Below are 119,760 nucleotides of genomic sequence, written 5' to 3' on the forward strand. Positions count from 1 at the left end.
TAATATTCAACCTAAACCTCCCCCACTGCAACTTGAGACCATTACTCCTTGTCCTGTCATCTTCTACCACTGAGAATAGCCTAGAACCATCCTCTTTGGAACCACCTCTCAGGTAGTTGAAAGCAGCTATCAAATCCCCCCTCATTCTTCTCTTCTGCAGACTAAATAATCCCAGTTCCCTCAGCCTCTCCTCATAAGTCATGTGTTACAGACCCCTAATCATTTTTGTTGCCCTTCGCTGGACTCTTTCCACTTTATCCACATCCTTCTTGAAGTGTGGGGCCCAAAACTGGACACAGTATTCCAGATGAGGCCTCACCAATGTCGAATAGAGGGGAACGATCACGTCCCTCGATCTGCTGGCTATGCCCCTACTTAGACATCCCAAAATGCCATTGGCCTTCTTGGCAACAAGGGCACACTGCTGACTCATATCCAGCTTCTCGTCCACTGTAACCCCTAGGTCCTTTTCCGCAGAACTGCTGCCTAGCCATTCGGTCCCTAGTCTGTAGCGGTACATGGGATTCTTCTGTCCTAAGTGCAGAACCCTGCACTTATCCTTGTTGAACCTCATCAGATTTCTTTTGGCCCAATCCTCCAATTTGTCTAGGTCCCTCTATATCCTATCCCTACCTGCCACCGTATCTACCACTCCTTCTACTTTAGTATCATCCGCAAATTTGCTGAGAGTGCAATCCACACCATCATCCAGATCATTTATGAAGATATTGAACAAAACCCTTGGGGCACTCCACTTGATACCGGCTGCCAACTAGACATGGAGCCATTGATCACTACCCGTTGAGCCCGACAATTTAGCCAACTTTCTACCCACCTTATAGTGCATTCATCCAGCCCATACTACTTTAACTTGCTGACAAGAATACTGTGGGAGACTGTGTCAAAAGCTTTGCTAAAGTCAAGAAACAATACATCCACTGCTTTCCCTTCATCCACAGAACCAGCAATCATAGAAGACGATTAGATTAGTCAGGCATGACCTTCCCTTGGTGAATCCATGCTGACTGTTCCTGATCACTTTCCTCTCCTCTAAGTGCTTCAGGATAGATTCCTTGAGGACCTGCTCCATGATTTTTCCGGGGACTGAGGTGAGGCTGACTGGCCTGTAGTTCCCAAGATCCTCCTCCTTCCCTTTTTTAAAGATGGGCACTACATTAGCCTTTTTCCAGTCATCCGGGACTTCCCCCGTTCACCACGAGTTTTCAAAGATAATGGCCAATGGCTCTGCAATCACAGCCGCCAGTTCCTTTAGCACTCTCGGATGCAACGCATCCGGCCCCATGGACTTGTGCACGTCCAGCTTTTCTGAAGAGTCCCTAACCACCTCTTTCTCCACAGAGGGCTGGCCACCTACTCCCCAGGCTGTGTTGCCCAGAGCAGCAGTCTGGGAGCTGACCTTGTTAGTGAAGACAGAGGCAAAAAAAGCATTGAGTACATTAGCTTTTTCCACATCCTCTGTCACTAGGTTGCCTCCCTCATTCAGTAAGGGGCCCACACTTTCCTTGGCTTTCTTCTTGTTGCCAACATACCTGAAGAAACCCTTCTTGTTACTCTTAACATCTCTTGCTAGCTGCAGCTCCAGGTGTGATTTGGCCCTCCTGATTTCATTCCTACATGCCCGAGCAATATTTTTATACTCTTCCCTGGTCATCTGTCCAATCTTCCACTTCTTGTAAGCTTCTTTTTTATGTTTAAGATCCGCAAGGATTTCACCGTTAAGCCAAGCTGGTCGCCTGCCATATTTACTATTCTTTCGACACATCAGGATGGTTTGTCCCTGTAACCTCAATAGGGATTCCTTGAAATACAGCCAGCTCTCCTGGACTCCTTTTCCCCTCATGTTATTCCCCCAGGGGATCCTACCCATCAGTTCCCTGAGGGAGTCGAAGTCTGCTTTCCTGAAGTCCAGGGTCTGTATTCTGCTGCTTACCTTTCTTCCCTGTGTCAGGATCCTGAACTCGACCAACTCATGGTCACTGCCTCCTAGATTCCCATCCACTTTTGCTTCCCCTACTAATTCTTCCTGGTTTGTGAGCAGCAGGTCAAGAAAAGCTCCCCCCAGTTGGCTCCTCCAGCACTTGCACCAGGAAATTGTCCCCTACATTTTCCAAAAACTTCCTGGATTGTCTATGCACCGCTGTAGTGCTCTCCCAGCAGATATCAGGATGATTAAAGTCACCCATGAGAACCAGGGCGTGCGATCTAGTAGCTTCTGTGAGTTACCGGAAGAAAGCCTCATCCACCTCATCCCCTTACAAGAGACCTTTTGCATGAAGCATATTCCAGTTACATTATATTCACACTCATTAGCATATTTTTATAAAATCATATAGAGTGCAACATCACAAGGTTTTACCCTTCTCTTTCCTAAATATTGTTCACATTTATTCTTAGTTTGGTTTCTGATTTCCTAAAGTAGGGCTGTATTCAGAGATAATAATCACTTGATAGATTTAGAAAATTAATTTAAATCATTTTAGCCTTTTTAGCGCTCCAAGAACATTCACTGCTATGCTTCTCTGACCACTCTTTTCATTATTAAGTAGTTTAGGGATGAGATTATTCTTTGATTTAGAGAATATTTTATTGGCAGCAAGTTCCAAGTAGATCCTTTCTTTTCATATTCAGTATATTTAACATTCACTATCAGCTCTGGGATTTACTGCAAACTCAGAAAAGTCTGTTCTCATATTTTGCCAAAGATTAGAAATTTTAGGTTTTTCTATAGATATAATGAATTGGTTTCTAGAAATCTCTTTATCACAAATGAACTCCGCTTTGCTGAAATTAGACTCATAATATTTTAAAAATTCTCAAGACCTAGTATCAAAGGGATTGAACCAGTTGCTGCGCAAGCAGCATTTACTATGCCCCTCTGTTTACCAGAAAAGAAATGGTTACCTACCTCTCGTAACTGTTGTTCTTCAAGATGTGTTGCTCATGTCCATTCCAATTAGGTGTGCGTGCTTTGCATGCACGATTGTTGGAAGGTTTTTTCTCTAGCAGCACCCCTCGGGTCGGCTGTGGAGCCCCCTGGAGTGATGCCTTTATGGTGGTGAATATAAGTCCCTGCCAACCTGCTGCCTTCTCAGTTCCTTCTTGCCGGAATACTCCGACAGAGGAGTAGGAGAGTGGATATTGGAATGGACATGAGCAACACATCTCGAAGAACAACAGTTACGAGAGGTAGGTAATCGTTTTTTCTTCAAGTGCTTGCTCGTGTCCATTCCAATTAGGTGACTCCCAAGCCGTACTCTTGGAGGAGGGGTCAGAGTTCATCTGGTAGCAGATTGCAGCACTGCCCTGCCAAATGCTGCGTCATTTCTGGACTGTTGCAAAATTACGTAATGTGAGGTGAAGGTATGGATAGAGGACCATGTGGCTGCTCTGCATATATCCTGAATGGGCACTTGAGCTAGAAAAGTGGAAGATGTAGAGTGCACCATCAATGTCGAGGATGGAATCTTGGCCAAGTTTTAGCAAGTCCTGATGCATGGCGTGATCCAGGATGATATGTGTTGGGAGGAGCTGGGAAGCCCTTTCATCCTCTCTGCAACAGCGATGAAGAGCTATGGGGACTTCCAGGGTGTGTCTCACATCCAAGGAAAGCCAGGGTGCATTTCACATCCAAGGAATGAAGCATGTGATCTCCGCTATTGATATGTGGCTTGGGAAAAAACACTGGTAGGCAAAAATCCTGATTTATATGCAATTGAGAGACTACCTTAGGGAGAAATGCAGTGTGTGGGCATAGTTGCACCTTGTCTTTATAAAAGACAGTGTAAGGGGGCTCAGATGTCAGTGCCTTGAGTTCGGAGACCCTTCTGGCTGAGGTGATGGCCATGAGGAAAACTACCTTCTAAGACAGGTAGAGCAAGGAACATGTCGCCATGGGCTCAAAGGGGCATGTGTACCTATAAGCCTGGCAAGGTCTAGATTGAGGTCCCAAGGAGGAAGAGGCTGCCTCACCTGAGGATACAGTCTATCAAGCCCCTTGAGGAAGCAGCTTACCATTGGGTTTCCAAAGACCGACCTACCCTCCACCCCTGGGTGAAAAGCAGAGATGGTGGCCAAGTGAACCCTGATCGAAGAGGTCACCAACCCCTGCCATTTCAAGTCAAGCAGATAGTCCAAAATAAATGGGATCTACGTTCGAGGTGCAGGAGTACCCTTCTGCATAGACCAAATCAATAACCGCTTCCACTTGGCGAGGTAAGTGGCTAGAGTAGAGGACTTCCTGCTTCTGAGAAGGACCTCCTGAACTGAGTCGGAGCACTGAAGTTCAGACTGGTTTAACCATGGAGCTTCTATGCTGTGAGGTGGAGGGACTCCAGGTTGGGATGTCGTAACTGGCCGTGGTCTTGTGTGATGAGGTCCAGGAACAGGGAAAGGGCTACGGGCCTGTCCACTGATAGGTCCAACAGCATGGTGAACCAGTGTTGGCAGGCCCATGCCGGCACTATGAGGATCAACAAGGCCCTGTACAGGCGGACTTTGAGGAGGACCCTGTGTATGAGAGGGAAGGGCGGAAATGCATAGAGCAGGTGATTCGCCCATGACAGGTGAAACGCGTCCGTGATGGAACCTGGGCTGTGGTTCAGGAAGGAGTAGAAGCACTGAAACTTCCTGTTGCTCCGCATCGCGAATAGGTCCAAGTGAGGAAAGCCCCACCTCCGGAAGATGTCAAGGGCGATATCCACTCTGAGGGACCATTCGTGCCCATTGAATGAGTGCCTGAGCTGGTCTGCTAGCTCGTTCTGAGCTCCCGGCAGATATGACGCCTCCAGGTGGATGGAATGGGTGACGCAGAAGTCCCACAGGTTGAGGGCTTCCCAGAACAGGGGAGAAGAGTGAGCACCACCCTGTTTGTTTGTATATAGCATCGCTGTGGTGTTGTCCATCAGTACCGACACACAGCTGCCTTGAAGGTGAGCTTGGAACACCTGGCATGCCAGATGGACCGCCCTCAACTCTCTGACATTGATATGCAGTTCTGCCTGGGACCATGGGGCAAGCCATGAGCTTCTGCGCATAGTAATCACAGTGGCCATGGTCCGTGTAACCAAGTCTGCCGAGTCCAGGGCCACTTGGAGGGAGGTCCAAGCCACCATCTTACCTTCCTGGAGTATTGTGGTGAACTCCAAACGGGAGTCCGCGGGCAACACCTCCAGGAACTTGGACAGGGAGGCCCAAGAGTTGTAACCAGACCGGCTAAGCACTGCATGCTGATTGGCGACGTGAAGCTGGAGCCCCTGGTCGAATACACCTTGCGACTGAAGAGGTCCAGCTTCTTGGGCTCCTTGGCCTTCGGACTGGGACCCGGCTGTCCTTGCCACTTCTTGTGATTGGCAGCATCCACCACCAATGTGCCCGCCTGGGGATGGGTGAAGAAGTGCTCATACCCCTTCTGTGGAACAAAATATTGGCATTCTACCCCGCCAGCTGTTGGTGGGATAGAGGCTGGATTCTGCCAGAGCACCTTAGTTGTATTTACAATAGTCTTAATAAGAGGAAGGGCCACCTTAGAGGGCCCCTCAAGAGTCAGGATATCAACCATTGGGTGTGAATCCTCTGTGACCTCCTCAGCCTATAGGTTCAAGTTTTGTGCCACCCAGTGAAGGAGGTCCTGATGGGCCCTGGTGTCCATTGCTGGCAGAGAGGTAGTCATCCCTGCCACCACCTCATCAGGCGAGGAGGAGGAAGATGCCTGGGGAGGGATTGGGTCCTCTTGCCCTTCCAAATCTCCCTGATGGTCACCGGGGCGGTTTCAGGTGCATCAGCTATAGGTGTCCTTCTATGCACCATGGGCAGGGAGACAACAGCTCCTGTCTGAGGGTTGGATTGCCCCAGGTTTTCCTCTTGAGATGCTGCCTGCACTCCTGGATCCCTTGAGACCGATGTGGCCACCGAAGTCACCCTTGAGCCCAGTCCCTGGGTCTGATGGTAGGCCCATGGGGTCCAGAAGGGCCACTGCACTGGCGTCTGCCACTGGGGAGGCCACAACATCACTGGCACCGGTTGGGGTGCATTGCTTTTCGAGTGGTGCCAGAAACAGTGCTGGGATCTAGAGTGGTACCAGCTCCTCCTGGAGGTGTAAGATTCCACCTCCAACTCGGAGGAATACTTAGATGCAGACCAAGGCAGAGCAGAACCCGACGGTGCTGGGGATCAGTGCTGCAGCAAGGATGAGCAATGACCCATCATCACCGGCTTGCCCCTATGTCTGATGGGGGCAGAGCTGTCATCAGTGCCGTCATTGTCAGAGCTGTCGATGTTGGCACCGTGGTAGGTGGTGGTGCTGGGCATGTGCCAGCGGGCCCGGGGATTGAGCCGTTATGGCGATCAGATCCCGAGCCACTTCGAATGTGTCTGGTGTGGAAGGAAGATTGAAGTCTTCTCCCTCCAAGTCCTCCGGCACCAGAGAGTCCACCCACACTAGACTCGACGGCACCCCTGTCACGGCCGGAGTCAACGGCTGCGAGACTTGCAGGCCAGGTTTGGGGTGTCCCAACACAGGCCACACCCCACTGGTGTGCCATGCCAGCGAGCAGCCCGTCTGCCTTCTTCTTCTTCTTATGTGGCACCGGCAACTGTGAATGGTGCCTCAAGGTGGAGCTGGGCCTCAGGGCCGGAGAGTGGTGCCGATGCTCCTTACTGGAGTCCTTTCTCGGTGCCAAGGGTTCCCACACCGATGCTGCTGCGCTGCACACCAAGGCTGCCGGTGCTGGCTCCGGCTGTGGGAGAAGTGCACATTTCATTAGGAGGAGCTTCAGGCAAGAGTCCCTCTTCTTCTTTGTTCTGGGCTTAAAGCCCCTGCAAATCTTGCACCTATCCACCTTATGACCCTCCCCCAAGGCGCTTGAGGCAGGAGTCATGCGGATCGCCACGTCGCATAGGCTTCAGGCACTTCTCACAGGGCTTAAAGCCCTGGGACCAAGGCATGCCCCGGTCCGGGGGAAAGGGAATTGGGGAAAATCCCCCAGCTAAGTACTATTCAACTAATTAACACTAATGGGTAACTATTTACAACAACTATTCGAAGAAAGACCACTAAGTGGGCACTTGCAATACGGAAGACCGAGCTGCTCCAACAACCGCCACTGGCGGTAAGAAGGAACTGAGCAAGCGGCGGGTTGGCAGGGACCTATATACACTGCCATAAAGGCACGACTCTAGGGGACTCCACAGCCGACCCGACAAGTACTGCTTGAGAGAGAAAAAACCTTCTGACAATCATGCTCATTGCATGCGCACACCTAATTGGAATGGACATGAGCAAGCACTCAAAGAAGAACTTAAGGCTTATCTACTGACAGCCAGGAAACATTCACTAAACTGGAAATTTGCAGTATAGCCGTTGCACACAAGTATGCCGTTTGTAAAGGTAAAGTCTGAATAGTTCCCATGTTTTCATCTTTTTTTTCCCCCCAAGTCCTATACATCAGGTTAGGGTGCTGACTTGAATGGGGTTAGTTACAGTAGAGTGTGGAATTAGAAAACCTACCAATTCTAAGTATAAGCAAACTTGACTAATTAACATTTTTTGTCGTCTTCTTAGATACTTCATTGGCGGTGTACATATAGAGGGATTGTAGAATGAATCCACATCAATTTCAGATCTAGGCATGAAGATATGGTGCTGGAGAAAAATGTCTCCCAACCTATATTTCTGAAAAAGAAAAGACATTAGATTTTTTTCCCAGAAGTTAAAATCTGAAACATTAAAAAAAAAAATTTACTTATCTGCATCATGTATGGACAGCCCAACTTTAGATCTCTTTGCTGTGAAAGGGCTTGTGCACTGGACAACTGTACTTTTTGAGCTCTCTCTCTATTCTGCATCAGTTGTGAAAATCTAGACTGTCTCTAGAGGGATGGAACCGAATATGTGGTTGCTGAGATTCAAGGCAGCAAGTTAGTAGCTCCTGCTCTGTTTCTGTATTTACAGTAAATATTATTTTAATCCCAACCAATTGGAGAGGTTTTAAGAGAAAACTTTCTATAGCACTACAAAAGCTATATGAGGGGAAGACTTTTTTTAAAGATGCAAAGAAGAGGGACTTCCCGTGTGAACACCTTGCCTCCATGTTATGGAATTTGCATTAATGAGCAAGATATTTGACAAGTTGGCTCTCTTTTTCCTCTGATGAAAAACTGCATCTGTGGGTGTAATTTAGGTCTATTAGATGTCTCAGTACTTGATAGCGCTCTACTACTTTGACATCTAAAAATTTACCTAAATTGTGCCTGCAAGTATTGGCACCACTAAATTGTGGGGACAAACAGGGAGACTCATTTAAGGCCAGGATGAAAATCACCCTGTATGTTTCTACTTTTACACTACTACAGATAAAGTCAAATCTTGTAGCCTATGAAAGGATCACAAAAGGCCTCAGAGCAGCAGAACCTCTGCAGTTCTGATGCCGGAAGCTCTCAGCTGTGAAGTCCATCCAGAGGCACTCTGCCTCTGCCATGCTGTACAGAGCAGTGTTTTGTAGTAACTCTCCATGCCACTGTGATCAGAGGCAATTTCAGGAAGCAACAGGTGTGTGGCAATTTGAGCACACGCCAAAACCTCCCATGAAGGCAGCGATAGAGGCTGCAGATAATGCGTCCTAAAGGTTGCAGTAGTAACAGCCATGGAAAAGCCCAACAATGGGCACTCTGAGGTTTGGGGAGCGGAAAAGCTTCCATTCTCCCACTGAGAACCCCTGCACTCTTTCCTGTTAATAAGCTTTGCACAGGGCTCAGTATTTGGCCCAAAGTGATTATAAAAATCATGGGGAAAACAAAGATGGATAATGTGTGATGATTACCGAGATCACAGTTCAGATCTTTAAATCGGGTGTTAACAGACAATCCCCAAGACTTGGAAAAGTGTTCATTCAGGTTTTGAAGTACCTTTGGGTTCTCTTCAGTAAAAAATCATTCCAATAGAGAGTCACTTGTCTTATTCAGGGAATCATTGCAACCATTGATACTCAAACAGCTACAAGATGTACTTGTTATTATTCCCTTTTATTAGGACCCATTCCCATCATCCATAGGTACCACTGCATACATTAAAAAAAGCAAATCAATGATCCATCAAGAGAAGGAAGCTGTGGTTTGACAAATAAGATATTGGTGTGGACATGGGCCACATCTGCTTGTAAATAAACAACACGCCTTTTCCCTGTGCCATACATTCACCTACAGGACACATGGGGGATACATGTCTGTTTTTATCCCCTCAGGCACAATTGCAGCATCATGTATTTTCAATGTATAGCAGTTTTCAGTTATCTTAAATTGACATAGTCCTTTATTTTCATGCCTATGTCCATGTGGCTCTTCTGCCAGAATTTATTCTTCGTTAGGGTGCATATGGATTTAGCTATGTAACTATCTTTAATCCCTGTAAATGCTGGCTGTTTGCACAGCAAAGACAGAAAAGTATGTACAAAAAGCAAGTGTTAAAATGTGACTTTTTAATCTTGTACCTGTCCCCAGCCTCACACTATAATAAAACATCCCCAAAGCTCGTCAGAGGAGAACATAATTAAAAACAACTTTGTGCAAATTAATACTGTTCCCTAAGTATCTGCAAAGAAATATTACTGTATAAAATAGCAAAGTGCAGAGCTGCAACAGACTTGCCTTTGAACAGTGAACTGAATCATCCCAGGAGGTGCTACCATATCTAGTTCTCATCGATAAACAAGAGCTCCTTAAGGAAAACAGAGTGCTTCAAAGATGGAAACCTTATCTACTGACAAATTTCTACTGCATCAAGAAAGAGATGACTTGAAAAATAATAATACAGTACATTGGAAAGCAATGTACAGGCATCTACACTGCAAACACCTCCCTTTTTATTACATTATCAGAAAGAGCAAGTATATTAAGTGGAAGCTTTTAGATTAAATTGGAATTGTGTTACCTAAAAGAAATAAAAGCAAATATACATTATTTAACAGGATGTGGATGGAACAGAACAGTACAAATCTAAATGTGGCGGACACACATATAGTACATGCACTGAGTTATAGCACCTGAATTCTGTGGGCCCACTTCTCAGGTATATTAAGGCCACTTTACACCATTCTGGTAGTGTAAAGGAGTCTTAAAGTGAGAGTAAATTATATTTACACACCCTCTAATGCCCCCTTTGCATTGCTAGCACTATTTGACCTTAGTGTACATAAGAATTAGGCCCTAAGTAAGTATATTTAGTATATTAGGCCCTAAGTATATAAGTATATTTCAGTACTTTCCTATTTTCTTTTCCGTTGGAGCCCCTCACCCATTGTGAGAGATTGATAAATAGACCCACATTTTCCCGATTCTCCAGTATGTCATGACTGTACATCTTTCTGTCCATTCTCTCTCTCTCTCCAACCCCTTTCCATTCACATTTTCCCCCCCTTCTCCTCCTTGTTTTTCCTCTCTCTTTTGACTTTTTATTTAATTTTATACTTTTTCTTGGTTGTAGGGGTTATTTTAGCTCCTCTCTCCTGATTGCTCCCTTTACTTGCTATGTCACTCACCAGAAGCCTACATATTCCTTGTGGATGGGGATCCACTGGAGCATACAGGTCCACTGGAACATACAGGCATACAGGTCCTCCCAGCTGAATTACGTGTTGCAAGGACATAAAGCTTTGAACCTCTACGTTGCTTCCGAAGGTCTCAGTTTAGCCAAACACTGAAGTACATGCCTAACTTCAAGAACATAAGTGATCCCTCCATGTCGAGGAAAGCACTAAGGCATGTGCATAAATTTAAGCATGTGCTTAAGGGATTTTGCTGACCAAAGATGGGATTGTTCACATGCTTTAAGCAGCTTTATATGCATGAGCTGTTCCTATGACCAGCTGTAGAGGGACCAGCGCAGAAGAAATGGGGGTAGGTGGGTTTCAAAAAGCTGCTCACTGCTTTCCCCAAAGCAGCACATTTGCAGATGGCAGTCGGAGATTCATTAGCTCAATACGGTACTTCTGTGATTAGAAGTAGAGTGCAAAAGTTTAGGTTATTTAGCTTGGAATGGAGAAGTGCAAAGGGGATTTGACTGAGGAATTTAGAATTATGAAGACCATAGTGAAAACTGATTTGTCTTTCCTTTTTACAATGTTAAATAATACAAGAACAAGAAGACTTTTAATGAAGTTAACAGACAGCCCCAATAAAGGGGAATACTGCTTTTTGCAATGCAAAGACAACCCATGGAATTCAATGCCTGGTAATTCAGGCTATACTAGGGCTAGAGCTAAAAATCTGAGATAACAAAATTAACAGCTGTGCAAGCAAAAAAAAGCAACAACAGGATGTGAAATTTCTCCCTAGCACGACGCCTGAGATTCAGTATACCTGCAGGAATCATGGAGCAATGGGTGCCTTACGTATAGTTTATACCCATTGGCTAGATGCATTTTTGTCCTGCCTTCCTTTGGAGCACCAGGCTACTGCTAGAGGCAGGATACTAACTAGACCAGTGGTTCTCAACCCACGGGCCGCATACGGCCCAATTAGCACACAGCTGCGGCCCAGTTCAGCTGTGTGCTAAAGGCTGGCCTGTGTGCCGGCGTCCGCGGCGGGGGTCAGGGCAGCCAGTCAGCCCAGTGCAGCAGGGGGTCTGGGGCGGGCAGCCAGCTAGCCCAGCATGACGGAGGTCCAGGGTTGGGGCTGCTGGCCCACCCAGGGGGCCTGGGGCTGCCAGCTGGCCCCATGGAGTTTGGGGTCTGGTGCAGCTGCGCGGCAGGGGCTCGGGGCGGGTGGCCAGCCAGTCCGCCCCGCATGGTGGGGTCCAGAGTCAAGGTCCGGGCTGCAGCGGCAACTACCACCCAGGCCCTGCAGGCCAGGTAACACATTGTGTAATAAGTTGAGAAGCACTGAACTAGACTATATGAACCAATGGTCTGACCAAGACCCTGGTGGACAGGGTGGAGTATAACATACTGACTATTAGGTCCCTTACTTGTAACTGAAAGAAGACACAGTGAAGGTGAACTGTGAAACTTTTACATAGTTGAAAGCACACAGAGGAGCTGCTTTCCTAGTTGCGTACAATGTGCACTCTGCCCCCTTGACCTCTGCTTACTAGTCATCAAGGCAACAGTGTTATGTTCATAATATACAGATTTATATTTACAAACATGTAAAATAGCTTCAGAATATGCACATAAAACTATATAACCACATAATCTTATTCTGTAACCTTTTCCTCCTTCCCTTGTCACATTGTTTAATGATAATTACACAGGAAATGCATCCCAATCATGTCTATCAGGAGTGGGAGCACAAAATGGAGGCAGACACAAAGGGACCAGCTGGAGTTTGTAGAGCCGGCCTACACTCTTTTGGTCCCCCTGCACCTCCCACATTGACTAGAAGTGTAAGTAGTAGGTGAATGCACACAGTAAACAACAACAAAAATTTTAAAAACCCAGAACAAATATGGAATTTATCTAATAAGATCTGAGGAAATCTTCTAGGTCAATGGGGCTCCACCTACACAAGTGTCCACCCACAGAGAGCTCATTGTGGGATGAGGACTATGTCTGTAACTGCCTGCAGGTCGCATCCTCCTGATCACACTGACTATGGGTCCAATTCCAGCTCAGTAATTTCATATCTAATTTTTATACAAGGAGCATTTATCAGAAGTTATCATTAGTGATTTAGTGTTTTACATTCAATCAGATACTTAGAAACTATTTTTTATTCTCCTGAAGCTTTCCTTTAAATCATGGGCCAGATCCTGAGTTGATGAAAACTGGCACAATTGCATTGATTTCCATGGAGCTCTGGTAATTTACACCAACTGAGGATCTGGCCCATGGTTTCCTCAGGGCACAAGAAACAACCCAGGTACAGCAGGAAGCCAGGGATTTGAGAGTTCCTCACTAGGAGTATGTCTGCACTGCAATGTAAACCCAGGATTAGTGGGACCCAGGGCTTGACTGTCCACACTCATTGGAGATCCTAGGTTAAGAATTTCTGAGCCCAGGACTCACACCAGGACCCCAGAACACACACTGCAGTAGACAGACCTGAGTCCAACCAATCATATCCGAAACTATCGAGTGCCCTTCTGAAATATGGCTGCTCTAGCACTTTGTTATGGTGTAGTGTGGGAAAACTTAACTGTCTCCCCGTCAGACCACCCCACATCACAGGAAGCTTGTGCAGCCTGCCAGCACATCTTGTCGAGCCATCATTTTGGTCTGTACACTCCCAGCAACCAGAGCCAGCAACATGGAGGAGTCACCATTTGAAGAATTTCTCTTGCTTGGGCTTTTACTCCTATTTCAGGAAACAGGCAGAGCTTAAATGAGATGCTGATGGACCTTTTGGTGGTGTTTTCTGACCCACAGAAGGAACCTGACAGAACTAATGATGGAGCAGGAGGAAGATATAGACATGGAAGATCCCAACTGACTAATGCTGCTCATGACTCTCAGAATAGCCACAGATGCCCCTGCACAGACTAGCACTTCCGGAGCAACGCCACAAGTGCAGACTGGTGGGATCACATCATCAAGTGGACCTGGGATGACCAGCAGTGGGTCCAGGACTTTCGCATGAAGAAAACTACATTTCTGGAGTTTTGTGAGCTGTTTGCCCTGACCCGCCAGCATCACAACGCACATATGAGGGCAGCCATATCAGACAAGAAGGGGGTTGCTATAAGCATTTGGAAGCTGGCTACTCCAGACTGCCACCGATCCATTGCTAATGAGTTTGATGTTGGAAAATCAACTGTAGGTAAAGTGGTGGCAGAGGTTCTGAAGACTGATAAGAGGTTACAATCTTAGTATATGACAAGAGACAAATAGTGGAGAAAAAACAAACTTACGGCACTCTAGAAATAATTAATGCTAATGACATAATAAAGAAATCCATCTCATGCACCAGTAAACTTCCCCTACATTTTCTAATATTGAGAAATACAAAGGTCACTGAATAGTTATGAGAATTCTAGTAATCAAGATCATATAAGTGTTCCACACAGTTTCACAAATATTATCAAATTAATGTGAACTCCGACCCTCACACCTAAAGCTTCTCTCTGCATGTCCTGAAATAACTCATTTACTGAGTAACTAACCATTAAAAGCCCCCTTCCTATGCTCTTATCAGTTTTCCATTCTATTCTGGAGGTGTTCAATTGAACAGAGCTGGTTCCTGGGCTGTTGGGCAAGAAGATTTTAAAAATTGTCTACATAACCTATGCGTTGCAATGATTTTCAAGAACTGGTAGGGTCTGGGTTGAGGATTGCTGTTTAGATACCTTATGTGTGAAAGGAGCTGTATAATCCATCCTACTTGTCATAAACCCAAAGCTAGCTATGCTAAAGGGAGGAGAGGTGGTAAAGAGAGATTTTCATCAAACTCCTGATACTCTAATAATCAGTCCTAGCTTGCTCTTACTCTGAAGTGTATTGAGAGAGAGAGAGAGAGACTTCTCTTTTACAGGGCAGCACCACTTACCATAGCTGAGCAGTGTATGGAAAGAGGGAGTAGAGTAGAAGAAGAATGAACAACTTTTTGGAATTGGGTAAGTGTGCAATTGAGGTGGGTCAGAGGGAGCATAGCCGGGAGAGAACTAGCAGCTCCTTCCCTCCCCTCATGATCTGCTGGGACTGAGACCACGAAATTTTAGGAATTGTTTTTTCTCAACCCATGGGGTAGCTATCAGGAAGCAGCCCCTCATAACCCACCTGTGGTTTGCACCCCATCTATTGAAAAGTCTTGCTTTAAATGGAACAGAGGAGTCTTTCAGAAGGCTGGCTCAGGTAATCAAAGTAGCAAACTACCAGCCATAATACTGCCAAGTGATTAGAAGAGAACTGGTTGTAAATTTAAATACCACTTTTATTCATTAATCTCCAATAACTAAAGACAAACTAGAAGTAAAATTAACATGATTGTAAACCATGTATCCTGTGGCTATTTTTTGGCCTGCTGAGAGAGAATGAGTTGATCAAAGAAAGAGACCCTCATTGAGAGCAGTGAGATTAGTGCTGCTTCAGTGAGCTCACAGAGAGTTTCTATAACCTATCTTGTTTTAGAAGCTGGTGAATACCACAATTAATCTTGACTTCAATTTGGAGTGAAATGGGGAAAATGACCTGTTCAACACACTAATCCTAGTGTCCACTGGGATCCAGACTAAGTAATGTACAGTCTCCCGCAAAGATATTTCTGTTGAAGAGGTGAAAAAATATAGAAAACCTTGTGGAAATCCATGGGTGCCAAGAAGAGCATAACATTAAGAGACTTCTCTAGGAAAGACGATCACTATTTGTCTCTCTGGTTCAAGTGGAAGTCTCACTGTTCAAGCTGAAGTCTTAACAAGCAGTTGAAAATCGGCAAGGATTCAACTATAACCGTCAGTACCAGACATGAATAGCTCACACCAGTAGTAGCAAACCAGCTCGGTCAAAAAAATTACATACTACAGGCTAAGAGTGAAGTCCCTTTCTTGGTTAAATACCCAGAGCCGTGTTCTTTGAAGACAATTTCTGGGTATGTATTATAGCAGAGTGCCAGCTCTGCCATACTTAAGAGTCACTTTCTGTTTAATGGGTGACTCTTCTAAGTGCTCTAAAATCTGCATGGTTACTTGGATTGCTCTGAAATTTGGCGTGCCTTATGGGGGCACGGGTTTGGGTTAATGAGCTAATTTTGGGGCCCTTTGAGCAAGGGGTGCCTGAGATACAGTCTCCCCAAAAACATCTTTCCTTAAGCATGACAGAGTCTATGAACATTTTTTGCAAGCCAGGGTTCTGATTGGGCCCCAAAGAGTCTCAGGCACTCAACATCTACCCCAGCTAGCGCTTGCCATCCACTACCCCTTTGGAGCAGCAATACTGGAAACACTATTCAAGAAAGAGTTAGGTTCTACAGACAGGGTCATGCCTAATGCTCACACATCAAAAGGATTACACTGGTCACGTGCAGACAGAGTGCCCAAGGGGGTGGCTAGCCATCTGTTGTTATTTACCAGCTCTGCGTGGCTGAGACACATTATGCCCATTGAATCTGCACACCACCCAAGCACTGCAAATTCAAACCCAACCTTGGGCAGAAATCTGAAAATGAAATGTAGACATGTTACTACCATTGGCCTCTGTCAAAGGGTTTTAGCGGGGGAGGGGGGGTTATGCTGAGAAAATTCTACAAGCAGAAAATTCAGAAGGCCCCCAAAGTATTATGACATACGTGAATGCTTGCTGGGAGAGGAGAGGGAAATGGTGTGTGGGGGGGAAATAGGAGGAGAGGGCTTTGGGGCTGCAGCGAGCAGAAGTAGATTATGGGAAGAGGGATAAATAGGGATGTGTGATAGGGGATCAGGACTCTGGTTGGGGGAGGATGTGGGGATTAGGGAAATGGGAGGGAAAAGATGAGATACTGGAAGGGGTGACATGTAGGCAGGTAGCAGGATGAGTGGGGGACATTAGGGGTCTTGGACACCTGTCAACTCCACATTCTCCCATCCTGTGTGTCCTGGGATCTGGGGGTGGGAGGCTGTCCCTCTGTGGGTGTCCAAGCATCTCTCTCTGCCTCACATTTGAGTGCAAGGATTTGGGGACCTCCTGTCCCTCTAGGGTGTCTGAGCCCCTCTTCCTGCGCCCAGGTGAGCCAGCGTCTAGAGAAGCCCTGCCCCTCTGGAAAGCTGAGACGAGGCATACTGGGAGCATGCACCAAGAATACACTGCTGAGACTGGGGTGAGGAGTTGAGAATGGCATGCCTGACGTGTATCACCGGTTCTCAAGCACTAGTTTTGGGGTAGGTGTGTAGGGGAGGTACTAGAATACCCATTGAGATGAAAGGAGAAGTTCTTACGTCGCAGAGCTATTTTTCAGGCTGTATTCATCTTAAAGTGTTTTCATTCATCTGAAAATATTGCATTGAGATGACTGGCCACTTTACACCTCTCCAAGCCCCCTATGCTGTAGATGAATGTGTAGAGCCCCCTCCCAACTCATTTTGTGTGTCCCAATTTCCCCATCTGTACAATGAGGATAATTATGTTTTCCTTCTTGGTAAAGTGCTTGAGCTCTACTGATGAAAAGCATTATGTAGCAGCTAGGTATAATTATCATTACCTGGCCACAACAGCATGTCAATTGCTAACCTACATAACAACTACAACTGCTTAAATGACCACTAACTCCTACCAACAACATTTCTTTCTGCTTAAAAAATTAACGGACAAAAACTTGATGCAGAGTTAAGGTTACCCAATATCTCATGCCCTTTCAGAATGTTGAGTTCAGCAACTCTCAGACTTCTAAAACCCAGGAAATATAGTGTTAAGGTAAATGTCCACACAACCTTAACTCTGCCCTCTTTAAGCAATGCCCCAATACACCCAACACACATACTTGTGTAGCCTTTGGGTGGGCTAGAGTTCACTTCACTGCCCTTCTCCAGTGCCTTAAAAAAAACAAAAACACTCCCATAGAAAAGTAGCTCAGGCCCACAGTTCAGTCTCTAAGGATTTTCAGCAAGGATTGCACAGGGTCAACCTCCCCAGATTCAAGTCCCAAAGGGAACTAAAGAAATGAAGTTAATTAAATAACTTTATAAAATCTTATGATAAAGAAACAATCTAATTTTTATAGCATAACATGGCTATTTTATAACCCACATACATTGTCTTCACAGATAAACATAAAGCAAGAAAACAAATCAAAATCTGAACAGTTCACTCCCTACACAAACATAATGAGAAGAAACTGAGAGTTCCCAAAAGCTTAGGTTTAGTTCACCTGAGTCTCAATTAGAGTCTTTAATCACCAAATCTAGACAGTCTACTGAGTCTAAAACAACATCTTCCCTCCACTTGCTTGTAGGACTTTTCAGATGGAATCCAGGCAGACTCTTCCTCTGCTGAAATCACTGCTAGCCAGTCAGCTAACTGATTAACCAATCACTCAGTTAAGTCACAAGTGCATAGATTTAAAGAAAACCCTGCAAAATGCTTCAGAGTTAGGGACAACAGCCTCATTCCTGCTCCTGGGCTCAGCTTCTCCCAACTCACACAAGACACATGGCTCTTACTAAAGCAGCTGCCCTGGCTGCTTGCCCTCATGGAGTCTGACCCTAGCAACAAGGGAACCCATTGGAGCAAACCCAGAACTACCACACCCAATTCCAGAAGCTTCTGGATGTGGAGTGCTAAATCAGCCTAGCAACAATGACCCAGACCCAACTCACTCCTACCGCCCCTCAATGGGTCTCTTAAAGAGATATCTCCCTATTAGGCACATGGGTTACACTTGTACTCTGCCTTTGCACTGTACTGAACAGGAGCTACCCATGTACCCATGTACCCTCCACTCAGATTTATACTTAGCCTGCTCCACAGAAAGAATATATGGTAAATTTTACAATCCCTTCACCCTTATGCACATGGTGCCATCTAACATCACTTATCCTTCATTAAACCCACAGGCCATACTCATCTCCCACCTAGCTGCTGACAATCTCCATGACAGGAAGACCCCTGTACCCTATTACTGAAACAACCTACACAATGCAGTGCTGAAATTAGGCATTCTGGATCTTTCAGTGTACACATGCACCTCTTTCCTTTGATCACACACACAGGGATCTAGGAGAGGGACTCAACCTGCTCCCAGAGAGGCATGTGCCCCCTGACTCACCTCATATCACAAACACGGCTCTACCAAACTGCTCCAACTAATCCTTTCACCATGCAGTACAGCTACACATAACACAGTGAATGCAGCTGGAGTGCAAGCAGAAAATTCCTAGTAGCCATTGCCAGCTTCACAGGGCAGAGTTGAGATCACATTGCCATGTACCTTAACTCTATATTTCCTGGTTTTCAGAAATTTGAGTTTTGCCGAAGTTTATGTTCTGGAAGGGCATAAGATATCACCGGGTAACCTTAACTCTGTGTTAACAAAGCTTTTTGTCAGTAAATATATATTACATATGTCTAGTAGTGTGACAGGCAACCTTAATCTTAGCATTTCCTAACTTTTGAGTGCTTGACTTTGTAACCTTTATGTAATTTCCTAATTAAAAAAATAGAAATAGCATGATGAGGAACCCTACAGACCCATAACTTGGGTCATTAGCAGGGTTCAATGTTTAGATCCACAGCACTTGAGCCAATGGTAACAGTAGAAGGCTGTTATCCTCTGTGTGAACCAGTCACTAGAACACTTTGCCAAAAGGTTTCACAGCTCTTTGCTTTCAGGACTCCTGAGCTCACTTTCAGGTTCTGCGTAGGAGTGTGAGATAGTGATTATAGATACTTCTGCCTTTTGCCCATCTCCTTCCCCATCTGCTCCTACCCACCCAGCTCCTGTCCCTATCCCACAGCCACTCCTCCATACCAGCTCCTTGCCCTTCTCTCCCTCTGCTCATATCCCCCAACATATCCAAGCTCCGTCCTGTCCATCCACTCTGCTCCTATCCAATCCCCTTTCACCCTGGCTCCTGTCCCCCTCCTCTGCTGTTGACTCTTCCCCCCTATTCTTGACCTCCTCTGATCCTATTCTACTCCCCATGCTAGCTACTGCCACCTCCCCATCCTACTATCCTGCTCCTCTAGGGTCAACCAGGGTCTGGGATCCCCTGGGGGGCCACGAGCAGGTTTCAGGGCCCGCATCAGACTCACTGGGGCCCAAGGCTGAAAGGCAAAGCCCCCCTGCATGGGGCTGAAGCCGGAGGCCCTGAGCCCCACCACCTGGGCTGATGCCAAAACCAGAGCAGCTTAGCGTCATGGGTCTCCCTGGGGCCCCATGCAGTTGCCCTGTTTGTACCCGCTGATGGCAGCCCTGGCTTTTATATGCCGAAAATCAGTTGCTGTGACACAGGTGGGCCACTGAGCTTTTATAGCATGTTGGGGAAGGCCTCAGACAGAAAAGAGTTGAGACCCCCTGTTCTAGGGGCCTCTCTGCTTATATAATCCCCAGTCACTTCTGCTTCTATTGCCCCCTCCTCAACCTCATCCAAACCCCACTGAAGTCAATGGAAAGACTCCCAATGTCAGGCCCCTAGTACAAATTAAGGCCCCAATCCTGCAAACACTTATGCATGTGTTTAATTTTACTACTGTTGCCCCTTTTTGAACCAAGCAGTCAAAGTTGAGGGTGGAAGTAGAGATTGATGGAGTCTGGTATTTTCTTTAATGCATTCCTGTTTATTTACAGGGAACATATGAAGTCCTTCTCAGAAGGCACCAAGACCAAAAGGAGCAGTTTCTTAGCTTACAGCTTCAAGCCTTTTTTGCCAACACAGCCAAGCCCCAGCTCTCTGTCTTTTTCTAGGGTCACTGTCAGGATGGAATGAGAACTTACAGCTGTAGCTTCCCAGTCTCCAAGCAGCCTCTGAGCACAGCTACTTGATTGATTCCACCTCCTGATGGGCTAGGGAAGTCAGCAAACCTGCTCTTAACCCCAACAACAACAGGTGCTCTCTGGCTACTCAATGCTGGTGCTACCTTTTCCCTCCCCACTGGCTTTGTAATGCTAACTCTGAGCCCTTGGCTTTGGTTTCCTGATGCTGGCTGTGACCCCTGGCTTTAGTTCCTGACTCCTGCTCCAGCAACTAGGCCAGAGCCCCCATACCCTGGTTTGTGATATTTGCATTGTCCCATTGTCCCTTGCTTGGCTTTCTTGCTTTTTTCTCTTCTCTGCAGTAGTACTGGAACACTTTTAGTAGTGGGGGTGCTGAAAGCCAGCCCACTTACCCATGTCTACCCCCCCCATCCCACTAAGGCTGGGAGCACAGCTGTGTCTCTGGGAGTGGGGGATCTGGGTGGGATTAGGGGGCTGAGGACACAGGTGTGGGTGGGGCCAGGAGCGGAGCCCTGGGTAGGGGCAGGCAGCCGGGACCCATGTGCGGGGCCAAGAGCAGAGGGCCCCAGGAGTGGAGCCCTGGGAGTTTAGGGCCAGGCATGGGACTGGTGGCTGGGGCCCCAGGACCTGAGCTGCGGGGCTGGGAGTGGGGGGGGCCCTGGGTGCAGAAGCCTGGGAGCAGCAGATGGAGCCGGGCATGGGGCCAGGGAGTGGGGCTGGTGGCTGGGGTCCCAGGAGTAGGGCCCCAGGTGTGGGGCTGGGAGTGGGGCCTTGGGCACAGGGCCAGTGGCTGGGGAGTGGGGCAGGCAGCCAGGACCCGAGCCCCAGGTGTGGTGAGGGGTTTGGGAGTGGAGTGCAGGCAGAGGGCTTGGAGTAGGGCATAGGCATGGGAAGGCACCCCCAGGATTTATGTGCCGAACCAGCGGCTGGAGAGCAGGGTGTGGGGCCAGCAGCCCTGCATAAAACCTGGGGCTGTTGCAGCACCACCTGCCCCCCTACTTCCTGTGCCTATGCCCCTCTGCCTCTCTCTGTTCTTGTCTTTTGACTTTTCTGCCTTGCCACACATGCCCAGAACAATACTCAGCCAGCAGCTCCTGGACTGGTTCAGATGCTCTTTTAGTCTTAGGCGGGGGCCTATGCTTACACTTATGTTAATTAAAGGGTGAGCTCACACGTATCAATATCAATGGGGTTTTAATGCAACCCAAAAAAAGATTCTACCCAGCTCTTTAATGTTGCCATGAGCAGTCCTATTGATTTTAATGGGACTGTGCGAGATAGTAAAGTTACTTACTGGAGTAAGTGTCTAGAAAAGCTCCCCTTGATTTCCTCTTCCAGGGGATTGATATTTGTATTTACTTCTTTAGGCATCAAGCTTACTTTGATTTAAATAACAAGCTCAAGGGGAGAACCCATTTGGTATAAATAAGATTCTGTCATTTTCAATATTAAAAGTAAAATCAAAGTAAGAAAATACCATTGTTTTTTTTATTCCATTTACTGTTTTAAGATGAGCTATTTTTATTAAATAAGAGAAAGATCATCAATGAAGAAAGGAGCATTCAGTGCACAGTGTATAAATATACAGTGCATAATAGCTATGACTGCAAACATATTGATAATTCTGTGTATACTATTGCAGAGAAGATACAAAAAAGATCCTATTTTCATGTAATTTGTTACAAAATGGGTGGGAGGAACAAAGTAATGAAAATATCACATAGATCCAGAATTGTGTCTAGGTAGATTGTCATAAACATTTTTCACAAGGCATTAGCTACTCTTTAGTAAGTTGTTATATCTTAAGGAAAATGTGATGTTAAATAAATTCTTTTTCAAGAGTTTTATAAATGGAGTGGAGTTAAAGATTAAGAATTTTTCCTAAGTGGGACTGAATAATTGAGACGGGCCTTTCATTACTTAGTCAGTAGTAACCAAAAGTTGTTACAAGCTGATGATTTGTGGTGCCCTGCTGAGAAATGAGTTCGTTTTCTGTTCAAATCTCAGCGGCCACATCACAAAAATCACCGGTTAGTATTCACCGTCAGTTTCATCAAAGAGACCAAGAATGAATAGGTATGGAGACTGATCTACCCTTTCACCTCTAGAGATAGGACTTGAAACAAAGGCAAAGTGCATAAGCTTTACTGCCACGGCTATACTTGTTCTGTGAATATATACAAAGGACTTAGGCATGGGTGGCACATGAACCCCTTCTGCCTGAGGCCCCACCCCTTCTGGACACACCCCCACCCCCACCGGAGCCCAGAGCCCCCCCACTTTGACTGCCGGTCCATGCCCCCAGGCTGGCACGCCCAGCCCCAGAGTGCTGAAAAGGTGGCCAGCACATTCCCCACTAGCCCCGGAACACCAGGAGGGCGGTGCCTCCCTCCCCCAAGCCTTGGAGCGCTAAGCCGGGGCCACTGCACAGGGGGAATTGCAGTGGGATGCAGGAGGGAGTCTGGGGGTGAAGCGTGGGTGGGGCCACACCTGGCTGTTTGGGGAGACATACCTACCGCCCATAGACTTAGGCCCCAATCCTGCAAGTTGGTTCATACATACAGATGCCTTATAAAACTCTACAATAGACAAATAGTGCTATCAGTTCAGTAACTTTCACAAGCACTAAATTTACACAGAGACAATATGACTTAAGCAGAGCAATGGAAAGTAAGAATCTTTATCCACCCTTGCAAAGTGTACTGAGAGATTCTGTGTCAGGTACTGGTCCTGTGAAATGATTCTGCACAGGCAGAAGGGTCGGCTCTTGTGGATCACTTTCCAGAATTGGTGCCTAAGTGGACTGAATAAAGAAAACTGAACTACTGACACCCTACCACTAGATGGACCTTAAAATTACATTTACCTTTTACCTGAACTGAGCTGTATTAGTGTGCAAATCCCCCCAAAAATCTCTTCCACCTGTTTTCCCAGACAAGGGCTGTGAGGCTAATAGGTGCCATGTAAACCAGTAAAAGACTTTTAACAAAGTTATGTGTCATCTTTGTGAGACATATACAAAATTATTATTTGGATGAGCACTCAGGTTTTCTGTTTGGCACAGAATGAAACTCAAGAAGTATATTACATGTTTGCACACAGATGGCTTTTTAAAAATTAATACCATTGGCTTCCTTTAGACCAACAATTTTCTGAAGATATTATAAAAGTTATGGTCTATATGCTTGAGAGGGCTAACAACTTAATACCAATAAAATATTCACAGATTTTAATGAAAATTTTCAAAATTATAATAACCTTGTTCTGCCATGTTGTGACCCCAGCACTGCACTGGTGCAAGAGAATCAAGAAATGATAATGACCAGTTTGGTTTCCCCATCCAAATACATCCAGTGAAACGCAATAAACCATATATACATTGTTTAGTTTTAATTTTAATTAGAAAAAGCTGTTGGTAGTGCAAGTAAGTACAATTAAAGTGAGTGTGAGCATCTTTTGTGTACACCTTGGCAGTTTCCACTGTGAGAACAATGTGAATGGGAGAGATTCAATATCTCATTGAAAAACACAAAGGCAAGATGCACAACATATGCACTGCATACTTGAGATACCAAAATAAGGTGTCACTTGCAATAGATTGTGCAGACATAAGTTCTTTGGGAAAGGGACTGTCATTTTCTATAGGTCTGTGCAGCACCTAGCAGCACAGGGTCCTAGCTAGGTCAGCTTCTATGCACTACTTCAATAGAAATATTAAATCAATAAGATCATGTGTGCTCTAGGGGCTTTGTTGATTCCTGCAGGTTAACTCCTCCCTCCCCCCCACAGTGGGACTCAGAAGTGCACCTGGGCTGCTTAGGCTTGGTTCTTTGCAGAAAAAAATAAGGGCGTCTTCACTGCAGAGTTAACCTGAGTTAGCCTTGCCCAGGTGTGAGCTATCTACAGGGAAAATGGGGGGACATAGCAGAAAGCCAGATACACAATGCCCACTGCCCCACTACCTATGAGGGAAAGGGGGAACAGGGCAGAGAGACACACAGCCCAATACCCATCCTCCCCACCACCCTACAGAGGAAAGGGAGAACATGGCAGATAGACAGATACCCTGATCCCCTCCTGCCCCAGCACCTACTGGGGAAGGGGAGAACACAGCAGAAACAGACACCTCAATTTCCTTTCACCTCATTAACTACTGGAGAAACAGGTAACATGGCTGAGAGTCAGACATCCCAACCCTCTTCAATCCTACCACGTAGGGTTTGTCTTCACTGCCAATTTAGCCCAAGTGACCAGCATCCAGGTGTGAGCAGGCACATTGCAAAGCCCTGCTTGAGTTAGTGTCCTCACTGGTGCTGCGCTCCCCCTTGTGTGTCACTATAACTTCTGGGGACACATCCTATTCTTTTTTGTGCTTCCGCTCTATGATTCTTGTCTGGTGAATTGTGGGAGAACTTGTCTGTCCTTCTGGGCACTGGGCAGAACTGTGGGACTATTACTGGTAACCAGCTCAAGGCCTTGTCTTCACCACTAATAGAGGTGTGTTTTTATATGGAGGGAACTAACATGTATGAGCTATCCTGAGGTAAAACCACTGTGAAGACAAGGCACTTTAGTTTTAACATGAGGTAAACTAGATGAGGTCAACCCCAGGCAAGAGTATTGTGCAGATCTCACCTGGTTTACTTTGTGGTAAAACTAAAGTGCCTTGTTTCACTGTGGTTTTACCTTGGGATAGCTCACAAGCCTGTTACCCGGAGATTAAAAAACACACCTTTTTAGCATTGAAAACAAGGCCTCAGCAAAAGCCTGACTCTGGCTCTGTTCTAACTCCAGATAAGTCAGTTACCCTCAGTTGCAAGCATCTCTGAACTTTGGTGAGAGGGATTTGTGTGTCGACACAAGGGGGTTAGGAGCAATTCCTGAGTAAGAGCCCAAGTTAACTCTGCAATGGAGTAATACTCTCCCCAAGACATTCTCTCCCAAGCTGATGGCACCAAAAAGAGTTGTTGCTCAGGTAGATTGCTTAGAGTTTCAGAATATGATCTACTTCTTTATTACATGCTTTGATGGTCAGTCAAATAGTCAACACTTAAAGCACCATCACTGGCATCTGAGTCAGCACTCACTGAGATGAATGGGGCAGCTCACACTTGTCAGTGCTATGGCTGCAAGCTCTCCACAGACATGCCTTTACCCTTGTTTCAACTCTTGAGAGAGATGCTGGTATGCACTACTGCCAAGGAGGGCCCCAGCTCATGCTTTCCTCCATAAAGCAACATCCTCCAGCTACAAGGAGAGTCACCAATTTGAAGTTAAATTCTAGTGAGTGAGGGGAGCCTGGAGCAACATCTCTGGGAGGGAGTCTCCTTCCCATGAGCAAGAGGGGCTCAGGACTGGCTCTGTATGAGGAAGTGTCCCCCTGAAGAATGAGGAAGGCCAAAGAGAGGGTCTCTGTGAAGGAATATCCCCTGAGGAGCAAAGGGGGAAACAGGAAAGGGTCTGTGTGAAGAATCAGTCTCTCTCCACGTGCATTTCCCATCAGAGATTGTTTACACTCCCCAATAGGCCACAGGCTGAGGGAAGGGCGGGGCAGTCTTTGGCCCCTGGGGCTATTGGAAAGGCTGTGACTTTCAGAGGCGTGGCACTATATAGAGGCAGGCAGGGGCTAGTAGCAGCTTGCTTTTGAAGCAGAGTGTTGGTTGGTTTCACTTGTGTGGTGCTTGCAAGTGGAGGTTATGAAGGAGATGTGTGGGTGAGGATTGGCTGGACAGCCCTGGGTGGGCTACTTTATTGTAGCTGCAGTGAAGTTCTGGGGGTGGTCCCTGGCCCCCTTCTCTGGCTATATCAGGTGTCCTTGGACTTGGCTACTTTCCCTGGGGTCCTTCTTTTTACTCTGGCTGTTGCAGGTGTGGAGGTTTCCCCAGACCTGTTTGTTTTCCTTGGGCCCTGCTGTCTGAGGTTTTGATGGTGGACTTCAGGAGGTGTGAAATTAGCCCCTAGAGGAGCTCTGCTATAGCAAACCATATGGTCAGGCTCTTCCCTAATGTCTAGTTGTCTCCATTTCTCTCTATACTCCATACTGCTTTACATCCCCTTTCTCCCTCCCCTTTCTTGGGAGAGGGGACCACCTGAGGCTAGTTTCCCTGTGAGATTTTTTTCACAGCCCTGAGTGATGCAGCTAGGTCAACCTAAATTTTAGGTCTAGACTAGGCCTGATCTGCTTCTTTATGTGCTTTGATGAGCAGTGAAATAGTTAATACTTAAAGCCGCATCACTGGCACTCACTGAGATGATTAGGGCAGCTCACACCTATCAGAGCTATGGCTACAAACTCTCCACAGACATGGCTTTGCTCTTCGCTCAACTCTTGGGAGAGGTGCTGGTATGTGTTCCTGCCAAGGAGAGCCCCAGCTTGTGCTCTGCTCCATAAAGCAGCATCCTCTAGTTAAAAAGGACCGTCATCAATTTGAAATTAATTTCCAGTGAGTGGAGGTGGGGACCTGGGGCAGGTTCTGTGTGAGGGAGTCCCTCCTCCCATAATGAGTGAGGGGTCCCAGGGCAGCATCTGTGTGAGAAAGTCTTTGCTTCCCTCTGCCAATGATTGAGGACGGCTGAGGTCTGGGTCTGTGTGAGGGAGTCTTCCCACCCCAAATGGGGGGTGGGGGCAAGTCAAGGTTTTTGTGAGGAGTCATGAGTGAAGTGGGGACCCAGGTCACAATCCATGTGGGGTGTCCTGGATAACCACTCAATCTCCCTGCATGTGCACTTCCTACCAGGGACTGTTTACACTCCCCAGAGGCTTGAGGGTGATGGCCTCTTCCTGCAGGGGCTGTTGGGATGGCTGTGACCAGTGGAAGTTTCATTATGTTGCAGATGGTGCTGCACTGTACCATATAAAGGTAGGGCAGTGGGGCTGGGTTGTTTTTGGAATGGAGTATTGGTCCATTTTGCACTCATGGAGCTTGCTGCAAAAAACATGTAGGAGATGTGAGGGTGAGGATCTGCTAGGCAGCTCTGGGGGCTGCTTTATTGTAGCTTCAGGGTAGCTCTGGAGGTGGCCTCCAGGGCCCTCCTCTCCTGGCTGTTTGGGGGAGGTCTTTGGAGTTGGCTGCTTTCCCCAAGCCTCTGCTTTTTCTCCAGGCTGTCTGGCGGGGTTGTTCCTGGACTCAGCCACTCTTTCTGGGACCTCCAGTCCAGGGTCATGGTCACATTTACGAAGCTTTAGACAGGGCGAAGTGAGGCCCCAGAGGAGCTCTGCTGTGGAAAACCATATATGACCCTTCTTTAATGCCTGCTTGTTTCGCTCCCCTCCATCCAATCATGCTGCTTCACATCCATTCCTCCCCATTTTTGGGAGATGGGGGGAGGGGGTGTCTGCTTGAGGCCAGTGTCTCACCTTCCTACTGACTGAGCCCAGTCCACATGTTCCTGATAAGCATGTGTGGGAATGCTCTTTGTCTTGCACTCAACTATGTCTTTCCCCAGTGATGGCTATGGGGTCCCTTCAGCCCATTTGTTTTACTCATCATCTGCTGTCTGTTAACCTGTGTTTAAAGCACCCCAACCTAGAGTGACAGGGATCTGTGTGTACAGGTTGGAGCAACACCTGAGTAAATGCACAAGTTAACTCTGCAATGGAGAAATATTCTCTCCCAAGCTGATGGCACTGAAAAGAGTTTCAGTGATTGCTTAGAGCTTCAATATGATCCACTTCTTGCTTTCATGCTTTGTTGGGCATTGAAATAGTTAACATTCAAAGTATCACAGGCATCTCTTTTAGCACTAAGATGAGTAGGGCAGCTCATGCCTGTCAGAGCTATGATGCAAGCTCTCCGCAGACATGGCTTTACGCTTAGGTGATTCAGCTCTTGGGAGGGATGCCTGTGCCCTGTGAGGGCGGTAGAACTCCATCCCCTTGTTCTCCCCCCCCCGCCCTCTCCTCCCCCACCTCCCTGTACAGGACAATGAAACATGATTGATTGGGGGCAATGCACTCCAAAACAAGGACGCAAGTGGTTAACAGACCACCTGGGAGGGTTTGAGCCAATGAGCAGAGTTTGGAGGGGGAACAAAAGAAGCTGGAGCTGCCCCAGATGGAATTAAGCAGCACAGAAAGATGCTGAAGCCCAGGGTTGTGCGAAGTCAGAACTAAGAGCTGCTTGAAGGAGAGCCAGCTGCTGTATGGGTGATTGTGCCCACATGGGTCCCACCCACCATTTTGAGCTCTCAGCGCAGACCAATGTCGGAGAGTGTGGACAGGTTGGACTGACCTGGGGGGTGGGGGGGGATTGCATCGCTGTGGGGCAGAAAGTCTGAGTGTGTTTTGCTAGGTTAGAGGTCAGGGCTGTGGTGTGTATGTTGTTCTGGAGCTGTAATGTCTGCTAGAAATTCTACCCTGGATTTACTCCTGACTTTGCCTGGGTTAGATAAGTGGTGTTCTACTGTTGTGTGGTACTTTTCACAGGGGTTAACTCTGACTGCTAGGAGGAGGGTTGGTGTTTGTGCAGAGGCATGTGGCTAGGACCCTTTCCCCAAACTGGGGAATCCCACACCTGACATGCTGGTATGTATTGCTGCCAAGTAGACCTAGGTCATGTTCTCTCTAAAGCAAAATCCTCCAGGTACAAGACAGTCACCAGTTTCAAATTAATCCCCAGTGAGTGGGGGCAGAGGGCAATGGTCTGTGTGAGGGAGTCTCCCCACCAGTGAACGAGTGGAACTGGGTCAGTGATTATCCCCCAAGGACTGGGAGGGGGCAGCAGGCCAGAGTCTGGGGGAACTTCCTCCCAAAGACTGAAGGGAGCTAGGGACAGGATCTGTGTGGGGAGTTCTGGACAACTAAGTTCCCCCCCACCATGCACTTCCTGTTCCCCACAAGTTGAGTAGGGGTGCCAACTTTCTAGTCGCACAAAACAAACACCCCTGCCCCTTCCCTGAGGCCTGGACCCCCGCTCGTTCTCCCCCACCCTCACTCACTTTCACCAGGCTAAGGCAGGGGATTGGGGTCTGGGTGGGGGGAGAGGGCTCTGACTGGGGGTGTGGGCTTTGGTGGGGCTGGGGATGAGAGGTTTGGGGAGAGGGCTCTGGCCTGGGTCAGGGAGTTGGGGTGCAGGAGGGTGGTATGGGCTCTGGGCTGGGTGTGAGGGCTCTGGGTGGGGCCAGAAATGAGGAGTTCAAGGTGTGGGAGAGGGCTCTGGTCTGGGGCAGGGGGTTGAGGTCTGGGGGCGGGTGTGGGCTCTAGGGTGGGGCTGGGGATGAGGGGTTTGGGGCTCAGGGCTGGGGCAGAGGGTTGGGGGGTCCAGGTTGCAGGCTCTGGGAGGGAGTTTGCGTGCAGGAGAGGACTCCAGGCTGGGGCAGTGGGTTGGGGTGCAGGAGGGGGTTAGGGACGCAGGGTCCTTGCAGCGCTTACCGCAGCTCCCAGGAAGCTGACTCCAGGTCCCTGCGGCCCCTAGGCACATGGGAGGCTCTGCATGCTGCCCTTGTGCCTGTAGGCACCGGCCCCACAGCTCCCCTTGGTTGCGGTTCCTGAGCAATGGGAGCTGCAGAGCTGGCCCTTGGGTGGGGGCAGTGCGTGGATCCTCCCTGGCTGCCCATGCACCACGGAGCTTCAGGGACCTGGCACCTGCTTCCAGGAGATGCACATCACCTCCATATTGGTGCACATAATATTCATTCCATATTTGGACCTAAAAAATTAGAGGGAATGCTGCCCAGTCCATACATTACTGCTAAGGAAGTGTGGGAAACCTCATTGGGCCTGTGTCACACTCAACAAGGTCTGTTCTCAGTGATGGCTATGGGGTCCCATCCATTCATTTTTTTTTATTCATCTTCTGCTGAGTTCAGCCTTGTCTAGGTTAGGAAAAAGGTAATTTTAAAAAATTGATGGCAAACTCTATTTTAAATAAAAGGAGTACTTGTGGCACCTTAGAGACTAACCAATTTATTTGAGCATAAGCTTTCATGAGCTACAGCTCACTTCAGTGGATGCACTGTATTTTCCACTGAATGAAAAGTGAGCTGTAGCTCACGAAAGCTTATGCTCAGATAAATTGGTTAGTCTCTAAGGTGCCACAAGTACTCCTTTTCTTTTTGCAAATACAGACTAACACAGCTGCTACTCTGAAATCTATTTTAAATATCACTTAGGCTTTGTCTAGACTAGGATATAAAGGTGTGATATCACTGACAAATCTAACATAGACAAGGCTCCCTGCTGTTAAAGCCACTGAAAACTCAAGTCAGTCTGGCACATGTTAAATGCAACGTTTCACCTGACTCTATATGTAAATGGCTTGAATTAAGGTCTTGAGTATAGCAGCAGTAAATTTCTTTTCCTCCTAAATCTATATTGGTTACTAAAATATAATGCTTTCATTATCATTGCAGTGCCATTATTTTGACCTCTTGCATTTGGATAAGCTCATGGATAATCATTACTTTCTCTTTACTCAGGATTAAGTCTGGCTTCCGACTTTGCACCTTCTTGCCACTGTGGGTAAAAAAGCAGAGGTTGGCTTTGAAAGTGTAGGCTAAAGTGGTATAACCATGGACTACAGTAAGAGTACCATTTCTGGCATTGGTTATATTTAACATTACTGTTTCCTTCAACAGAAATTCTATGCTGGAGAATCAGCCTCAGAAGCACTATGGAATAACATCTCCAATTAGCTTGACTCCTCCTAAGGAAATAGATTATATTTACACTCAGAAATTAATTGAAGCCATGAAGCCATTTGGAGTATTTGAAGATGAAAAAGAACTAAATCACAGGTATAACTTTTTAATATAATTGAAACACATTGCTTGAATCTATTTTAAAAACTAAGTCTAATGATGATTCTCATTACAGGCTGATTGTTCTTGGTAAATTGAATAAATTAGTCAAAGAATGGATTTCGGAACTCAGTGAGAGTAAGGTAAACATTTTTAAATTTGCAATTTAAGAAACAATTTTAAAAGAAAACAAGTACGTTATTTCTACTATTCAACTTATTTTCTTGCGTTCATAGTGATAATTCTCAATCTTGTATTCTGGAGTCTGTCCTCTGACTTTCTGCAAAGGAATAATAAACTTTTTCCATCTACATATTGGGCAATAGGCTTGTAGTAATTGTCACTCAAGTTAAGGCTTGGAAGATTTTAACTACCTAGATCTAGGGTGACCAGATGTCCTGATTTTATAGGGACAGTCCCGATATTCGGGGCTTTTTCTTATATAGGCTCCTATTACCCCCCCACCCCACCCCACCCCGTCCCGATTTTTCACACTTGCTATCTGGTCACCCTACCTAGATCCTTAAGCCTTTTTCTGGCAATTAAGTGAATTTGTAAATTGGCCATAACTAAATCATCTGTGTTTATCAATACAAATTAGAACCAGATAACTTTATCTAATGAGTATAGGGCCTGGCGAAATGAATTTTTTTTTATTATCTAACTTCCATGATGTTATCAATATTTTAAAGATCTTTTTCTATTAACTATTTTTATTTTTACAATTACGGGGGTTGGGTGAGGGTTCGGGTAGTTCTGACAGCAGGGCTGCAGGGGGCTCCTGGTGTGGCCAAAGGCCCATAGCCACCGGGGCACAAGATGTGGGGATGGGTGCAGCCATCCTGGCCCGGAAGAGCAGAGGCCCCCTGCCAGGACTGTAAAGAGGAGGAAGAGCCCCAGCAGTGGGCGAGGCCACCCTGCTGCTCAACCGTTCCCATCTCGGGACAGCTCCCACGCTCCTGGCGGGTGAGTAGGTGAGCAGGGCTGTGGCAGCGCAGCTGCATAGGGCTCCCTGCATGGCCACAGAGCTGGTGACACTGGACCCCTGGAAGGCTGGGATCCTGGTGGGTCAGAGCAGAGAAACCCTGGCCAAGGCTGTGAGGAGGAGTCCTCCCTAGCCAAGGAGGAGGCCACCCTGCTGCTAAATGTCTCCTGCCCTGGGATGGCTCCTCTTCCTCCCAGTCCTGGTCAGGGGGCTCTGCTCAGCCAGGTCAGGACCGCAGCCTTTCTCCATCTTGTTCCTGTGGAAATTAAGTGTGACTGGCCCCACTCAGTCCCCAGCCAGCAGTGTGGAAGTTGTCTCTGGGCAGGAAGTGTTAAGCAGCAAGGCGGCCACTACCACTGCTTCCTCCTTGCAGCCCTGACCAGGGGTTTCTGCTCTGCCCTGCCAAAACCACAGCCGGCCTGCCTCCCTCGCTCCTTGTGCCCGCAAGGATCAGGTGCCACCAGGCCTGAGGCAGTGCAGAGAGCCCTCTGCAGCACTGCTGTTGCAGACCCACTTGCTCCAGTAACCGCAAGGCTTCAGAGGGCTCCCTGCATGGCTGCAAGACCAGTGACACCTGATCCCAGCGGGCACGCCCACTGTTAGGATTGATAGCTTTTCATCAATTTCGGCATCAACCAAAATTGTCATTTACTGACAGTTATTAATTAAAATGTAATCCTGCTGAGCCTCCCTATAGAGCAGAGAGTGACATTCTAGCCTTGACTAAAGTTTTAAAAGTATCTCAGTCTGGCAGTGAAATAACTACTTGTAGTTCTCAGAATATATCCGTTATGATCCAGTTTATATCCTACACTGGCTGTCTTTAATTTATTACATGGCTCTTCAGATTCACATAAATGGAAGTATCTCTTATCTACACTGGAGATGTTACTTCTATAGTAATAAATGCGTCCATTGTATTTTTGTAAATCCTTCAGGAAATGACTGCCACCATGATTTCATATTGCTGTTACTTCAGTTGGCTAGAAAACATTGGTAGGAAAGGGGTAAAAAAAAGTTCTTACTCCAGTGACCACCTTTTGTACCTGAGCCATCAGTATGTTGCTGTTCATTAAGGAAGGCTAAGCTAATGTCCCCACGTATAGCTATTTTTATTTTTATTTAGAAATTACTGAGATCTTAAATTATTTCACATGTAGTAACTGCCCTTTATCTGTTGAAATCTTACTAATTGCCAAAACAAGCCAACTTAAGCTCTCTCAAAGTGCTAGCATAGCTTGTAGGGCTTCAGACGCTGGGAACCAAGAGCTGTATTTTAAACTCATATTTCTGCTCTCTTTATAGAACCTCCCACCTTCAGTTGTAGCAACTGTTGGTGGAAAAATATTCACATTTGGCTCCTATAGGCTTGGAGTACACACCAAAGGTATGTTGTTTTTAATAGTGTCTAGTCATACACTGTTTCAGACTAACTGCTTGATTAACTGAAGATATATGGGATATTTTTGCAGGTGCTGACATAGATGCTCTTTGTGTTGCTCCTAGACATGTGGAAAGATCAGATTTCTTTCAGTCATTCTTTGAAAAGCTAAAGGTTCAAGATGGAATCAGGAATTTAAGAGTAAGTTTTCTACCTGTATTCAGAGTAATAAACTTGTCCATGTTAAAGGGACACTGTCAACTGGAATGTTTAAACTGACCAATTTCACAAAATTACAGTTGCTGACAGTAGTCTTCAAATAGTATTGTACACACAACGCTGTTAAAACACTAAGGTTGCAAAGTCAAGTATTCTGATATTTCCTACCTAAAGTTGCCTGTGCAACTTTAATCAACCCATTTGTGTATATGCATTATAATAGTGGTTAACTAGATGATCACATAGTATGTTCTTTCTACAAATTTCCACTAATTTTGAGTGCCCAATTTGAGAGACCCTGAGAAAAAGCATGTCCTACATGGTTTGCATTATACTGCACTTAACATGTTTAAATCACAGCTCCCATTGATTTCACTTGCAGTTGAATGCTCAGCATTTCTGCAAAATCAGGCACCAAGGTCTAAAGTTGGGCATCCAGACAATGAGGAACACACACATTTAGTGAAATTTTTGGTTACAAGTAACTTGCCTAGCTTACATAGGAACTGTGCAGCAGAGGCAGGGATAGAATCCAGTTATCCAGAACAGCGTTCAGCTGCTTTAACCAGGAAACCGTCCTTCCTTTTCCTACAGTCCCCTGCCTCATTCACTACGTGCCTTCTAGCTTCTGCAACATGAGGCAGGGGTCCTATAGGAACAGCCTCCTTTAATGTACATCCCCAATTCATCCTCAGAGCATGTCTATCTTGTGCATTGAATGAGGCAAGGGTCCTGCAGAAAAAACTAATTAAAACTGTATCATGCAGGCACTCAAGGGGGTCAAATTAAGGTTGAACAGGCAACCTTAATTTTGGCATTTCCTAAATTCTGAATGTTTGATTTTAAAAGAGCATTAAGGTTGCAATATAGTTTTTTTATAACTTCCCATAATTAATAATTTTAAAAAAAGGCAAACGGAAAAAACAAACTCCCTCATATTGCATTATACTAATGTCCACAGGGTCATCAGCAGGACTGGAACTTTTAAACCTGCCACACAGACTTTTGCCCATTTGAACTAACTGGGTAACTGATAGGTTTTGTTTTGTTTTTTTTTTAATTCCATAATGGTTACAGTAAACTGAAGCATGTGAGAGAAAGCTGGTGTGTCTTTCTCCTGCCGCTATCACCTGCAACATATAATATAGCCTGAATCAAACGCTCAGATGTGTGAACTGCTCCATTCATTTCAGGTGAATGGGCAGGTGTCTCCTAGATCCTGGCATGCATAAGGGAAAGGAGAATATGGGACTGACAAGCACCCCACTCTTAATTCCTTCCTGTAGTCTCGCCAACCACCTCCATGTCATCCCTCACCTTGCCCCTTATACCTGCTCCTCATCCCGAGTCCCCAACCCTTCTCCCTTGCCACCCATCCCCATGTATCTTCCTCCCCTCCCAGGAAATATTTCCTTGTGTAATATTTTTCTTTTCAAAGATAGTTTGAGTGCACTCAGAATACATGTTTCCAAAATAAAAAAAAAATCCTTTGACAGAGGCAGATTTTTAGAAACATGCTTACGTTTTTGTCCTGTTTTACTTATATTTTTGGCTAACGGCAAGATTAGAAGTTACTGTGCTGGGTGTTGCTCAGGATCAGTGGTAGTAATATGTTCCTTTGAGCTGCTCAGGTCCTGTGCCTTGTGGCTGGCTAACACGCCTTTTGGGTTCTCTTTCTACTAGGGTGATGAGACCCCAAGTATTGAAAAATTGGGAGGGGGTGGGGGGAAATAGGAGCCAATATAAGAGAGAGACCCAAAAATCAGGACTGTCCCTATAAAATCAGAACATCTGGTCACCCTACTTTCTGCACATGCATAGTGTAAACAGTTGGCACGTGAGCATTAGGCATGTGCATCTCTAGAGAGCTAAGCTTCCTGGGAAATACTATTCAGTTTTGCTCCCCCCAAAGGGTTAGTGGGTGCCTTGTACTAGCTGGAGTAAATGTCAAGCAGCTGAGACCATTTTGCACATGATCAGAGCCATGGCTTGATTCCCTGTGCAAAAAAGTTGACTAACTCTGTCAACCTTAAGAAAAGCTTTTTTTGTGGGGGGGAAGCTGTATCTTAGGAAAATGACCCTAAACTTGGTTCAGTAACTCTGCCCAGTGCCCCCCCCCCAAGCTAATCCTAATTTCAGTACCTAGCAAATTGGTGGAACCCATAATAAAGAACAGAAGTATCAGACACCTAGATAAATGTGATATATTGGGGAAGACTCTGTAATGATCTTGGGGTTCATAAATAACAAACCGTTCAATGAGAGAGGAATAAAACTTTAATAAAACAAACTGGAGAGCTTCTGTAGTGAGCTGCTGCACACAGCCAGTTTGGTGTTCCCAATGCCTGTCTCCAGGGCACATCTCCCAAATTCTTGTGCTCATAATACCCCTTATGAGGGAGCATCTCTAAATTATACTCTTCTACAAACATATCCCTACAGACTCAACACGGCTTTTGTAAAGGGAAATCATGTCTTACCAATCTATGAGAATTCTCTGAGGGTGTCAACAAACATGTGGATGAGGGTGAACCAGTGGATGATAGTGTACTTGGACTTTCAGAAAGCCTTTGAGGTCCCTCACCAAAGGCTCTTAAGCAAACTAAGCCATCATGGGATAAGAGGGAAGGTCTACTGATGGATCAGTAACTGGTTAAAAGATAAGAAACAAAGAGTAGGAATAAATAGTTTCAGTAATGGAGACAGGCAAATAGTGGGGTTCCCCCAAAGACCTGTACTGGGACTTGTGAGGTGGCAAAATTTGCAGATACAGAATTATTCAAGATAGTTAAATCAAAAGCTGACTGAGAAGAGTTAAAGGAATCTCACTTGACTGAGTAAGAAAATGGCAGATGAAATACAATATTAAGTGCAACAAAATGCACTTTTTAAAAAAAAACCCAACTAATCTATATAAAGGTGGTGTCTAAATTAGCTGTAGAAAGAGATTTTGGAGTCTTCGTAGATAGCTCTCTGAAAACATCCATTCAATGTGCAATGGCCATCAAAATAAAGTTAGGAACCATTAGGGAAGAGGTGATAAAATATCATTATGCTACTATATAAATCCATGGTATGCCCACACCTTGAATGCTGCATGCAGTTCTTATTGCCCCATCTCCCAAAAGATATATTAGAATTGGAAACAGTACAAAGAAGGGCAACAAAAATTATTAGGGGTATGGAACAGTTTCTATATGAGGAGAGATTAAAAAGACTGGGACTGGTCATCTTAGAAAAGAGACGACTAAGAGGGATATGAGGGAGGTCTATAAAATCATGAATGGTGTGAAGAAAGGGAATAAGGAAGTGTTGTTGACCCCTTCACATAATACAGGGGCCAGCCGATGTTCTAAAGAGACAGCAGGTTTAAAATAGAAGGAAGTGCGTTTCATACAACTTACAATTAACCTGTGGAACACATTGCCATAGGATGTCATGAAGGCCAAAAGTAGAACTGTTAAAAATTTTAAATAAATTTAGATAATATCATGGAGGATATCAATGGCTATTACACAAGATGGTCAGAAATGCAACTCCATGCTCTGGGTATCCCTCCAACTGCCAGAAGCTGGGACTGGATGACTGGATAGATCACTTGAAGTTTCCCAGTTCTGTTCATTACCTTTTGGTCATTTGGCAATGTTAGAAGACTGGATACTGGGCTAGATGGACCATTGACCTAGTGTGGCCATTCTTATGTTCTCCATGTACTCCAAATTTCAAGGCAATCCAAGTAATCATCTAAATTTTAGAGGAGTCGCATTTTAAACAAAGCTTTTCTCAACTTTGAAGGTAGCTGAGCATTAACTGCTGCCAGTTGCAATCTTACTGATTACAGTAGACAAATGTAAACACCCTTTTTTAAAAAAAGTGGACTTTCCACCTTCCCAAGAGAAATGGGAAGACTTAACTAAGTATTGTATTGCATATATGCAAAGTGGTCTAGCTAACTGATTTGTGTTAGTATTTTTAAATATTGCTGAAATACTTTTTCTGGCCTTACGCCCTGGGGGGTGGGGGGAACAAAAGGTCAGGAGGTGAAACACAAGACTTGCTTTTTAAAAATGCAAAAACTATTAGGCATTTTCCCTTCCTGCTTTACAGGCGATAGAAGATGCGTATGTACCAGTTATCAAATTTGAATTTGATGGTATTGAGGTAAGAATTAAAGTTTAGTGTCTTGTTAAAATGCAGATGATTGGTTTTTTGCTTTGGAATTTGAATGATATATCACTGGTTCTGGTCTCACTGGCACAACAAACTATTTTGAAAGGTTATTCATTAGTACTCCAAAGTCTAAGGGCTTGTGTACACAGCTCTGCAGTTCAGATTACGGGGTGTGAATTGCAGCATGCACCAAAGTGCTACACTGCAACTCCCCCATGTGGACACTGCTGGCATGAACTAAAAGGCACCTAGCTTGGGTTAGGACTATGTTAACGTGAGCTAGGTGCCTTTTAGTTCTTGCCAGCAGTGTCCACATGGGGGAGTTGCAGTGTAGCACTTTGATGCATGCTGCATTTCAGACCAGCCTTAAGGGATGTCTACACTGCAAAGAAAAACCCACGGCTGGCCTAAGTCAGCAGACTCAGGCTGAGAGGCTGTTGCATTGCTGTGTAGACTTCCAGGCTTGCGCCTGAGTACTAAGACTCTCCCATCCTGCAGGTCCTAGGGCTTGGGCTCCTGTCCATGCCCTGAAGTTTACACAACAATGAAACTGCTCCACAGCCTAAGCCCGAGTCAGCTAGCACAGGCCAGCCACAGGTGTCTAACTGCTGTGTAGACATACCCTAAGAGCTCGTCTCAACAAACATCTAGTTTGTGGCAAGCTGGGGTGGGCTGGATTCACACACTAGTTTGCTGCAGTCTCATTGTTTGTGTGTCCCCTGCTGATACGAATTAACAGTCTTGTTTCAAAGAGGACCAGATCAGTGTGTTAACACTGTTAATGTATGTCAGCAGAGTACTTGAACAGATTGCCCTAGTGTGGGCTAGATTCACACCCCAGCTTGCCACATACTAAATGTTCACCTAGACAAGTCTTTAAACTGCTACAAAGTTAGTCAGGCTCTCATGTGGGCCATGCCTTTTCCCCAGATTGCATTACACTAAACTTCTATTTTAGGGTATGACTACACTAGAAATGTAAATTGAGCTATATTAGGTTGATTGACAGCCACCTCAGTAATTACTGCTGTGGTGCATGTCCACACTACCCTCCTTGAATCAGTGTTGCATGTCCTCACCAGGAGTGCTTCCACTGACCTAAGAGAGGCAGTGTGGGGAGCTCAGAGGCCTGTGTCTCAGCTCTGCTGGAAGCTCGCCCCACAGGGTCCCAGCGGGCTGCCCCATCCCTGTTTCCCATCAGGAGCGAGAGGGGGGAGAAGCTGCTCAAGGTTTTTCAGCTCCCCACTGGGAGCAGAGCAGCCTTGTCAATTTCCTGGTAGGGAAGGGGAGCGGGGCCTGGTAGCCCAGGGCTTTTTGCCCCAGCTCCCAGCCAGGAGCAGGGTCTAGCCTCCCAGGGCTCCTGCCATGAAATTGACAGACAGCCAACAGCTGAGGTAAGTAACGCAGACACTGCATTGCCCTAATTACATGGACGTGAGTCCTATGCTTTTCGTGAAGGTGGAGTTATGATGTCGGTGTGGTAGGGCACTTACCTCATCGGGAGCAAGGCTGTAGCATAGACACTGACATAATTAGGTTGACATAAGCTGCCTAACTGTGTCATGTAGACTAGGCCTTAGTGGAAAAAAATATCTGCAGGATGAAAATCAGAGCTAGGGTTTTGGGATACACACGTTCCTACTCAGTGACCCCCTTTCATCTCCCCTCTGCCCCTGCAGTGTATAGCATGAATTGACTTGAGTAAACATGGTGGGACTTTCAAGGAAGAACACTTCATATTAGTGAAGCAGAAGAGACTTGCCATCTTTTAGAACAGGAGTTTCCAGTTTGTCCCTGAGGCTGCTTGTGACCCTTCAAGGAAACTGAATTAAATATTCATTTTTCTTCTAAATTAAGTGTGTTCCCTGAGCCACAGACTCTTAAAATGAAGTGTTTGAATTACCTCTCACTGCAGTGAGTGGAGAGTGTTGCAGAGGAAGGCAGTTCTTTGGAATAGTTCTGGTGGGAGCCAGATGTGCGCTGAGCAGCTACTGTCCCTTCTCTGCTGTAGCCACTTAGCTTCCTGCTGGTTGGCTACTATATTCCAGCAGAGGGAGGTAAGTGGCTCATTTGCTCCAGTCTGCCAAAGACCCAGAGCAGGATTTTGTCTCCAGAAAAAAGAAAAAGGAGTACTTGTGGCACCTTAGAGACTAACAAATTTATTTGAGCATAAGCTTTCGTGAGCTACAGCTCACTTCATTGGAATGCATCCGATGAAGTGAGCTGTAGCTCACGAAAGCTTATGCTCAAATTGGTTAGTCTCTAAGGTGCCACAAGTACTCCTTTTCTTTTTACTGTAAGGAGAGTGATCACTTAAGATGATCTATTACCAGCAGGAAAGCGGGGGGGAGAAAACCTTTTGTAGTGACGATCAAGGTGGGCCATTTCCAGCAGTTAACAAGAACATCTGAGGAACAGTGCGGGGGGTGGGGGGGAGAAATAAACATGGGGAAATAGTTTTACTTTGTGTAATGACCCATCCACTCCCAGTCTCTATTCAAGCCTAAGTTAATTGTATCCAGTTTGCAAATTAATTCCAATTCAGCAGTCTCTTGCTGGAGTCTGTTTTTGAAGTTTTTTTGTTGAATTGCCACTTTTTGGTCTGTAATCAAGTGACCAAAGAGATTGAAGTGTTCTCTGACAGGTTTTTGAATGTTATAATTCTTGACGTCTGATTTGTGTCCATTTATTCTTTTATGTATAGACTGTCCAATTTGGTCAATGTACATGGCAGAGGGGCATTGCTGGCACATGATGGCATATTGGTGGATGTGCAGGTGAACGAGCCTCTGATAGTGTGGCTGATATTATTAGGCCCTATGATGGTGTCCCCTGAATAGATATGTGGACACAGTTGGCAACAGGCTTTGTTGCAAGGATAGGTTCCTGGGTTAGTGTTTTTGTTGTGTGGTATGTGGTTGCTGGTGAGTATTTGCTTCAGGTTGGCCTGTCTCCCAAGATCTGTGAGTGATGGGTCATCCTTCACGTTCCAGCAACTCTTGGAGCTGTGCAGAGGGAGCCACATGAGGTGGCTGAATACATTAGCTGGGCAAATTAACTGGTTTTTGCAAATACCGGTTTGCTTAAACAGCGAGAGAGCCAGATAGGACAAATGTGAAGGTTTGAGGAGCGAAAGTTGAGACAGTAATGCCAAACAAAGACTGTCTAAAAGTTCCTCATTTAAGTCCTGGTTCACAGTATCTGCCAGTTGCGGGGAATGCTGTCAGAAGTCAGTAGTGTGTCTGAGGATCAGGGTGCTATTGATACATGTTCTAGTGTTAATACCTACACGGTACATCACCAGAAGGTCTTGGCACTGTATATTGTATATTCTACTTTAACTCTTCACAAAAGTAGCTTATTGTTTACAATCCAACTTAAACTGTCTAAATACTAAATATGCATCAAGGAACAGGAGTTGCAAAATGAGAGGGAGTTTCAGAAAATGTAGGTAACGACTGAGGTTTTTTTGAGTCTTTCCTGTTATGGATCGCTATCTAAGCAAGATATTGTATTTTGGGTCCTTATTTCCTTGAGATTAAGCACTACGTTCATACAAGTAGACCAGACTGCTATTTATCTCTTCTCTTTTCCCCCTCTTTTCCTCCCCCAATGAATTGTATTGCTATATTGCCTTAATATATGGACAAGACAAGTCAGAATACTCAGAGCAGTACATCTGCTCTGATGGGCAGATGCCTCCAAGAAAAATGCAACTGTTGGCAGAGTAGTATAGTGTTGCTGACGTGACTAAATCAACATCTAAAAATTCAGAGGACGAAATTAAGAAACGGTACTGAAAACTAAAGATGTAAATATCAGTTAAAGTTAACTGGTTAAATTATTAAAATTATATCATTAACTGAGGTCGCTCCGGCCGGGCTAGCACAGTGGGGGGTTCCAGCGGCTGTTCCGGCCAGCCTGGCATGGCAGGGGGGTGGAGGTAACAGTTAAGGTCGGTTAACAGTAAACGTAATGCTTACCAGTAAATCTTTTACATTCCTACTGAAAACAGCATCTGGTAATTGTTGCTGCTTTTTTTTCTTTACGCAAATCTCCCTTGTCTGAGTCTAGAATACTTCTTGACATAGTGGGGGGGAAAAAAGCACACATGGCTACATAGCCATAGCAAAGGATATAAAGTTCAAGGCCCACATTCTTCAAGCTGAGCTTTACCTGGTGCAAGTTAATGGGAGGAGCATGGGCAAAGATTGCTTTAAGCGACCCTTGCATTCCCCTGATTACAGATGTGCTGGTCTACTGCATAATAGGGGTCTGAAGACCTGTGTATCTTATGCTAGCTTTTCCTGAATGCAGGGATCAGCCCCACAAACACCCTGACCATGCCCCACATGCTGGGTCACAAGGAGGGGGTTGCATAAGGTTACTATTGTGGTTCTACATCACTCAAGGATTCCCAGATGTAGGGAGAATGTGATGCTCTGGTGGCTCAAAGAAGCTTTAACAGGCTGAAGAATCTGGTCCTGAATCTTTCTCACAAAATATGAACTCTAAAGCTGACTTTGTGTATTTAAAGACTATTCTCTTCATGAAAAGACAAGTTTTTGTAGAAAGTACAAAATAAACACAGTATCTGTAATACCACAAGAACCATTAATGCAGAAAGAAAATTATCCAGCCTTTAGTCATGTATAGCAGAGCTGGTCAAATTCTTTAATTAAAGAAAGGGGTTGAAGTCTCGCATAGAAAAGTTCCATTTTTGGTTTTAATGAAATGTCAATTTGTTTAGAAAACCTCCACTACTTGAAAATTTTTAAATTTTGTTTTGAAACTTAAATTATAAGCAAAATGGCTTCTTCCCTTTTAAAAGGGGGCGGGGGGGGGGGAAGGGGAGAGTGGCCTTTCCTGTCAAAAGAAAAGATGTGAAGTTTCAAACAAAGCAAAAATGGTTTTCCTCCCCCACCATGAAACATACTTCTTGACAGCTGTATGTCCTGTTTTCTTGATATATCTAATGCACTAAATCCTAATAATCTGGTGGTAAACTCTCCAGATTTGCGTAATTGTAGCATTCGTTGAGGAGAATTTAAAATTGTTACTTCAGCTTCTACTTCTCTATAGATGCAAAGTATAATGCACTTTAAATTTTTCTCCCTAAGATTGATCTTGTGTTTGCAAGACTGGCTGTACAGACTATTTCTGATAACTTGGAACTTCGAGATGATTCGCGTCTAAGAAGCCTGGATATAAGATGTATACGAAGCTTAAATGGTAACTTCTGTTTTAATCTTAAATCTGATAACTCATTCATGTGGAATAAGAAAATATTTTGTAAAATGTTAAATTGTATTAGAAATAGACATGTATTTTGTTTACAAATTACCTTTTCCAAGTTTGTACAAAAAAGACATTACTCCTCTTGCATAGATTCCTAATATTCTCCTGTATGCTTTATTGGATGAGATCTGAGGTATTTAGATACCACAGTGATGGGTAAGTTTAAAAAAAAAAAATCTGGATAGATCAAGGTTCTGTCAGTTCTGGATATTAGGCACTTTAATGAGTAGGGCAAATGTCTGACAATACCTAACATTTTCCTGATTCTTTGTTCACTGTGCTTATGCCAGTTGGTTGCCTCTTCCACTACAGGGGGAGATGTATGCCAGTGCTGCTGTATATAAATAGCTAAAAGAACGAGGAGTACTTGTGGTACCTTAGAGACTAACACATTTATTTGAGCATAAGTTCTTGTGGGCTAAAACCCACTTCATCGGATGCATGCAGTGGAAAATACAGTAAGAAAAATATATATACACACACACAGAGAACATGAAAAAATGGGTGTTGCCATACCAATTATAACGAGTAATCAGTTAAGATGAGCTATTATCAGCGGCGGGGGGGGGGGACCTTTTTTAGTGATAATCAGTATGGCCCATTTCCAACAATTGGCAAGGAGGTGTGAGTAACGGGGGAGGGGGGCAAAAATAAGCAATAAGAAAAAAATATTCTTTATGGTGTCCATTAAATTAGGCTTGAATAAAGACTGGGAGTGGATGGGTCATTACACAAAGTAAAACTATTTCCCCATGCTTATTTTTCCCCCTACTGTTACTCACACCTTCTTGTCAGCTGTAGGAAATGGGCCATCCTGATTATCACTACAAAAGTCCTGTCCCCCTGCTGATAATAGCTCACCTTAACTGATTACTCTTGTTCTAGTTGGTATGGCAACACCCATTTTTTCATTTGTGTGCATCTTCCTACTGTATTTTCCACTGCATGCATCCAATGAAGTGGGTTTTAGCCCACAAAAGCTTATGCTCAAATAAATTTGTTAGTCTCTAAGGTGCCACAAGTACTCCTCGTTCTTTTTGCTGATAGACTAACACGGCTGCTACTCTGAAACCTGTCATAAATGGCTAAAGCACTTGACATGAGGTGATACCTATAAAAGTAACTATTGCTATGAATTACTTAAAGCAAAGGCAGTCTTCTGATACTTAGAGCTTAACCTCATTACTCAACAGTCCTGAGTTCTGTATAATTGTGTATGGCTGTTAAAACTGACCGACTTGGCTCTCAGATCTCCTCTTCTCCTCCCTCCCTTCCCCCCCATCTCATGCAGAATGGACTTTCACTTGTTAAAAAATTGTTGATTATAGCTGCAGTCTAAACTCTGAAAACCTGTTATATTCACAAGGTATGTGGGTGCATACTGGAGACTACTAACGTGTCCTCTAACCGTATTTACAGTAGTAAAATATGGATTTTGTTTATACAAGCAATTGTTATACAATGCTTACTTTAGAAACTCTTTCAACAAGACTAAAGTGGTAAACTAGTAAAAAGCTGAGATTATTAAATTTGCAATTTAAATCTCTTGCAGGTTGCAGAGTTACTGATGAAATTCTGCATTTAGTGCCACACAAGGAGAACTTCAGACTAACCCTTAGAGCAATTAAACTGTGGGCAAAACGTGAGTAAAACACAATCATTCTTGATCTCTACCCAGAAGCTTAATTGTTCCTGAAAAGTTCATGAAAAGTCTAGATAACTGAAGGCTGAGAGTAACATTTCTAATCACTTAAGGAATATTTCATGGGGTAATTCAGGAATCTTTTAAAAAGGCCAAACTTTCCATATATGTGATCGTGAATAAGAACTGCAATCTTTATTTCAAAACTAAATTTTATTCAGACATGCTAAAGTAGTAAACACTCATAAATAGTGTATTGAGTAGTCATGATGCTAGGTAAATAGTCATATATAGACGGTGAGGCAAATGTCTCCGTGGGGGTCAAAGTAGCTTAAAGCACGTTCATATATTTGTCATGAGAACTGCTGAACACCACCTTTTCACACAATAACTCTCTACTTTTCGTATGCCTATTGCACAATGGATTATATAAACTTAACTAACCTTCTTCTTTGAGTGTCTTCTGCATATTTTCACTCTTGGGATGTGCCAACCGGTGCAATTTGGACAATGGAATTTTCTGGTAAGAGTGCTCATTAGAGCGCTCCCACACCCTTCCTGCCCCTCACCCCAATGTTTGAGTACATTCTCAGGCTTTGGCACCAAATGCTGCCTCAGTCTCTTCCAACTGCAGCAGACAGATGGATATGGACTTCTCTGGATCTCTTAGATCCATAGTTTTTTGTTAAGTGCCTTGGTGGGTGGGAAGGAGAGTGGGCGGTTGTGTTTTTTTTTTTGTTTTTTTTTTTGTTAAGATTAATCAATTAATGTTAGGTTAGGTTTTAGGATGGTTCAGATATTCAGCAGCACTTGGTACAGTTGTCCACGGCAGATTTGAAGATGAAGAAACATGGCTTTAAAAGATGACATGCCATAGTCGCACCCTTACCAGATGTCTTAAATGCCTTGGGAAAGGCATTCCCCTTTGCCTTGTGCTATTTATACTATGTTCATTCCCCAGGCCAGAAAGAGACTAAACAGACTCCAAGCTTTCTTACTGCAGGAGGAGTTGACTGCCAGACCTCTGGGATTATAGGTGTTGAAGAGATCTGAAGGAAAGGATAGGAGGCCTGAATAGGCTCAGAGTACTTCTGCATCCAAGCAGGCTACCATGGTAAAGGTGTCTGCCTCAACACCAAGCTCCAGTTCCAAATCAGAGCCATCTGTACCTAAGACATCAAATCTGTTTCCAAAATGCTCGAGCCCCTCTGACATTCTGGGGGGCAATCCAGATTAGTGGGGGGCTGTCAGCACTGCCCTGCAAACTTAGGTGCCTCACAATGCTTTGCTGCTGTAGCTCTCACCTGGGCCACTCAGACTTCCAGCACACAGGTAAGACCCTGCGTATCTGAAGCGTGTCAGCCACACATCAGTCACACACTGGCTTCCACCAGGCTTGGTTATCACTTTCAAGGTGACCCCAACACATTCCCAGTCTCAAAGTTTCCCCCAAAATGTGTCCTGGACACTCAAGATACCTTAGAGGGGCAATGGATCCAATATTTCTACCCTAAATGGAGTTACCTGCACAGTTTAAAACACTGGATTAGTTTTGATTAAAGAATGAAACATATTTAACTACAAGGAGATAGGTTTTAAGTGAGTATAAGGCAGAAATGGTTACAAGAGAAACAAAAATAAAATGCTTCCAGTACTAAAACTTAAACTAAACTTTGGTTCAAGGTGAAGTCCCTTACCATGTGTTCCCAGTAACATTGCTGACTGAATTCTCAGGCCAGAACCTGCTCCCAAAGGCTGTTTCTTTCCTTTTTCTTTTTCTCTTTTTTTTTCTTTCCTTTTCTTGGGGTGTTTGTCCCTCACTTTTACAGTTCAGTCACACTCTGAAATTTTCCTGAGGGTTACCCCTAGATAAAGTTACATCCCACTGTGAGGATGGAGACAAGGAGTCTGGCGGTGAAAGAGGTTCCATGCTGTTTGCTAAAATGCAGATTGATCTGTTCCTGCCCCTCCTTCTTTGCCACAGAATCACCATTTGACAGGTGACTGCCCATCAATTTTAACAACATCTAGCTAGAGGCATCAGCTTGTCCTTTGTCTTTAAGAAGCTGGTTTACCCAAACTTATTTGGTAAATACATTTTAAACCTAATTTCAGCTTATGTTCATAACTTAACATATAATGTTGCTACATACATTTCACCATGATATTATTCAGCTGGAAGTTATTAGTTTTCAAATTATACCTCACAAGGCATATTTTGTACAAAGATTATTACAATGGTTTGTAGGGAGGTGGTTCCAGATAAGGGACCCAAACAGCCAGATAACATACCAGAACAAAGTACTTCAGTTCCAAGGAAAAGGAAGGCTAAATCAAAATATATCTGACCTCCTCACTCTGGTGACTCATCAAAAAATTCTCACCTTTATCCCTTTTACAAGTTCCACTTTCAGTCCTTTGACCAATAGGTTTCGTTATTGGATCTGCACTTTGAAGGAGAGCTGGATAAGTGATTTCAGAGGTAGACTTTTTTTTCACAACACTGTTCCCCTGCTCAGTTTGAGAATGACATCCTGTGGTCAGATTGGCATATGCTGCCTTGGGCATCCTGCCTGACTCCTAGTTTCCCTAACCATTCTCAAAAGCCAGGATTCCCGGTTCCAGATTAAGGGAAATCTAGCTCTACGGACCAGAGACAATTGGATCCTCAACATTTGGAACACTTTCCCTCTTTAGTGTCTGGTATACTTTCTGAAGAAAAGGAGGATCCACCTCTTCAAGTGAAAAGCAAAAAGAACAAGAGTTAGAGAGTGATTCTCTTCCTGATGAGAATGTGAGTGTTGCTTCTGCATCATCCCCTTCTGAGGACTCTATCCAGTTTCATGAATTGGTGAACAGGAAGGTGCTAGTTTTGAAGTTCTTCCAATGGTTGCAGACATGTCCTCCACTCAGGTGTGCACTCCTAGTGCACCAAAGCTGGAGAACTTACATCCTCTGGCCCCTTGTAGCCCCTCCTCATGCTATTTAAGGTCAGCACTGCCCAATCCCCCTCAGTTCCTTCTCACCACTTGCAGCTGGATTGGGTGCATTCTGTGTGGTATCTTCCCTCACACTTCACTGTTTGTGCTTTGCTGTGAGCTTGTGTATATAGTTTTAGAAGTATCCTTAGTATTTAGTTAGCTTAGGATTTAGCCTGGTGTGATGCCCTCACCAGGTTTTAAACACTGCCGGTTGTGTGGGGTGGCTATCCCTAATAGGGATTTCCCCCACACTGTTTTTACTCTGCCTTGGAGAAGGGCACATTTAAAGGAAAGTGTTCCATCTGTAAGTCATTCAAAAAAGAATGCTGGTGACTAGAGACTTTGTGCTTGAAGCAGCACCTTATGGAGCAGGCCATGAGTCTTGCTTTGGTAACTGGAGACCTCTGCCAATTGTCCAATCCCGCAGAGCACTTCAGAGCTGGTAGGGGCTGTTGTTCCACAGCCAGATTCAGACTCTGAGGGAAAATTAGTCTCAAAATGGATGAGAACCTTTGCAAAGTTAGGAGAGATTCCTCCTCCTCCCCTAAGAGGAGTGCAAACTGACAGATTCCTCTGGTACACAGGATAGAGGCAGGCTGTCTATCTACTCTCCAGTACTGAGATGAGAACAATTTGACTGTATACTGTCAAGTCTGGTACCAATGATGTTGGTGTTGACACCAATTTGTTTCTGGTCTGTTGACATATCAGGCACAATCTGTCTTGCTTTGCCTTTCTGCCCCAGACATTCTATTTAATTCAGTAGCACTCAACTGTGGTGGCCTCTTCTGTGTTATCAATACCTCCTAGACTGGTTAGAGAATATTCACTGTTGTCAGCACTGTCTTCTGCACTGCTTAAAAATCAGGATGCAGAACTAAATTTGGCCCCTTTATTGGTACTGAGGAGTCATCAGTCGAGCTACAATCTTCAGTAATGACCGTTTTGGAGCAGACCACATCTGCAGGACTGGTACTGGGCTTGACTTCATTACTGATGTCCATTCCGGTGTCATGTGAGTGCAATGCCCCTACCACTGCTCAAGGCACCAGCTGCTTTGCCATCATCAGCATTGATGCAGCCTGCATGTTGGGCTTCAGGTGAGGCTGGATGTTTGCTTGCTCTACCTGAGTGGTTCCTCCGTTGCCACTGCTTGGAAGTTTCTTCAAGGGAGAATTTGGGAACATCTTCTGCCTCTGTCACCTTCAAAGTGCTATTCTCATTCTTTGAGACCTCCTGGGGATCATGAGCAGTATAGAGATTGGCACTGCTCCCACAGTAGGGTTAAGGGTATTAGTCCAGTTCCCACTGGCCACCAATGCCATATCCTTATCCTCAATGGCCTCCTTGGGATGTTCCTCAATCTGTGAGGTCCCAATGTACAGGTCAGTCCAGAGCAAGGTCACTGATCTTTGTTCATCCTCACTCTGAGCTAGTTCAGTCTCAACCATTGTTACAGAGGCAGGTGTTGCCACAGGAGATTTCATTGGATCCACTTCATTTTTCCACTGGATGATTCTATGGTGCCAGCTTCCTCTTGTCCTGTACCTGAAAATTTTAAGTCATATCAAGGTCTCCTGAGGTGAATGGCTACAGGCTTGGGCATTCAGACAATTTGTTCAGGACAGTACTAACAAGTTGGTATATTTTCTCCAATCATTGGTTCCCAGGAGAATAGCTCTCCCTATAAATGAAGCACTTTTGGAGCCTGCAAAAATGTACCCTACGTTCCTTACTGCTCACAGTGAAGCATACTGAAAAGAGGTATTGTGCCCTTATGCAGGGTTTTCAGTGCTTCTGCTCTCATCCAGCCTCTAACTCACTTGTCATAACAGCAGCAAGTGAGAGATTGCATCAGGGGAGATATAAACGGTTAGATTTAATGGGAAGAAAAAACTTACTCGACCTCCTCTTTACAAATTCGCATTGCTAATCAGCAGGTACTGTTAACCTCCTAATTTACAAAATATGTCCAAACTTACATATAAATTGCTAGAATCCTCCTGGGAAGAGTTTAAGGCATTCATTGTGGAAGGTCATCTGGTGGCCAAGAAGTCACTGCAATCCACACAGGACACGGAGCACACTTTTTTTCCCCAGGATTATTGTCTCATGGTTACAGAATTCTGGCATAGCTTCTGAGGTCCAACAAAGCATAGAGGACTTACCTTTTGATGGTTGGTAAGTCCCAGAAGAAGTCACTTCCTGGTCCCAGTAATAACCAGCCAGCTCCTCACCTATCAAGAGCAACACTCCAGTTATCAACTTCTCAACCATATCACCTCCATTTGCAGGCAAGCTATTTCGCTTTTACGGGCTTGGGGAAACAGTAACTATGGACAAATTATCCTAAGTACTGTGGGATAAGGTTATGCCATTCTGTTCCTGTCCATTTCCCCCTTCTTACCCCCTACGCCATCCCTTTTCAGGGATCCCTCTCAAGTCACTGCTCCTACAGCAGGTCCAGGCTCTGTGTGCTTTGGGAGCTGTAGAAGAGTTTTCCCTTCAGCATTAGGGGGAAAGGGGTTTTACTCATGGTATTTCCTGATCCCCAAGTCCAAGGGAGAGTTGAGAGCTGTGTTTGAACAAGTACAACAAATGCATAAGAAGCATCATTGTCACCCTAGTGATGATTCTCACCAAGTTGGATGAATATGACTAGTGTGCTGATCTTCAAAAAGCCTACCTCCATGTGACAATTCTCCCAAGCCATATGAAATTTGAGATTTGTAGTAGTAGGTCAACATCAGGACATAATGCTCCTCTTTGGCCTATTCTCAGCTCCACATGTATTTACTAAATGCATGACTATAGTAGCAGCATATCTCAGAAAAAGAGGCATTAATGTTTTTCCTTACCTGGATGATAGGTTAATGAAGGGAAAGTCCAGAAATCAAGTCCTACATCATGTCCATTTCATGCTATGTCTCTTTGATCATCTGGGTCTGATTTGAACAAAGAAAAGTCAGCATTAAACACACCCAAATGAGTTCATTGGGGTCCTATTGGACTCTGAGTTAAAGGGATTTTATGCTGAATGAGAAATTTCAAGCAATTTGTTGCCTGTTTCTGTCCCTCTGATCTCATCCTTCAACTATAGTCTGTATGCCTGAAGTTGCTTGGTCATATGTCCACTTGCATGTACATTGTCCAGTATGTGAGATTGTGTCTTCATCCTCTTCAAGGCTGGTTGAAGTTGACTTATCTCCTGAATTTTAATCACTGGACAGCCTAGTAAAAGTGCTACCAGCCCTCCTGGTGTTTGTAGAGTAGTGAACACATCAGATCAATGAATGCACCAAGCAGGACCATAATTATAGAAACCTTGGAGAGCACATTTAGGGACATTGAAAGTTCAAGGTTTGTGGACAGAACAGAAAGATTCTCTTCATATCAATGTCCTGGAACTTTGAGCCATTTACAACACATGCTGGACCTTTTGGGCTCAGATCAAGGGCACAGTGGTTCATATACTCTCAGACAATACCACCACAATCTGTTTATGAAAGAAGCAGAGAGGAGCCTGCTTCAACCAGTTCTGTCGTGGAGTGATGAAGTTTTGGCACTTTTGCATCAAGGAAGCCATCATTCCCACAGTTGCACTCTAACTGGGTGCTCAGAATCAGTGGCTGATAATCTTAGCAGGCATTTATCCCAGAATCACAAGCAGTCCATCACCAGGGTTCTGAGGTCCATCTTCAAAGAATGGAGTAGTCTGAAGATTTACCTGTTTAGACCAAAAGGCAGCAAACAGCTATCAGTTTTTGTTCTCGAGCAGATCTCAGTCCAGTCTCTTTAACTGATGCCTTCCATCTGAACTGGGGATTAGCAATGATGTATGCCTTCCCCAAGCCAATCCCACTCATTCCTCAAGTTATTCTCAAACTGAAGTTAGATTATGCCAAACTGATACTCGTTGCATCACTGTGGTAAAGGCAGTGTTAGTTCTCTAACTACCTCAATCTATCTGACCTTCCAGATATCTTCTGCTGTATCCCAACCTACTGATTCAACACCATGGTCAAATTTGGCATCCAGCACTGGGCAATCTGCACCTCACAGTGTGGATGCTGCATGGGTAGGTGAAGAGGAAGGATGCTGTTCAGAAGCAGTCCAGTGACTTTTACTTAATAATAGAAAACATTCCACTGTGTTCATTGATTTGGCCAAGAGGAAACATTTTTTTTGGTTTGGTCACTAGCTCAGAGAATTCAGATGAGTCTAGCCCACATTCAGGACACTTGGGATTACCAGATTACACCTTCAGTCCTCAGGTTTCTGTTTGCTGGTAAGCAGATAGTCAATCTCTGCATTCCATCCTCTGATTCAGTGGAAGTAAATTTTTGCTAACTCTGTGGTAGTTCTTTCCACCTCTGAAGAAAACTTCCATTGTGGGATCTTAACAGTGTACTGGCTGTCCTCCTGGAACCTCTGTTTGAGCCCCTAGCAATTTGTTCTCTATCCCTCCTTTATTAAAAATCGTTGTTTTTACTGCCATAACATCTGCAAGGAGAGTAAGCAAATGGAAGGCGCTAATGGAAGGACCTCCATATATGCAGTATTTCAAAGATAAAGTGACCCTAAGGCCTCACTCAAAAAAAAAAAAATTCTGAAGTGGTTTCACAGTTGGCTATTAACAGAGCAATTTTCTTATTAGTATTCTTTCCTAAGCTATGTTCAAGTCTAGATGAACAGCGGCTTCATATGTTGCGTGTGAGACAATGCTTTGCATTCTATGTAGAGAAGGCTAGACCATCTCATTGATTGCATTGATTCTTTGTCTCCTATGCAGGATGGATGAAGTGTCAGGCAGTCTTCAGACCATTTCCAGGTGAATAACTTCCTGCTTTACCATGGCATATGGAGTGACTCAGACTACAACAATCGCATAGTCTGCAGAAAAGAGTGAGGGGGGATTTGATAGCACCCTTCAACTACCTGAAGGGGGGCTCTAAAGAGGATGGAGCTCGGCTGTTCTCCGTGGTGGCAGATGACAGAACAAGGAGCAATGGTCTCAAGTTGCAGTGGGGGAGACTTAAGCTGGATATTGGGAAACTCTTTTCCACTAGGAGGGTGGTGAAGCACTGGAATGGGTTACCTAGGGAGATAGTGGAATCTCCATCCTTCGAGGTTTTTAAGGTCCGGCTTGACAAAGCCCTGGCTGGGGTGATTTAGTTGGGGTTGGTCCTGCTTTGAGCAGGGGGTTGGACTAGATGACCTCCTGAGGTCTCTTCCAACCCTAATCTATGATTCCTCAGCAATGTTTTGATATTGGATATTTGCAAGGCCACTACATGGCCTTCAGTGCATATTTTTACTAAGTACTATGCTGTTACAACTGCATCTAGATCACATGAAACTTTGGGAAGTTTGGGAAAGTTCTGCAGTTGTTCTTTAAGTAGACTGAGCCCCAAGTCCTTCTTGACTTGTGAGTCAAGTGAGTGGAATAAAAAAAATCTGCAACCACTCAAAGAAAAAACTGTTACCTACTTGTACTTTAACTGGTATGTGGGTGTAGATGTCTAGTCCACGACCCACTCTGTCTCAGTTTGATGTTCAGTGCGAAGGAACTAAGGAAGGTCAGGATGGTGCTGTACTTAAATAGCCGGTGGAGAGCTATGAGGGGCCAGAGCGCCACCCTGACAGGTAGTACTAAGGAAAGGTCACCAGCTTCAGTGTGCTGGGCCCACTGACACACCTGAGTGGAATATGTATCTGCACTCACATTTTGAAGACCAACAGAGAACCATTTTTACCTTCAGTGGCTTTCGAAGAGGTCACCCACCCAGTTTTTGACATTTTAGATACCACTTCAGGAAATCCAGTACCTTTACCAATACTAGATGGACTTTGGGAACCAGATAAATCAATATGGTCAAACCCTTCTTCCTATCAGCCAGTTTCAAAGAAAGCTGACAAGTCATATCAGATTCCTTAGGAAAGATCCTTCTGTTTTCCTCTACACCTTCCTCTTAACTGACTGACTTGTTGCATCAGCTGTGGTCAAATGATCCAAAACTGATCATTTTCCCCTCTTTGATAAGGAGTAAGAGTTAATTCTCTAGGAAGAAAATTGAACATGACTGGCCAATTACTAAGCAGTCATGTCAAGGTACCAATTCCATTTTTGGGGACACTATCTCCCTTTTCACTAAAAAATCTTCCAGAGATCAACAAAACTAGCTAATGCCCTCCTAAAAAGTCAAAACATCATAAAGCATGCACTTAAAGAATCATCTGAGGTATCGGACACTGCATCCGGATCAGTTTCTTCGTTCACTGATCTCTGCAGATGTGTGACTAAGATCTTCCTCTCTGCCTCCGGACACAGCCTAGAACAGAGGATCTTCCTTTTAAGGGTGACTAGTTATGTAGTCAAAACTGATGAAGTTATAGAAAAGACAAAAGAAACTGTTTTCTGCAAGATCACTGGGACGGTTTCAATCCTTTAGTCACCTGGTCCCATGTTTAGATATCGTAAGCATTACTACCCACCTTCCTCTTACTACACTCAAACAGTATCAGCATCAACAACAGTCCTCCTTTGTCTTAGCAGAGGAAGAGAGCCTTTAAACATCAGAGGAGGATGAAGAATTCTTCTGCAGCCTAACATAAGGCAACAAAGACATAGCCAGTTTGACATGAGGTTTGAGATCTGTGAACCAAGCCTGGATCATTCTATCCTTGTCTCAGAATTCCATGAGTCGTAAAAATATCACTTCAAACAGACGAATGTTAGACATAAAGGAAGGCTTATACTATCCAATTTGAATACCTTCCTCCTCAAAAACCTCCCACTCCTCCCTTTCTAGGGGGTCTATCTCACAAGAGGGTACTAAGAACACAAATACAAACTCTGTTACAAGCAGGAGCAATAGAGGGGGTCCTAGAAAAGTTCTGGAACCAAGGGGTTTATTTACAATTTTTTCTGATTCCAAAGAAAAAGGGATTCCCAGACCAATCCTAGAGCTGGACAGTATGTTCGAAGTAATCACCATTTCCCAAAAAAGCCACTAGCCTCTCTAATGTGGTGGTTGAGCCTAGAGAATGCTCTTGGAGTATCATTCTACCTCCCCTACATTCCTGCAATAGCTACATCAAATGCATCCAAGAAGGGATGAGGAAGGGGTATCTCAATCTATTCAAGGTCTCTGGACTCCTTGAGTCACACTTGCACATGAATGTTAGAACTGAAGGCCATCCTTCTGGCTGTCAAGTCATTCCTTCTACAGGTACAGGACAGGGTGGTTCAAGTCACCACAAATATGTCAGCAATGTATTATGTGAACCAACAGGGAGGGGCATGTTCATCTCAGCTTTGCAAGGAGGCAAGAAAGCTATGGAACTGGTGTATTCTACAGTCTCTGATTGCCCTGCACGTAGTGGGAACTCACAAGCAGCTCACGGGCAAGCTGAACAGAGATTAGACTAAGATGCTTGAGTGCTTAGTAAAGGACTCAGTAGTTCAGGACATTTTCAGCCTTTGCAACTTTCTGGACATGGATATTTTTGCACCAGGTTAAATACAAAATTCCTTTGTTTTTGTTCAAGAGAAGGCTTGCATATTCGTGACAGATGCCTTTTTTCTCTGCTGGGGGACCAGTTAACTTTCCTCCTTTCACACTGTTAAAGGTAGTGAAAAAGATCTATCAAACTTAGCCATGCCAGAGCAACTTGCATAATTTTGGCTGAGACCGCAATGGTAGATGCACCTAATTCTTCTTTCCAAGGGGAAATGCAAACTTCTACCAGTAACATCAGCCCTATTGTCCCAGCAGGGAGGGAGAGTTCTTTACCTAGCTCTCCAATTGTTACATCTAACTGCTTTGGGCAATAGGACTTTAACAGATCTAGAAAGATCTTCTTCTGTAGAAGTGCAGCATGTCCTAATTCTAGGAAACAGTCAATTAGAAAATGTTCTGATTTTAAATGGAAGATATGTCTGATAAGGCTATTGATCCAGTATCTGCTCCAATTCAATGTATTTTAGAATATCTAGTACACCTAAAATGTGAGTTTGTCTATTTCTTTGCTTAAGGTCCATCTAGTGGAAATAGCCACCTTTCATAATTCTATTGATGGTGTAATCTATATTTTCACTTGACTGTTTTTAAAAACAGTTTTAGAGGTTTTTTGCTCTTCTATCCATTATTAAGAAATCCAGTTCCTCCATGGTTATCTAAATTTGGCATTAATACATTTTATGACTATATACATTTAGACATCTCTCAAATTGTTCATTGTTTCATCTCTCCATTAAAAAAAGCCTTTATAATAGCAATCTCTTCAGCTAGAAGAATGAGGGCTTTTCTACACTAGCGAGTTTTGTCAATGAAGCTAATGTCGACAAGGAAAAATTGACAAAATAAAGTTGCCAAAGTGTCTACATTTGCTCCCTCTGTCGACAGATCATGTCCACATTTGGGGCACCTTTGTTGACAGTGAGAGCAATGGCCTGTGGATATGTATCCCACAATGCCTGGCAACACCACCTGGCAACACCATCTGTCGCTAGGTGTTGTGGGAATGCAGAAACGAAGCGCCGTGCATCCTGGGATGTGCAAAATATATGGTCATGCACTACTTTGTGTCCCACCCCTCCAATGGTTTCTGGTTTTCTTTCGCACTGTTTTTCCAACCGTCATTCTTTTGTAGTGCCTGCCAGCATCTGCAGTGAGAGGGGATGGATCCTGTACTTCTCTCCTATGCGCTGTTAGCTGTCGTGAGGACATCACGCATGGCAACACAGTTACTCGCAAAGTTAAGAGGATGAATTGCAGGCAGCTGAGTGTGATAGGAATGGCAGCAACTTATCGGTGCTTTGTGCATTCACAGATCAGCTGCATATGGTAGAGCATCCCTTTTGGGCTAGGGAAACAAGCCCTGATTGGTGGGATCACATTGTCATGCAGGTGTGGGATGACTATCAGTGGGTATAGAACTTTAGGATGTGTAAAGCAAACTTCATGGAGCTATTTGCTGAGCTGGCCCCCGACCTGTGGCACAAGGACACCAGATTGAGAAGCGTGTTGCAGTCGCACTGTGGAAGCTGGCGAATCCAGACTGCTACCGGTCAGTCGCAAATCAGTTTGGAGTGGGGAAAGCCCACTGTTAGGGCTGTATTACTCCAAGTGTGAAGGGCAATAAATCGCATCCTGCTGCATAGGACCATGGCTCTGGGAATGTGCATGACATAGTGAATGGTTTTGCAGAGATGGGTTTCCCTAACTGGCGGGGTGATTGATGGTGCACACATTCCAATTTTAGTGCCAGACCACCTTGCCTCTGAATACATCAATCAGAAGGGATACTTCTCCATGGTGTTGCAGGTACATGTGGATGACCAGGGGCGTTTCATGGACATCAGTGCAGGCTGGTCTGGAAAGGTGCATGACGTACGTACCTTCAGGAACAGTGGCCTGTACAGAAAGCTGCAGGCGAGGACTTTCTTTCCAGACCACAAGTTCACGGTGGGGGATGTGGAAATGCCCATAGTAATCCTGGTAGACCCCTCTTACCACTTACAGCCCTGGCCCATGAAACCTTACACAGGGCACCTGGACATCAGCAAGGAGCATTTTAACAGGCTGAGCAGGTGCCGCATGGTAGTCGAATGTGCCTTTGGCCGTTTGAAAGCTCACTGGAGGTGTTTAAATGGCAGGCTAGACCCCCCCAGTAACACGTCTGCTTTGGAGTTGCTTTCCTGTTGCATCCATGTACAATTTTGGGGCCCAAGATCCATGCAACAAAATGCTTTAGAAGCCTGTACCCGAGAGTGAATTGACTGCTATACGCTTTTATACAGAATAAAAATGCTGTACCATTATACCTTAGGCTTTATTTGTTGTTAAAAAGGGTAAAGCCTCACAACTGTTTGTGGCTCCAGCTATCCTTGTGCAAGCTATCAGAGGGGCTGGAGTGATAGGGAAACTCAGGAGTGCTGTGGAGTGAACAGGAATGTGTGGGCATCGGAGTGGGGGGGGGAGATTGGCAAAGAATTGTGCATCTGCTGCAGAGGTGCTTGAACTCGGATCTGCTCAGTCTGCAGCTGTATCAAGGACTTGAGCATCTTTGTCTGATCCTCCATCACTTTTACCATCCGCTCTGTCGCTTGCCTAGCAAAAGCAGCCGTCTCTTTTCTGTCCTGCCTTTCGGCTTCCCAGCACTCTTTCCGTGCCCCGGTCTGTCGCTCATCGCGCTGCAGCACCTCGCAGAACATCTCTCCTTTGCTGCGCCAAGGATTTTTTCTTATCTGCCGCAACCAGTCTGTGGGGATGCGTGATGTGGTCTTCAAGGTCTGTGCTGAACAGAAGAGGGATTGTTTTATTCCAGCAAATGACTGAAACGTTTTAGTAAAACGGACCTTCTGCCGAGAAAGTGATTTCTATGAGCAAGCACACAGCTCTACGAGCACCCCAATCATGGTGAGTTTCAGGAGTGGAAAGGCAGTTGTGCGTATGGACAAAAAGATTATGGTTTGCAGGGCAGTTTTGAAGGGAACTCATTCTAAAATTATCCCACAATTTTTCACAGGTAGCCAACCTGCTGGCTGACATCTCACTGATGAGGGTGACTAGGGAAACCAGGGCTCAGCTTCTGAATGCTTGTGGCTTTCACCCCAGTCTATAGGCAGCTCAGCTATGTGCCACTTTGCTAAATGGCAAGATACAGTTACCTACAATGGGGGGACCTAACAAGGCTGCAATCAAGTACCTCTTGGAAACTTTCTAGAGCCTCTCTCAAGAGGATTCGCTGCAGGTCTCGATGTCCATCGACACCCTGCTTGGCGATGCAGATTAGCTACACACTACTTGCCTCCCACTTTTCAATTCCCTACACAAGCCATAGCAACTTACCCAGAGTCTCATCTGCTTCCTGCTCCACATTGAGCATTTCTAGAGTGGAAAGCTCCTGGCTGCATGCCCCACCAGGTGACCCTGCTGGGAGCACCTCAGCCTCTTCTAGCTTGACTTCTTCATCCACAATTACAGCCTCAGGGTAATTCTGAGTAATTCTCAGGGTAATTCCCCTCTTTCTGCTGCCTGCAAAGTATCCACGGGGCTATCGGTGATGGAGGTGGGGTCACCACCGAGGATAGCATTCAGCTCCTTATAGAAGCGGCAGGTCTTGGCGCACCACCGGAGCGATGGTTCACTTCCCTCACCTTATGGTATGCCTGCCTCAGCTCCTTTATCTTCGCTCTGCACTGCTGCATGTCCTGATCGTAGCCCTTATCGCACAAGCCTCGAGAAATTTGCCCATATGTGTCCTGATTCCTACGGGTCGCTCACAGCTGAGACTGAACAGACTCCTCTCCCCATATACTGATCAGATCCAACAACTCAGTGCTGGTCCAAGCGGGAGCACATTTGGGGCGATAGCCAACCATGCTCACCTGGGAAGCCAGCAAGCAGGAAATGAGATTTAAAAGTCCTGGTGCTTGCAAGGGGAAGGGGCGCGTTGGCTGCAGGGCAGCAGAGTTCAAACTGCTGACCAGAGTGGCAGCAGCATGGGAATTGTGGGATAGTTTCCTGGAGGCCAATAAAATTGGAGGTAAAACCTGTGGTGTCTAGACTGGCTGGCTGTTGACAATAAAGGGACGGGGGGAAAGACAAAAGTCTCTTGCAGGGGGTAGAAGTTTTTTGTCGCCAAAACTGGGGGAGGGGGGTTCTGAAAAAGGTGACCTTGCAGTGTGTACGCTATTGCTGTTTTGTCGCCAAAACCCCAGTTTTTGGCAACAAACTTGCAAGTGTAGACAAGCCCCCAGTTAACTGTAGGCCTTGATGGCTGGCCCTCCTCTTACAATTTTCTGTAAAGACAAGGAGGCACTTAAGCCTCACCCCAGATTTCTCTCTAAACTAATTGATTGGTTAACATGAAAATCAATTTATCTTTCTCTCCCTCCTCAACCTCATGTTGATAAGTGAATCTGGATTGCATTATTTAGATTTTAAAAGCTCCTTATTTTACTGTCTGACTGCGGAATTTAGGATTTTCTCCAAAACTGTTCACTTGCTGTGCTGAAAATTGCAAACACCATGCTTTTTCTGTGCCAACATTGTCTAGATTGGTTATTGAAATTGAGTATTAAAATTATAAGAGATCTTCTCTCTCCAGCACTGGGTCTCAGAACTATCTCTACTAATTGTATTTTAGATATGATGCCCTTATTGAGATATGCAAAGCTGCCACTTTGGGGTTCAGTTCATACTTTCACGAAATTTTATGCTTTTAGATTTATCTGGTAGATCTGATGCTCAGTTTGGCAGGGTGATGTTTCAATCTCTATTTAATTAGGACCTTGTGTCCCTCCATCCTTTGCTGAATATTGCTTGTCAAACTACCCCAAGAGTGAGGCTATGCAGAGGACCTTCAAAGAAGGAATGAAGGTAACCGGAGTTCTTCCAGATGGACGCTGCATTTTCATGCTGTCCACACATCTTCCCCTCTTCCGTAGAGTCCTGAGTAATACCACTGTACTTGGCACTAGCTGTGGGGGGGAACTGAGCAAGTGCTCACACAATGCTCCTTTTTATGGCCACGCCCTTACAACATGCTTGAACACTGAGGGGACTAGGAGGAGGGGCTTGTGGGCACTCACTGGCCGTATTACCAGAAAGTTCCATCAGATGGCACATCACGAAAGTGAATATGCAGAGTTAGTGTCAGAGAAATTGGGTTACAAGTGAGTAACCTTCATGTATAACAACAACAAAAAGACACAAAGAAAGTGCCTTCAGAATAAATGTTATGGGAATTGAAAGAAATTGCAATTTGGGGAGCAGTAAACTGGATGTTTGACAGATGACTCTACTGACCTGAACAGGCTTTATCTTCACTGACTTCTAAAAGTAAACCATTGAATCTGGCTAATGTTTAAATGGATGACTGAGAACTGTTACTGTTCTAGACTTGTTGCTGCTTTGTGATAGTAATGGTTAATTATTTTGTCTTGCCTATGGACAATGTGAAGTGTTCTGAGATCCGCTTTTGGTCTTTGAATGAAAATTACGATATCTAGCCCATGATCTTGGTTAGTCTGAAATAAGACAAGATTAGGATGGAAAAGTTCATGGGTAATCATGTGCACCAAACTGTTAACTTGAGAAACATCTTTGAGATGGGAAAGAATTGCAGTCTGCCTTGATAGGAGGGATCTCAGATAGTGCTGATCCAAAACTGGCAAAACTTTCAAAAATGTAATGAGAAAATTCTTAGTAGGCCTCTGTCAAAATGTTGACCAGCTCTAGTCTCTGAGCAGGACTTGGATGGCACTGAAATCCTGTGAAGTCGGGGAGATGAGTTGTTGAATCTGGCTACAAATGCTTTCCTTCCCTGGCATAACTGGGGTCTGAGCAAGGCTGCCTGGAAAACACTAATGAAAATGCTCATTGACTAAAGCAGCTACAAATGTGCTGTCAACACTTTCATATGTGGATTTTGCTCAGTCTCTTGTCTGTATTCATATGATGTGGTTCAGGCCCATCAGCCCCCAAGTCTAGAAAAGGAAGGCAAATTTTAAAGGCTCCCCTCTCCAGCCGCCAGAACAGTGCAAGAATCAGTGCAAAATGAGCACAGCCAAAGAGCCCTCTGGTTCTGCAAATTGGAAGTATGTGTATGGGGCCTTCAGTATATCTTACCTTGAGAGACGGGGAAACTGGAATCAAATATCTTTTTTGGCACTTAAATGGGAATAAGTAGACGTAATATAATTAAGTATAATCTGTAAAGATTGGGTTGTAATCAGTTTTGTTAAATATTTTCTAGAGCTCTAAGTTTTTGGAAAGAACCGTACTTGCACACTTTAAAAATAAAGGCTAACTTTAAAATGTGTATATTCTAGGACGTGGTATTTATTCCAATGTGTTGGGATTTCTTGGTGGTGTTTCCTGGGCGATGCTGGTAGCAAGAACATGTCAGCTCTATCCAAATGCATTGGCATCTACTCTTGTTCACAAATTCTTCCTAATTTTTTCAAAATGGTAAGTTTTTAAACACTTCTCATAGCCCCCCCCTCCAAAATTAGCTAAGCATTGTCTTGTCAAACTAGTTCTACACTTAACTAGACTTAAGCTAAATTGTCTTCATTTTGTGTAATTTTAAAGAAAAATTACTTTACATGGACAAAACTATACGTGATAGTCATTCTTTGGTCTCTTGTACAGGGAATGGCCAAATCCTGTGTTGCTCAAACAACCTGAAGATAGCAATCTAAATTTGCCAGTCTGGGACCCTAGGGTATGTAGATTTCTTTTCTTAATTTATAATCACTTTAAACACACTAATGGAACCATTCTAATGCCATAGGTAAACCCATCTGACCGATATCATCTAATGCCCATAATCACGCCAGCCTATCCGCAGCAGAACTCTACGTATAATGTGTCTACTTCAACACGAGCAGTAATGGTAGAGGAGTTCAAGCAAGGTAATGCATTTCAAACCTCTCCATACTTTTTACATGATCTAAAAATGAGCCAAAATAAATAGATGCCAAGTAAAAATTTTCTTCCTTTAGAAGAAAACACATTTATATGCTGTGAGGACCAATCCGGCACTGGCAGGAGGATGGAACAGATGAACTACATCTCTTCTGTTTCTCATTTCTAGGAATCAGTTTGGACTAGCATGGTGATGCAGGGTCAACTTTCCAAAGTGTATTGAGATTACAGTAGTAGGTGACCCAGTTCTGTGTAGTGGCAGGAATTCCCATTTGTTCTATCCTTTAGTTAACCGCGCAGGATGATGATGATTCCTAGCTTTCATATAGCTTTTTTCATACATAGATCTCAAAGGACTTGGTATCCAAGATCTGGGTAGAAATTTAATATGCTTACCTGGTCAGGTTAACTGTCTACAAAAATCAAACATAGCAATTTTTTTTTTTTAAAAAAAAAACATAGGTCTTGCTGTCACAGATGAAATTCTCCAAGGAAAATCAGACTGGCCAAAACTCCTTGAACCCCCGATCTTTTTTCAGAAGTACAAGTATGTATGAATCCATTGTCTGTCTGTCTGAAATATTTTGAACTACAATGCAATTGGAATAAATTTTTTGCTCTCTGATTTTAAAAAAAGGAAAAAATTTCAGGTTAGTACAACTACCATAACTTGCTGTTTGCTTATAGGGACTTCATTTTCTCCCATCCCTATTCTACCTAGTGAATTAGAATGCAGTAAAAGTAAAATGCACACTACTCTTCAGTAAGAAAACCTGTAACTTTTATACTATGCAGAAATGTTTTCAGTACCTCTAAATGTGGCTTGAAAATAGCTTGAAGAAAAGGGAATTGGAAGAGGCTTATTTCCATTTAGGCTGAAATAGCTGAACCATTACCCCAAATTTATCCTAAACATATGAGGAAGCATACTTAGCTCACCCTAAAGAGCATAATTCCTAGTTTGTCTAGTCTTATGGTGGCATGCAGAGTACAGGCACTACACGTGTAGCTACATGTGGCAGTGAAGGGCTCCAGCAGCGGGGACACTATGCAGCTAAAAATAGTAGTGTAGATGTGGGAAACACTGCATGGGTGTGGGAGCCATGTAGGGTGTATACCCTGGGGCTTCAGGTGTGTTAGAACACTTACTCTAATAAGCCATACCCACGCTAGCAGGGCATGCGGTGTCTGTACATATGTACAGGTATGTATTTATGTCTTTACATATCTCCATAAGTGTGTAGATATACCCCTAGACACATTAGTGCCGATCCCAAAGGAAGAAAGCATTCTTGTTCTACGTAACTAGAGTTCTTTTAAGAGCCATCCTAGAAGAGTTAAAATATTCCATTGGTTTGGAGAGATTAAACTTTCAAACTGCATTAGTGTTTTAGGATTGCTCCTTCGTTAAAATATAGTATAATGCTAGATGATGGGTGGTTAAGCAGTTAGATATAATAATACATTAATGAACTAATACAAGAGTAAATTGCATGTATATGTTTTTGGTTCAGTGGAATGTGATCTTTCTATCTGTTTTCAGTTACACAGCTACCCAGCGTAGATTTATTCTTCATAGTTCTGGGAAAGTATGATCCATGACTTTTCATGTCAAGAAGTCTTGGAATTGTTGCAGTGAGTTTTCTATTCTGAGTTTGGCAACTAAACTTTCTGATCCCAGAGACAGGCTAAATATTTTAATGTTTTTCAGGCATTATATTGTGTTGACTGCTAGTGCCTCTACTGAAGAGAATCATTTAGAATGGTAAGTCATTCTTAAATATGGGTTTATTCTTTCACTTGAAACATGGTTTAGAGTTGGATTTTCTTCATGTATTGGAGAAAATGGTGGAGCACTAAACTCTTCTTTGTTTAAAACTATTCAACTTGGAATTAACTACTGTAGTGTATTTGAACACAAAGGTGTAGGTGCTAAATGTTAAAAAGCTTTTGTCAAGGTTCCTTCCCCACTCTGAACTCTAGGGTACAGATGTGGGGATCTGCATGAAACCCCCCCTAAGCTTATTTTTACCAGCTTAGGTTAAAACTTCCCCAAGGTACAAACTATTTTACCTTTTGCCCCTGGACTTTATTGCTGCCACCACCAAGCGTCTAATAAATATATAACAGGGAAAGAGCCTGCTTAGAAACGTCTTTCCCTCCCCTCCCCCCCCGAATCCTCCCAAACCCTACACCCCCTTTCCTGGGGAAGGCTTGATAAAAATCCTCACCAATTTGCATAGGTGAACACAGGCCCAAACCTGTGGATCATAAAAACAATGAAAAAGCAATCAGATTCTTAAAAAGAATTTTAATTGAAGAAAAAGTAAAAGAATCACCTCTGTAAAATCAGGGTGGTAAATACCTTACAGGGTAATCAGATTAAAAACATAGAGAATCCCTCTAGGCAAAACCTTTAAGTGACAAAAAGACACACAAACAGGAATATACATTCCATTCAGCACAAAACAGAATCTAACGCATATCTAACTAGATTGCTTATTAACCCTTTTACGGGAGTTCTGACCTGCATTCCTGCTCTGGTCCCGGAAAAAGCATCACACAGACAGAGAGAACCTTTGTTTCTCCCCCCCCCTCCAGCTTTGAAAGTATCTTGTCTCCTCATTGGTCATTTTGGTCAGGTGCCAGCAAGGTTATCCTAGCTTCTTAACCCTTTACAGGTGAAAGGGTTTTTCCTCTGGCCAGGAGGGATTTAAAGGTGGTTACCCCTCCCTTTATATTTATGACAGCTTTCTATAATTCTCTTGGAAAACTTAGATAAGTGTTAAACCTCCAACCTTCTGGGGTGGTTTCTCAAAACACCACAAGCAATGATAAGCACTAGTAAGATTAAACAATATCTGCAGTTTAAGTGCTGCCCGACTGGCAGTATGCAAGAGGAAGACATGCTATCAGCACCAGGTAACTTGCAATTAAAGCACACAGTTGAGAGCAATAATGCATCAAGTGACCAATTTAATCATAAAACTAACCATTTTTAATATAGGTGGTGGTAAATTTTGGCTGATCAGTATTGGTGGCCTGTGCAGAAGTTTGAGGGATTTGAAAGATGATAAAGGATTGGGACATAAGTGATATGTGAAAGCATACAAGGAAAAATGTTCTTGAGTGTTTTTCTGTTTTTGTTTTTTGGCCCTGGGTAAACCTTGCTCCTGTCTGAAAATCTTCATTGGTAATGGTGACTCTGAAGTAAGTGGGGGGTGTTTGGTGGTGGTGTCCTCTTATGTTATGCAGCTGTATAGTCACTACTATGAAATTGGCTCTTCAAATCATATCTTTCCAAATGCAAGATTTCTCCTAATTACTTTCTTCTGAATTGTAAGTGTATGCTGCGGTTTACAAGTAAGCTTCAGTTTCAAAAATAACTTTTCAGTAGTTATAGTATCAACATATTACATGATTTGTTCTTATAGGGACTTGTGTTTCAATAATCAACCATTTCTCTGAAATCTAGATGTGGGATCACACTTCTGAGGCTGAGAATTTAAACATCAACATGGTGATAAAGACTTTTTCCTATATTAGCCATAAGCCAACAGCTTTGCTTTTAGCACTGACTGGAAAGGAGTTTGATCTGAAGGCAGTCAGGATTCAAAAACAGTTGTATAGCAATAAGCTTTTAATAGGCTGCAGAACACTAGCAGCTTTAAACTAATCTGCAGGACTCCTTGTGAGAGCACTATATCAGAATAGCAATTCAAGAAAAAAGTGGTTGGCACCATTTGCTATATTCTAACCTATTTCTATTTGTTCTAATGAAGTGTGGTTATGATCGTTTATTTACCTTATGTGTAGCAACACCAGGTAATAGGGTACATATTTCAGAATATCCTCCTCTTTGTTATGTAACTAACAACCCAAATGTGCTCATTTCAATCAAACAATATCATATTAAATATCAAACATTTTTAAGGCCAAAACTATGTATTATGTCACAATAGCCTGTTAAGCATTAATTTTTGTTTGTTTCTGAAATGAAGTGCTTAACTGTGTTAAGGCTGCATGTAACAGTTAATGGGGGCACCCTGCTAGAAACTCCATAGTTAGGGTTCTGTTTTAAAATGGAGCATAAATCTCTGCTGCTGCTCTAAAAAGTGGCTTTTTGATACAAAACTGCTTTTTAGGCCCTTTGATTTTTCTGTGCAGCCTTGGCTTTTTCTCATTTTAATAGGAAGGATATGAAATTTGGGTCTTGTTTTCCTTGGCGGTCTGATCATCCACTAAAAAAGAACAGGAGCTTTCTCTTTATAAAATGTATGTATGTTCGCATGCACACACAGCGAAACAGTACAGTACGTAGCACTATTCATTCATTCACTCACAGATGCTGCTCCCCCAACCTTCCCTTCACACACTCCTCTACCAAATGTCCCTGTCCTAGTTGTGTGTTTTGATGCACTGGGAGGGGATAACTCGGAGGTGATGAAAGGCTGGCATCTGTAGGGGACAGAGTTAAGTTTGTAGTGTAAGTAGTTGTGGTAATAAGGGGTCTGGGTATAAAAGAGGACATGTACTGTTGAGTTGGCTTATCCATTTCTCTGTTTTTGTGGATTTGAGTCAGGTCTGAGTGTAGCAACCCTAACTGTTGCACATTTTGTGTGTGTGTGTGTGTGTGTGTTAATGCAGGCAGGAGTAACCTACAACACGCTGTATAAATGCAGTTAACATATGTTTGTCACAGTTTCAATAAAATATTGTTTTAACTGAACTAATAGTTGTCTCACATGGCTACTCAAGGGCAAAATCCATCTGTAAAATATGGCTGTTCTGAGGATAATAACTTGTGCTGTGTTGATTAACAATATAACTGATTGTTTCACTGTATTTTTGGTTCAATTTGAAAAATGTTCAAGCCCAAATAACCAAATCTAACCAAAAATCTATAGCCTATAGACAAACAATGCAATATAAAAAGGAGACATTACATACCCACCTTTCAGGAAGCAATTCTTACCTTGAAGCATGTTCACCTTATGCAGTAAGTGTGAGTTGAAGAAGCACCTCCAAAATTACCTCCATTTATATCATGACTGTTTACAAGTTTTTTAAAAGCACTTTATATGTCACCTACAATCCAGCCCACCAGTTCCTTAACATGTTGTTGTTCTGTACCTTTCATTATCTCTGTTTTGGAAACCACATTCCAAACCAGTTGGACTTAGAACAGATTAGGATTTACCTCTAGGACACACCATTGGTGTATTTTGGCTTTGACAGGCTTCTTATTTTCTAATGCCAAAACTGACTTCAGCTTTGCAGTGTTGTGGGATATTTGACATGGGTGAATAGAATTGTGGGAAGAGTATAATACATCCAATTAATATAACTTCCCAATGCCTATACATATTCTATTAACACTGAGTACATAATACCAATTAATGTAATGTATACTGTGCCTAACATATATGTATTGGCTAACAACTATTACCATACACTTAGGGAGTTTCTTTTGACATGATCTATGTATATTTTTAATTATAGCATGATTGATATCTAATTTATGTTAGTTCTAATGTATGATGAAACAATTATTTATGTACAATAACAAATTCTAACAACAAGGAAATAAATATATATACTTTAAAATCACTCTTTATGTAATAAAGGAACATAAGGACAAGAAAAAGACCAAACTTGTCCTTAACACTTTACCTGATACCATGAATTTAATTCAGTTTGTGACTTCTTAAACTTACTGGTTCATGCAATAGTTATGCTGAAGTATTAAAGAGAGAGGGGAAATTAGTCAGTTTGTCATTTGACATCACTTTCTGTACAGGCTTTCTTTCTTTTTGTTTGTTCCACACTGCCATAGGAGTTTTTAAATTTTATTTTCCTAGTCAAACAATTTTCAGGTGGGTTCAGGGGTCAATACAGTACCTGAATTCTTTGAAATGTATGGAATTGACTAGAAATTTTTTTTTAAACTGGCTTCAAGTTAACAGTATTCCTTTAAGTAACTGAGGAAAACTGCTACTGTTCAGGTCTTCAACATAATGTTAAGTGTGTTCCAGAATAACTTGGGTTATTCTGCCCTTATCCTGCTTACAGACTTTGCTCTTGGTTTGGATAGGAAGACATTCTTCCTACAAAAAGAAAAGGAGTACTTGTGGCACCTTAGAGACTAACCAATTTATTTGAGCATGAGCTTTTGTGAGCTACAGCTAAGCTCATGCTCAAATAAATTGGTTAGTCTCTAAGGTGCCACAAGTACTCCTTTTCTTCTTGCGAATACAGACTAACACGGCTGTTACTCTGAAACCATTCTTCCTACGCTTTCACAAGGACAGACAGCTGGAGCGAATTGGGAAAATGCCAACAAAACAGTTTGTTGGTGAAAACTAAACATTTTGGTTAGATTTAGGCAAGGTTCTGATGGGACCCAGGAGAAGCTCCGACAGAACCCAAGTATACCACTTCTTTCCCTTTTACAGAGAATTCTGCATTTTTTGCTTACCTTCCAAATCAGAACAAGATCAAATTTCAAAATGTCTAAATACTCCAGAAGCAGAACTATCTTTCTCTACTTAGCTCTAGCAAGAACTCTGCTCTTCCAGCTAAAAAGCTCTGAAGTGCAGTTCTCAAAACACAATCCTCCCGTGACCTCTTGAGCTACAAACTAAGGTACCTTTCCAAGCATAGTTTGCTTCAAACTGACTTTTCTGCCTACCTGCGATCCAACCAAACAGTGTTAAACTTGCAACCTAGGATCTTGATCCCACAACCCCTTGATGGCTAGAATGGTAAGGGCCGTATTTAACTCCTTTAGAGGATAATGGTTATCATGAACTTGTCACGAGGTTTTCAATCATGTAAAGCAATATTTATTGTCTAAAGGGAACTTCCTCCAGTCCTAATTAAAGTGAACATACATCTTGAGAGATCCAGCCTTGGGTTGCTATATTTAAATCCTACTAAGCTCCCTGTCATGTTGGGTTGATTGGACTGGTATTTTACGCTTTTTAAATTCTAACTGGTAGTTCAAACTATTGTATTGTGCCTGATTCATTAAAACCAAACTAACCTAACACCTGATGTTTTTATTAGGGTTGGTCTAGTTGAATCTAAAATTCGTGTACTCGTTGGGAACTTGGAGAGAAATGAATTTATAAACCTTGCACATGTTAATCCTCAGTCTTTCCCTGGCAACAAGGAACATTGCAAAGAGTAAGTTAAGTTTTTTTTTTTCTTTTCTTTCTTTTTTTTTTTAAAGTTTAAGAATGTGGTAGTTTGGTCCCTGTTAAAATTAAATTGAAATCTGCTAGTCTTCAGTCATTGTAGATATCTTGCAAGAATGCATGTGGAGGTATTTCAAGCTAATCAAACATTGTTTCACAGCTGTGTATCTTCAAGAAAAGGCAATCTGAACATGTCATAACATTTAAGAATGAGTGAAATATTGTACCTCTGACTAGTATACCAAAACACATAAGTACTAAAATGCAGATTTAATCTGCAACTCTATAATAATGAACAGGTAAATGATGGAGATTATTTTGTTTAATCCAGTTCCTGAAGTTAAATTGGGAACATCCAAATAGAACTGACATTGACACACAAATGAGACACATCAGTGATTTTTTTTATTATTGTTTTTAAAGGAGCAACTATGTATCCATGTGGTTCCTTGGAATAATTTTTAGGAAAATGGAAAATGCAGAAAGTGTTAACATTGACTTAACGTATGATATACAATCATTCACAGATACAGGTAAGCTTATATTTCACTTTAGTCTTGGTATGGTTTTTAGTTTGACTCTTACAAGATGATCTAAATAGCTAATATAATCAATAAACTCTTCCTCCTCCAGGATAGTTATGGTGAAGGTCTAGGCACAGAGCATGTGGAGGCTTAATTTTAAAATAGTAAACTTTCTATTTTGCCCACAAAACAGATATCTATCTTGGATGTATACCTGCTATAGCCATACAATAAGTAAGAAGGTGCATTCCTTGTCAGATACACAAACCATATGAGGAACATGGTGAAGACCTGAATTGAAGCACTCTATAGCCTCTTACACTAAAGAGTTCTGCTAGACTTGTAAAAATGACACTATTTACATCCATCATATTTTTTTATTTTATTTTTTTTAGTGGCAGAAAAATCAGTAACATCAGCGCTACCTGTAAAACAATTAAAATACACATTCTGTCCATGTACCAGAGTGGGTAATGAGGGAAGACCTAAAACTTAAGCAGCACAGTAGATGTGTGAACCTCTTCTCTGGCATAGTGGGCACAGCTGGCTCAGTGAAGTTAACTATGCACTTGCTAGGCCAAAGGCAGCAAAGCTGGTGCCAGTGACTTGAAATAGGTGCCTCTGAATCATATGTATGGAAGTCAAAAAGGGGCATGAAGTTTGGGAACCCATACTTAAGACCATGAGAACAGTCTTGTTGTATGTAACTTGTAATAGGAATTGTCAAGAGTAGCAACCAAGAACTTAGAACCCAAAATTTCTATACTATTGATAGTTCAGAACTAACTCCCATCTGAGTCTGAAAACTAGATTGAACATCTGAAAACCTATTGTCATGGACACTTCTACATTGGTAGGGGCATGAATGCTCTTCTCCAGATTTGAGCACGGAGTTATTCTAATGTTACAAACACACAACTTTTCTTACTAGCTACCTTGAGAATCAGGTTATAAACTCTTCCTTTCTTTCATTTCTGATGTGTTGGAACCACTGAAGTGTAGGTCTGAAGGGACAACGTTAATTTAATTTAATTCCATGATATTTTACTTAGTATTGTTATAAGTAATTCCCAAAGCTACGATAAAAAAAAACCCTCTTATTTTTCAGTTGTTTTCTTTAGTTTGATCATTTGACAGCATTTGGTGTATATGCAGCAATCTGGTTCGTGGCTCTTTGGCTTAGTTTCTCAGTATGTTGTTGGAGCTATGGTGAACTTATTGCCTTGAGTGCAGGCAACTGGACTAGATGACCTCTCGAGGTCCCTTCCAGTTCTATGATTCTGTCTGAGAAGTTCAGTCAAATTCCATGTGGGCATCTGATGGGTAATGAAAAAGTGCTTGTTAAACTTCAGTTGTGAGGTGAGGTGGCAGTGGTGCTTGGATAATATGGTAACTTCTAACAGTTCCTTGGGGCAAAAGTCATTGAGGGCTAAAGCAATTGAGAAGCCTGCAGAAATCTGGCATACAAATGTGTAAGCATTTGAAAATGTTAGTGTGGAAGCCCAGTATGCTAGTTTGTCAGACTTAGGAGTGGACTGTCTGATACTTGTACAAAGTCTTTGCAGTGTATGTATTTATTTGAATGTCAACTGTCTTTTCCCTTTAAAACTTTAATAGTGAACTTATGTATTTTTTTCTTGCATTTAAGTTGTTATAACGATTGGCCCATATCAGTGCATTTATGGATGGCGTTCTGCATGGGCGCTGACTTCCTCTCTTCCGGGTGGGTTCTTGACGTCCCCACCTCTACCCCGCCTCCTCCCCTGAGTGCGCCACATCCCTGCTCCTCCCTCTCCCTCCTGGAAAGTCCTAAACAACTGTTAGGCGGCAGGGGAGCAGGAAGCGCTGGGAGAAACAGACTTGGTGCGCTCGGGGGCGGGGGAGAAAGAGGCAAGGAGGCGGCAGCTTGGCTACCAGTTGGTGCAGAGCAACCCAGTCGCCACCTATGCTGTTATGGATGTTTTTGTGCGCAACTCTGTAGCTCAAACTGTTACCAGACCCCTCTTTGAAGTCATTTAGTTTGAAGTCAAATGTTTGGCCTTGCTAAACAAACTGTACCATTTTAACTTAACTAGTATAGTTAATCATTCAACGCCTAAATGGGTATAACTGCATCCGCAGTAGAAATTTGCTTTATATGATACAGCTTGTTCCTTGCTTACCCAAGCTCTGCCTTGAGGCACAGGCTTTCCTAATCAGATTGGCAGTGAGGAGGGGAGATACAGAAACCCTGTGTTTAAATAAGCCCTTAGTCTTTTCTATTGATTTGAAATCAATATAGCTAAATTGGTGCAGCCCACTAGTGTGGATGCAGTTATACTCATGAAAATGGGCTTATGTTGGTAAATAAGCTGTACGTAAACGTACCAATATTAGCACCTTTATCCTAATAGTACATAGTTAAATTGGTACATAAATGTTGCATAGACAAGTCCCACTGCTTTTAGATTTTAATGGTTTTAGTGAAAGATCAATGGAAGCTCGGGATCTTTTAACTAATTCTAGTATCCCCAATGCTCTTGGCAACCTACTGAACAACTAACTTAAACAAATGCAGAATATAAAGTCCACTAAGTAAACTCTTAAGACTGAATATCCACAAATGTGATGCCCAGTATTAAACTTCGAATCAGGGAGAGTGGTATTGCTGCACTTGGTTTATAGGAGATGGAAATGGAAGATGCTCTCTTAAAGGGACACCATAAAAAAAATGTGCCAAATTTTAACTTACATTATCAGTCCTATTTTGTCTCTACCTCTGCTTTGCCTGTCTCCTCGATTTCTGGGCAGTCATGCTAGTGAAACAAAATAAACTGCCTCAAGCTTTTTTGTCTGAATTTTTAGATTTAAGTATTTAAACAGCTGAGTTATTTGATCTGCAAACTACATGTATTTGAATCCATCAATTACCCAACACTGTTTGCAGAGCCTAAACTTAACTGAACTTTCTCAGTCCAGTGAATCAAAGAGGGAATTAAATTTAAGATTTAAAAAAAACAAACCCTACATTCCTCTTACTCACCAACATTGTTTGCAACCTTTTTAAGCAGTACAGACACCTGTAATCAGTTGTTTTAAAGAGGTATCTTTAAACAAAGTTAAAATGACTACAGGATGGTGACCGACTGCAAATATCAAATGGACCAAGTTGGTTATGAAATGTAAAGTAAAATGGGCTTCCCAGCATACAGTTCTCCCATTTTTATTAACTGTCATGAATTTGGAAACTCTCCTGGTGACCTGCTGTTATTGTAGCTTTAGTTTAAATGAGCTTCAACATATTATTGACAATATTCCAATATGATATGTTCAGAGTAAAAATACTTAATGAAGGCCTGCTGTTGGCTTCTTCATTCAGAAACATAATTTTACAAAAATATAATCTAAGTTGAGGGAATTAGAATCTGCATGTATTCTGGCTTTAAATTGGGTAATTGCATATTACAGTTCATAGGCAGGCAAATAACATCAATATGCTAAAAGACGGCATGAAGATTGAAGCAACTCATGTGAAGAAAAAGCAACTGCATTATTATTTGCCTGCTGAAATTTTACAGAAAAGAAAGAAGGTACGTTGAAGTTTTGATCCTTCACATAATATTTGCATGTGTGAATATCTTTTTTTTTTTTTTTTTTTTTTTAAAAAAGATTATATCTTGTAACCTTTGTTTTCAGCAAAGCATACCAGACATTGGTCGAAACATTAGTGGACTTTCATCCAAAAGGGTTTCGGTGGATGTCAGCTCTTTGGATGGTTCAATGAACACAGACACAGGAACACGATATAGCTCCCCTCCCTTGTTAAACAGGATCTCTAAATTGGACAACAACTCTCTGATAGAAACAGAAAGGTTAGTAGTTTGTAAGCTTGTGCCTTGTAGCAATGTGAAGTGCTCGCAAAGGGTAACTTTTACTTTTAACGTGGACAAGTTTATTTGGCAGTTCTTACTTATTTCAGTTTTTATATAAATCGCTGCGGCATGTATACTAAATTTTTTTAATCAATAATTAAGTTGATTCTTGGGGTCCTGCAAAATAAATATATGGAATAATTGTAGTGTCTTGTATATCTACAAACTTTTGAAGGATAATGACCATGAATAAATAGAATGGCAGCAAAAATTTAAAGGGACGTTATGCCAGAAATCAACTGTCTTCAATATACAGTATATGCATTTTCTTCAGCCAGTGGATAGTTCAAGGAGATCGGTAACAAGTGTACAGTTGATGGACTAGCTGTGTTACCGAAAATGTGAAAGAGCATATACAATGTTTATTTAACAGGAACACTGTACTTCAGAGAACCAGTGCTGCTACCAGTAGAGAGAAGTCATTGAATGTCACTATGCCATCAGTGCCTGTTAAAAGACTGCCCATTCCAGTTATTGGTTCAAGTATGTATCCAAACATAGTAAGGAAAATGTAACCCTTAACTCTATGTAACTACACTTTAAAGGCTCTTTTCTTTGTGCAGAGACAGAGATTGCAGGTACAACAAAAGCAGTGCTACCTCCAACTGGATGCGCCATACCTACAGTAGTAGGACGAAATGTGATTTCTCGACTTATTACACCACCTCCTGCACAGGGACAACAGCTCCTAAATGGAATTTCAACTCTAAACTCTAAAAATGCTGCACCTAAAAGACCTCATTCACCTTCCTCAGAAGAATGCACTAAAAGACTTAAAGATATAGAAAAGGTAAAAACACACTTCAATATGGAATCAAAGGGAGAAAGAGTTGGAGAGATGTATATAGATAAACTCCAAAAGACCCTGCAGGTAATAACTTCAATTTTTAATACTGTCCTTTAAAAAGAAAATACTGGCTGTCAGAATTAGCCTAGTGTTTGAATGGTCAAAGTTCGTGTATGTAGAATGCAGTGTTCAGATCTGACATGACAGTTTCATTCCAGCAATCCAGTGACTAAATCCTAAACTTTGATTATAGGCTCTTGGAAAGTTTGAAACAATTGCTATACCACACCTACCATTAGATGCTCTAGGAAGAGAGAGAAACTGTCTCATAGGAACAACATCTAATCTGAAGCTCTATGAAACATTTAAAAATAACCTGGAAAGGATTTTTTAAAAAAGCTAGGCTTGTGCCCTTTATTTGTTGCTTAATGATTTTATAAAGAGGGCCCAAAAGTTCCTACTGTTATGCTTGATTTAACCATAGAAATCAGTATTGTTAATTCTGGACTATCTTCTTTTTGCTGAGTGACCTAGATGCCTATTGTTAGTGCCTTTCATTATAGGGGTGGTATTGAAATCTTTACCAAAGCCTGCCTTTCTCCAAAATGTTCATTAGTCATTGAAGTTTGACTAAAGAGTCTACATTTCTTCTACTTCTTTGAGTAATGGTCCCTATTGTATTCCATGGTGGGTTATGCATGCGCACCATACATCCAGAGCTGGAGAATTTGAAAGTAGTGTCCGTTGGTCCACACATGCACTCTGATTCACCTGTGCCTCTGTCTGAGGGGATAGAGAGCAGGGCAGACTGATCACCTCTCCAGTTTCTTCTCACTACTGCATGGTCCAGGTTGGAATCTTCAGTGTCTACAGCTTTGGCTACATCCTACAAAATAAGAATTACCTAGTTTGTAAACAGCTTTAACAGTTTAGTGTTTTTATAGATCAGTTTCCTGGGTAAAACCACCCCATTTAGGCCCAGGACTCCAGGCATCAAACGCCATGCTTCCTTCCCACAATCTCTCGGTCAGCGACAACCACCTCCGTCTGTACTGCCTTGGGAAAGCCCACATCATGATGAGGTGCAGTATCTGTCAATTGTTCCCTAGCCATACCCGAGAAAGGCAGGAACTTCGTCTCCGCAAATACCTCATGAAGAAGGCCATGAAGCCCCAGTCGGATCCACCTCTGAGGGACTTGACCGCGGGAAGGAGTTTATCACCCATCCCATACACAGAACACTTCTCCCTTCCAACGGCACCAACAGTACCACCACTGGAACTGGAATCTGACTTCTCTTCTTCAGGAGAGTGTGAATCGCCCCATGAACTTTTCTTCCCCTACCCTGTGTTCTCACCACCACCCAAGAGACCTGCACCAGTTTGGGACCAACCTCTCCTTCATCTAACTTTGGAGCTGCTGGCATGGGGCCCCCATGACCACCTACTGACCCTTCCTACTGGGGGCCTTGGGACCAGTAGTCCCATGCAGAGTCTGTCTGATCTGCCAGGGAGTCACCTCTTGCCTCCCCTCTAAGGGAACACTCAGATCTGCCCCTGGATCTGGCAAAGGAGGAACATTATGCTATAGATCAGGTGGTTCCACTGGAACTAGTAAGACTGCCATCTTCATTCCTGGAAGAAGTGGTGACTCCTACATCTCCATCCGCCTCTCTTCCCCCAGTGACTTCAGGAAGTTCCTAGATCATCTCCACAGAGTTGCTGGAGAGTTTGATTCCTCTCCAGGAGATCCAGGACTCTCAGCACAAACTCTTAAACATCCTCCATGCATCTAGACCCCAACATATTAGCTCTCCCTGCTAATGAAGCCATACTGGAGCCATTTAGAACAGTTTAGTGCTCCTCTGCCAGCTGCGCTCCTACCCTGAAAAGGGCAGAATAGCGTTATTACTGAAGGAACAAATTTATTTTCTCACCCCACTCTCAACTCCGTGGTGGTCCATCCTGCTTCTGAAAGGGCTACACAGTCACATCCCTGGTCTATCCTTGCTGATAAAGAGGGCAAATGCCTGGATCTGCTGGGGAGAACGGTCTTCTCATCATCCAGCCTCCAGTTCAGGATAGTCACTAATGGCTAAATACAATTTCCTGACTTATGCCAAGTTTGCAGGGTTTACTGACTGCTTTCCGCAGTAGGACAGAGCTCATTTTCAAGCTCTTATAGATGAAGGCAAACTGATCACGGTCCCTGGACTCCAGGGCTACCCTCTGTTTACATCACAAACAAGCCTCGAGTACTGGTCAAGTCGTGTTTATCTGCTAGGTCATATGGTCTCATGCAACTACAGCACTCCACTTGCAAGACTCCACTTTCATTGCCTTCAAACACGGCAATCGGTGTACTCCCCAAAATGTTAGTCAGTGAACCCCATGATAACCAATCTGCTCAGTGTCTTCCCTGCTATGGTGGACAAATCCAAATCCTTGTCAGGTATGCATGGGCTCCTCTTTCTCTCTTCCTCTCCAGACAGGACCATTACTACAGATGCGTCCCTATTGAGTTGGGGAGCCCACATGAACCACCACATAGCTCAAGGTACCTGGACATCTCAAGAGTCCAGGATGTGCATCAATATTCTGGAGTTTGAACAGTCTGAAAGGCATGAGGGTCCCTTCTTTCATTCATCCACACTCACCAGGTCCCTATAATGTCAGACAACATTACACTGTCTTCATCAACAAGCAATGAGGAGTGGGTTCCGCCTCCCTGTGCACAGAAGCAGTCAACCTCTGGAACTGGTGTATCACCAATCAAATCATCCTGTCGGAAGCCTACATTCTAGGAAAGCAAAATGTGCTTGCAGACTCCTTTTAGCAGACATTTCAGTCAACCACAAGTGGGAGCTCCACAACGCAGTACTGTGTGAATTTTCACTCTTGAGGAACCCCAACCAGAGACCTGTTCACCTCTCAAGAAAACAGGAAATGCACCACATATTGCTCCAGAGATGATCTTGGTTGTCATCCAAGACACTCTGCTTCTTCCTTGGTTGGATCAGCTCAACTATGACTTCCCTCTTTTACTGGTCCTTCCACAAGTTCTATGCAAAATCCAGTAGGAGGGAGAATGGGTTTGTCAGATTGCGTGTCCCCCCCTTTCTGGGGTGCCACCTCATGTACTTGGGTACCACTCAGCCCACCGGTTCCACCAGTCTGGGTTCCCTTACACTACCCTGCTGAGCCAGGCCCTCAAGCCTTCTCCAGCACACAAACAGATAGGGCCACACCCAGCTGCAGAAAGACACCCACTGAGATCAGCTCTGTGTAGGAAGACTCAGCTCAGGAATTGCCCAGCACTCAAGTTCATGTTCCCTCTGGAGTGTAAACCCAAAATTGTTTTGCCTTGCGCTGCACAGAAATCTGTACAGCAGAAGCTCATGAACCCACCCCCTCCCTCAATGTGGAGGAAGATAAGCACAGCTTTTTGCTCCCCTCCCCCCAATTATGAATTCCACAAACTAGTTTCAGAATGAACAAAAACAAGTTTAGTAACTACACCAGATAGATTTTAAGTGATTATAAGGGATAGCAAACAGATCAAAGCAGATCACCTTGGCAAATAAACGCAAACTGAGCTTAACACAGGTAGGATATAAATTAGCAAATTCTCACCCTGAGTGATAAATAGGCTGGCAGATTCTTAAGGCACAAGTTTCCTTGGCTTTCCCAGGTTTCATACACAGGCTGAAGATTTTTCTAGCCTGGGACCATCACTTCCTACCATTCAGTACTTGCCCCTCAGGTGTTTCCAGGTGTGTTGTTGCAGGGAGAGTGAGGTACCCTCATGAGGTCATTATCCTCCTTTTACATCATCTTCCCACTTGCTGGAAAGCTCTTTTGCTGTGACTTGGGTCAAACAGTCCCCATGGTGTAGTGCTGTCTCTGAGAGGTTTTTCTTGTACACCGTTCCTGGGGTAATCCTTGGGCTTATGTGCCTTTCCTCAATAAGTCATTAATATTGTTAGGTACAACAGTAAAAAGTCCTAAAAGGCTGCTTGTGGGTGTTTTTAACCTCACACATGTTTCAGTAACACATACATAGCCAAACTTCACATACAATGATAGCACACACAATCCAACAAGATATTAATATCTGGCAGATCAAGACTTTTCGAATACCTCACAAGACCTACTTTATATAAAACATATCCTAATTACATGACAGTGGTGAATATTGGGATGTCAAAGGGTTATCCTGATTGCCATCTTCTGTTCCACACAGTTCTGGTTTCCCAACCTCCTACACATGTTATCTTGACCACCAATCATCCTCCCAACATTTCCTGAGCTCCTGACCCAGTGGAACAGCAAGATCAGACACCCTGATTCACGTCCGCTCCTCCTCAGGATTTGGTATTTGGATGGGCATCATCATTATAATGTTCATGCTCCACAACCATAAGAGACCTCCTCTCAAATAATAGAAAGGACTCTACTAGAAAATGTTACCAAGCTAAATGGAAGCACTTTTCTTGGGCACATCAGAAGAGGCATTCTCCCAGAAACTACAGATATTTCTCTTATCTTGGACTATATCCTATCTTTGAAAACATCAGGTTTGTCCATCAGCTCCTGGAAAGTTCACATGGGGTAATCTGGGCATACCCGCCACCTTCTCAGGGCTGCCTGGTCTCTGCACATCCTCTGTCCAATAGATTCTGGAAAACCCTAATAAAAACCTTCCCAGGTATTCAGAAGCCTACTCCCCAGTGGCACCAAAAATTTGTTCTCTTGGTACTCAAAGGCCCCCCTTTGAACTTTTCGCTTCTTGCACAATGTGTCTCCTTTCCATGAAGGTCACTTTCCATGGAGCCATCACCTCAGCTAGAAAAGTTGGTGAACTTGGAGCGATGATGGCAGATTCTCCTTACACTATATTCCATAAGGATAGGGTTTCTTTGTGTCTACACCCCAAATTCACCCTTAAAGTAGTTTTGAAATTTCACCGTAGCCAATTGATTCACTTACCTGTGTTCTTCCCAAAACCACACGCTTCCGCAGAGGAACGAAAACTCTGCTCCCTTTTACCTGCACAGAACAAAACCACTCAAGAAATCCCTGAGACTATTCATCACTACAGCAGAAAGTCAGTCTCCACCCAGAGAATTTCTAAATGGATCTCTGGCGGCATTCAATTCTGTTGCTATCAAACCACCTCCCCCTTCTCCCCAATGATGGAATAAGAGATCATTCCATCAGAGCACAAGTAACAACTATGGCATCTCTTCAGAAGGTACTCCTCCTGGACATCTGTAAAGTGGGCACATGGGCCTCCATTCAGGCATTTGCAAGACATTTTACCCTGGTGCAGAACTCTTCTATTTATGCCTCCTTTAGGACTATAGTACTCCTCTCAGCCCTCTGTCTACATCCTCACACCCTTTTCCTACTTAAGTCCTGTTTGTCAATCACCCCCAGTGGAATACAATAGGGATCATCATTCAAAGAGGAGAAGGAGGTTATTTACCTGTAACTAGAGGTTCTTTTAGATGTGTGGTCACTATCTATATTCCACTACCTGTCCTCTTTCCCCTCTGCTTTGGATCTTATCTGATTCGCTGTAGAGAAGGAACTGAAGAGGCAGTCTGTCCACCCAACCCTACATCCCTTCAGATGGAGGCAATGAGGTGAGCCAGGCCACATGCGTGCACCAACAGACGCTATTTTTCTCTGGCTCTGGACATATGGTATGTATGCACCATCCACAGTGGAATACAGATAATGACTACATATCTCAAACTTCTAGTTACAGGTAAGTAACCTCCACTTTCAATTGCTCAGCTTTCCTCAACTTTTGAAATGTATAAACTTTGGAAATATATAAACATAACTAGTTATGTCAAGTTTCTAAGCAAAACATTAATTTTCATGGAAAAAAAATAAAGGCCTGAAAGGGCTTTTTCTATGTCAAATTATCAAAAAACACAAACCAAATGTTTTGCTGGTCATCTTCAAAACTTAAAACCTCATTGGTCCAAGCAGCAGTGATGTAAGGAAGTAATTCCATTTCTGCAGTCTAGTTGCATAAACCCGCACTTTTCCACTCCATAATTGCTATTAAGTATCTTAAATATGGATTATAGAATTAATGATGGGAGAAATCTTGACATTGCAGGAAGCATTAATTACACATGTTGGCTGAAGTGAATAATCCCTTCCCCACCACTTCTAGTAGGTATAGGTGTTGGTAGTACTACAGCAAAATATAGGTAAAACTGATTGTTTAGAAGGTTCGTCAGTTGCTTGGATTAGCTAAAATTCTGTGGCGTGAGAGGCCTGCTTAATCTGTGTAATTTGCAGTGACAGGTAATAGACCAAGAAAACTACAGAATCTTCCTTACAAAATGTTAATGATTAAACCACAAAAGATGGGTTAAAATGGTAGAAAATTGAGTTAATTCATCCAGTGTTACGCAGTTGACAGATGCAGCATGTGCCTTCTGATATACTTAAAAAAGGGGTAATACACTGGAAAAATGGTTGTAGGATGTCTTTGTACTACGATTAATCTTGTGTTAATCGTGTAGTATTTTTTTTTTTGTACAATATCTCAGGTGCAGGTGGCCTTTAGGAGCAGATACTTAACCTGCTGGACAGATAATCAGCAGCTGACATTGACAGAGCACTAACTTGTTTTTATAAATTCCATTTCTCTGGAAAAAACATAGCTTTTGCTAACTTTACCTCCATTTTTGTGGAAAGGCAAGAAACAATTAGAAAACACTACATTTTGGAATTTGTTTATACATTTCCAAAAATTTAAACTTTAATTCTCAAATAATTGAAAGTTCCTACTGGGTCTCAGAATAGGCCAACTCATCTGGTTCTTGTGTTTTGTAGTCAAACAGCAATGCTTTCTTCCATAAGGACTGTTCATGCTAGGTCAAGTTCAGACTCAGATATGCTCTCACAACTCCTATTGATTTGAATGAAAGTTGTACTCGTACCAAGGATAGTTTGTACTGAGGATAGTTTGGTCCCTGAGCTCTAACCATATAAATGGCTTTGATACTATGTATCCTACTCTAGTAAATTGGACTGGATTCAGCATTCAAAGATTGTAGCATCCAAGATGATGTAAAGAGAAAATCTACAGGAAAAAATATAATTTGAAGCATTTGTCTTAATTTTTTTAAATCCTGAGTAAACTACTTTAACTCTTAACTAAGTAAAATTCCTTAGATATTCCACTTGACATGACTAAGAATAAATTTCAGTTAAAATCACGGTTAGACAGAAAAACATTTGTTACTTACAGCTCTTATCAAGCTTCATCCATTTTCCTGTTTCTCCACACATCACACCCAGAAATTATTTGCTGGGAAGTTAAAGTGTAATCTGATACTTTAGTTCTCTCCGAGCATTTGAATTATTTCTAGACTTAAAACTAGAACTAGGTGAAATTTTTTGGACAAATAGCTTATTGGATGAAAATTTCAGTTTTGGTCAACTCTAAACTATTTGAATTTTGACACTAATTTGCCCAATGATTTCAGCCAAATTTTTAGCTTAGGCACCGTTCACAAAATGGTGGGAGGAGGTGGTGCCTCCTTTTTATATGACCATGTTGCATTATGTCACTGGGCTATGGAATATTATGGGACAGGTCTCTCAATCTCTTATAGTCATTGGAGCAGGGACTTGAATTTGGGTCTTCCCCCTCCAGATAAGTACCCTAATCACCTGGCTGTAGTCAGTCTCTCCCAATGACTATTCAAACATTTTTGTATACCAAGGGGAACAGCTTCAATAGGAGAGATTGAGACGCCCAACCCAGATTATGCAATGGTCCGGTGGTTTGGGCACTTTCCTGCAATGTGGGAAACTCAAGTCTGGGGAGGCAGGTATTGAACCCCAGTCTCCCACATCCCAGCTGAGTGCCCTGACCAATGGGATAAAAGGTATAAGGGAGGTACCACCACTACCTGTGGCCATCTTGTGAATCATTTCCTTTGCTGCTTTATTTTAAAAGTGCCATGAAATTAAATATTTTTGTTTTGGATCAAATTAAACATTTTGTTTCACCTAAAGTTTTTATTGACTTTCTTTCAGTTTGGCAAAAACTTCTTTGAATTTCAGTCGACTCAAACCAAATATTTTTTTCAGAAATGCCAGTAAACCAAAAAAGCAATTACTTGCTCAGCTCTTCTAACTCTTCTATAATAAACAATTTAAATCTTGCCTCCTTCAAACATAAATTTTTTCTTTAAAGAAGTTGATAGGAAAGGCAGCCCAACCTATAGGCAGAAGCTGGGCGCTGCTTAGGTAAGTTCACAGAGCCTGGATTTATATGTAAAATAACCATGTCAAATAATGGTCTGTTTTATGTAAATTCAAATTTTGAGCACACTTCCCTTTTCCTGTGAAAAAAGTCTGAATACGTCTCACGTAAGAAAAGTCTAGCTAAAAACTGTTATCTTGAGGGGGCACACCCTGTGATTCATATCTTTGGGTACATATGTAGGCCCTCCTTTACAGAAGAATAAAATGACCCAAAATGCCTTCCACATAAAGAATAGATGTCATGAGGCTTTTAAAGTTTCATAAATGCTTTCTTGTTAGTTGGAACTAGAAACATAGATCTAACCAGCATTTAATAAGCATTTGTTTGTGAGCTGATATTTGTGCTTTTCATATAAAGGAACTTAATTGCAATGCATTCAGCACACTATTCTTAAATACTTTGGGTTTTTAGGATAGCCTTGGAGGAGGGGAATCCATGCCTGTTCCAACTATTGACACATCAAGATCACAGGTATAGTCTACCTAGTCTTTATGTTCACAGATAAAGCAAAACTAGTGAATATTTCCAGTATATATTAAGGTAATATTTGTTTACACACAAAGCTAGCAATTTGACAGTGTCAAGTACTTTTCTGTTGATTTACTATAATTCTTTAACTCTTGTGGTAACATATGGTAACTGTGATTCTCGCTTACACACTGTGCAGTAGTATTTTGGAGAGCTGCTTTAGCAGCTCTCAAACAGACAGAAGTCCCAAACTGCCATGTTTACTTAAAAAGGTTTAGGCATCCAGCCAAAGATTGAAAAACACTTCATTTGGACACACAAGCATCTTTCTCCTACCATCTCAGGTATTCAAACTTCACAACCCCTTCAAAAAACTAGACAAAGGCCCTTTCTTTCCAAACAGACTTCTTAGTGTCACTAGAATCTTTGCTCTGCTTCAATCACATTCTTCACTGAGTGCTCTGAGCAGTTAATCAACCTCCATATCACATACAGGACTTCAATGTCAAAAATTGGATATGCTCAAAAATATCAGCCAATTATAGCAATTACACTTCAGATTTTGAAACCTAATTTTTTCAGGCTCTCTTGATCTAAAGCTAGGCCAATCAAGATATGCAGTCTGAAATTTAATATTAAGACTCTTACCACATTTGTTCGTTTTCACCAGGCTGGGATGTGTGGGTGGGGGTGTGACTCTAGGGTGGGGCCAGAAATGAGGAGTTCAGGGTGCAGAAGGGGGCTCTGGGCTGGGGCCAAGGAGTTTGGAGTGTGGGAGGGGGTTCTGATCTGGGGCTGAGGCAGTTGGGGCACGGGAGGAGGTGCAGGCTCTGGGAGGGTGTAATATGGGTGCAGGAGGGGGCTCAAGGCTGGGGCAGGGACTAAGGTGTGGGAGTGGGTGAGTGGTGTGCGCTCAGGGTGGTGCTTACCTCAAGCAGCCATGCTGCCTCTGCCCATAGGCACTGCCCCTGCAGCTCCCATTGGCCATGGTTTCTGGCCAATGGGAGCTGTGGAACTGGAACTCAGGGTGGTGGCAACATGTGGAACTCCCCTGGCCATTCCTCTGCTTAGGAGCTGAGGGACATGTCACTACTTCCTGGCTTTGCATAGCTTCCCAGTAGGGAGCCTGCCAGCCCCAGAGCTGTCAGGGTTTCTTTTCGACCTGGCAACCCTAGCAACATGCCACTTGATGCTGGTTTTTGCCTAATTCAGATGAACTCTTGAGGGAAAACTAGGCGGGGGTGGGGGGAATGCCCCTTCCCCTGTACTATTTTAGTGCATAAATGCCTTCACGGTGAAAGCAGACACTTTGCCTGCAAGTGTCTAACTTCTAATAGAGAATTGGCAGATAATCACTATGGTGGGGGGAATAGCATATTCTAGACTGCTTGGTTTGGTGTGGTAGGTCATGAAGTTAATCTGTAGGTCTTGTTTACTGCTGAAACAACAGTTTCACTTTCTACCCAACTTCTGTTTACATTATGCATATTTAAAAATAATTTCCCCTTCCCCCTTGGTTTCCATTTTTCTACTGTAGAGACTTGCCAGTAAAGAGCTACCAGATTCATCTTCTCCTGTTCCAACAAATAACATTCGTGTCATTAAACATTCCATCAGACTGACCCTTAACCGGTAACTACAGTGCCTTTTCAGGTAAAGATAATATGCACTTGTTTAGTGGTTCACATAAGCAATTTTTACTTTTATACTGCAGTTGCTGTCCCACATAAAATATGGAGTTATTGTCACCAAATTGGAGGGATTTTTCCAGTTATTAATTTTTGTCTGCATTTTGACCTGCAGATGCTGTAAGATACTTCCATTACTCTATAGCTTTTCCAAGATCACCTGCTGACAAGCCACTGTCTACAAAATCATGGCTTTTGAGTCCTTTTTTTAAAAACATTGCCTTTAGTTTAAAAATTTGCTACTTCTGACTGATCTACTTATTTTGAACACCCTTCCAACAGCAGTCCTTGTTTTTTTAAAAGTCTTGTGTTATAATCATTGTCTTGAGCTGAAAAAAATTGTTCTGAAAAATACAAAAAAAATGTCCTGTGATACCATTTTTCTGAATGTATGTAAACATGTTTACTTCAGTCACTGGAGCCACATTCTGGTTAGAAGTGTGTGTATGAAAGTCCTGGTATTGTTTCTGCTTTCCTAATAGTGTAGATATACATCATTTTGTGGACTTCAATTATTTTTTTTCTGGTTTAGCACACACTCTTTTCTACATCTGTAATGCTGGTGCTCAGCATCTATAGCCAATAGCTTTATGGTATTTAACACGTAGCTGGGCACTACCCAAGTTATACAGACTGCCTCCCATGGAGGCCCAAGAAATCAAATCTTAATTTAAAAATAAAATTTCAACAATTAAGGATATCTACCAAGATACTGAAATGATAGGAATGTCTTATGCTATGAAATCTAATTCTTGTAAATCTTGTTCTGAAACAGGCTTAGGACTTCTTCCAGTTTTCACTGGTTAAACAAATTTCCCCACAGCAACAAATTTCTTACCCAAAATACTTAAGACATAACTAAATACTGAAACTAGGAAAAACCTATTGTGACATTACGATCTACTCATTCTGCAGTTATGCAGAACAATTCTTCACTGATTAGGCATGCAGAAACAGATATTACTTTCAATACAATGCCTGAAAATATTCCCTTTTGAATAACAATGGTTACGGAACTCTGGCTTAGGACCATTGCAGTCTTCATGTAAACAAACATAATAGTCATAATACAGCTTACCCAGTTAAATAGAGTGAAGTTTTAGGAGAAAAATGCATTTTCTACACAGCAAATCCTAGACTACATAATTTCCTCTTGTAATTTATTTAATTCAGTGTTTTGTAAATGAAGTCATATGTATTTTTGTATGTACTATAAGAACATCTTTTCAAAAAGAAAAGTTTAAAAACTTCACTGTTTCTTCTTCAGTCTACTTTTTTAACGTAGGTCAAATCTTCTAAAAGCCCTTAACACAAAAGCATTTTGAAGAACATATGAATATATACAATACCTCTGTTTTGAATAGAATTCTAATTTGCAGATATTCCTTAATTGTAGTTTTCCTTCAGCACCACAGCTGTCATTAGTCAGCTGTATGAGGCAACCAGGAACGCTAATAGTTCTGAGACTAACATTAAATAAAATTTTACCATGCAATGTGTGCCTTCATTAGAAAGTAGTAAAAGTATATACAGGAAAAGCTTTGTTATCTGGCGTGTTGGGGGAATGGCCGGGGGGGTTGCTGGTAAGTCAAAAATTCCGGTTAACTAAGAGGGGGGGAGTTTGGGTTTGGAAGGGGGCTTAGAGCATGGGGTTGGGGCACGTGAGGTGGTGCAGGGTTCCAGATCCAGGTGGTGGTCACCTCGGGCAGCTGCATGCAAGTAGCAACATATCCCTGCTGCTCCTAGACGGAGGTGCGGCTACGCAGTTCTGAGCATTGCCTCTGCCCGCAGGCACCACCCCTGTTGCTACCATTGGCCACGGTTCCCAGCCAATGGGAGCTGAGGAGCCAGTGCTCAGGGCAGGGCGGGGGCAACATGCAGAGCCACCTAGCTGCACCTCTGCCTAGGAGCAGCAGGGACATGTTGCCACTTGCAGGAAGCCACCAGAGATGAGCACCGCCTGGATCCTGCACCCTGAAACCCCTCCTGCACCACAACCTCCTGCCCTGAGCCTCCTCCCGCACCCCCGTCTGCACTTCAAACCCCTTGTGGTCATTCCTCCACCTAGGAGCAGCAGGGAGCCAGATAGAGAGCCTGCTGGCCCCATGCCAACCGGACTATACCAACCAGAAAGCTCTATAAACTGGCATTTCTGATCTTCATTGAAAGTCTGGATTAAAGTGCCAGATAACACAGCATTTCCTGTACTACAATCCCTGCATTTTGCATCTGACAGCTGAGTTGATGGCTGAGATACCAGTTTAGCATCCTGATAATAGTGTACCTGGATTTTTTTCAAGAATAAGTTGCTTGAAATAGAGCACAGCTCTAAACTTCAATTCATCTCATTTTAAAATAACTAAGACATAAGGGAGAGAAATACATGTCTTGCCAGGCCTTCCTTCCTCTTTGCTTATTATCTCCATATAGATATGGAAACTAATGGTCAGCATAGCAAAGTTTCATTGTGTCTTTTTTTGGCATGATGTACTTAAATCTCTAACCTATAGATTTGGTTCTCAAGTGTGCCTCACTGTGCAGGTCTGATCTGAGAAATTACTGTAAAAATGACATTGGGATTCTGAAGGGTTCATGTAGAATTCATGCACCTGGAAACATTCAGGGCACACCCTGACTGTTGTGTAGGAGCGGTGCACACACTGCTCCGTCCAAGGACATGGACCATGGGAAGTCGCTCAGAGGACATGAACCGTGGGAAGCTTCCTTGGACTGGGCTCAAGGCCTGAGAACAAGGATTGTAGTAGATAGAGGCTGGTAAATAAGAATATTAATCAAAGTCATATTATTTCCTTTGTTGATGCCTTTTGCGGTCGGAGTATGTAATGCGCAGGGGGGAGAGAAATAAGAGGTGGAAAAGCTGACAGGGGCAATCCCGTCAGCAAACCAGCCTGCTTGCTCGCCTAAAGCCGTGTCCTGTCTTGTATTGAACTGCAACAGGATTCCATATGTATCTCAAAGGTTACTTAATCAGTTGTGTCCTTTTCAACTGCAAGCTTTCTGGTATCTGAATCTAAGTTGTTTGGAGGTATTTTCTCTTCCTCCCCCTTCTCCTCCCTCTTCCCCCCCCCCAGCCCACTCATCAATGCAACGTGATGTTCACACATCATGGCAGGTTTGCAGGGCTCTGTTTAAGAAAAGTTGAAATGGGAATTTAATGTGGAAAGAGAAACACTCATGCTATTTTAGTGGCTTCTTGGAATAGAAGTACACTTTAAAATTTATGAATGTGGCTACCGCTCACTTTTGTAATGCTATAATATAAATAGCCTGATTTAAATTGTCAGATCTTTGTATGAAAAGTGTGTGTGTGTGTGTGTAAAACCTAAACATCTGTATATTGTATCTGAAGATTCATAAATTTAAAGATATTAGAGAATTGATTTAAAGGTGATCAAAGTGACAAACTGCAAAACAAATATGAAAACTAGTCCAGTTTTTAACATCTACCATCATATATGACCTACCAGAGCACAATACAGACTAGTAGTGGGCTGTCACCCATACCTCGCAGCCTTGGGTGCCTTACAGTGCCTTGCTGTAGTAGCTCCCACCTCAGCTGCTCACAAACAGCCTTACAGCATGTATGCCCCACCCTAAGCGGCTGTGTGTAACTGCAGCCTGCTAGTTCCACCCTGGTTTTCACCAGCCTAGGTTATACTACATGGTGACCCCAACATACCACCAGTCCCAGAACATCCCTCCAGAAATTTTATGTCCTATATCTCCCAGCTGTCTCCTGAACAGTAGAAATATATTAAGTCAGTTTGAGGGACTAATATGCCAGTTTATTACCATAAATAATTACCCAGAAACTTCAGTTTAAACACACTGCCTGAGATAAAACAGTAAAACAAGTTTATTAACTACAAAAAGATATTTTAACTGAGTAAAAATAATGGGGCTTAAAAGTCAGAACTGGTTACAAGAAAAATAAAAACAAAAGGCTTACTCGTATCTACTTAAACTATTTTAATTGTAAAGCAGACTTTGTCACCATGTTTCCAGTAAGCTTACTGACCAAACCCTTCAGGTCAGGACTCCTCCCCTAGAGTCCAATGGCTGTTTCCTTTTGTCTTCTCAGGGGTGCAGAATGAGATGGGTAGAGAGAGATGCCTTGGCATGTTGGTCCCTCTCTTTATAGCTTGTCCCCCTTTTGAAAAATATTTCCAGCTGAGAACCAGGAGACAGTCTGTTGTGGAAGGATATCCCTGCTGGTTTTTTCACCTGTTTGAATTTCCCTTGTTTTCCCTTCCTCTCTGATGACTTTGCTGGTTAAATGCAAAATTAAGGCAAGCACAGATTCCTTCTTTTCTTTAGAATAGACCTGACTTCTGCCTGGACTGTGCTGGGGGGTTTGGAATACGTGTTGGTAACATAATCTAGGGGAATCTTTTAACTGCATGTACAGGATTGCCACACATTTTTACCAGAACAATACTGACCAGCCAATTGAGTTTGTAAATACCCCCTTACAAGGTATACTTTGTACAAAGATTATTATAATAGTGTGTAGGGTGTGAATACAGGGGTGTATTACATCACACCAGCATGTAGAATAATAACAGAAATATGTCAATGTAAAAAGACAGTTTCCCTATGAAGTCATCTTGATATCTTGAATGAGGCAGGAGCCATCTATAATGGTGTCATGCAGGGGGTTAGTCTTGGACTTGGATAATGTAGCAGAGTATGCTCATAAAATTTGCAGATGATAGCAGGCTTGGAGGGGTTGCATATACTTTAGAAGTCAGGATTAAAATTCAAAGTGACCTTGACCAATTAGAGAATTGATCTGAAACCATCCAGATTAAATGAAATAAAAGCAAGTGCAAAGCACTACACATATGAAGGGAAAAATCAAATGCACAGCTACAGAATGGCTAACCAGCAGTTCTGCTGCAAAGGACCTGGGAATTACAGTGGATGAGAAGCTGGATATGAGTCAGCAGCGTGCCCTTGTTGCCAAGAAGGCTAACAGCATATTAGGCTGCATTAGCAGGAGCATTGCCAGCAGATTGAGGAAAGTGATTATTCGGAGTATTGTGTCCAGTTTTGGGCCCCCCACTACAGAAAGGATGTGGACAAATTGGAGAGTGTCCAGAGGAGGGCAATGAATATGATCAGGGGGCTGGGGCACATGACTTACGAGAACAGGCTGAGGGAACTGGGCTTGTTTAGTCTGCAGAAGAGAAGAGTGAGGGGGGATTTGATTGGAACCCCCCCCTTCAGGTAGTTGCTAAGAGGATGGAGCTTGGCTGTTCTCAGTGGTGGCAGACATAGGCACCGACTCCATGAATGCTCCAGGGCTGAAGCACCCATGAGGAAAAATTAGGGAGTGCTCTGCACCCACCGGCAGCCAAGCTCCCCCACTACCACCACCACCTCCTCCTCCTCCCCTAAGTGTGCTGTGTCCCCACTCCTCTGCCTACTTCCAAGTGTTTCCTGCCCGGCCATTGCCAAACAACTGTTTGGCAGCGTTAGCATGCTCTGGGGAGGAGGACAGGGGAGGAGTGGGAATATGGCACACTCAGGGGAAGACGTGAGGCTGGGGTGGGGATTTGAGGAAGGAGTTAGAATATTGGCAGGGAGGGGGCAGAGTTGGGTTGGGGATGTCAGGGAAGAGGTAGGAATAGGGATGGGGAAGGGCCTCATTGAAGGGGTAGGGGCAGAGGGGAGGTCAAGTACCCATGAGAAAGAGGGGAAGTCAGTGCCTATGGTGGCAGATGACAAAACAAGGAGCAATGGTCTCAAGTTGCAGTGGGGGAGGTCTAGGTTGGATATTAAGAAATCCTATTTCACTAGGAGGGTGGTGAAGCACTGGAATGGGTTACCTAGGAAGGTGGTGGAATCGCCATCCTTAGAGGTTTTTAAGGCCCGGCTTGACAAAGCCCTGGCTGGAATGATTCAGTTGGTGTTGGTCCTGCTTTGAGCAGAGGGTTGGACTAGATGACCTCCTGAGGTCTCTTCCAACCCTGATATTCTATGAATGGGGAATAGCTGGCTAGGTAGTCATACTGCTGAAAAGGATGTGAGGGTTATAGTGGAGCACAAATTGAATGAGTCAACAATATGATGCAGTTGTGAAATGGACTGTCATTCTGGGATATATTAATGGGAGCGTGATATGTAAAGACATGGGAGATAATTGTCCCACTCTACTTGGCACTAGTGAAGCCTCACTTGAATTACTGAGTCCAAGGGAGCCATGCTTTAGGAAACCTGGGTAAATTGGAGAGGGTCCAGAGGAGAGCTTCAAAAACTATAAGATTTAGAAACCCTGTGAGGGAAGGTTTAAAACTGGGTGTTTAGTCTTAAAAATAAGATTGAGGGGGGACCTTATAAGTCTTCAACTATGTCAAGGGCTGTTATAAAGAGGATGGAGATCAATTTTTCATGAGGAGCTGGCGAACAGGACCACTAAACTCGCTCACAAAACTCCCGTTAGCGGGAGAGTGGGGGGCTAGATGCACATAAGTCTTTAAACTTAAGGCCAAAAACACTCCCTGATGAAAACAAAACATCAACAAAAGAATGAGCTGCAGGAGTAAAGAGAATGCAGGCATAAGTCCAGCAACAGAGAGGGGGATATCCAGTTTATTGCACCCAATGCAGCATGTATGATTACCTGCCCTCTGTGCAGATGGCATATGTGTGCATTCGGTGGAAGGAGCTCCTGGCCCTCAAAGCCCATGTATGGGTTTTGGAGACCAGAGGGGCTGAGCTGGAGGAGCTAAGGGAGATAGAGAGGTGCATAGATGAGACTTTCTGGGATGCAGTAGAACAGTCCCACCCCTGGTCTGACAGCATCTGTGCTGTTCAGGAGGATGAAAGTCTCAGGGAAGGAGAGCATCAAACTGGAGCAGGGGAAACGATCCATAGTTGGGACCCTCCCAGATGTGGTATCCTCTCATACTGAGGATACTTCTCTGGGGGAAGGAACTCCAGTTATTAGGAAGAAACAAATAATAGTTATGGGGGATTTGATCATTAAAACATAGCTGGGTTTGCAATGACCAGGAGAACCGCATGGTGACTTGCCTGCCTGGTGTGAAGGTTGCAGATCTTTCAAGACATCTAGATAGACTTGTGTGTCGTGCAGGGGAGGAGCCAGTGGTCGTGGTGTATGTAGGTACCAGTGACATAGGGAAGGATAGGAGAGAGGACCTGGAGGCCAAATTTAGGCTGCTAGGTAAGAGATTGAAGTCCAGGACCTCCATGGTAGCATTCTTTGAAATGCGCCCAGTTCCATGTGCAGGGTCAGTTAGACCGCCAGAACTGCAGGGTCTCAATGAGTGGATAAGACAATGGTGTAGGGAGCAGGGGTTTAGCTTTATTAGAAACTCAGGAAACTTTGGGGACGGGGAGCCTATACAGGAAGATGGGCTCCACCTAAACCAGAATGGAACCAGATTGCTGGCAGTTAATATTAAAAAGGTCAAAGAGCAGTTTTTAAACTAAGGGCTCGGGGAAAGCAGACAGGTGCGGAAGAGCATGTGGCTCAAACAGAGACATCCCTTAGGGGAGGATCTATTAATGGAGATTCTCTATGTCCAAGGAAGAAGGAGAGGATGGAAGATAAGATACAGGTACAATCTTATGAGAAACAGTCAAAAGAAAAAGATTCCCATTCAACTACATCATGTAGTGGCAGACAGCTAAAAAGTGACAGGGTTTTTTAAAGTGCTTATGTACAAATGCTAGAAGTCTAAATAATAAGATGGGTAAACTAGAGTGCCTCATATTAAATGAGAACATTGGTATAATAAACATCACAGAAACTTGGAATGAGGATAATCAATGGGACACAGTAATACCAGGGTACAAAATGTATCGGAAGGACAGAATAGGTTGTGCTGGTGGGGGAGTGGTACTTTATGTAAAAAGAAAAGGAGTACTTGGGGCACCTTAGAGACTAACCAATTTATTTGAGCATAAGCTTTCGTGAGCTACAGCTCACTTCATCGGATGCATACTGTCTGTAGCTCACGAAAGCTTATGCTCAAATAAATTGGTTAGTCTCTAAGGTGCCACACGTACTCCTTTTCTTTTTGCGAATACAGATTAACACGGCTGTTACTCTGAAACCTGACTATATGTAAAAGACAGCATAGAACCAAATGAAGTAAAAATCTTAAATGAACCAAACTGTACCATAGAATTGCTAAGGATAGTGATTCCATGCTCAGATAATAAGAATATAGCAGTAGGGATAAACTATTGACCACCTGACCAGGATGATGATAGTGACTGTGAAATCCTCAGAGATTAGAGAGGCAATAAAAATAAACTCAATAAAGGGGGATTTCAGCTATCCCCATATTGATTGGGTACATGTCAGCTCAGGACAGGATCCAGAGATGAAAATTTCTTGACACCTTAAATAACTGCTTCTTGGAGCAGCTATTCCTGGAACCCATAACAGGAGAGGCAATTCTTGATTTAGTCTTAAGTGCAGCACAGAATCTGGTCCAAGAGGTGAATATAGGTGGACCGCTTGGTAATAGTGACCATCTTATAAGTAAATTTAACATCCCTCTGGTGCGGAAAAAACCACAGGAGCCTAACACAGTAGCATTTAATTTCAGAAAGGGGGACTACGCTAAAATGAGGAAGTTAGTTAAACAGAAATTAAAAGGTACAGTGCCAAAAGTTTCCCTGCAGCTTGCAGGGATTTTACTTTTTAAAGACGACATAAGAGGCTCAACTTAAATGTATACCCCAAATTAAAAAACATAATAAGAGAACCCAAAAAGTGCCATCCTGATTACACAACAAAGTAAAAGAAGCAGTGAGAGGCAAAAAGGCATCCTTTTAAAAAGTGGAAGTTTTATATTCTAGTGAGGAAAATAGAAAGTAGCATACACTCAAGCAAGTAAAGTGTAAAAATATAATTAGGAAGGCCAAAAATAATTTGAAGAACAGTTCAAAAAGTAGTAGCAATTTTTTTTTAAAGTACATCAAAAGCAGGAAGCCTACTAAACAACCAGTGGGGCACTTGGACAATTGAGATGCTAAAGGAGCACTCGAGGACAATAAGGCCCTTGCAGAGAAACTAAATGAATTGTTTGCATCGGTCTTCATGGCTGAGGATGTGAGGGAGATTCCCAAACCTGATTAATTCTTTTTAGGTGACAAATCTGAGGAACTGTCCCGGACTGAGGTGTCATTAAAGGAGGTTTTGGAACAAATCAATAAATTAAACAGTAATAAGTCACCAGTACCAGAGATAGGATTCACCCAAGAGTTCTGAAGGAACTCAAATGTGAAATTGCAGAAATACTAACTGGTTAGTAACCTATCATTTAAATCGGCTTCTGTACCAAATGACTGGAGGATAGCTAATGTGACGCCAATTTTTAAAAAGGGCCAGTAAGCCTGACTTCAGTACCAGGCAAACTGGTTGAAACTATAGTAAAGAACAGAATTGTCAGACACATAGATGAACATAATTGGTTGGGGGAAGAGTAAACATGGATTTTGTAAAGGGAAATCATACTTCACCAATTTACTAAAATACTTTGAGGGGGTCAACAAGCATGTGGATAAAGGGTGGCGGGGTCCAGTGGATATAGTGTACTTAGATTTTCAAAAAGCCTTTGACAAGGTTCCTCACCAAAGGCTCTTAAGCAAAATAAAGTCTTCTCATGGATCAGTAACTGGTGAAAAGACAGGAAACAAAGCATAGGAATAAATGGTCAGTCTTCAGACTGGAGAGAGGTAAATAGTGGTGTTCCCCAGGGGTCTGTACTGGGCCAGTTCTATTCAATTCATAAATGATCTAGAAAAAGGGGTAAACAGTGAGGTGGCAAAATTTTCATATGATACAAAACAACTCAAGATAGTGAAGTCCAAAGCAGATTGCGAAGAGCTACAACGTGATCTCACAAAACTGGGTGACTGGGCAACAAAATGGCAGATCAAATTCAATGTTGATAGATGCAAAGTAATGCACATTGAAAAACATAATCCTAACTATACCTATGAAATGATGGGGTCTAAATTAGCTGTTACTCAAGAAAGAGATCTTGGAGCCATTATGGATAGTTCTCTGAAAACATCCACTCAATGTGCAGCTAACAGCTTTTTTGACTGGCTAAAAAAAAGCCAAACAGAATGTTGGGAGTAATTAAGAAAGGGATGGATAGATAATTGGAATTGGAAAAGGTTCAGAAAAGAGCAACAAAAATTATTTGAGGTATGGAACGGCTTCTGTATGAGGAGAGATTAATAAGATTGGGACTTCTCAGTTTGAAAAAGAGATGACTACTTGGGAATATGATAGAGGTCTATAAAATCATGACTAGTGTGGCAAAAGTAAATAAGGAAGTGTTGTTTACTCCTTCTCCTAACACAAGAACCAGGGATCACTAAATGAAATTAATAGGCAGGTTTAAAACAAACACAAGGAAGTATTTCTTCACATAATGCACAGTCAACCTGTGGAACTCTTTGCCAGAGGATGTTGGGGAAAGCCAAGACTATAACAGGGTTCAAAAAAGAACTATATACATTAATGGAGGATAGATCCATTAATTCTATTAGCCAGGATGGGCAGGGATGGTGGCCCTAGCCCCTGTTTGCCAGAAGCTGGGAATGGATGATGGGATGGATCACTTGATGATTACCTGTACTACTCATTCCCTCTGGGGCACCTGGTTTGACCACTGTTGGAAGACAGGATACGGGGCTAGATGGATCTTTGGTCTGACCCTGTATGGCCATTCTTATGTCTACTGAAGGTAGAAGACGTAATGGGCTTAATCTGGAGCAAAGTTAGATATTTGGAAAAAAAAAATTCTAACTGAAAGGGTAGTTAAGTTCTGAATAGACTTCCAAGGGAGGCTGTGCATTCTCCATCACTGGAGGTTTTTAAGAACAGGTTGGACAAACACCTGTTAGGAATGGTCTAGGTTTACTAGATCTTGCCTCAGTGCAGGGAATTGGACTTGATGAATTCTTGAAGTCTCTTCTAGCCCTACATTTCTATGATTCTGTGATCCCACTGTGTGATGTCACATAGTAAAAGGACTGCAAATTATAAATGTTGTCCATCTATCTCAGAAAAATACCTCTTCAGTGTGAAGTAACAAGGCAACTACAGTAATGGAATGAGTAGTGGAGAAAAAAAAATGTTGGCCTCAAAAACACCGCCTACTGTCCAGGCATCTACTTACTCATTTTTCAGTACTGATTTCCAGTTCACCTTTTAAACATATTTGTTCGTTTGTTTTTTTTTCCTCCTGCTTTTAAATGTTTTAAACAGACTGCCTTATATGGAGATAACCTTCTAATTTTAATATTCATTGGAACTTGCTCCTCCCTAAACAGGATCCTGTATTTTCTCTCTGTCTCTTAATTATACCCTGAATTAAATACCACCTCCATATGCTGGACCAAGTGTGTGTTTTTACTGTTGTGGAGTTTCCGTGGAAGTTGTAAAAGAGTGTTATTACCCTACTGTTGTCCAGTAATCTGGTGGTTTCATCAGTTACTCTGAACTATGGTCTCAGATCTTACCCTTCAGAAGGAATGGTAAGATCAAACAGTTCTTTAAATAGAGTTTATTGCAATAAATTTTGCGCATGCTCTCTGTTCTGATATGGACCTAATGCTGTGTATGTTGAACTAACTGAAGGCTAGGGCAATTGCCCTTGTAAAAAGACTGCAGGATTGGAAGTTCATGTCAGTATGCTTATAGCAAAAAATCTTGCAACACTGTGCTTTCCCTCAGTTTCTCTAGCTGGCCACTTCTAGTGTAGTGATTTTCTTGTGGGTTTGTTTTTGTTTGAGTGAGGCAGCAAAAGGAATTTAGTTAGCCTGTCAAAAGAAAAACTTCCACTTGAAAAACCTATGTAGAGCTTTAAACTTAAACTGGGCCTTGTCTCTGACCATTTTTTAAAAAGGGCTTCTTACCGCCATTAAGATACTCACTCCTGAACTATGTTTTTTTAAATAAGAACGATTTATCTACCAAGGAGCTAGTCTACATGTTTTGCAAGTCTCTATTGTAGTTTTTGGGTAATGCAAAATGAAGAGACCAGCTAATGAAAATCATCTCCATCTTCGTGCTATTGAAATGTTTCTGCTACCCTAGGGACACAGATAAAAGTGGCCAAGTAAAAACGAACATTACCTGCCCCCAATAAGTGAAAACTTAAAAGGAGTAAGTAAGGGATCTCTGAGTGCCTCATTTTTTATTATAATATAGCCTTGAACACACATTCTTAATGCAATGCTTTGAGCTGTTTAGGTCATAAACTAGGAGAACCCCCGCACCTACGTCAATTACGTTGTAGTCAATTTCCCTCTTCCACTTGCTTCAGAGGCAACAGCGACCTGTAAGGGCGGGGGGGCTCTGTAACAGGGGTGGGGTGCTCCACTTTCTGGATGCTCATGCATAGAAGAGTTGCAGCGAGAGCATAAGACAACCCTACTGGCATTCACTTCTCCTGCCTCATACCCCACCCCTGGCCCCGGGGGCTGTCCTGCACCTTGCGCAGCGGCCGGGGGGGGGGGGGTGCTTTCACTCTAGCTCCACGCTGCGCCAAGCGCCGCGCGGCTCCGCCGGCAGGGACGAGCTTGCGGGCTCTGGAGTCCAGCCCTGCCGTCTGTTTGGGGGAAAGCGACACGGGGGAGGGGCTGAACGGAAGAAGCCCAGCGCCTGGTGGCGAGCAGCGCGGCTCCCGGGGGCCAGGGGGAGCGAGAGCCGCGACGTGTCAGGCGCATATGACGGCTCCTGGGCCGCCTGGGTGGGGGCGGCTGCCGCAGTTTCCCTCTCGCAGGAAAGGCGCGTGGGAAGCACCGAGGCTCCCCCCCCGCAGCCGCGCCAGACCGCCCCGACGTCATTCGCCTCCCACCCGGGCTCGCCCCGCGGTTTCGTTCCCCTCCGCTCGGCCGCGCCGCTCCCAGAGCCAGGCGCGGAGAGCGCTGCCGGCCGCGGGACCCGCCGCTCTCGCCCGTGGCTTCCCGGGCCGTCCCACGGCTGCCTGGGTTTCCTTGAATTCAGGGCGGGGGCGGCGGGGTGTTTCCCAGCCCGGGAAATGCCCTGGCAGTGGCGTGGGGAAGCCTGGCAGGGAAGAGAGCCCGCTGCGCACGGCAGCCGCTCCCCCCGCCTCCCCCGGTCTCCCGCTTCCCGCCTCCAGCCGGGCGTCGCGCTGAGGGGTGCTCAGGGAGCCAGCGGGGGAAGGTCTCCCGCTGGAGCAGCTGGCAGCGGCCTAAAGGAACGTAGCGGCTTTGTCCCTAGATTGTAGTGACTTTGGTTTTCCTCGCCAGAAAATAAGTGGCAAAGTGACCCGTTACAAACCTAATGACTTTCACTGCCACTTACAGTGATGGTCAGAGAAAGAAGTCACCAGTATGTATAGTCACTAGCGGCTCAATAGTGTTAATAAAATCCGTTGCATTCTGTTGCACACCAGGTCCCTCTCATTACCCCTCAGCTGAGCATGTCCTCGGAAGGAATCACATTCCAGGGCTTCTTGGGCTGAGATCACTATAATCTGCAGGCGAGGAAAAGATGTTTGTGGAGGCTAATTAAATACTTTGCTAAAGTCAGGGGCGCTTTGGAAAGAGCAGCACATTAGCCAGGGCTTGTTTTTAACCAAATGTGTTCTTTCTCGCTGCTCCATAGTCGGTAGCATACCCTGTGATGCAGGGAAAGCTGGCTAATGAAGCAGGCTGGGTGGGGGAGGCAGGTTCGCCAGTGAGGAGAACCGCACCCCTGGGAGGATGAGACAGGGCCATGTGCCCCAGTGCGGGGGTGGGGCACTGCTTCCAGGAATGAAACCCTTACTACAGGATCAAAGATGGAGCTAGCTTGATTTCAGTTCCCCTTTACTCCTTCCCCTGGCTTGGCCTTGGGTTATCTGTCCAGCTGTTTTCAGAAATCAAACCCTGGATGCAGGGGGAAGGGATCTGGGTAGCAGATTTTTGTTTTTAAATCTACTTTCTTGGCTCCCTGCAGCACAAAGCTCAGGTCAGGTGAATGCCCTCTTCCCCCTGGTTCTGGGCTCTCCCTTTCACTAACCTGTAGGCAATCCAGGCTGGCAAGAAAGGGAGCCTTAGCTGAAATGAACCAACCCCAGCCAACCTGGGCTGCAGTGTACAGAACACCCTTCCCAATGAGCAGAGGGTGCCCTTCTGATGATGACAGTGTACTGTTGTTGTTGCTTCTGATGTGCAACAGAATGTAGTAAGAAGAGCATGGACATTTTATTAACACTCTTGAGCTGCTTGTGAATGATTTTGTGACTATACTTGCCTGGGTGTGTGTGTGTGTATATATATATATATATATAATATATAAAAAATTCTCTGGAAATTTTGTTCTATGACATTTTTGACTCCTTTTGAGTGCTTAAACAGCCTCATCTAGTGACTTTTCAGGGTTTGTCTGGTGACTTCGTGCTATGTGGAGTTGGCAACACTACCGCACTGTTTAGTACCTTGTAGAGGTTGGGCTGGAGCCAAATTATCCCACACCACACACACGCTCTCCTCCTTGTGTGTCATTCATGTGTGGCAGATTAACCAGAGGCCTGATTGCTTTCACCAGAGAAAGGTACAATGCAGGTTCAGGGATCCTCTGCTCAGAGAGGTGGAACAGAGATCAAGCTACAGGATGCCTATTGCCCTGACACCAGCGAGTAAGTTGGTGGCAAATCAGTTGTGCCTGAGGCTGTATTAACTATTCCCAGATGCTTCCAGGGGCTGTAGTGCCTACTGAAGTCTGGCAGGGTGGAATGACTCTGTTCCAGCCAGAACAGAATGGTTTATGGGAAAACTCAGTCCAGACTGGTGGAGTTTTACTAGGATTTCTCCTGCAGGCACTTCTCTGTATGGTGTTTTACCTATTACCATCACACACACAAAACTACATTAAAAGAGCATTATTAAGACTGCAAAGTCAAGCTCTCAGAAATTCAGATGCCAGAATTGAGGTTGTGTGGGCAACCTTAGTTCTACCTCCTTGTGCATATGCATTATGATGAGGTTTTCAATTGTGTGATCACATACTGTTTTTTTTCCATAGGACCTTTTAGAGCACAGGACGGTGCTCACTGAATGGGTAGTTAAACAATATTTTGCTCTGTTCAATTTATGGCCCTTGTCTTATATACTGCACACTATTCAAAATCTGAATACAGAATTACTAATTTCCTCATGAGCTTTACTGTGGTGTTCATCACTGTGTGTGCTTCACAAATATTATTTTTTTCGTAACTCTTCTGTAAGTTGAAGGGGCATTATCCCCATTATACCGATGGGGAAATGAGGCACAGGCAACTTTAATTCTGGCAATTCCTAACTTTGAATGCTTGATTTGGCAACCTTAAATTAACATAACTTTGTGTGTAGTGTCCTGGGTTTCTAAAAAAGGAAACCGGAAATTTTTTTTCCATCAGACGTCTCAGACTGACACCCACATGGGCCATTAGCAAGACTTTAGATCTGCAGCACAGACCTCTGCACATTAGATAAAGGAGTAACTAATAACAGTAATAGGTTGTCAGCCTCAATGTGGACTGGCACTAGAGGGGATTGAGATGCACAGTTTGTCAGTAGGTTTCATATATATTTTCTGACAGCAGCAGGATAGTGGGACTCAGATTCTTTTCCAGTTCTTCAGGAATATGACTGAGTGGTCACGGGCACTTCTACCTTTGTTCTCTACCTCCATTCCCCAAGCCTGACCCCTTCTGTCCTGTCCCAGTCCTGTCTCTCACCCCACCCTGGCTCTTCATCCCAGTGTCTCTCCATCCCTTGGCTCCTCATCCCTCCTTCTCCTATCCAAGCTCCTCATTTGATTTGCCTCTCCGAGCACCTTTGGGTTCCAGTCGCCTGTTCCCACTCCCAGATGCTTGTTTAATCACAGTCTCAACCCCTTACCAATTACCCTCTTTCCCTTGACTCACATTCCCACTCTCCTTGGCCAATCGGTCCCAGTCTTGTCTACCCACTGTGACGTTCCCCTCTGGTGTTGTCTGGACCAGTGATCTGCTAGGCCACTCCAATCCTTGACCCTGGGAGTCAGATTTAACCTGCTCTGCTGTGAGAACCCCGACTCCTGGGCTGTTCACGCATAGCCTCTGGCATGTAAACTGCTCCCAGCTACTTGCAAGCGAATGACCCTAGCCAATATCTCCAGTCCCAGACACAATCCTAGGAACCTCCATCTTGCATGTCCAGTAATGCCCGATGGATACTGCAAGCTTATATAAGTTTGTCAATTTAACAAAGAAATTGAGATGTACCAGGCTTGTTATCCCAAAGGGAATCTCTGACACACTTCAAATCAAACGCACTGCTTCAGACAGAATAAACAAATAGATTTATTAACTATAAAGAAAAATTTTAAGTGATTATAAGTTAAAGCATAACAAGTCCAATTTGGTCAAATGAAATAAAAGCAAAACGTATTCTAAGCTGATCTTAACACTTTCAATGTCCTTAAAAACTAAGATGCTTCTCACCACAGGCTGGCTCGTTACTTTTCAGTCAGGCTCTCCCCTTTGATCAGCATTTCAGTTGCTTGGTGGTGGTGGTGTCTGTCGATGTAGGTGGAAAAGAGAGAGCATGGCAAAATGTCTCTCTCTTTTATCATGTCCTTTCTTTCCTCCTGGCTTTGCCCCCCCCCTTCAGAGTCAGGTGAGCATTACCTCATTGCAGTCCTAAACTGCCCAAAGGAAAGGGGTGACTCCCTCGAGGGTCTAACAGATTCTTTTGTTGCTGCCTAAGCCAGTGTCCATTGTTCCTGTGAGGCTGGGCTGAGTTTGTCCCATCCATGCCCTGACAAGGTGTGAACTACCTCTCTGTTCTTGGAGAGTTTTTGCATGGCTTTAAGCTATGAAGATACATTTTCAGGCTCATAACTATATACACAAAATTATAACTGTCAGAATTCCTTCCCCACTCTGAACTCTAGGGTACAGATGTGGGGACCTGCATGAAAGACCCCCTAAGCTTATTCTTACCAGCTTAGGTTAAAAACTTCCTCAAGGTACAAACTTTGCTTTGTCCTTGAACCCTATGTTGCCAACACCAAGCACGTTAAACAAAGAACAGGGAAAGAGCCCACTTGGAGACGTCTTCCCCCCAAAATATCCCCCAAGCCCTACACCCCCTTTCCTGGGGAAGGCTTGATAAAAATCCTCACCAATTTGCATAGGTGAACACAGACCCAAACCCTTGGATCTTAAGAACAATGAAAAAGCAATCAGGTTCTTAAAAGAAGAATTTGAATTAAAGAAAAAGTAAAAGAATCACCTCTGTAAAATCAGGATGGTAAATACCTTACAGGATAATCAGATTCAAAACATAGAGAATCCCTCTAGGCAAAACCTTAAGTTACAAAAAGACACAAAAACAGGAATATACATTCCATTCAGCACAACCTATTTTACCAGCCATTTAACAAAAGGAAATCTAATGCATTTCTAGCTAGATTACTTACTAACTTACCAGAAATTCTGAAGAGCATTCCTGACCTGGTCCCGGCAAAAGCATCACACAGACAGACAGACCCTTTGCCCCCCCCCCTCCAACTTTGAAAGTATCTTGTCTCCTCATTGGTCATTTTGGTCAGGTGCCAGTGAGGTTATCTTTAGCTTCTTAACCCTTTACAGGTGAAAGAGTTTTGTCTCTGGCCAGGAGGGATTTTATAGTTCTGTATACAGAAAGGTGGTTACCCTTCCCTTTATATTTATGACAATAACCTATAACCTTACTATAACATCACTATAACAACCATGCTCCGTGCATTATGAGCCTTCTGAAGACACCCAACATGACATGCATTGGATACCACACAATCATTTTATAAAGATGAACATGGGAGCGTTGGGTGTTCCCCCGAGGAACAGCACGTCACATCCACGCCTATCTATCTCTTTTTTTATACATTTGAATTAGGTGGCTTTCTCCATCAGGCTGCCTGTATGCCGTCAGGGAAAGCATCAAGAGCGCAGGAGAAACAGTCTTAGTTCCAGTGCTATCATGCCCCACAGCAACCAAAAGAAGCAATTGCAGGGAATGTCCTGTTCAGTGCCTGCGTTCCTGGGCTGGAGCATACTCAGTGGAGACAGAAACATCAGAGAATTTAACTACTAAACTCAAGTGTCTATTGAGCACGTGCAAACTGAGATATTTTGAAAGGCTTAAAAATTGGCCAGTTGTGGGTAGTTTTTCATGGGAATAGCAAAAAACACATCTCTGATGCTAAGGTGATCTCCGTATCAAATATCAAATTCCCACTGCATAACATGGAGGTGCTAGAACTTAACAAAAGTTATAAGAATCTTTTAATATAGACAAAACAATATATTTTCCCTTAATGTCATTCTCAAAAATAACTAACTTTACAGAAAAATTAAGACTGAATCAGACACCTAGCATGGGAAATTTCAGCCCATACATTAAAGTTTGTCAAAGTTATGAGCACCTGAAAATAGTAGTATAATGGGAAGTGTTGGGCAGCCTAAACAATAGGCAGCATTGCCAGCTCTGCCTTTAATAACATAGCAAAAATCTTTGTTGAAAAAACATTAGTAAAGTCACAAAAGCCAAGGACTCAAAAAGTTAGGAAATGCCAGAATTAATGTTGTCTGTGCAACTTTAATTCTGACCTCTCATTCACTGAATGAGGCATGGTCATGTGGAAGAAATAGTATGTGATCATGTGATTACTTATCCGAACGCATACACACAAGGAGACAAATGAGGGTTGCATTATTAATGGTTATTAATGTTTGAGTGTTTGATTTTGTAATATCATATTGTCCTTTTAATATGGTTTTATGTATTAATTCAAGCTCAGCAGTTTCTCGCTGGAGTCTGTTTTTGAAGCTTTTCTGTTGCAAAATTGCCACCTTTAAATCTTTTACTGAGTGGCCAGAGAGGTTGAAGTGTTCTCCTACCGGTTTTTGAATGTTATGATTCCTGATGTCAGATTTGTGTCCATTTATTTTTTTGCAGTTAGTATCAGGCAAGATATCTTTTGATATGTCTTCAAATCTTTCAAAATCATTCCTCAAAGTGTGTAAGTGGTCTGGTAATGATTGACAGAGGTCTGCAGATGTTTTCAAATCCAGTTCTTTTTCTTGGAGAGCTTGACTTGTGTGGTAAAAGAGTTGTAACATTTCATTCCACATGGTCAACATGAATACGAACTCTAGTTCTTGCATCTTGTTTGCAATGTTTTCTGCCTCTTGTATAGTTTCTCCCTTTTGTGATTGGTCTTCAGCTATACTTTCTAATGCATCCACAATCTTTGAGTAGGAACTGCATGTCATCCTCAGCAGCAACCCCACCTCCATCGCCAAAAGCCTTGTGAATATTTTGGGGGGACTGGAGGCAGCAGCCAGTGGACTCAATCCCAATGAAGTGATGGATGAGGAGGTGGAGCTGGAGGACAATATGGAGCATACGGCAAGGTCATCCAGTGGTGTGGCGAGTCAGGACCTCTTTTCCACTCTGCAAGGGTCTAGCTAGTCCCAGCGCTCCAGCTCTGGTGCATAAGAGGCAGGAGAGGGGAGCTCCAATAAGTGCTCATTTTGCTTTGATACTGCACGGTGAGCAGAGATTGAGCTGTCATGTACTTTGTTATATGGTAGAGGAGGGATAAAGGACAGAAATTAACAACAGAGCCTGTCCATCTACTCAATGGGGCCACGGTGGAAAAGTTTGTTAATGTACATGGGTATGTCTCTAGAATCCTCCACAGTGATCTCTAGGAAACTCTAGGAAACTGTAGGTATTCTGCAGTCCTCTTCCAAAGGTTCCTTGGGAGATCTGCCTTGATATTCCCCCACTGTAGGTAGTTATTTCTGCAGGGACCATAGTAACACACAGGCGAGCGGCATATAGAAAGGATCTGAAACTTCACACATGCAGGAGATGCTCCCTTACATCCTGGGTTACCCTTAGGAGTGAGATATTGAGTTTGATTACCCTAGCCTGTGGAAAAGGGTACCAATATTCAGAATAGGCTCACTAGCCACCTATAGTATCTTCATTCACAAACCATCCTTTGTCCCTTTCTCCCCTTACCTGCCCCCTCCCTCCCCACAAACTCATCATAATTGGTACTTGCAGCAACCTGTGTGCTAGCCAAGGGACAGTGAGAAAGAGGTGTGTGTAACTTTTGTGATTCACGGCTGTGAGCACAATCACAACACTGTCTGTTCATTGTTTCTTTGCCTTCTGCAGATGTGCCCTTGAGAACACACTCCTCCACACCGGTGGAGTGCCTCCATCAGATAAGGCAGTGACCCAAGAGGAGTAAGGAGGATATGTTTCACAAAGTGCTGCAGTCAACAAATACAGCATAGAGTGAAACAAGAGCATGGAGGGAGACAATTAATGAAAGATTGAAGCTGCATTGCCAGGAAAGGACACAGGGGCAGGAGCTGATAATAAAGTTCCTTGAGGACCAGACAGAGATGTTGAAGTCCCTCATTAACCTGCAATTGCAGCAAATCTGTGCCCAACTCCCCCTTCAGCCACTACAGAACTCTGGTCCCTGCCCTCCCCAAACTCCCTCATCGCATTCCTCGCATGTTCCCAGTCCCTCACAGTACCCATGCGCTCCACACCTGGCGACAGGTTTCCTCAAGGAAGCTGGAGCTACACCCAGCTGTGAGATCCCTAACTGCGAGACTGTTCTTCTTTCTCATGTCACCTGTTTGACCAAAAGTTTGTGTTTGATCCTGTTATTAAACTTGAGTCTTTGAAATTAAATGAGTCTTTATTTGTGAAATTCATACATACATCGCTCAGTGCTAACATTGAAACACATTGGTGTGTATATAATGTCTGCTGCAGTTTCCACGGTATGCATCCGATGAAGTGAGCTGTAGCTCACGAAAGCTCATGCTCAAATAAATTGGTTAGTCTCTAAGGTGCCACAAGTACTCCTTTTCTATTGGCTAGAGGCAGGACTATTTTCTCCTTGCAATTAATGCCCAAGAAGCAAGCACTACAGAGGTAATTCATGGCAGCAAGTAAACATTGTCTGGCCAAATGCATCACACAGAGTCACATTACTGGGAACCATTGTCAAAGTGCTCCTTCAAAGCCTCCCTGATTAAAATAGCCTCTTGCTGCACCCCTCTAATTGCCCTTGTATCTGGCTGCTCAAAATCAGCAGCCAGCTGATCAGCCTTAGCAGCCCACCCCTGGGGAAACTTTTTCCCCTTAGATTCACAATTATTATGTATTATTCAGCAGGCCGCAATGACCATAGAAATATTTTCCTCATTGAGGTCTAACTGGTCAAAAAAATAGCACCAGCAACATTTTAGTCGGCCAAAGGCACATTCAGTGGTCATTTGGCACCTGCTAAGCATATTGTTAAAACACCCCTTGCTGCTGTCTGGGTTCCCAGTGTAAGGCTTTATGAAGCACAGGAGTAAAGGATATGTGGGCTCTCCAGGTTCACTATGGGCATTTACACATTCCCCAATGGAATCGTCTGATCTGGAAAGAAAGTCCCAGCCTGCAGCTTTCTGTGCAATCCAGTGCTCTGAAAGATGCGTGCATCATGTGCCTTCCCTGACTACCCTGCATTGAAGTCAGTGATCCACCAGAGCCTGCAAGACCATAGAGAAAGTAGCCTTTTTGGTTGATGTACTCCATCACAAGATGGTCTGGGGCCAAAATTGGGATATGCATCCCATCTATCGCCCCGTCACAGTTAGGGAATCCCATTGCCTAAAAGCAATCAATTATTTCCTAGACATTACCGAGAGTCACAATCCTTCATAGCAGGGGGCAATTAATACCTCTGCAAACTTGCACCACCACAACCCCCACGGTGTACTTTCCAACTCCAAACTGACTTGTGTCTGACTGGTAGCAGTCTGGAGTTGCCAGCTTCCACACAGCGATCGCTACTCAGGTTACCACAGTGAGGGCAGCTCTCATTCTAGTGTCCTTGCATCGCAGTTCTGGGGCGAGCTCCGCACACAGTTCCAGGAAGGTGACTCTGCACATCTGAAAGTTCTGCAGCCACTGCTCTTCATCCCATACATGCATCACAATGTGATCCCACCACTCACTGCTTGTTTCGCAAGCCCAGTACCAACAGTTCACCATGGCAAGCTGTTCTGTGAATGCCAGCAGCAATCCTGAATTATTTGTTTCCATGGCAGACAGCAGAGCAGGCATCACTGATTCACTCTGTTTTGCAACTCATAAAATACTGCAGGACCAGCCGCATTGTGTTCATAATTCTCATCACTACAGTGGTCAGCAGCTCAGGATCCATGCTGTCAGGCAGAGATGGCAGGTGCACACTTTACAAGGGCTGTTGAAAAACAGCACAAAACAAAGTAGGAACTATGAAGTTCATGGAATGGGATGGAAATAACTGCATCATAGTTATGGTGAGCACATCCCCATGATGCATTGTGATCTGTTCCCAGAGTTCACAGCAGCAGAAAGTGACAGAGGGTGGGGAGTTGCACTGTGGGATAGCCACCCATGATGCAACATTCTTTCTGTTGATGCAAGAGCAACGACCGTGGACACACACATCTGATACAAGGAGCATTGTATGGACACACTCCACTGATGTTATTAAAGCAACTTATGATTGTCAACAAAACTTAAGTCAACTTAACTCTGTAATGTAGACCAAAGCTGAGAAAGGTACTCAGTGTCACAGCTAACTACAAGGTGGAACAGATTGTTAAGCATAATAAGTTAACACATATCGCAAGAGGCCATTCAAGGTGAAGTGGGCAGTTAACTCCTCTGTAGTCATAGGATAAAGGAGGGTTAATGGGTTAAAGATTGTTGTATTGAACCTTAAATCCAGTGTATTTTTTGAGTCCATGATTTCTAGTGTCTAGCTAAGTTATGATTTTATACTCCCAGGCTTGTCTTTTGAAAGTGGTGTGCAAATTTCCTTTGAGGATGAGGACTTATAGGTCAGGTATGGAGTGATCATTTTGTCAAAGTGTTCACCCATGGATGGTATGGTGGTTTTGTTTTTTAGCATTTTTCTGCATTCGAGAGCATAGTGACTGGTTTCACCCACATAGTTGTTATTGGAGCACTTAGTGCACTGGATAAAGAACAACACGTTGTGATAGGCATGTGTAGGACCCTTGGATCTTGAAAGGTGTGGTGAGGAGGATGGGTACTGAGCAGTGGAGATATGTTGTAGGTTTTGCATCTGTTGTTATGGGAGGGTCTGGTGCTGCTTTGAGTTGGTGTGTCCTGGTATGTGGGGAGCTTGCTTCTGATGTTGAGCTTGGGGGATTATTTGAAGTCCAGAAGAGGCGGGGTTTGGAAAGATTTATTCAGTTTGCGGTCCCCATTGAGGATTGTTACTGTTGACTTATACCCTATATGGGCTCCAGCATGGAGTGATAGGTGACAACTAGGGCCATGCGGTTGTTGGATTCCCCCCCTGCCGGTATTAAAGCAGGTACTCTTGGGGTATTTGGGTGGCCCATTCCGTGGTGCTATCTACTTCTCTGGTGGCGTGTCCTTGTTTTGTAAAGGTGGTTTTAAGGTGTGTATCCCAAACTGTCACATCAAAGCATATTATGTGGTATCTGAGTGTCTAGCTGTAGAAAATAGATTTTTTGTGTGTGTTTTGGGTGGTTTCTTGGATCTGTGAAGGTAAGTGCGGTGATCCGTGGGTTTATTATATATAGTTGTCTGTAGGGTTCCAGGGCTGAATCTAATTGTCATGTCCAGGAAGTTGATGCTGCTGTGGGAATGTTCTAGAGAGGTTTTGAGAATTGGGTGGTGGTTGTAGAAGTTGTGGTGGAAACCTGTGAGGGAATTAAGGTCTTCTATCTGGGATGAAAATATCATTGATGTAACTCAGGTATATCATTGTTTTTTTGGTACATTTGTCCAGAAATTCTTCCTCAGTGTGGCCCATGAAGAGGTTGGCATATTGGGGAGCCATCCTAGGACCCATGGCTATTCCCATGATTTGGACAAAGCCTTTGTTACTGAATGCAAAATTGTTATGGGTGAAGATGAAATGGATGAGTTTGGCAATGTGTTTGGGGTGGAATACCGGAATATTGGCAATTGTCTTGAAGATATTTGAGGCAGGCAGTTATGCCCTCATGGTGAGGGATGTTGGTGTATAGGGAGATGACATCCATAGTGGCAAGGATGGTGTTCCGAGGGAGGTTGTTAGTGTTGTGGAGTTTCTGGAGGATGTTGATTGTGTCATGGAGGAAACTGGCCATTTGCGTGGTGAGTGGTTTGAGGATGGTTTTTGAGTCCTGATAGTCCTTTAGTAAGAGTGCTGTGGACAGATATGATGGATCTGCCTGTGTTCCCTTGTTTGTGTAACTTGGGAAACATGTAGAAATTCTCTGGGGTGGGTTTGTGGGGAATGAGCTTGTGGAGTTTCTCTTGGAGTTGTTGGGGAAGGACTTGATGATACCCTTAAATTCCTAGGTGAATTGTGGTGTGGAGTCTTCTTGGAGTTTTTTATAGTAGGTGGTGTTGGAGAGTTGATGGTTGGCCTCATTGATATAGTCATCACAGTTGAGGACTATGATGGCACCCTCCCCATGTCTTTTGGTTTGATCACTGTCTGGTGGTTGGATTTCAGGGACTGAATAGCTGTCCTCTTGGTGGTGGAAAGATAGGGGTGGATGTGATGTTTGTTAAGGATTTCACAGTCAATTTTTCCCCCTGAAGCAATCAATGTAATGATTAAGGATACGATTCTGTCACGCAGGTCATGGATTCTGTGACTTTCTGGGATCTTCCTGATTTCTTCTGGGGCAGGGCCTGCCAAAACAGCTGGATGGTGACCAGCCCTGGGGCTGCCACAATAGCTGGCCAGCAAAACAGCTGGCTGCATTCAGCCCCGGGGCCACCAGAGTAGTGGCCAGCCCCAGAGCAGTGGCCCCGGAACAGCTGGCTGGTGGTTAGCCCTGGGGCTGTCAGAGAGCTGACCAGGGGCCAGCCCTGGGTGTGCTGGAGCAGTGGTCCCTGGCCTGCCAGTGCAGTGGCCAGGGTTGAGTCAGCCCCCCTGGGGCAGGAGCAGCAGCAGTCAGCCCCTGCCCCAGGAGCAGTGGCACAGCTGGAACAGCTGCAAGCCCCAGCAGTGCTCTGTTTATCCTCACCCCGCCCCCAAGGGTATTTTTAGTAAAAGTCAGGGATAAGTCACAGGCTTCTGTGAAATTTTGTTTATTGCTCACGACCTGTCCCTCACTTTTACTAAAAAAACTCGTGACAGAATCTTAACCTTAATAATGATCAAGTGTGTGACTTCATCATTATGCTCCCAAATTAACTCTCTCCGAAAAATGATAAAAGACACAAACACCTTATCACCTATGTACAAACACTTTTCACAAAGCAATCACTCCATATTTGACCTCTCAGTCCTGTCCTCAAAAGAAACCTGCACAACACCTTCAAAAGACAAGTCTGAGAGCTTAAATTCATAACTTAGCTAGACACTAGAAATCATGGCCTCACTAAATACACCGGATTCATGGTTCAATCTATAACCCAATAACCCTCCTTTATCCTATGACTGCAGGGATGTTAACTGTCCACTTCACTTTAAATGGTCTCTCACAACATGTTAACTCCTTATGCTTAACAATCTGTTCCATCTTGTATTTAGCTGACACTCTGAATACCTTTTTCAGACCGAAAAAAGAGCTCTGTGGATCTTGAAAGCTTCTCTCTTTCACCAGCAGAAGTTGGTCCAATAAAAGAGATTACCTCATCCACCTGGTCACTCTTATTTCAGTTTGAGTGATGTATTCTGTGCTTAGTTTAAACCCATTCCTAATTGACTCAAGCTAATTCAGTATCAGCCAGGTTACTGGTGATCTGAGTGTCCACTCAGTTTTTTGCGGTTTAACTACATTGATTTTAAATTACAATTTTAGTTAAAGTGGTGTGACCCCCTATAGACAAGCCCACAGTCTTTTATTCCTTCTACTTCCCATTTCCTCTCTTTCTGTGTCCTCCCAGGTTAGTAGGAGACAAGTCCTGAGGTCCTCTCAGGCAAAATTCTCGTTGATCAAGTATAACAGGCTGCTATAAAACATAATTATCAGTGGTAACTTAACTGAAACTGCTGTTGTCACTTCCCCATGTCTCACACTTCTAACAATAGTGAATCACAAGATGTCAAGCACTTCTGATTTAGTTTTTTTAAAAAATAAATGCTGGACTTTAGAATCCCAGTCACCACAGTTGATGTACTGCTATGGACAGCTGTTAATTTGTCTTTTTAAAAAATGTTTAGCTCTTACCATAAGCACAAGGCAAGAGCTATACAGCTATGAACTGGGCTAGCAATTTTAGATGGAGTCTTTATCATCTTCTGTGTTACAAGCCTTTTTATCATCTTTGCGGTCACTTTGGGCCTGATCCAAAGCCCATATGTTCAGCAGCCTTTCAGTGACTTCCTGGTCTCCAGCTAATTTTCTGGTCATTGTTATTGTACCAGAGGCTTCCTAAGTGGGGTCCCCTGGAGAGGGCACCATCAGTTGTCCCTGGGCACTCTTCGTGGACACACCCATCTCTACTTTACCCAACAAATTCCTTTCTCTACCTTTTGGAGAGGCAAGAAACCACCCAAGAATGACCAGCTGTCAGAAGCAGATGCAGTGAACAGATTTTATGGGACCCCAGTGGAAAACAACAGATTTCCGTATGCTTTAAAAAAAGATTTTTAGATAGTGACCACTAGGAGACATTGTATCAAGAAGCCAGGAACACAACACTGTTACGAAAGCACTAGGTAGAGTTGCATCAAGTAGCCACAAAGAAAAAAGAGCTATTATGATGGCAAGGGCAAGCTGAGAGACAAGCTCCCCACTTGAGTTCCTGCTCCCTTTGCCTCGAGTACTGGAAACTTTAATGCTTATCTTCTGACACTACAAGCTGAAGCTGCTAACTAGTTCAACAAGTCAGTCTCCAACAATCCTGGCCTTCTTGCAGCCCAGGGTCTCCTTTGACACTAATTGGATGTGCTGCTAAGGCATTAACTAGGTGTAGTTAATTTTCACTATATGTGCACTCCAAGGGCCCCTTACACAGGATCAGTTCTAGGGCTGGGGGAGCAGGACAGTCACCCTGGGCTATGGGCACCAACTTCCAGGAGGCACCCATACTGTTGTGTCACATTTAAAAAAAAGTTTTATTTGTTCTGCTGATTCGGCAGGGTTTTGGGTTTTTTGTTTTTTTGGTTTGTTTGTTTGTTTGTTTTGTTTTGCCATTCGTGCCCTCCGAGTAGGCAGCTATCTGCTTTGACTCCAACTTTCCAGGCACCACCATCACCATCCATCTGGGTCTTGTCTAATTACGCCTTTTCTTTGTTGGCCTGTTTTTTCTCTCTCTCATGATGGTAGGTATTCCCCTTTCCTTTACTTCCTGTACTCAACTTGCTTAAACAAACTAGCAACGGTAATTTGTCCTTCCTCTGTCTTCTCTCTTTCCACTATCATAGGCTAACTATGCAGATCTACATTTTTGCCTGGCTAAATCCCTCACAGAAGAAAAGATAGAGTTCACTTTCCCTGTCTCTCAACTTGCTGCTTATTAATCTCAGAGAGTCAGCTCACAGTTATAGTTATGTGAGGAGGAGGGTGTCGGCCTCCATCTTGGAAAGTGGGTTTTAGAACCACAGGGGATAAAATGGATTGTATCAGGCTCCAGCTTATGACAGACTCTTAGGGCTGTGTTTTTTAATGTTCAAATAATAATAATACAATTGTTTAATACCAACTCTACATAACTGAATAAGAACAATACACTGAGTGAGAGAAAGGTGTGTCCACTTCCCCAATTAATTGCTGAGAAGTCTCTGGTTACCAGAATTAAGCTACCTATCCCCTTCAGTACCCTTGTGTGCTTAGTTCCCAATGTGGGGGGCTCTTCTCGCAGTGAATAGATATTGATGGTTTGGGTGGAGCCCGATGAAGTGAGCTGTAGCTCACGAAAGTTTATGCTCAAATAAATTTGTTAGTCTCTAAGGTGCCACATGTACCCCTATTCTTCTTTAAGAAGGAGGTTTTTTTAAAGGTCAAAAGCTCTTCTTTTCACCTGGGGAGTCAGGCTCAAATTAAGGAAGACTATAACATGCTATGTTACCTAAGGCAGCTAATTTTAAATATTAGAGTCTCAGCACTGTGTGGCAGGACTTTTTATCAATGATTTTCACAGACACATTCGGTTTGGTCTTTCATCTCTCAGCATCCTTCCCTATGTCTAGTTTAAGCAGCTGAGGAATCCATGTTTTGAAGACTGTTATGAGGTAAGGGTTAGATTTGTGCAAAACGTTGACAATTGTCTGGGTTTTGAGCTGCAATGATTTGAACCTCCCTGAATTTTGCTTTGAACAAACCAAATATCAGACAGTATTACCATTTTCATATTGTAAATATGATTCTAATTCTCTCACATTTTGACATTACAGTTGTTTTATCAACCTTTATGAGGTATCCAAGTAAGGTGTGGTCTACGCTTAATATGCTGCAGCAGCAAGCTGCACCATTGTAGCACTTCAGCAGGGACACGACCTACAATGGGAGGTATTCTCCCATCGGCATAGGTAATCCACCTCCCCAAGGGGTGGTAGCTAGATTGACAGAAGAATTCTTCTGTGGACCTAGCGCTGTCTGCACGGGGACTTAAAATGGGTTTAACAATGCTGCTCAGGGGTATGGACTTTTCACACCCCAACCAACATAGTTAAATTGACCTAATTTTCTAGTGTAGACCAGGCCCCAGTTACAAGTATGTTCCATTCTGCTTTCTGCCTCTCCCAGTCCCTTAGCCATGTCAGCTCTTTCTCTAAGTTTTTATAGTGCACTTTATTTTCTTTTATATTTATACTTCACTTTATTTTTTACTGCACCATTTTCACTCCGTGCATCTGAAGAAGTGGGGTTTTTTACCCACAAAATCTATGCCCAAATAAATCTGTTAGTCTTTAAGGTGCCACCGGACCCCTTGTTGTTATTGTGGAGATAGACTAACATGGCTACCCCTCTTATACTGCACTTGTTACATTGTATCTTTGTTCCAAGGTTTCTGCTTTAAACCCAATATCATTTGTGTGAGTATTCACTTGCTCCAGCCTATCATCAACTACTCTGAGTAGTGTCTTAATCTGGGTAAGATTTTTGGTTGATGTGTTCTATGTAAATGTTATGACTTTTTTTCCATGTTCCCCCCTCTTCATCTCTAGGAAATCTGCAAGACAGCAGTTATTTTGTGAGGCAGAGATGGTACATACTGTATTATAGATGAGAGAGAGAGAGAGAGACACGCACAGTGTTCTGGAGATTTTACTTTGATTCTTTCTTAGTTTGTTTTCTTTAGTCTAAAATTAAAGTCACTCAGATTGAAAGTGTATAGTTGATCTTCTTGTATAGAAAAATTTAACTCTTTATTCTTCCCAGGCATCTGAGAGTGTTGTCCTGTAAGACTCCTGGCACGTCATACCTTTTATTAGGCCTAAGGTAGTGACTTAGAGCAATATGTAAAGCTAAAAACTCTGAGGACATTGTTTACCTCCTTTCAGCATTATTAATGAGCAGAAGGATCTATATGTAGAAATAATGTGCAGCTAAATGGCTATTTATCAAATTGTTCATGTTTATATAAAAGAGAGGCCAGCCACTACATCAGATTACAATGACAAGTGAACACTTAATTTTTTTCCCTACATGTGTTAAATATAATAAAAAAAAGTTAACAGCCATTCATGAAACTACCATCTTGACAGTCAAATGATGCAGAGCAAGGCTGAGAAATAGCAGAACGCTTCTATATTTCATATGCATGACAAAGCAGGGGCTTTCAAAGCTGTTATAAGGAAAATTCAAATTAACAATGACCAAACAACTAAAACCCAAGCCTTACCTTTACTACAGCTTTGAAAGTTCTCTGTTAATAGGAATTACTGTTATATTTCATTGTAATACCAGTAGTCTATTAGTACTTTACATAATTAAGAGACAAGTCCCTGCCTCAGAGTTTATCATTTAAGGACCCAATCCTCTTACCACTGTGACTTCAATGGGACTATCCACAGTAATAAGTCTTTGCATGCCCAAGCAGTAGTGGGTTATATAGACCCTATGCAACATGAGAGTAGAGAAAGGGTTAATACTGGTCCAAGGAGAGGGAGGAGGTAGGACAGCTGGGCTCAGTTACAGCTTCACTCTAAACAGGCTTTAATTTCAGAGTATAAAAAGGTTAGAGCCTGGTCCCACAAGGTGCTGAATACATGGACTTTAGGAGGGATGTTATGCAAAATAAATCACTTCTGAATAAAGGCACAAAGCCTAGAATAAAGACTCAGGGACAGATTCTAGCCCTTTTATGCAGCTCTGGTAATGTGACGGGGCCACAATAGCTTATCTGTATGGCGGGGGGGGGTAGGATGGAAATAGCTCCAGAGCAGGAATAGTGTAGTGCCGATATGAGACCCTATGCTGAATGCTTCACCCCCTAATGTAGGAGTAGACTGGGAACAGGAGCAGGCAAGCACCTCCTGAGAGGCTCAGCACAGAAGTAGGCCCTTGGTGATTCCTGAAGACCGAGAACCAGCTAAGAGAGGTGCCTGGCAGAGGGAGTCTTCCACACAGATGCTAAATAGCTGATATACAGATAGAGACTGGGGAACGGGTTGCAATGAAAAGTCACACAACTGACCTGACAGGGAGGTTTAGTTTGTCTTGTTACTGCCATGAGTTTTCTGTGTTTTTGTTTTTTGTCTTTAAAAAACAGTTTAATATTTCTCACTGAAGTTCATAAGCCTGTAGGGAGAACTGCATTTTAAGGAGGGACCTGCAGTTGGCAAGGGCTGAGCAGGGGTGAGAGGTGTTACTTTATCTCAGTCCCTCCTGTATTCTCTGTCTAGCACTCAGTAGCGTTAAAAGCACATTTCTGCAGCTGATTCATGTGAGACTTATACGGCACACAGCATAATGGTGTGTGAGCTCCAATATTTTACTTCTCTTCCATGTCAACAAGTAGGTAGGATTGTTCTTTATATTCTGGTAATGCCTAGAGGAATTGACTGAGTTTGCAACCCCATTGTACTAGGCACAGTACATATTTATATAGTCAGACACAGTTCCTGACCTGAAATACTTACATCTTAAATAAATAATACAGACAAGGCTAGTAGAAAGGAAATATTATTCCCATTTTATGGCTGAGAAACTGCAGCCCAGAGAGTTTAAGTCTGGCAGAGCCAAGAATTGAACCCCAATATCTTGCGTCCTATCTAGTGCCTTAACCACAATGTCATTCTTCTATGGGTTAAGACTTCATTTCTCTCTTCTTGTTCTTCCCTCTCTCTCTCTCTCTCTCTCCCCCATCCTGAGAAGAGGTAGAGTGCCAAGTTTTGTCTTGTGTTCTGTGTATTTATAGTGTATGTGTGTTATGGGAAGACCATGTTGAGATGGTTCTTGTAGATATCTGGAAGGTTGTTGGGTTCATCATCAATCCTCAGATATTCTGGAAGCAGTGGCTTCACTGGGAATTTTGTGTGTGAAATGGCTGCAGAATTTGGTTCTTCCACTGAGGGGCTGTTCACCCTCAGGTGACAACAAAACCTTGACAGGTCTTTCTAAGAGGCCTTTGTAACATCATTTTAAGTTATAGATTCTTATATAAATGTTTAAGCACTGTATGGAATATGACAACTAATTGGCAGAGATTGCAAGGCAGGATGCATAGGACAACAGCATTTCTAATTTAATTGCAGTTTTCCTTATCGAACTGTCTTTTTTGAAACAGCACACCTTACTTATTATGTAAGGTGCTGAGTTAGTGGATACTAAAGCTGCCACATGACATGTTCTATGACTAGGGCCAGAAAATAAAGACCAATCTCTTACCAGCACTTCTGTATCATGCCTTTATTACACTGAATTTCCACAGACTTCAATGACCATATGTAGAATCCTGCAAATCTGTGGATATCCTCTTCATATCCACGGATATGCACAGACCATATTTGCAGATTGAGGATCTGATGTGGATACAAATTTTGTATCCGCACAGGGCTCTAACCATTTGTTAACTGTAATGGGAGTTGCAGGTGCTCAGCACCATTCAAGATCAGGCCTAAGGTGTGGCAAATATTGAAGCTTTGCATACACACCCTGTTGTGTTTTATGGCATCAGGGACAACCAAAAAGTCTGTGTATGTCAAGACCTGAGCTTAGGCCCTCAGATTTCTGTTTTGTTTTCCCTACAAAAGTTGATAACTTGCATCTTGACAGGGAGCTGCATTCCTTACACTGCTCCAGGTGTTTGCAGTGCTATTGATATTATCAGCTGCAGCAAGTGTAAAATGCAGAATCTGGAGGGCCCGAATTTGATTTCCACATGTAAGTGATGGAAGAATTGTTTATTTTCAAGATGTAGGCCCTTGGTTACTTTGCACATCTGACTCTCAATCCTTCCTATGCTGTCAGACCTAGCTTAGGGCACAAACAAGGCTCCACCATCCTGGATATGAACCTTTTTGCAGGGTATTTCATTATGTTTCTATAACACTTTTTTTTTTTTTACATTTTTTTTTTTAACAAGAATAGGCTATTGGCCTATCACTCAACCCCTAACTTGGAGAACCAGCACGCTGCTTTGCATCTGGTCCCTATCTTCTGACCTGTCTGCCTTTGGTGGCTTTACCAGAGCTTAGAACTCCTGCTGGCCTAGCCATCAGGGTCACTGGAACACTGAAGCCTTCCCAGTCTGTCCCCCAGGAAAGGCTGTATCCACATAAGTTATTAAAACATTAGAGAAAATGCTACAAATAAAAAAGCATATCAAGCAGAGAAGGAAAAAGGTAACTCTTTGGTGTGTAATTCATTTTTCTGTCAGGATCAACTGTGGAGAGACATCAGTTTCACCGTAGAAAAATGACTTAAAGGGGTCATTCAGAGGGGAACGAATCTGCAGCCTTGAAGATGAGATAAGAATTTAGCTAGCAGTATAAAAGTAGAATTTTCTAGTGAGAACACTAGTCACAAGAGAAAAGGGTGATTAAATAATCTCTATAAGCACCTTCCTCAAGACAGTGCATCAGAGCAGAAAAAGTGACTTGTCATATGATCTGTTGCTCTCTACATCATTAAAGAAAACACTCCACATACCAAGCTGGTTGTTTCAAGGCTGATATGTTTTTAGCCTGGAAGAAGAGAACATAGAGCAGCAGAAACAACTGAAATTCTTTAACCTTTCAGATATGTTTGGATATTTTCTCGTTCACCATCAATATGGGAAACATCTCTACAACCAAAAGCAGAGTGAAAACCAAGGGAAGGGACCCAGATGCAGAGGGAGAGAAGGCACAAACAACTCATCAGAGGAATCTTTGGAGTGAGTAGTTACTGATCAATAATAGTATGATGAGATTAGCCTTTCAGTCACTGGGTCATAACATTTAGACACCTTATATATTGCTACATTACCAGTTAATCTTAAACATGATTCAGGATCCCCATATTCTCACTAGCCATGACAGGCTTGCCAGCAATCCCCATTCTGTGAACCTTTGGTTGGAAAAATTCCTTTTGTGCTCCTTTTCCATTGAGGAGCCTCTCTAGTGGTCAGGTTCCCCTTTGAGATCTGTCTGTGCAGGGAAAGGGAGAGAAGCTTTCTCCTCTTTTCATTTGTATTGAAACTATAAGTCTCTCTTAACTCTGTGACATTATAAACTCAATTGCAAGCTCAGTAACTGGGGAAGTTACAATTTACTTCATATCTCTTTCCCCACAGCTTGCTTTACTTCCAAAACCAAAACTCAAACCAGGCATAAAATAACTCTCCACCCAGGGTCTTTCCAGCATCATCAACTGGGAGGAGTCAGGATGCAGCCTTCCCCTTTCCTTTTTATAACCCTGTCCAGATCAGTTATACCGTAGGCAGGAACCTGGTAACCCTTCACATGCCAAAACATCTTTTCAGCTTGTCTCATATTCTGAATTAAGCTCACCAGTCCAGAGCAGACATTCCATAGCAGTCTTACCAATTCAAACTAACTTTTGACATTAGAATTTAATCACCAAATTTTGATGTTAGACACAGGATCTCAGCAAGGGAAAGACCAGATTTTATTTTAATTCTCTCTTGTTTTCTGGGTATTTTTGTTTGTTTTGTTTACTACAAAAAAAAATTAGAAGAATTTTTGAATTCTGCAATCCTCTCTTTCCAAGCTGCCGAAGTTCTGGAACCCCTTATACAAATCACTTCAAATTTGATAGAACTTCATACCACAAAATTCTATTTTCTACCATCACTCTAAAATTTCTTTGTGTGTATGTGTGTGTAAAATCAGACTTATATTAGAAAATCTAAACTTAGAGTGGCTCCAATGCAAATCTGCCATTCTTAGCTATTTATATAACACCTGGAAGTATCTAAGAGCATGTCTACACTTACCTCCAGAGCGATCGATCCAGCGGGGGTCGATCTATCGCATCTAGTAAAGATGTGATAAATCAACCGCCGAGTGCTCTCCCGTCCACTCTGGTACTCCACCCGAGTGAGAAGCGAAGGCGGAGTCAACTGGGGAGCGTCAGCAGTCGACCTACTGCAGTGAAGACACCGTGGTAAGTAGCTCTAAGTATGTCGAGTTCAGCTACACTATTTTCGTAGCTGAAGTTGTGTAATTTAGACCGACTTCG

At 43.4% G+C, this 119,760-nt stretch overlaps 1 protein-coding gene across 1 annotated transcript; it reads left to right on the plus strand.

Annotated features, from left to right (window-relative positions):
- The first annotated feature begins 26,691 nt into the window (after window positions 1-26,691).
- On the plus strand, window positions 26,692-105,377 carry PAPOLG (poly(A) polymerase gamma). The gene is made up of 22 exons (XM_073335310.1): window positions 26,692-26,789; window positions 30,922-31,080; window positions 31,160-31,226; window positions 33,374-33,455; window positions 33,541-33,650; window positions 37,776-37,829; window positions 42,959-43,070; window positions 44,689-44,778; window positions 61,603-61,741; window positions 61,925-61,997; window positions 62,067-62,187; window positions 62,663-62,747; window positions 63,912-63,965; window positions 69,269-69,388; window positions 69,823-69,932; window positions 73,371-73,492; window positions 73,599-73,774; window positions 74,208-74,317; window positions 74,398-74,705; window positions 83,337-83,396; window positions 84,931-85,046; window positions 105,308-105,377. Exons 1-21 carry the CDS (start codon window positions 26,692-26,694, stop codon window positions 85,027-85,029), a joined length of 2,349 nt encoding a protein of 782 aa, XP_073191411.1. The 3' UTR covers window positions 85,030-85,046; window positions 105,308-105,377.
- The last annotated feature ends 14,383 nt before the right edge of the window (window positions 105,378-119,760 follow it).

Source organism: Lepidochelys kempii, chromosome 3, assembly GCF_965140265.1.
Source record: "Lepidochelys kempii isolate rLepKem1 chromosome 3, rLepKem1.hap2, whole genome shotgun sequence".
Classification (NCBI taxonomy): Eukaryota; Metazoa; Chordata; order Testudines; family Cheloniidae; genus Lepidochelys; species Lepidochelys kempii.

Excerpts from the sequence above, each read along its gene's own strand:
- PAPOLG (XM_073335310.1), top strand. The coding sequence starts at position 26,692 with ATGTGTTCCTGCCAAGGAGAGCCCCAGCTTGTGCTCTGCTCCATAAAG. Across the intron at positions 44,779-61,602 it reads AATTAAACTGTGGGCAAAAC|GACGTGGTATTTATTCCAAT; the intron begins GTGAGTAAAACA and ends TGTATATTCTAG. Across the intron at positions 62,748-63,911 it reads ATCTTTTTTCAGAAGTACAA|GCATTATATTGTGTTGACTG; the intron begins GTATGTATGAAT and ends AATGTTTTTCAG.